General features: G+C 49.0%; 3 protein-coding genes across 5 annotated transcripts; 1 reads left to right on the top strand and 2 right to left on the bottom strand.

Annotated features, from left to right (window-relative positions):
• Positions 1–594: 594 nt before the first annotated feature.
• SH2D7 (SH2 domain containing 7) lies at positions 595–11556 on the bottom strand. The gene is given in 6 exon segments (XM_054450845.1): positions 595–645; positions 2554–3228; positions 5536–5748; positions 6038–6203; positions 9942–10031; positions 11381–11556. Coding segments are annotated over 6 exon segments (1371 nt in total).
• A 14187-nt stretch (positions 11557–25743) lies between these two features.
• On the top strand, positions 25744–107898 carry TBC1D2B (TBC1 domain family member 2B). Of its 3 annotated transcripts, XM_054450841.2 has the most exons (14): positions 25761–26163; positions 49107–49260; positions 58262–58430; positions 73133–73296; positions 77822–78060; positions 78785–79168; positions 85387–85497; positions 86611–86804; positions 90074–90568; positions 94286–94403; positions 99905–100090; positions 101658–101779; positions 105038–105198; positions 107820–107887. In XM_054450841.2, the coding sequence occupies exons 1-14, from the start codon at positions 25807–25809 to the stop codon at positions 107885–107887; spliced, it is 2922 nt and encodes a 973-aa protein (XP_054306816.1). In that variant the 5' UTR covers positions 25761–25806. The 3 variants fall into 3 exon arrangements, with proteins under 3 accessions (XP_063508875.1, XP_054306816.1, XP_063508876.1); XM_063652805.1 differs by having other exon boundaries at positions 25744–26163; positions 105038–107898; XM_063652806.1 differs by lacking the exon at positions 25761–26163 and adding an exon at positions 37182–37338 and having other exon boundaries at positions 105038–107898.
• A 1186-nt stretch (positions 107899–109084) lies between these two features.
• LOC129013878 (A disintegrin and metalloproteinase with thrombospondin motifs 7-like) lies at positions 109085–126126 on the bottom strand. Its single transcript, XM_063652804.1, is given in 18 exon segments — positions 109085–109206; positions 109426–109909; positions 109911–110001; positions 112686–112848; positions 113982–114128; positions 114209–114382; positions 114822–114922; positions 114925–114994; positions 115965–116008; positions 116011–117418; positions 117746–117959; positions 118507–118617; positions 118765–118773; positions 120935–121083; positions 121365–121609; positions 122901–123021; positions 124009–124178; positions 125565–126126. Coding segments are annotated over 17 exon segments (3417 nt in total). The 5' UTR covers positions 125701–126126; the 3' UTR covers positions 109085–109206; positions 109426–109845.
• Between the last annotated feature and the right edge of the window lie 1786 nt (positions 126127–127912).

The following is a 127912-nucleotide window of genomic DNA, read 5'->3' as shown; positions in this document are numbered from 1 at the left end:
CAGGAAGCTTCCTGAGGGACAGAGCTCCAGGAAGAGCCAGCCTGACCTGAGGGCACAGCTGGAGCAAAGAGGCCTGGAGCAGAGGATGTGACTTCTGGCCCTCCCCTCCTTTTCGCTGATGGGGCTACAAGGAGGGGAACTGGTTTTGTTCTCAGTAGCAATTGCATGATGTCACTTGGCCAGTTAGAAAGGTGTCTGTCCTAGCACACAGCCTGCCACACATTGGGTAAGTGCTCAGTAGTGGGAGGCAGGTTTAGTCAGTCTGCCTGGGCCTCAGCATGCTCATCTGAGAAATGGGGGTGGTGACCCCTGCCTTTGGCCAGTCTCATTCCTCTCCAGCCTTGATTCCCTCCTGTGCATGGATGGGAGGCACAAGGAAAGCAGGACATAGCCAGGAGCTGCAGGCAGCTGGAAGGTCTTCTTCCACCTGCTCTCAGGCAGGCACCTCGGCTGTCTCGGAGCCTAGTTCTGTAGAAGGCTGGATGAGTCTCAGGATGCAAAGGGTGCCTTTAAGTGAGCTGAGGCCTTTGTGATAACCCCTGGCACGGCCTGGGTACCAGGAAACACACTGGTGGGCTGCCGGATGCCAGGCCCTCAGAATTTGTGCTTCCTGTCCGTGAAGAAGAGCCTCCGAAGCTTGTCAGGCTGCAAGGAAGGAGGAGATACTGAGGCCTGGGGTCGCTGGACAGAGAGGGAAAGACCCCGGCTCCGAGGACCTCTCATTGACCTTGGGTTGGGGGCCCAAGCCCAGGACATGAGGCCAGGTTGGAATTCTGATGGTTAATTCCACAAGCCTTTCCCAGTGCCTGAAATCCCACCTTCAGCTCCCCAATTTCAGATGCAGGGTTCACCCTCTTCTGGCTAAGGAGAGAAGGGGAAGAGGAGGGTAGAAAGGGTGGCGGGCCTCACCTTACCTCCCTGGAGTGCCCTGGTCTCCCCTGACCCACAGCTGGGAGCCTCAGGATGCACTGGTGTCCAAGGTAGTGTGGGGTGAGGCTGTACCCAGGCCCACAGAGATGGGAGAGGACATGGGGCAGCCGCAGGGAAAGAGCAGACATGGGATGTGGCTTCTGAGGGTTTCCACTGCCGGGTCTGTGGTCCCCGGAGAGTCAGGATCTCAAAGGCTGCTATCCATGGGGTGTGTGGGCACAGCCCTGCCCTGAGGGAGGAGCCGTCAGTACTTCCTGGGAAGATCTTTCCACCAGGAGTTCGGGCAGGAAGATCTGCATGTGCCTCACTGAGATCAGAGGACTTGCCCATGGGGAAGGGACTCCCAGGTTTTATTGTCTCTGGGTATAGGCAGAGTGTAGTTGGGACCGAGGGCTCCAGAGAGTTCATCTGCCTCCCTGAGAACCCTGGACCAGGCCCACTCCTGGCCACCGCTCTCCACACTCCTGGTCCCCTCTCCTCCTTACTTACCAGGCCCCTGCAGAAACTGAGAAGGAGGGGAAAGGACCCCTGGTCTGCTGCAGAGAAAGCCCTTAGAAGGTCCTGGAAGCCCCCAGCTTACACCCAAATCTAGCAGCTGCCTCTCCCACCAACACCACCACCACCACTGCCACCACCACCACCCCAGAGATCCTCAGAATAATAGCTGTGTTCATCAAGAGCCCTCTCTGGGCTGTGTCCTGAGCAGGAGAGGATGTCTAGCATTATCCTCTGGGCACCTACCCCTGGATACAAGCAGAGGATCAGCCCATTTTACAGATGAGGGAATGGAGGTCCTGGGTGGGGTTGCTAACCAAGAATATAGATGCCCGGTTAAATTTAAATTTTGAATAAACAAATGAATAATTGTGGTATTTAAGACATACTTTAAAATGGTTTTTGTTTTGTTTTGGTTTGGTTTTTTGTTTGTTTTTTTAAACAGGGTCTCACTTTGTCTCCCAGGCTGGAGTGCAGTGGTGCAATCTTGACTCATTGAAACTTTAACCTCCCAGGTTCAAGCGATCCTCCTGCTTCTGCCCCCCAGGTAGCTGAGGCTACAGGCCACCACGCCTGGCAATTTTTTGTATTTTTTCTTAGAGATGGGATTTTGCCACGTTGCCCAGGCTGGTCTCAAACTCCCAAGCTCAAGCAATCCACCTGCCTCAGCTTCCCAAAGGGCTAGGATTACAGACATGAGCCACCATGCCTGGCCTCAAAAATATTTGTTGTTTATCTGTAATTCAGGTTTAACTGGTTGTCCTGGAATTTGTCTTGCCCAAAGCTACAAGGCGAGGGAGTAGGAGCAAAGGGGCCATTCTCCTGCTCCCAGAGGCGCTAAGACCCCTGCAGAGGCTGAGAGGGAGGGGACGGGAACCCTGATCTGCTGTAGAGAATGCCCTTAGAAGGGCCTGGAAGCCCCCATCTTACATCCAAATCTAGCAGCTGCCTCTCCCACCACCATCACCACCACTTCCAGGCAGATGTTAGGGCTGGACAATTCTGTGTACTTCCAGGTAGTGGTGGTCACCTGACCTGCCTATGCCTGGGGGCTACAGGTTGTCTCCTACCACCAGGTGCTCTCTAAGGGCTGGGAGCTACCCCCCCAACCCCCATCATGGAGCTCACCTTGTGTGTCCGTCCAGTCTCCTTGCTCTTGGTTGCTGGGGTCTGCTTATAGGTGTTCCCAGGCTCTGAGAGCCCTGGGGTCCCTGAGATCCTCTTGTAGCCATGGTCCAAGGGCCCATGGACCCATGGGCTATATGTGGGACTGGCCCCAGGATGTGGGGCCCTGGCTGGGCCACCCCAGCAAGCTGGGATCTGCTCATAGGTACTGCCTTCTTGGTCTGGTGTGTCCCTGGGCTCTTGCAGGAGGCCTTCTGTCCCGATGAACTCATAGATATCTGCAGAGCTGCCCTGGGAGCAGGGCTGAGCCTCTTGGCTCAGCTTTGGAAACTCCTGCCTCCAGGTAGCCCCCAGGGATCCCATGGCATCAGAACACCCCCAGGAAGTGGGAGACACTGTGGGACCCTGGTCTGAGCTCACCCCAGAGAGGACGCGCACCAGGCCATCAGGCCTGTTCTGTTCTCCATCTGAGAGTCTCCTTTGGGCCTCCCTGCCTGGGGAGTAGGCCTGGCTGCCAGCTGGAACTGGCCCATGCCTGCCGGACCCCTCTGTGCCCAAGCCTAGCTGTGCCTGGTTCATCTTCCTCAGGTCTGCATAGATGATGTCACTGGGGCCTCCAAAAGACTCTTCCAGGAGGGAGGAACTCCTCTCAGGGAGTGGAGACACTCTGATGGGAGCCTGGGGAGACAGGGACAGAGAAACTCTTAAGGGGCAGCCCATCACTAAGATGACCTCTAGTAAAAACTCTCTCAGATAAGCCGAGGCGCCCTGTCTTGGCCGTAGTCTTCCTGCCTGTACATGCAAGGGTTGGATACATGACACTCAGGGTCCCTTCCAGCGCTCATGCTCTAGGACTTGTTCTTTTTTTTGTTTGTTTTTTGAGATGGAGTCTCGCTCTGTCGCCCAGGCTATAGTGCAGTGGCGCAATCTCAGCTCATTGCAACCTCAGCGTCCCGGGTTCAAGCTATTCTCCTGCCTCAGCCTCCTGAGTAGCTGGGATTACAGGCTCCCACCATCATGCCCAGGTAATTTTTGTATTTTTGTAGAGACAGGTTTTCCCCAAGTTGGCCAGGCTGGTCTCAAACTCCTGACCTCAGGTGATCCACCCGTCTCGGCCTCCCAAAGTGCTGGGATTACAGGTGTGAGCCACCGCACCCAGCCTAGGACTCGTACTTTACCTTGGCATTCAAGGCCTTGGGTCACCAGCACTACCTCCCACCCAACTTTCCCCTCCTGTCCTCCTCCCACCTCCATTGTGGTCCACTGGTCCCTCAGTGGCCCCAAACCCACTCACTGCTCCATTTCCCTTCAGAGTGGCCCATCTCCAAGTCCATCACTCATTTGACAAATATTTAGTGAACACCAACTATGTGTCAGACAGTGTCCTAGGTGCCAAGGACTCTGGTGAGCAAGACTAACTCCTGGGAGTTTATATTCTAATCTGGGAGATGGGCAGCCTACTGCTGCGCTGTGTAGCACAATATGGTTTGATGTGCTATATGATGGGCAAATATATCACAAGACAATGGAGTGTGGGGGCATGATCAGTGCTACGAAGAACGAAGCAGCGTCATGGGACAGAGAGAATGGCAGGTGGGGAAGGCAACATTTTCTGTCATGTAGGTGGGCGTTTCTGAGGTGATGATATTTAAGAAGAGAATGGAATGCAGTTAGAGTGTAAGCCATGCGGATATCTTGTAGGAAGAGCATCGCAGGCAGACGGTAGAGCCAGTGCAGAGGCCCTGAGGTAGGAGCAAGGTTGGTATGTCCAAGGATGATCTAGAAGGCCAAAGAAGCCAGAGAAAAGGCTTCACTGAAGCCTCCAGTGAAGAAGCAGAGGGTAGCACGGCATCTGGTGAGGCTCTTGTGGGCCCCGGTGAAGTGTTTAGGTTTTATTCTAAATATGAGGAGAAGCCGTTGGCACGCTGTGATCTGATATAAAGAAAAATCTTTCAGCCCGGCGCGGTGGCTCACGCTTGTAATCCTAGCACTTTGGGAGGCTGAGGCAGGCGGATCATCTGAAGTCAAGAATTCGAGACCAGCCTGGCCAACATGGCGAAAACCCGTCTCTACTAAAAATACAAAAAAAAAAAAAAAAAAAAAACATTAGCCAGGCATGGTGGCGTGCACCTGTAATCCCAGCTACTCAGGAGGCTGAGGCAGGGAAAATCACTTGGATCCAGGATGCAGAGATTGCAGTGAGCCGAGATGGTGCCACTGCCCTCTACTCTGGGTAACAGAGCGAGACTCTGTCTCAAAAATAAAAATAAAAATGGCTGGGCACAGTGGCTCATGCCTGTAATCCCAGCACTTTAGCCAAGGCGGGCAGATCACTTGAGGTCAAGAGTTCAAGACCCTGGCCAATATGTTGAAACCCCGTTGCTACTAAAAATACAAAAATTAGCCGGGTGTGGTGGCAGGTGCCTGTAATCCCAGCTCCTCGGGAGGCTGAGGCAGGAGAATCACTTGAACCCAGGAGAGGGCAGAGATTGCAGTGAGCCAAGATTGCACCATTGCATTCCAGCCTGGGCATCGCAGCAAGACTCTGTCTCAAAAAAAAAAAGAAAAAATCTTTCTGAGTCCATGGGGTGCTGCTATGGAGAAGAATAAAATATTGACTCACAGGCACCCCATGCTACAGCTTACTAAGGGATGTTCAGGCATTTCATATCCGTTTTCTCATTCAAGCTTCACAAGAACCTCAGGCATGGTAAACTGAGGCTCAGAGAAATTATGTGACTCACCTAAAGCCACATCGCTAGAAAATGGCCAAGCCAAGGCTTGAACCAAATCTAACTTGCCAGCAGCAGGCCATGGCATGGGTGAACCCTGGGTGATTCCAAGCTGGGTCTGCACCTCTGGGCCTGGCTCACCCTCCACAGCCAGAGAGGGTGGTTGGCCTGGCCTCAGGGTCTGACTGGGAGCACGGCACCCACATCCCTGGTCTGGCAACCCTGACTCTAGGTGGCCCGTAATGCTCCTCACCTCCATGCTTTCCTCCTGGGAGAGGTTCCGGGGACTCACATCCAGGATCTTCTGTGCGTGGAGGAAGGAGACCTGGGGCTTTGGAGAAGAGCAGGGGCTGGCGGCCTTGTCTGGGACCACTGTGGGGGATGCCGTGGCAGGCGGGTTTTCTGGGTCCACGATGGGCTGGTGGAGGCCCCGGGTGATGGCATCATACAGATCATTGTCCTCTGGCTGGGGGCATGGGGATACAGCAGACGTGTGGTCACACATGCCCAGCCAGTCTCCAGCTGCCTGCCTGAGACTGCTGGTAAGAGACTGCAACATTCCCACCAGGTCTCTGACCTCAGGTAAGACATCGCCACAGTCTCCCTTTTTCCAATAGGGATCATGACCCCACACCAAGTGCTCCTGGATGATAGTAAATAGGGAGGGCTTGAAAAATAGTATGCCTGAGTGATGGATACCCCAGGCCTGGGCTCCCTGCCCTATCACCCTCACCCTGGGGATGTGGGGTGCCTACCCGGGGGCAGGCAGCAGTCAGCGTCTCTTCGAAGGGCTCGAGCTGTGCCTCCTGGTAATGGTGCACAAGCTCAGCCGGGGTGCTGTGGCTCTGGGAGTCTCCTGAGATGATGTAACGCCGGTTTCGAAGCTGGTTGATAACAAAATGTCGGCAGCGATCGCTGCCCCTGCAACACAAGTGCTTGTGGTCTGGGGCTGCTGGTCACAGGCAGCCCAGCCTTGGCCCAGGGTCTGAGCTCTGTGCCTGGGTGCAGGAGAGGGGTCCCAGCTCTTGATCCAGAACAGACCTGCCTGACCTGGGGCCACTGTACCCCACTTGGAGCCATGGTGTGTTCTTCAGGAATCTACGGAGAGGTTTTCAAACCATGGAGCCCTGGGATCCTGGGAAGTACCTAAGCCTGCTCTGGTGGAGTCAGGGAGGGCACGGCTGTGACTGGAGTGAGGCAAGTGAGGCACTCATCTTGGGTGCGAAATTTAAAGGGGCACCAAAAAACTCAATCAAGAAAACGAATAACGCAGTATTTTAGAAAATCAAAATATATGAAAAAAATCCACAATGAACAAAACACCAAAGTTTTAAATAAAGACAGGATCCAACCCTGCACCTGTACAACTCAACCTCACCCTACTCCCCACCCTGCTGCAATGATGGAGTTCCAGCTCCCACTCCCTCTTTGGCCTGTAAAGTCACACCCTAAAATCCCACCCTCTTCATCTTCCTTTTTCCTAGAAGAATAACTTCTACACAATGATGTGCATACATCATAAATGTGCAGCTTGATGAATTTCCACATAGGAACCCTCCCACGTAACTGCCACTCAGATCAAGATATAAAACCTTTCCAGACCCCAGAAGACCTACTTGCACTCCCATCCAGTCAATGACCCCCAAAGGTAGCCACCATTCTGACACCTATCAGCATAGATTAGTCTTGCCCATTAGAGAACTTCTATAATACTTCTCTTTTGTGTCTAGCACCTTTCACTCAACATTATATCTTGGAGATTGATTCATGTCCCAGTAGAATTAGTTTCTTTTTTTTCTCATTTATATGTAGTATTCTAGTTAATGAAGAATCCACCATGTACCTATTCTGATGATAGACATTTAGGTTGTTTCCAGATTTGGGCTGTTATAAATAAAGCTGCTGTGAGCGTTCTTGTACATATCTTTTGGTGAATATGTACTCATTTCTGATGAGAATATACCAAGGAGTAGAGTTGGTGGGTCAAGGGTACCCTTGTGTTTGGCTTTAATAAATCATGCCAAATTGCTTTCTAAAATTATTGCAATGGGCCGGGCACAGTGGCTCATGCCTGTAATCCCAGCACTTTGAGAGGCCGAGGCAGGCAAATCACTTGAGATCAGGAGTTCAAGGCCAGCTTGATCAATATGGTGAAACCCCACCTCTACTAAAAATTCAAAAAAAAAAAAAAATAGCCGGTGTCATGGTGGTTGCCTGTAATCCCAGCTACTCGGGAGGCTGAGGTAGGAGAATTGCTTGAACCCTGGAGGCGGAGGTTGCAGTGGGCCGAGACTGTGCCATTGCACTCCAGCTGGGTGACAAGAGTGAAACTCCATCTCAAAAATAAAATAAAATAAAATAATTGCAATGTATGAGAGCTCCAGTTGTTCCACATATTCTGTCTTTCCATTATAGCCATCCATTGTGGCTTTAATTTGTGTTTCCCTGATAGCTAATGATGCTGAACATGTTTTCATATGCTTACGGGCCTTCTGAGTTTTTCTTTTTGGTAAAGTGCCTGCTCAGTTCTTTTGCTTTTATTTATTGAATTATCTGTTTTCGTCTTATTTGTACGAGGTCTTTATATATTCTGGATTTGAGTCCTTTGTTAGATATTTGTATTCTAATAGATAATTTCTTCAAGACTGCACCCTGACCTTTTTCTTCTCTTAATAATATCTTTTTATAAGAATTATAAAATTTTTATAAGAATTATAAAAATTCTTAATTTTGGCTAGGTGCAGTGGCTCACGCCTGTAATCCCAGCACTTTGGGAGGCTGAGGCAGGTGGATCACCCAAAGTCAGGAGATCGAGACCAGCCTGACCAATATGGTGAAACCCCGTCTCTACTAAAAATACGAAAATTAGCTGGGTGTGGTGGCGTGTGCCTGTAGTCCCAGCTAGTCGGGAGGCTGAGACAGGAGAATTGCTTGAACCCGGGAGGCAAAGGTGGCAGTGAGCAGAGATCGCGCCGCTGTGCTCTGGCCAGGGCGAGAGAGCAAGACTCCATCTCAAAAAAATAAATAAATAAATAAATAAATAAATTTTAAAAAATTCTTAATTTTAGGGAAATCAAATTAATCACTCTTTTAAGATTCGTGCTTTTTGTGTCCTGTTTAAAAAATCTTGGCTTCTCATTTTCAAAGGCATTTTCATTTACCTATGACAATGTTTTCCTGTTTTCTTCTAGAAATGGTATTGTTTTGCTCTTCTTTCTTGGATCTACGATCCATCTAGAATTAATTAATTTTCATGTATGGTATGAGGTAGCAGTAATTGTTTTCCATTTAGATATCCAATTGCTCCTGCACCAATTATTGAAAAAACAAGCCTTTCCCCCACGGAATTGCAGTGATGCCTCTGTTGTAAATCTGGTAACCAAACATTTGGGACTGTTTTGGGACTCTATTCTGTTCATTTTTCTATTTGTATACCTTTGAGCAGTCCCACTTTGGTCTCTTTTGTAAGTTAGTATTCTCCCTAAGATCTCATCTGGGAAGAAACAAAACAAAAGAAAATTAAAAAATCCCCAAAGCTCAAAAGACATTTGAAAACTACTGAGTTAGTATATTTCAAAATGCCTAGCACAGTGTCTGGCACACAGAATAAAAATATTTTAACAATGATTAACATTTATTTAAAGTCCTTACTACATTTTATGCATTGTGCTAAACAGTTTTAAACGTATCAACTGATTGCACACTTTCATCAAGCCTATGAAGCACGTACTATCATATTCCCATTTTACACATGAGGAAATGGGGGAACAGAGAAGCAAAGTAACTTGCTCAAGGTAAGGGTTTGAACTGGGGCAGTCTGAATATGTGACAATTTTGAATCAGAATCTGAAGCCTTTTAAGTTTACTCTGGAGCCCTGGCCTCCCTCCCTACTTAGGGAAGCCTTCTTACCTCCTCTGAATTCCCCATCCTGACCGACCTACTCTTGGGACAAGACCTGACATCACCATCTTTGCTTTTGTCCTCGCTACCTTGTCTCCTTCTCTCTATCCCCACTGTCCTACCCTAGCCCAGACCTCATTATCTCACATCCAGGCAATTGCAGGAGTCCCCAGTGCCCCCATACCTCCAGCTCTGACTTCCAGTCCTCTCTCCATAGGCTGCCTAAAGGACCTATGCAAATACATTGAACCAGATCATCCTTCATGGTCTACAGACTTAGCCAGGCATCCAAGGCCATTCTAAGCTTTTTCCGCCCTCCCTTCCAGGCATTCCTCCAAAGGAACCAAGTGTTCTGCTGTACCCAGCAACCTGCAGCTCCCCCAGCACCCTTGTCTTTCATGCCTCTGTATTTTTGCACATGGCATTCCATCTACCAGAGACGCCCTCCTAAACCCCAACCACACCCTCCTTTCTGCCTAGCAACTTGTATTCTTCCTTCTGTCCTAGGTTCAAAGTTCACCTCTGTGAAGCCTCCCCTGAACCCCACTCACCTCCTTTGAAGGCCACGGCTTCATCCCTAGCATACGGCCAGCACTGCTCAGGAAGTGTCTGCTGAGCATGTGATGGATGAATGAGGGAGTCAGGAGTCAGGACCCAGGGAAATCCAGGCAATTTGGGCCAGTGGGGCCTCTGCACTAATCTGCAAGGCTAGGTTATGGTAGGATGAGTTTGCTTGCCCAGAGGGCTTCCCCTCTTACCTGTAGGACAAGATGTAGCCGGTGGTTCAGTCACTGAGGCGGATAAGGAAGGAACCAAGAGCTTTGTCCCTGAGTAGCTGCTCCGTCTGCCTGGGCAGAGGACATGCCATTAGCTGGGGTCTGTGCCCTAATGGCAGCAGGTGCAACCTGACTTAGGCCTCTCTCGGAATCCCTGCTGGCCATGCCTTTGGGTTCCAGACCTCCAACCCTTTACAGAGGAGCCACTCAGACCTGTGGATGGGTCTGTGGCCTGTCAGGGCTCAGCATGTGGTCTATCTGGGCCCAAATGATTAAGTTCAAGACTGTCTGGGGCTGGGTCAGGGTCTGAAGCCATATGCACCCCCCAACTCCCCACTGCAGCCTCACTAGCAGGCACATTGGTTGCTGACCCTGGCCACCCACTCTCCACCTGGATGGTTGTGTAGCAAGAATAAATCCACCCAGCTGGAGATATTGAGGTTTAGTGGGGAGTCCCTCCCTCAGAATCACTGTGTACAGTGCTGCAGGATGTGCACTACACACGAGCTTCTGCAGGGAGAAGATGCTGCTGTGTCTGAAGCAGCTAAAAGGGACTCATTCCTCTTCCTGTCCCCTTCAATCCCAGGCAGTTACAGAGATTTTCCACATGGTGCCAAATATTTTGGAGGCATGGTGAAAAGTTCCAGCTGTCTTGTGGTTTGGCAGTACACAGACCAGATATGTATTCCCTCACTCAGTTACTCACCAAATACTGAGTGCCTGCTCTATGCAGCTAAATCATTTGCAGGGCCAGGTGCTAAATGAAAACATGGGGCCCCTGGTTCAAAATGATTTAGAATTTCCAGACAGTGACAGCAGAGCATTAAACCAAATGTGGAGCCCTTTTGACCCTGTGCTGTTGCACGAGTCAGTGCCCATAAAGCTGGCCCTGGCTCTGTGCAGGTGCTGTGCCAGGACCTAAGGACTGGCTGGATTTGTCATTCCTTCATCAGGTGTTTTGGCTGCTTGGAGAGCCAGCCCAAATAGAAAGCCAAACCTGTATCTTGGCCTTTATACCTAGGGTAACCGTGCGTCCAGGTTTGCCTGGGATGGCCCCATTTATGACGGTTCTCCTAGCTTAGTTACTAATAGTGTTCCAGTTTGGACGATAAAAGATATGGTCCCCTAGTTACTCATCAAGTCAGGGCCTGGCCCTCTTTCTGTCCTCTGGCAGCCTGGCAGCCCCAGCCATCCTCAACTTGTACTAAAGTAGAGGCCATTGCCCTCCCCGACTCTGCCTACAGAAGCCACCACCAGAGGATGTGGCGCTCCTCAGTCTGTTCCCCTGTCCCCCGCCTCCAAGGGCCCCTGCCTAGCCCAGGGAAAGGATGGGAACCAGTCTGATCCAGAGTTCCCAGACCATTTTCTCAGCCCCAAGGAGCTGTGGGCTATGAGGGACCTGTGGGCAGAAGCAGCCTTACTTGTGGATGATGAATCCATGAAACCAGGGAGGCAGGGCACCGTTCTGTAGAATGAAGGGGGCCTGTGTCTCCATGAACCACTTCAGGGCAAGCTCCTGGAGCTCAGCCAGGGCCTGGCTGTCCCCTGACCCCTCAGGATCTCTCCCCAGGCTGAGCTGCTTTAGGCTGTCCTCCATGCTGGCAGGCACCGGAGTGGAAGCAGAGCGCAGCCAGTGCACATGCCTCTATATCTGTGTGTGCCCTGGCTCATTTGCCTGAGCCCATGCCCTACCCAAGGGCCCATAGCACACAGCAGCCCTATTGTCACCTCTGGGCTGGTGGCTGGTTCTCTCCTCTGATGCTTTGGGGTGGGGCACCTTGGCTGGCTGCAGACATGGGGGAACAATCACTGTAGCAGCCTGAGAGGGGTAGGGAAGGCCCTCCATGGCTTCCTGGCCAGCAGATAAGCTACCTCACTGGGTTTGGCCCTGTTCCCCACAACCTCCAGTCTTTGTCACAACTAAAGATCGGACCCTGGCAAAAGTCCACAGCACTGCCCCTGGGACAAAGCAGTGGATTTAAATTCTAGGTATCCTTCCTTCGTGGAGGCTACTTTTATTTTGATGGAGAAGTTCTGTGCTAACTAAGTCTTCCTTCCACTCAAGATTTATTGAGTCCCTACTGTGTGCCATGTAAATCCGGGCCCTGGGAATAAAGCAGTGAATAAAATAGCACTTTGCCCTCATGGCACATACATTCTAGAGGGAGACAAACAAATATATGCGTAGAATATAGAGTCAAATGAAATAAGCACTCCAAGACAAAGGCAGAAGAACAAGAGAGCACATGGGCTGCATTATGCAGAAACAGAGTCAGGGGTCAGTGTCCAGGAGGTGACACTGGAACAGTGAAGGAGGAAGCCAAGCAGGTACCTGGGGGAGTAGACTCTTGTCAGCAGGGGGAAAGCACGTGCAAAGATGAAGAGGTGGGACTTTGTTGCAGATTTTGAAGAACAACCAGAAGCTCATGTCGTTTTAACAGAGAGGGGACTTCGGAGTAGATGGGTACCCTGGAAAGGCAGGGATAGGCCTCTGGTAGGAAGCTTTGGAGCAGTTAGGGCAATGGGACCATTTGTTCACACAAACATCCCTGAGTATCTAATGCGTTCCTGAGTTTCCTAGCAGAAATCCAGGCTGGGTGGATGGTGAGGCAGCAGATGGTGCAGTCAGCCTCAAGGATCTTGGTGAGACTCCCACTTCCACCGCACACTGACGTGAGACCACCCTGGGCAAGTAGCTGGGACTGACGTGGGGTCTCAAGAAACTTACTAAATTGTTGCAGAGAACTCAATTACCTCATCTGTAAAATGGGCATGAGGCAAAGCTACTTTCTAGACTCTAGGGTCATTATGAGGACTAAGTGAGAGGGCATAATGGTTGATAATGAAGGGGCATTTATATAAGTTCAAAAATAGGATGCAGGTACTGTTACGATATGACTGAAGTGATTTGTTGTCATTTCCCTGCTTAAAGCACTTGATATATAACTATCTCTGTCTAACTCATTCCACAGTAAGACAGAGATGCTTGGTTTCATTTTTCCTTGAGGCCAGACCTGTAATCCCAGCACTTTGGGAGGGCAAGGCAAGGTGGGAGGATCACTTGAGGCCAGGAGTTCATGGCCAGCCTGGGCAACATAGTGAGACCCTGTATCTAAAAAAGAAAATATCAGAACTAATCAATGGCGATAGAAGTTAAGATAGTGGTTACCTTGGGGACTGGGTGGGGAGCGAAAAGCTGCTGGTGCTGACAGTGTTCTATTTCTTGATCTGGTTGGTGGGTTGAGTGAGTGTGGATTGAGTGAGTTGAGTGAGAGTGCTCACTGTGTGAGGATTCACTGGCTCTGCACTCATGGTTCATGCATTTTTCTATGTCTATGTTCTACTTCAATGAAAAAGTTTAAAAAAATGAGGGTGTTACAGCCAGATTTCCTTGGTTCAAATTCCAGCATGCTAGCTATATGACCTTAACCAAATGATCTAACTTGTCCTGCTGTTAGGAAGGTTAGATGAGTTAAATCCTTAGAACAGTGTATGGAATAACATAGCGACTAGGATTAGCTATTAATTTGATGATGATGATGATGATGATGATGATGGTGGTGGTGGCGATGCAAGATTCTGAAATACAGAAGGTCCGCTCCTGTTGATAATTATAATTATTGTTATCATTACAACATCATCATGGGTTATCTGAAATCAAGATAAAAATGCCTGTAAGGGTGTGTGTGAGGCTTATAGTTCAGAGAACACACAAGGGCATGAGGCAAACCTGTGACCTCAATCTGGGCAGCTCTTTTATTTATTTATTTATTTATTTATTTATTTATTTAGAGACAGAGTGTTGCTCTGTCACCCAGGCTGGAATGCAGTGGCACGATCTCCGTTCGCTGCAACCTCTGCCTCCTGGGTTCAAGCGATTTTCCTGCCTCAGCCTCCTGAGTAGCTGGGACTACAGGCGCACGCCACCATGCCTGGCTAATTTTTTGTATTTTTAGTAGAGATGGGGTTTCACTGTCTTAGCCAGGATGGTTTTGATCTCCTGAGCTCTTTCTCATCTCTCAGCCACATTTTCCACATCCATGAAAAGGGTAACCATACTTAGCTCACCTGGGGATGGGGTGAAATACTACAGGTAGTGCTTTTCTCACAAGGACAAGCACATAGGCACATAGTAAGTGTTCTTGGAGGGTCTATTACTGGGAACATCACTTTTATAAACCATTAATTCCCAGCCTTGACACTGGAGGAGTCAACTCTTGCCAGGGGACATCCTAAGGGAACCATCATTCGCATACTTGCTAATTGGTCTTCCCTGTCACAAACATAAGCCAGGGATATAATGGCATCAGAACGGAAATCCCAGGCCTGGGCTGACAAGGACTGGAACTCTTTAAAATGGGAAAGGGAGCTGGGCATGATGGCTCACACCTATAATCCCAGCACTTTGGGACACCAAGGTAGGAGGATTGCTTGAGCTCAGGAGTTCAAGACTACCCTGGGAAACATAGCAAGGCCCCAACTCTACTAAAAAAAAAAAATAAAAATAAAAATAAAAATAAATTAGCCAGGTGTGGTGGTGTACACCTGTCGTTCCAGCTGCTTAGGAGGCTGGGGTGGAAGGATCGCTTGAGCCCAGGAGGTTGAGGCTACAGTGAACAATGATTGCACCACTGCACTCCAGCCTGGGCAACAGAGCAAGACCATGGCAAAAAAAAAAAAAAAAAAAAAAAAATTGGGAAAGACGGGGAGGAGGAAGATAAGAAGATTACATCTTGATTTTCCCTAACCTTTCATTGAATTCAGCATTTCCTTCCATGGTGAATGATGCTGGGAACAAACCTCATTAGGGTTAGCAGCACCTGTTACTTTGTTACCAACAGAAATAACAGATATTTTCATATTATACTACAGCTGTTGCAGACTCTTGAGATATCATTTTTGCTCATCATTACCTCAAAATTACAGTAATTAGACCCAACTCTGGATCTTGTTACTTAATGTGCCAATAAAACATACCATGCAATATCACAAATATTTTTATAAACCCTATTTCGATATAATTTATTTCCATTGCTCTCTGTATTTTATTTTGTGCACTTAAAAAAATCTATTCTGAGAAGTCCATAGGCTTCATCACATACAAAGAGGTCCATGGCACAAAAAGGCTAAGGATGCTGGGGTCTAACCCAGAGTCAGTTTGCTGCCAAAAGTGAGGTCCTATAAGTATTCAAATACAAAGAAATGCGTTTCTATAATTTTCCATGATGCAGTCTCTCTCCACCTTCCTTTCAGGCTGGATACTTTTATGGGCAGAACCTGATCATTTTCCTAAGAAGACAAAGGCTTTATGTACAAAAGGAGGCAGTGCCCAGGATGGCTACGGGCCGGAGGTCAGATTCCAAAGTCAGGCAAATAAGGCGGGTCTCTATACTCAGTGGAAATGTGGGGCTGGGGAGGGGCAAGGCCCAGGTGAGTTCCATGAATAAGGGTTGGGGTAGGAAAAGGCTGTCCTTGATGGTGCTCTTTGTGTCATTGTTCATTTCGATATGTGTGGTCACCTACTGGGTGCTGAGGCCTGGGCATAGAAAGAACACTGCAGTAGTCCTGCTCTCCTTCTCCACCTGGGGCCCAGAGGTACAGGGAGAGGGAGTAGAAGGCTTCAGGCTCTGGAGTCAGACTTATTGGCTTAGAATCCCAGCTCCCTTACTTTTTGGCTCTGTGACTTCACTGTGTCTGTTTCTTCATCTATAAAAATAGAAGGGAGAAAAAGTACCTACCTGGTAGGTTTCGGGAATTCTCAGAGCTAATCTATGCAGTGAAGTGGCCGGGAGGCTCAGCGCACATCCAATAGATATCAGTAGCCATCATGATTCACCCACAGCTGCAAGTCATCCCCAGGACTGGGAAGTCCCCAGAATTCGAAGTTCCTGTCCCTAGCAAAACTTCCCTGACCTAAGTTCTCCTCTCTGAAAAGGCTGCTTTTCCTATAGCGCAAATAGATGGCAATGGATTATCCCACAAATGACTATCTACTGAAGGTGTTCAGCTTGGCTTGCCCTTTCAGGAAGCAGGTTGAGGTTTCTCCAGAAAGCTGCTCAGAGGTAGTGTCTCTCCAGCCGTTTCGATGAAGGCCCACTGAATGTGCCCTAACCAAGCACTGACTCTCTCACTTCTCTTTCTGAGCCTATGCAGAAGCCATGTTCATTGCCAAGTGCTGCCGGCAGAGCCTGGTGATCGAACACCAAAGTGGACTTTTCCGTAAATGCTTGTCATGTGCCTGTGTTAGTCTATGCACATTACATTTTCATAGCGCTAAGTTGTTTCATTAATAGGCCTGAATTAGTTCTATAACATTGGGGAGTGAAGAATGGATGATCCTGTTTCTTTTTTCTCAATTTGTCTATCTCATTTTCCACTGTATTCCTCACCTAGAATAGTGCTTGGCACAGGTAGATGCACAGTAGGTTTATTTGATGTTGTTATTTTATTTTATTTTATTTTGTTTTATTTTATTTTTGAGACAGAGTCTCACTCTGTTGCCCAGGATGGAGTAGAGTGGACATGATCTTGACTCATTGCAACCTCCAGCTCCCAGGTGAAAGTGATTTTCCTGCCTCAGCCACCCAAGTAGGTGGGACTACAGGCATGCACCACCACACCTGGCTAATTTTTGTATTTTTAATAGAGATGGGGTTTTGTCACATTGGCCAGGCTGGTCTCAAACTCCTGACCCCAAGTGATCCACCTGCTTTGGCCTCCCGAAGTGCTGGGATTACAGGCGTGAACCACCATACCTGGCCTTCAGTAAATATATTTTAATTCATTATTCAAATAGATGATAAATCAACATAATTTTTAAAAAGACAAATATAAAAAGATATCAGTAAAAATATTTTTCCTCCAGGCATTTAACCCCATCCACCCAGTTACTAACCGCATTTCATTCCCATAGATAACCACTGTTAGTTGTTTCTCGAATGTCCTTCCTGGGTTTCTTTATGTACATCCAAATAAGTATGTATATTTTTTCTTTTCTTTTCTTTTCTCTTTTCTTTCCTTTTCTTTTCTTTTTCTCTTCTCTTCTTTTCTTTTCTTTTCTTTTTTTTGAGACAGAGCCTTGCTCTGTTGGCCAGGCTGGAGTGCAGTGGTGCAACCACAGCTCACTGCACCCTCAGCCTCCTGGGCTCAAGCAATCCTCCCACACCTCAGCCTCTTGAGTAGCTGGGACTAAAGGTGTTGGGATTATAGGCATGAGCTACTGCACCCAGCCAAGTGTGTATATTATTTTCCTCACCTTCTTACATAAAAGATAGAGTACTATACAGCATTCTGCACCTTGCCTTGTAAAAAAAATTCAACAGTGTATCTTGGCACTCCTTCCACAAGACTAAAGAGAGGGGTGCCATTCTTATTTTCACAGCTGCATATTATTCCATTGTATGAATACATCATAATTTTTGTAACCAGTCCTCTATTGATGGTCATTTGAGTTGTTTCCAATGTTTTTTAATTCCTAAAAATGCAGCAATGGATAACCTTATGTGGATTTGATTAAGTGTAAGAATAAACACATCCATGAAACACATTCTCAAAAGTGGAATCGCTGAATCAAAGGGTATTTGCAGTTGTCATTTTAACAGATGATGCCAAATTGCTTTCGTTAAGGGTTGTATTGATTTATGGCTCAGTAAATATTGAATAAATGAATGAATAATATTTTCAAGTTCAGTCATTTTGAGGCCCCCAGCATGCAAGAAAAACCAGGGGAGAGGGCTATCGCTGGTCCAGAGAAGTCACCAATGTTATCGTGACCCTTTTGGCCCCTCAAGGCCACTGAGTGACTTCGTCTTGCCATCTTTCTAACGTGGCTGCTGGTTGGGGAGAGCAGTGTCCAGAGAGGTCCCCCTCAGCCCTTCTCCCACCAAACACAGGTGGTTCTATTTTATCCATAGGACAATGGCCAGGTACTGGGCTGGGAACTTTCGAAGGGCCTATAAAAAGATCTGAGACCTGGAAGAACAAACAAACAAACAACCAGTATTGGCTCCAAAATTCAAAAGGAGAAAAATGCAAAATCACAATGAATAAATGTATAAGTAAATGTCTATACTGTGTAATATTGCATCAGCTTCATTTCGTATTCATAAAAGTTTCATCACATCTGAAAATGGTTTGGAGGCCAGATTATCTTAGCTCACAAAAATCCTCAAGTGTGCAAGAAGACTGCCAAGAAATCATTACCAATTGTAAATGATATGAATTCCTCAAGGCCAAATCATTTCAAAAGCAAAATCATAAGAATAATCCTTTCCAAAAAGCTTAAAGCAAAAGACATATATATTTTTATTGTAAAATATGGCCGTGCCATTTAAAAATTACACATATTTGATAGTAGTGAGATGGAGACTCCAAAGGTGAGAGTGCCCTGGACCTATCACGGTCTTAAAAACGTTGCCAACCTCATCTGCGCCATAAAGCACCCATATGGGGTGCTCTGGGCCTGTAGTCTCTGCTCCTGACAGCCCAGAGCGGAAAACCACCCCTCAGATCAGAGAGGCTCCCTTGTCAGTGTACCTCTCAGTTTCAGCAGCAAGAACAAGACACAAGCTAATTTCGCTATAGATAATCCAGACTCACTAGTGAGTATTTCTGAGTCCCATGTAAAAATGAAATTTTCCAGAGTTGCTTGCTGTTTGCTCATGACAGCTGGAGAAGGGACAAACCTTTGGGGTCAGTTTAGGGACCATAGGGAGAGACAAGGGGCCAAGGACCATAATTTTGAGAACCCTCATTCTACAGCCTTTTGGAGGCCAGATGGCCACTGTGGGGCCCAGCTGCAGAGACCTGGTACACCTAGCAACTTGGGCAGCTGGGGCCACTGGTCTTGCCCCTCAATTTAGTCCTATCCCTGTCTCCCTTCCCCTCACTTTACAGCTGGGAAAACGGAGGTCCTCCGTATATTCCTAATGATGTTGAGCCCTTACCAGGTGCCAAGTACTTCACATACACACATATATTATTTCTTTTCATCTTTATAGCAGGTATACAAGGTAGTATTACTGTCCCCATTTTTTCCCATTATAAAGACAGGGACACTGAAACTCAAGAATGGAAATGGCCTGGCCAAGACAAGCAGTAAGTCCATGGCAGGGCCAAGATGAGAACCTCGTACCCCATCCTCCTGCCCCATACATGCTGCATCCTCTTCCCATGCCATTGCTCCAGCCATTTTCCCTGCTACCCAAATTCTTTCAATACTTTAAAAATGCATTAATTCAAAATTAATAGTCAATGTATTCAAACTTCTAAATAAGAAACACATTTAAAAACATTCCTCCCATTCCAGTATCTACTTCTTCTGGGTCTTTTCTGCGCCTGTCTTCATGTATCCTGACTGCCTTCTTCCTGCTTCCCTCTTCATTGCTTTGCTCACATAAGTACGCTGTAAACTCCTTTCGTAGACCCCTTCACCCAACCAGAAGAATGCCTGAACTTCCACCATCAGAACAGCATCTCTTTAAGCTTTCAGTTAAAATGCCCCACCTCCCAGACTTGGCCTCAAAGTGGGTTTTAGTCCCTGTTGCTTGTGTGGGAAGGGTGGAAGTGTCCAAGATCAGATTTGGCTGAGTGATGGGGGCACTGGGAAGGGGACAGCATGAGGGCCTCTAGGAAGCAGAAAGGTGAAGGCAGAGGGGACTACGCTGTGCTGGGCCTGGTGCCAGGCCCTGGGAACAGGGCGGTAACAGGAAGGACACAGGGCCTCTGCAGCTGCAGCCCATTGCCTCCTCAGGGTCCAGTGCTCCTCTGCTCCTGGGGCAGTGTGACTCTCCCTAACTCCCATGCTGGACTTGACTGTCTGGTACGAAGCCCCTGCCAACTCTCTACCCTCTATCAGCTCCCAGAGACACCCAGGCCTCTATCTGTCTGAGCCTCAGTCCCCTGGCCCCAGGGCTGGGATATTGGCCAGCACCTCAGATTTGTTCCTTCTCAGAAAAAGAGCCAGGAGGTATGCAAATTTGCCTGCCAATTTGGTAGGGAAATGTGGCCTACTGGAAGCCAGAGTCCACCGTCCAAGACGGTCTGAGAGCCCTGGGCTCCCTTGCTGGGGCTGTTCTCTCTGAGGCTCTCCCACCTGACAAAACTGAGAGCTTCCTGCAGTGGGGACAGGCCTAGTCTTGTGGTGAGTTCTCAGCACCACCCATCACCAGCCAGAGGCAAAGAGCAGGAGCCAGGGATGTTTGTTAAATGAATTAGTTACCAAACTGAGACTTGTTGTACGTCAGCGACTGTGTCCAGTGTTTTGCATTTACTGGCTCATTTAAGCCCCTAGCAGCTCTAAGGGGTAAACGTTATTATGCCCCATTGTACAGATGAGGAATCTGAGGCACAGAGAGGCTGGGAGATTGGCCCAAGCTCCCACAGTTCCTTATTTATTTATTTAGAGACAGGGTCTCACTTTGTCACCCAGGCTGGAGTGCAGTGGCGCAATCTCAGCTCGCTGCAGCCTTGACTTCCTGGGCTCAAGCAATCCTCCTGCCTCAGACCCCCAAGCAACTGGGACTATAGGCATGCACCACCATGCCCAGCTAATTTTTTGTATAGATGGGGTTTTGCCATGTTGCCCAGGTTGGTCTCAAGCTCCTGAGCTCAAGTGATCCACTTGCCTCAGCCTCCCAAAGTGTTAGGATTACAGGTCTGAGCCATCAGGCCCAGCCCCCTTCTTTATTTTGGAACCACTCCCCCACCACCCTACCCCTGCCCCAGTCCCCCCAGCAACCTCCCACCAGGGCAGTAGGCTTGGTGCTGGGTGCCCCCTTTCAGAGCTTTGCGGACATACCTGGAAAGCCCTCTCTCTGGTCTGGGGTCTCCCTGTGGCAGCTGTGTGCTCTGGTCAAAGCATCCTCTGCTGTGAGGATGGCCTTGCTCTTCTCTGCCCTGCCCCTAGCCCTCCAACGCTCGGCCCATTCACAGCTCCAGTCCCCCAACCTTCTTCACCCACCCCATCCCCTCCTCATCAGGCCAACTTCCTTCACAAGGCCCTACCAGGATAGCATTGTCCAACCCCCAAGTAACACAGCTATCTCTGCTTCTGTCTGCCTCAGGGACACAAGGCCTTCATTTGTGCCCTGGATGGGGGTGATGATCAGGGCTGCTTCTCCATCAGGGCCAAGGGTCATACCATGCAAAAGTGTCACCTCAAAGGGGTCATGCTTGCACCAACTGCAGTGGGCAGCCAAGCCTGTAGATGGAGTGGAGCCCTGAGGGGAGGAGGCAGCTTGGTTGTGATGGCTGCAACAATCCAGAGGGCTTTGAGCACGGGGACTGAAAAGAACACAGCCTCCACTGGCCTGCAGAGCTGTGGGAAGAATGACTGCAGGCCCTCACAGCTGTGTCTCACGCCACTGTTGCGTTTCAGAGCACGCAGGGGCAGGCCTTTGGACATCACTTAGCCATCCATCTCCTTGTTGTTCAGGTGGAAAACTGCAGCCCAGAGAGGGCAGGGACATGCCCGGGGGCACACAGCATACAGGTAATAAGGCTGTTTTCCTCTCTGGGTCTCCTGCAGATCTGTGCACTCCTCCAATGGGAGGTCAGCATCTCGGCCAGCTCCGTCTCCCTGGGGTCTGACAGTTACAAAGGCAGTGTGCAGTCAGTGCTTCTTCAGAGGCCTCTGGGCACATGCTACCAACTCTGGGGAGACTGACCTAGAATGAGTCACTGGCTCTGTGTTCCCCTAGGGTTTTCCCAGAGGCTGGCCATGTAGGAGCAAGTTTACTGCCCCAATTTCCCCTTTTCAGTAAACACCAGCTACTTCCTCCTGGGTGGTTGCTTCCTTCTGGTCACTGGGTTCCTGGAAGGCTCGAGGAAGCAGGGGCTTACATGGGTATACAGGATAGACCCTTCAACACCTCTCATGCCTGTACTAGATGCAGGGAAGGTACACAGGCTGTATAAAGCTGCTGGCCTTGACCACAGGACATTGCTGTTTAATCTAAGAGACCTCAGGAACTGCAGATGTCAACAAACCATTTACGAAGGGTTCTAGGGAATTAGGAGCCACCAGAGACAGCCCCAACATTTCCATGTAGGAGGCCCTTGGGAAGAACTAAAGCTATATCTATTTACATAAACTATAAACATTGTCCAAATTGAAGATGGAGGTACTAAGAGAGATGAGATAAAGCCCCATTGCCTAGTTCTCCTCAGCTCATGGCCCTAGGAATGAGAGGAGAAGGGTTTGTTCACGAAATAAAAAGCATTCCAGCAGGGCCTTGAGAGAATCAGTGGGGAAGAGGGGCCTGGGGGAGGTCTAGAGAGTCAAGAAGGTTTTAGGGTTGATTCTGGAGGCTCTAGGGATCCTCGGAAGGCTTGGGCCACTTCCTAAGCCTGGTCGCGTAGACAGAGACTCAGGGCCCTCCAGGGGACCCTCCTGAGACATTGCTGTTGGCTTTGAGGCCTCCATACTTCACCAGTCTCACTGGGGACTCAGGCCTGTGTCTGTGCAGCCTCCTCAGAGAGCCATATTCTGGACCTGGCCAGACCGAGGCAGGGGCCAGGCCAGTTTATCCCCTAATATACTAAAAGGCTAAGTGCCTGGGCCTGCCTGCTTGAGAGGCCTGTGAAATGTTTGTGGCCTAAGAAAAATGTATTGGCTCTAAAACCGAAAAAAAACCCAGCAAAATTAGAATTAATGAACATCTAATTAAATGTCTACAAATGTAACATGTCACCTTTATAGTCATCATAAAAATGTCATAACAGAGCTGGGCACCTTGGCTCATGCCTTAATCCCAGCACTCTGGGAGGCCAAGGTGGGAAGATCACTTGAGACCAGGAGTTTGAGACCAGCCTGGGCAACATGGCAAAGACCTGTCTCTACAAAAAATACAAAAATTAGCTGAGCATGGTGCTGCGCACACCTGTGGTTCCAGCTACTTAGGAGGCTGAGGTGGGAGGATTGCTTGAGCCCAGGAGGGGGAAGTTGCAGCGAGTCCAGGTAGCGTCACCGCACTCCAGCCTGGGTGACACAATGAGACCCATCTCAAAAAAAAAAAAAGGTCACTACATTTGAGAACAATTTCTAGGTTAGTTTTCTCTCACTTGGCCAAAATTCCCACATAGACATGATGATTGCCAAGAAATCAGCCAATTAAAAATGAAAATGAAAACTCATTATTAGATAATATCAAGAGCACAATTATGGATATTCCTGAAAACATTTTTATAGCAAAAATTATGTATATGTTTACTACGGGATGTAGGGCATTTTAATATGTTGGATATGATGTAAGGTGTGGCCTCTGGAAGGAAGACGGCAGTGGCCTACAAGCATTTTATTTATTTTTATTATTATTATTATTTTGAGACAGAGCCTCGCTCTGTTACCCAGGCTGGAGTGCAGTGGCATGATCTTGGTTCACTGCAACCTCCTCCTCCCAGACTCAAGCGATTCTCCTGCCTCGGCCTCCCGAGTAGCCGGAATTATAGGCGCCTGCCACCGCGCCTGGCTCATTTTTGTATTTTTAGTAGAGATTGGGTTTCACCATGTTGCCCAGGCTGGTCTCAAACTCCTGACCTTGTGATCTGCCCTCCTTGGCCTCCCAAAGTGCTGGGATTACAGGTGTGAGCCACCACGTTCAGCCCTGCAAGCATTTTAAAATGGCCCCAGCTCATCTGTGCTGGGTGACCAGGGAGGGACTGGGGGCTCAGGTGTAGGGGAGTCAGGCTGAATCCAGCTTGCCCACTGAGGGGCACGGACAGCAGGTACGGTTCTGTATGCCAGGCCCTGGCAGATACAGCAGTGAACAAATCAAGCATTCTCCTACCCTTGTGGAGATTATATTCTAGTAAGGCAGGGAGGTGACACACAAGAAAGCAGATAAAAGTAACGTGTGCTATGTTGTATAAATGCCGTGATGACATGTAAATGATTACCACTTAAAATAGCACCCTTGTCCTGTCCCATCTGCCTAGCCCTGGCCGGCCAGCCCAGACTCTTAGTCCAGGAGCGGGGCTCGTGCCTTGTGCCTGTGAAGGATGCCTTCCTCGGGCCTAGCAGACATCGTCCCCCGTGAGACACCTCACGGGGCTTGGCCCTGTCCACTGGGACCACAGGTCATGGCCACCCCCACTTCCTCATAACTTACTGATAGAGCTAGGAGAGATGGGCTACACCCTCCCCTGTCCTGTTGCCTCCCCATACCATGGCAATAGAGACCCAGTTCTCCCAGCTCTTCCCTTTCCCACAGTATTTCAAGGTCAGACCCCACCCTGACTGCCTACCCCACAAGCCAATTAGTCACAGCCCCTTTTACATACACAGTGAGGCCCAAATTGAACTTGGACCCCTCACTCCCGAGAGCAGCCCACTCCACTCCTGCAGCACCGCAGTGTCTGGCCTCCTTTGTCTGGGCCCAGTCTGACTGTTGGATTCCCCCTCTCCGAATCTGCTGACTGTTGAGGAAGACATCAGTGTTAACTGCATGACGATAATAATAACAGCTGATATGTGCTGAGTGCTTACTATGTGTGAGGCACCGTGCTAAGCACTTTCATATGCATTTCTCACATAACCCTTTCAATAACAACAGCACGAGATAGCTACTTGTATTTATCAACCCCGTTTTATAAATGAAGAGACTGAGGCCCAGAGAGGTTAAATCACTTGCCCAAGGTCATGCCTCTGGTAAGTGGCAGTGCTAGGAGACACACCTGGTCAGTGTGAAGTCAGAGCCCAGTCCTTAACACTGTGCTGACTGTGCTCAAAGACAGGTGGAGAGGTCAGCCAGACCTCTGATGGGCCCCAGGAAAGGAATGCTTGTGTGGTGCCACTGTGGGGCCTGCAGAGAGTCGGCGGGCTGGGTGAGGACCCAGAGGCTGCCCTTCGTACCTGGGTGGCTCCAGACAGGCAGTCTAATTTGTGTCCCTGTCCAGCTCAGAAAGGTCAGTTTTCCATCTGGGTCTTTCAGTGTGTCTGTATAAAACATGCAAATCTATGAGGGTGAGATACTTGGTTTGGGCCTTCACAAATGTAGCTATATACTTCCTTTTTCCTTTGAATAAAGTGAGCTGTTGTACTCACTATTCCCTCTCCCTGGAATGCTTCACCCACATTTCTGGTTGGCCCTGTCCCTCCCATCATCTGGGTCTGTGCTCCACGTCTCAGGATCAGACCAGCCTCCTTGCCTGTCCTGGGGGAGCAGCCTGCTACCTGCCGCCCATCATCTCATCCTCTCACTTTGCTTTTTACTTATTTTATTTTTTATTCTTGTGGGAACATAGTAGGTGTATATATTTATGGGTTACATTCAGAAGGCGCTCAATAAATATATGTTGAATTCAATGAATGAACTGAGGTCTGCAGAGGCAGGAAACGCTTTGGCTTTCATGAATTCTGCAAATATTTACTGAGCACCCACTCAGCACCAGGCAATAGGCTGTCTCATTTTTACAATATTAGCTTGAGACTCTGGCAGGAGGGAGATTTAAAAATCAAGTTTTTAGAATAAGGTACACAGTGTGAAATGCAGTTTTAAGCGAACACTCCGTTGGGTTTTGAGATGCACACTCTCATGTACCTACACTGCCGTAAAGAAATTGACCATGACTTCACCCAGCAGGGCGAGGACTTGGAGCCCAGGTAGCACGAAGGCAACTGACCCGCAGGGGTGCTGGTCGCAGGACCCTGCCTCCGGGGGCTGCGGGGGCAACTGCCGGCGGGCGGGCGGGGGCGAGACTACAAGTCCCAGGCTGCTTTGCGCGCCCGCGGGCCGTGTGGCGCGATGGGGCGGTGCGGAGGGGTAGGGGGCGCAGCGGCGGCGACGCGGCGGCGCGGGGCGCGGGCGCGGGCGCGGGCGCGGGCGCCTACGGTTGGCGCGCGGTAGCAATGCCGGGGGCCGGAGCCCGGGCGGAGGAGGGCGGTGGCGGCGAGGGCGCGGCGCAGGGGGCGGCCGCGGAGCCCGGGGCGGGTCCCGCGCGGGAGCCAGCGAGGCTGTGCGGCTATCTGCAGAAGCTGTCGGGCAAGGGCCCGCTGCGCGGCTACCGCAGCCGCTGGTTCGTGTTCGACGCGCGCCGCTGCTACCTCTACTATTTCAAGAGTCCGCAGGACGCGCTGCCCCTCGGCCACTTAGACATCGCGGACGCCTGCTTCAGCTACCAGGGCCCCGACGAGGCGGCGGAGCCGGGCGCGGAGCCGCCCGCGCACTTCCAGGTGCACAGCGCGGGAGCCGTCACAGTGCTCAAGGTGGGACCGCGCGCCCCAAAGCCGCCCGCGCGCTTCCGCCGGCGTCCCCTGCCTCGGCCACTGGCTTGCGCCATCCACCTTCCTTCCTCCAAGGCCTCCTAGCCCCTGCCCACGTCGGCCTGCCTTTCCCTGCTTCTCCACGTCCCGCCCTCGTTCCTATCTCCCCCCCTCTACCTGGGCTTCGGCCAGTCTGGCTGTGGCTACCCAGTCCCGTCTCCTTCCTCAGACACCTTGACCCATTATGTCCCTCTGCGCCTAACCTCGGGCCGGTCTCTGGTGTCTCCCGACCCCCACCATCCCGTGGATGTCCTGTGCAGCCTTCCCAGGCATCTGTGAGCGTAGGCTTCTACCCCTGGGGCCTCCTTTAGAACTCTGCCTATGACCTTGGTACCTCAGTGAACCGCTCTGCGCTGCAGCGGCCTCCTCTGTAAAATGGGATAGCAGTAGTATCTACCTCATGGGGTGTTGGGATTAAATGAATTATACTCTAAACTGCTCAGTAAATGTCAGTGCTTTTATTTATTTGTTTATTCTTTTTGAGACAGGATCTCGTTCTGTTGTCCAGGCTGGAGTGCAGGGGTAAGATCTCGGCTCACTGCAGCCTCCATGCCTGGGCTCAAGAGATCCTCCCACCTCAGCCTCCCAAGTAGCTGGGACCACAGGCGCAGGCCGCCACGCCTGGCTAATTAAATTTTTTTTTTTTTTTTTTTAAAGAAACGGGGTCTCACTATGTTGCCCAGGCTAGTCTCGAACTCCTGGGCTGAAACCATCCTCCCCATCCAGCTTCCCAGAGTGCTGGGATGCCAGGCGTGAGTCAGAGTGCATTTAGCACTGTAGACAGAAAGAGTCAGATGGCAGGGCCCTTAGAGACAGGCCACTACATTTTCCTCCAGAGTGGACGGGGATGCTCCAGCTAAGGTCACACAGCCAGTAGGTGGCAGATCCTGTTTTCTTCCTCCTTGCTTTGTCCAGGATGGGTGGGAGGGGGTTGCTTCAGCCAGTTATGCCTTGCTCCTTTGAGGCTCCCTTAATCCTCCAGTGGACAGACACAATGAGAGATACAGTGTAGAAGCAGGAGAGTAGAGTCAGGAGTCCTGGTGCTGAAAGGCCTCCCCTGTCCTTGGGAGTTCTGGGGGACTAGACTGTCACCTCCTAGGGGCCCACCTGCCTTGAGCACCTGGAGGGACCTGGGCCCAGGCCTGGAGCTGGGTATCCTTTTTCCAGGCTTTGCTCCATGCCTGGTTTCTGTGTCTCCACCCTCACTCGCACTCCTCTTCCGTATTCCGAGTCGGGCTTTCTCCAGAGCAACAGGGTTGGGCTGGGATGTATGAAAGTGCTCTGAAAACTGGCCACGCGGAGAGCAGAGTAGGCAAGCTCCTGGCCTTGTGAGCTGAGGACTGTTCCTCAGACCCCCAGAGCTGCTAACAGCTGGAGCTGCTCCCTGGAGATGTTCTTAGAGCTTTGCTGACTCAGCTTTTGCCAGTTCAAGCAGGATCTGATTCCCATGTTCTCTTGGGCTCCTCTGTCCTGTCTGTAAGTGGGTGCAGACAGCCTGTTGCCCCAAAGAAAACCAACTCGGGTTGCAGTCCTACTCAGGCTTACTTAGAGAGTGCCTGTATAAACTTGGGAATGACCCTAGTGGGAGACCTTTGTCAAAGGCAGAGGCTCTTCCTCAGTGTACATATGAGCTGTCCCTGTGTCGGACGAATTTCCTGTGGGATGTTTGTTAAAGAAAATAGAGCATCGTGTTTCACATTTTTCCCAGATGACTGTAGAGCCCTCTATCAGTTTTTTTCATTAAAATAATCTGGATCTCCTGTAATCCCAGCACTTTGCGAGGCCGAGGCGGGTGGATCACGAGGTCAGGAGCTCGAGACCATCCTAGCTAACATGGTGACACCCCATCTCTATTAAATATACAAAAAATTAGCCAGGCATGGTGGCGGGTGCCTGTAGTCCCAGCTATTCGGGAGGCTGAGGCAGGAGAATGGCGTGAACCCAGGAGGCAGAGCTTGCAGTGAGCAGAGATCGCACCACTGCACTCAGCCTGGGTGTCAGAGCGAGACTCCATCTCAAAAAAAATAAAAAAAAAAAATAAATAAATAAATCAGAATCTACATAAGCAGGGTTACAAGGGGCATTGTCAGGAGTGGCTTTAAACTTCGATGGACTTGAACTTGAAGCAGGAGTCTGCTGCTCACACATATTGGACAAATTGGGAAATGGCTGGCACACTTTCCATAGTGGTATGGAAAATAGTAGGCACTACATGGCATATGAAACATCAAGCAGTGTCTTTGGCCAAATATGTAGTGTATCCATATAATGGAATATTATGCAGTAGTAAACAAAGGAACTAGAGCTATAGGTGTCAACGTGGATTACTCTCACAGACAATAAAATTGAACAAGAAGTAAGTTACAGCCTGTGTTCAGAATGATACCACTTATAGAAAGGTTAGGAAGATCATGTGAAGCAGTACTACAGGTCATAAGGATGTATGTTCTTCTGCGTGGGGAAGAGCTTTATGGGGCTGATGAGCCCTGGTTTCCAGGTGGTTGCCTCTGATGGGAAGAGGGAGGATGTGATTGGGAATGGGTGCCTCAGGGCTTCTCCTGTTTTGCAGTGTTTTATTTCTTGGACTGGGTCATAGGTATATCAGTGTTTGTCCTATTATGCTATCCATCTTTTTGTAGGTTCAGAATATTTCTTTTTTTAAAGAAAGGAAATACGTTTTCCTTTGGGTTACTGACAATGGAGGAATATTTTGACATGTAAAATTAAATTGGTCACAGAATAAGATAGTACCGAGTGTTGGCTATATACAGCAATGGGAATGGAAACCAGGCAAGGCTTTCTGGAAGACGGGAGGAGAAGGCCGGGCGCGGTGGCTCATGCCTGTAATCCCAGCACTTTGGGAGGCCGAGGCTAGTGGATCACTTGAGGTCAGGAGTTTGAGACCAGCCTGGCCAGTATGGTGAAACCCCATCTCTACTAAAAATACAAAAATTGGCTGGGCATGGTGGCGCACCCCTGTAGTCCCAGCTGCTCGCGAGGCTGAGGCAGGAGAATTGCATGAACCCGGGAGGCGGAGGTTGCAGTGAGCCGAGATCACACCACTGCACTCCAGCCTGAGTGACAGAGTGAGACTCCACCTTAAAAACAAACAAACAAACAAGCAAAAAACACCCGTACTCTAAAAACCCTGCTCCCTTTTTTTTTTTTGAAACGGAGTCTCGCTGTGTCGCCCAGGCTGGAGTGCAGTGGCGCAGTCTCTGCTAACTGCAACCTCTGGCTCCCGGGTTCAAGCAATTCTCCTGCCTCAGCCTTCCGAGCTGAGGGACTATAGGCGTGTGCCACCGCGCCCAGCTAATTTTTGTATTTTTAGTAGAGACGGGGTTTCACCTTATTGGCCAGGCTGGTCTCGAACTCCTGACCTCGTGATCCACCTGCCTCCGCCTCTCAAAGTGCTGGGGTTACAGATGTGAGCCACCGCACCCAGCCAGGGGTGTGTTTTAAGAAAGTTAAATTTCATTGTACAGTTATTTCTTTTGAGCTGTAGGAGTAAAATCTTTATGGTGTAAGTATGGAAATTACCAATTTATCTTCCTTTTCGTCTTTCAGATGCAAGAACTGATTCTCTTAAGCCTTAATGTTTCACTTTAGGGCTGCCCAGCTATAGAGGAGACCCTGATTTCTAAGGATTTTAAGTTAGGATTTAGCCCTGCTCAGACTTCAGCTAGTTGTGTATAATTTTACAAATACCATTTCTTATCACAGAGGGTTAAAAAGTAAAGAAAAATCGGCAATTTTCTTATTCTATTATCATATGCTTTTCTTATTTAAAAGTGTCTTTCAGCCTTCTCTGGAGAAGCTGTGGTTTTGTTGGGCTTTTTCAAAATGTTTTTCTATGTAAGTCTTAATGAAAGCTGATATAGGAATTTCTTGGTAAACTCCTCTATTCCCAAACTTAGAGATTTGATCTGGTGCCTTATGAGGTAATAGAGGCTAGAGAGGGGATGTGATTTTGCCAATATCATGAAGCTAGACTCAGACCCTCTCTGAAAGTAGAGGCTCCAGGAACAGTGAATGTCTAAAATGTATAGTATCTAATTGTATTGTCTGTTCTGACAAGTCTACTTTTTTTTGACTTTGTCGTGGATCACATAAGGCATAGTAGTAGTCTTTCCTTTTATTGCATTTAATATCTGTCCTTTTTGGTTAGTGAGTATCACAAGGGAACATTTTACTGCCCAGTTCTTTACCAGCATGCCTAGTACCTTTTGCTGGACATGTCTGGAAACTGCTGCAAGGGTCTAGCAGAGGCTCATGCTTCCTGTGTGCGTCTCTCTCTGTGTGTACGGGTGCTGGAGGCTTCTCACAGAGCTTTACTGGAATCTGAGGCACTTAGGGGAAGGAGAGCATGTGACTGACTGAGGGTGAAGCTTAAACAGCCTTGATCATCCAGATCTCTGCAGTCTTTGGAGCAAGAGAGCGTCATCAGACCGTCAGCAAATGAATTCCTCCCTCCGTAGGTGCTTGGTGCTAAATAGACGTGTATTGGTTTCTGAGCCACACGTAACTGAATAGCTGTGTACCCCTATTCTTAACCACTTTTGTGGGAATGCACATTCCCTGGTGTTGAAATTTCTCTTAATGACAAACATTTGTCGGCTTGGGTAATCATAGTGTATTCAGTACAAAATAGATGTGGTGAACCAGCCTTCTTTGCTGTTTGGTTCTTCTAAGCTGTTCTGCCCTAGGGCATCCGCTCAGTCTTGAAGCATTATTTAACTCTCTAAGTTATGGGGATTGAACTTTTCATGGCTTTCCAATTAGTAAGTTCCTTCAAGGCAAGTCCAGTATCGTGCTTGTGATATCACAGTGGCATTCCATCTCCCTCTCCCACTGCCTCTCACACAGTCCTCATTGCAGGGGAGTCTCCATCCTATTTCCTGCTAACCAGAGGGTAAGCTCCCTAAGGACTGTGTGTATCCTCAGCTCCCGCAACAGTATCTGGCACAAAGGAGACATGCTATAGACTAGTGTTTGTGTTCCTGAAAAATTCATATGTTGAAGTGCCAACTCCCAGTGTGATGATATTTAGAGGTGGGGCCTTTGGGAGGTAATTAAGTCATGAGGGTGGAGCCTTCATGAATGGGATTAGTGCCTTTATAAAAAGAGACCCTGGAGAGATGATCTCCCCCTCCACCTATGAGGATACAGCAAAAAGGCATTCCTTTGCAAACCAGGAAGAGGGCCCCCGCCAGGAACCAAATTGACCAGCACCTTGATTTTGGACATTCCAGCCTTCAGAACTGAGGAGTAAATTTCTGTTGTTTAAGCCACTCAATCTGTGGTGTTTTTGTTGTAACGGCCTGAACCGACTAAGGTAAGGTGCCCAGGTAGACATTTGTTGAATGAATAAATAGAAAATGGTCACCCAGTAAGCACTGGTTTTGGTGTGAGCCCAGACCCTTTAGAAGTGATCAGCCAGAACTCCCAAATATACAGGTGTATTGCATGCCATTCTTGCCTCATGTCGTGGAGGTGGCAGCCATTCAGTGAATGCCCACTGAATTTAACAGACATCAGGAATCCAAAAGGGGGTTATGACTCACCCTTCCCCAGAGGAGAGAGCTTACAGTCAGTTCCGTATTTTCGGGTCTCATATATTTCATGCCCATGGTCAGGACTCCAAGGACACTGTTATAGCAGAGGCAAACTTTTTATGTAAAGGGCCACATACTATTTTCGGTTTTGCGCGCTCTGCCCTATCTGTCACTATGCTGTTGTAGTACAGAAACAACCATAGAATGAGTATAGCTGTGTTTTAACTTTTAGTTACGGACTCTGAAATTTGGATTTCATATAATTTTCACATTTCGCAAAATATTCTTTTGATTTTTTTCAACCATTTAAAAATGTTAGCTGGGCACAGTGCCTCACTCCTGTAATCCCAGCACTTTGGGAGGCCGAAATGGGAGGATCACTTGATCCCAATAGTTCAAGACCAGCCTAGGCAACAGAGTGAGACCCTATCTCTACAAAAATTAAAAAACTAGCCAGGCGTGGCTGGACGCGGTGGCTCATGCCTGTAATCCCAGCACTTTGGGAGGCCGAGGCGGGTGGATCACTTGAGGTCAGGAGTCTGAGACCAGCCTGACCAGCATGGTGAGACCCTGTCTGTACTAAAAATACAAAATTAGCTGGGTGTAGTGGCAAATGCCTGTAATCCCAGCTGCTTGGGACGCTGAGGCAGGAGAATTGCTTGAACCCAGGAAACAGAGGTTGCAGTGAGCTGAGATGGCGCCATTGCACTCCAGCCTAGGCGACAAGAGCGAAACTCTTGTCTCAAAACAAAAAACAAAAACCAAACTAGCCAGGCATGATGGCACATGTCTTTAGTCCCAGCTACTTGGGAGGCTGAGGCAGGAGGACTGCTTGATCCCAAGAGGTGGACATTGCAGTGAGCTGCGTTTGCTCCACTGTACTCCAGCCTGGGTGACAGAGGGAGACCCTGTTTCAAAAAAATAAAATGGCAAAATAAAAATGTTAAAACTGTCCTTGCCTTGTAGATTGTACAAAAATAGGCAGAGACTGGAAATGACCCCACGCTGTAGTTCACTGACTTGTGTTCTAGGAAGGCCTCAGGAGCTTCCCACTCATTCACTCACTGTGTGTGCTTAGGCACTGGGGATATGACTGGACAAGACAAACAGTCCCTGTCCTCCAGGAGCTTTCAGTAGGTGGCGGGGGAACAGATGTTAATAAAATATAACAAACATCAACCAGTGCTAGGAAGTTTGAAAGGAAAGATATGCAATGCATGTATAGTTCAGGATCTTGATCTGGTTTATGGGTGGTGGAGGGCTAGGAAAGACTTTCCTGAAGAAGTGACATTTGAGCTGAGACTCAGAGGATGAGTTGGTGTTGACTGGAGCGGGGGTGGGGGGTGGAGAGGAGGAAGTAAAGTGTTGTAGGGAGAGGAAATGGCATATAAGCAGAGGCCCTTAGGTGGGGGTGCTGGTTGCATGTGGGACTCAAGGAGTGCGTGGTGGCAACTAGGAGTGAAGGGGACATAGCCTTTGGAAGAGGCAGGCCTTGGGCCAGGGCAGGATTTTGGTCTTTGTCTTAAGAGCTAGAGTCAGTGAAGAGTTTTAAGCAGGGTTTGACAAATAGGTTTTTTTTTTTTCTTTCTTCTGCTCCCAGATAGATTGTTTTAGGCCATTTGTGCTGCTGTGAAAAAATACCGTAGACAGGGTAGCTTATAAACAACAGAAATTTATTTCTCATAGTTCTGGAGGCTGGGAAGCCCAAGATGAAGGCACCAGCAGATTTGGTGTCTGGTGAAGGCTCCCTCTGCTTTAGAGGTGGTGCCTTCTAGTAGTGTCCTCATAGCAGAAGGGGACAGACAAGTTCCTTCTGGGGCCTCCATCTATGTATGTTTGTATGTATGTATGTATGTATGTATCTATCTAAATGTATTTTTCTCCTCAAATTCCTTTTACCACTCTGGCCTCTTTCATAAGGACCCTGATCTCATTCCAGAGGGCTCTGCCCTCACAACTTAAATCACTTCCTAGAAGGCTTCCCTCTTAATACTATCATCTTGGGGACTGGGTCTGAACATGTGAATTTTGCGGGGACACAGACATTTGGACTGTGGCACTGATGGTTTGGTCATGCCTAGTATTTTTATGTAACTAAGTTAGAGGATTATCATGTTGGGTACGAAGGGTTGATGTATTTATATGTTATGTACTGGCAAACAGATTTAAAAGTAGATAAATGCAAAGCTGAACCTATCTTGAGCAGTTGCTTCTTAATTGTTTCTAAGTGGTGGGTGTTGTGATGGGTGAAGCTCGCTTTGGCAGGTGTGTGTGTGGCTAGGGCCGGCCCGCCCTGGTGGACTTCCTTTCCTGAAGCATTCCTAATGGCCCCCTGCATTGACTTCTCTCCTGCTGCACTTGCTTTGCTCATATGTACATTACCAGTTTCCTTCCTCTGTGGAGATGACGATTTCTTGAGAAATGGAAGGAGTGTTCAGATGTACCAGCTCCCGCCTCACGTCTGAGGGGAGTGGACCAGTCTCCTCGGTCAGTTGCTTTTACCTTTGAGCCACTGGGGTGCAGACTTCCCACCTCCAGTCAGAACAAAATACAAACAGTAACACCCTCTTCCGCTAAAGAAAGAAAAAGACTCCACCATTGTAGAAGTGACTGTCAGATTGGGAGAGGGAGAGGCATTTTGATTAGCAATTTTTGGTTCTGGTATTTATGTAGTGGGATCTTAATGACATTTGATCGGGTGTTCACCCATATCTTATCAGGCCAGCCCTTAGCTGTGTTTTGTTTGCTTTCACAGAGTGAATGCAATGTGGAAATGGTAAACTGGGTAGTGGTGACTAGTTAGTGGCTTCTAACTACTGTTCTGTGAAATACTCTTCCTGGAGTGCTCAGTTCAGTAAACATCTTGAGCACTCGGATATGTGAGGCCACATGAGGGGCAAGAAGCTGAGAGGATCCCTGGGGAGACTGCGGCTTTCGTGATTGTCCAGCAGGCAGTAGCTCACCAGCCAGCATAGGAGGCCCTCAGTCGGCTAGAGATTCAGGATGGTTTTGCTCCCTGGTCTAGTCTTTGAGTGTCTGCTGTTGTGTCCTACCAGAGCATCACCTCCTAGGAGATTTTGTCAGTGTATTTCACTACTGTGCCTTTCATGCTTAGAGGATCCCAGCACCTGTTAGATGCTTGTTGGCTAAATGTATGCTTTAAGCCCTCATATCCTCTGTGTGTGTGTGTGTGTGTGTGTGTGTGTGTGTGTGTGTGTTTGTGGTGTGTGCTTTCATTTCATGGTCAAACGGACGTTTGCAGTGTCCATTTACTCAGCAAATATTTTTGAGCATGTATCATATTCTAAGCACTATGCTTCTTGCTGCAAATACAGCAGTGAAAATTTTCCATTGATTTAAGAAACTGTAGTGTTAACTTTAAAAATAGCTTAGCATCTGATATAATCAAAGAATTGTAAGAGTTTTGAAAAAAACATTGAAGAGGACCATGTTTGTCTGTAGTATTCAGCACTGGGAGATAAATATCACATGTCTGCAAGTTTTTTGATTCTGAGAGGTCTGGCACTTCTCCATAGTAAATGAAGGGGAGGGGGCATCCATATGTAAAATACTAATCTGGATATGGCCCAGGGCCAGAAATCTGTGATTTGTGTAATAATTTTGGTGAACATTGCAGAATTGGAGAGTTCTGTATAACTGATTGTCAAGAAAAACTCCCTGAAGAAGATGGGAAAAGGGAGTTAGTAAATGTTGGTATAATTGTGTAGCTGCTCAAAGACTTAGTTCCTCTTTGATCAGCAATATGTGTTCCCTGTAAGCTGGGAATCACCATCTTCTAATGAGTTTGCATGCTTGGCCATTTTCTTAGCCTTTGCAGAGATTGCCTGGGAGAACTAGAATCCAGTGTGAGAAGCGGGGATTTGGTAGCTGAGATCCTGTGTGCTTCTTCTTTCTGCCCCTTTCCTAGGCCAGTGCTACTGTACCAGCAGACTTTCCTTGAGCAGACTGCCCCCGGGCTGGGACTTGTGTCGCTGAGTGTCAGACGGCAGGCCTGGCCGTGGCCTGGAGGTGGGCAGGCTAATGTTATCAGAGATGTTGATCTTGGATTATAGGAATTATTTCTAGGCAGCAAGCCCAGTATTCATTTTCCTCTCCAGCTCTCTGGTGTTCAGGAGAGGCTGTGCTTGCAGAGAAGGTGGCCAACTTTTTAAATGGATGCAGCCAACTGGCCATTCACCAAACAGACTTTGTTGAGCAGGAGTCAAGCTTTGCCTCTGGCCTCAGGGAGCTTCTGTGTCTGTTTTGGGTGTGATTAGGGCATTGTCAATAGGTGGCTCTGGGAGCTGGAGGAAAGCATTCACTATTTTTGCTCAAGGGTCATTATCCCAAAGTTAGAACTGGAGAGGCCCTCAGAGATCAGCCCCCTTCCCATGCGTGATACAGAGAGGAAACTGAGTCCCACAGCTAGCTACCCTACCACTGAAACCTCCAAACACATGAACAATATTTTACCATTTTAAACCCAGCAGTTTGATGATACTTGCTTTATATATCTGTCTTAATCCATTAGTAGAAAGTTGGGCTTATTCTTTTTTTAGTAGTTGTATATGGAGACTCAAATTGTACCTTTAACCATTTTGTGTTGGGGCACAGATTTAAGAAGTTTAGTCACATGGAGGTTGGAAATTAATAGCACAGGTTATAAACTTCCAGTGAGGGTTGACTTGATAGGAAGCATGAGTGATGTTTCCCTGGCAGAGATTGGGGCCTGGTGCATCTCTTTTCAGAGGGCTTCTCTTTGGAGGTGGCTTTGGTTTTCTCTTTGGTTTGTCAAAGGAAAACAGGCAGTTGGCAGATGGCTGTATCTTTTCATTCTGCTCTGTAAGGCATACCCTCTGGCCTTAGAAGTGAACCACTTTTTATACTGTTTACACAGCTCTCTTGTAGATACTGTCCTAGAGGTAACATGCTGATAAGACTTTGTTTCTGTCTTTTAAAGGAAAATATCTCCCTCAGAACCACAGTTCTTAAATTTTGTGTGGAAAAGACTCCTCCTAGGTTCTGTTAAAATGCAGACTGTGGGGTTCGTCCCCTGGAGATTCTGCTTTGGTTGGCAGGCCAGAGTGGGCCTCAGGAATCTGCATTTCTTACCAGCATCCCAGCTCTTCTGCTGCAGATCTCTGTGGCTTCCCTGTGAAACACTGCTTTCCTCCCGATGATGAATGTTCTCTTTGGCTGTGAAGAAAAGACTGACCCTGTATGATGGTGGCTTTCTAAGTGGACTAGAAATAACTAAACTGCGTGGGTGAAGACCAGTGAAGTGTGAGCCCTCCATCCTCGGGTTGACTCTCTGTGGTTTATAGCCGCATATCTTCTTTGCATTCTGAGTTTCTATGCTCCAGAGGAGTGGCTTTTGGCCCAATTCTCTATTGGCCCCAAGGTTTCTGTCTCCTGTGCTGATCATGGTGGCTGGCAGACCCTGTGTGCTAGGGCTCCTCCCTGAGCATTCAGAGGGAGGCTCCTGGAGGGAACAGTGTTCACTTGGCATCTTTCGGTATTTCTGGGAGGGTGAATTGCAATGATCTCCACCACTAAAGAGCTGGTAAGTACTTTCAGATCCCCCAGCTTTTCACCAGAGAGAAGTGGGTAACAATGATATAGGACGACCATCTGATACTCCTGAGACACCAACTCCACCTTTAAACACTGTTAGAAATCACCGTGGTTCCCAAACGTGCCTGTAAATTCACTGAAAGACTAGGCGGATTCCTGGTACTGGGCTCTCCTGCCTCCCAAATCTCTGGTGGGTGGAGCCTGGGAACCTGTCCCAACTCCATTTCCTAAAACTTCATGTTAAGTCAGTCATTCTTTTGCCCTAGTTTTAGTTGAAAAACATCAAGCAGAATAATGTGGTATTGCATAGTGTGTGGAAGCCAATGTGGGCGGAGGTGGAGCAAGACCATCCAATAGGCTACAGGCTGTAGCTGCAGGGGTTGTTATTTATCCTGAGCTCATCCCTGGCTCTCTCACATTGTGCAATGGCAGAGCTGAGAGGGAACCATAGGAATGTAGCCCTGTGGTCACTTGGAGGCCTCGTGCTCCCTTTCTCTCTGAAACAAAGTATTTTGACAGGCTTCTACATTTCCTGTAGGGACAAGCATGTCCAGAGAAAGGCCTTGTCCTTGCCCTTGTCTTGATGAAATCTGTGGCTCAGCCCAGCGGGGTGGCCTGGGCTGTGAGAGGCTTTGATGTGGCCGGATCCCTCACAAGCCCAGTTGTTTTCATTGCCCACTTTGCTGTGAACTCACATTTGCTCTTCTTTTTTCTAGTTGTAGGCCCTCTTCTTCTAGTCCATTACCCTTAGTTGCTAATCTCTGTTAAACGGTATTTGCTTAAAAAGGTATTTGCTGAATATGGGTTTAAGAAATGGCTTTTCTCTCAAGGTGTTTGCTTTTTAAAAGGTGTGCTTGAGTGTTAGAGATGGCAGAACTCCTCAGACCACCAGCTACCAGAATGGATGATGAATGTGGCATCTTCCCAGGGAATGGCTGCCCACCTCAACGCAGACTCTTCCGGGAAATTGATTATGGGTTCTAGGTGTGTGCTCAGCCTTTGAAAGGGGCTAGATTAGAACTATTTTAATAAGATACAATTATTTTGTAAGACATATGAATGCTAATTTTAAGATAGCAATTTTAAAAGATACAAAAGGAGAATTTATTATGTTCAGTAGAGGAATGGAGGTTTGTGACCTTGCATTCCATTTTCTAAGGAGCCAGGAGATCCAGTATTTGCCTTCTCAGTGTCTGTTGCTGGGCTGAAACAGAAGATTTCAAAACCTTCCCGGGGAAAAAAATACATTTTTTTTCCCACTGGTGCTGGGCCAGATCCCTTGAGATTGTTTCCAGGCTCATGATTTTGAAACACTCAGGAAAAAATTTGCAACCTAGAGTTATTTATCAGATTCGGGGTTATAGTCTGTTTTCCATTTGAATTTTGTTTTGTATTATCAGGCTGCTTACAATATTCATGTGCTTTTTATTGCTTATGGAAGAAATTACTTTAGACATTTCTTAGAGATCCAGATATCCTTCCTCGAGTTTAAGAAACAAAAATTCCTTCATTGTGAGCAGCCATTGCATTCTTTTCAGAAATGGATACCCAAAACTATCCATGTGATTTAAATTGCTTTCTAGAAGGTATGCAGACTTGACCCATTCTGTGTATATATTTCCTTCCTGTGGCTCCTTTGTGATTGTTGGTTATGTTGTTCTTTTGGCTAATAAACATGGTAGGACCTGACCCTTTGGGAAGGAACCCAGAGTTCATAACCCTAAGTGAGTGATTGAGGTGGTGTGCATCACATAGAGCATGTTGGAGGAATGATCGTTTGGTTGTATAAGGGATGTTGGCTGGCCTTACGGATGAGATGTTTGAACTGGGTCTTGAGTGAGTAGGAATTTGTTAGGGAGGTGTTCGTGCAGTAGGAGCAGAGATTGTGAAGGCTTTCGTGGGCCTTTTGTGTGGGAGAAAGGTTATAGTTCTATGGAGTGTGGGGCAGTGTAGGGCAGTGTGGGCCAGATTTCTTGACACTTGGAAGCCATGAGAGAGTTTTCAGCATGCGACATATATGACTTCATTGGCTAGGTGTCAGAAGAGAGTTTGGAGAGGGGAGACTGAGACAGCAAGTCCAGTTAGGAAGCTGTTGCAGAGGCCCAGGGGTAGATGACTCTGGAGACCCAGAGGCCCAGGGGTAGATGACTCTGAGACTGTCAGGATGCATGAATCTGAGAGACTGACAAGGGAGTCCTTAGGAATAGGAGACCTGGCGATTCTATTATATCAGGCTGGAGAAGTTTCTGTCCTCTCCATATTTGCTTGTGTGTGGTCTTGTTATTGCTCACAGCAGTCTGTTTTTGAGAAACACCCTTAGAGCAGAATTGTGATTAAGAGTGGAAGCATATTGGCCATCGTAGACTGGTGGTCATGCCCTCTCCCAGTGACACTATGCTGACCCCTCTAGATTTGATGTACAGAGGACCTTCTCTACTGATGTGGGGACCAACATCTGATATAGTTTTATTCGTCCCTGAAGCCAACCCAGAGGCTCTTATTTGAACTTTGCTATTGATTGAGGCCATCAGCATTTCAATATTTGAGAAAAACCATAGAGGAACTTGTGATTTCTGCTAAAATGTTGAGAGGATTGATTTTGTCTTGGACATGCTCTTTCATCCTTCCCCTTGATAGCAAGTAATGCAGACTCGGGTTTGAATTTTGACTGTGCCAAGTGGCTATGAGATTTTGGGTAAACATGATAATATAAGTAGTTGATACACAATGAGTACTTTGTGCCAAATACTCTTCTTAGCTTAACAGATGTTAAGTGGGTTATCATGGGTAAACATGATAATATAGATAGTTGATACACAGTGAGTATTTTGTGCCAAATACTCTTCTGAGCTTAACACATGTTAAGTGGGTTATGGGTAAACATGATAATATAGATAGTTGATACCTAATGAGTACTTTGTGCCAAACACCCTTTTGAGCTTAACACATGTTAACTCATTAATCTTCAATACCATGAAGTAAGTTCCTATTATTATTTCAATTTTACCAGCAAGGAATCCGAGGCCCAGACAATTTATGTAACTTACCTGACATAGCCAGCCAGTAGCAGAGCTGGGATTTGAACCTTGGTAGTTAGGCTCCAGGGTCCATGGGCAAGCAGATGATACTGTTTGGGGAGAGTTAGTTACGAGGGTTAAATGACAGTGTGTATAAAGTGAAAGCATAGTGTCTGGCACACAGTAATTGTTTAATTGATGGTGTCTAATATGCAAATATAGATTATGGAAGAGTCTATATAATTTTAATACAGTTTTATAAAGAAAATTGGTAGAAAATATGTGGGTAGAGAATTTTCTATACATTTATGGGTAGAAAGATGTTTGGAAATACCAAAGTATTGATGGAGGTTATTTCTGGTGATGCAGCTGTGTTCATTTTATTTTCTTTTTTGCTTTCCTGTGTTTTCCAAATTCTCCTCAGCAGATGTAGATTGTTATTATTTGAAATATAAGTCTAAAATATGTTGTTGTTTTTTTAAAACTAAAGATTAATAGGATCTCACCAGACAAACAGGACTTCCCACAGTCCAGGAAGAGTGAAGAGCCCTGCAAAGCTATGGTGGTGTGAAACTCTACACCATGCTTAGTGACTTTGAAGTTGTTTGGTCTTTTTTCAGTTCGTCATTGTCTATTAATTTATTTGTAGTGTTTTAGACACATATTTTCTTTGCTTTGCTTTCCTCGTGGGTTTAGAAAGCCCTTTACCTTCCAAGAGAATAGAAATGTTAGGACAGCAGTTTCTTGTGCTGCTGGGGAGAATGATCAGCCCTCTTATAATCAGTGACTCCCTGCTGCCTGGAGCCGGCTTCCAGGGTTGCCCATGGGAGAAGCAGCTCCGGGGCTTACAGTTTGAAGTGTCTGTCCTTCTAGCTTTCAGTTTTGGGCTCAGTCTTGAAAGAGTGTTTTGTTTTCCTCGTCTACTGCATCATGGTGCACATGGCATTCATTTTCTGCGTAGAGTCTTGTGGCTGCTGTTTATACTTCAGTTTTAGCTAAACCTTCCCATGTGAATTTCTGCTGTGCCACATTGCTTGATTTAAGTCTTATCATCCCTTCCATACCTTTATAATTTGGTGGAAATCTATACAACTGTTGTTGTAAGAGGCAGAAAGAGATAGAAATTTAATTTTAATTATACAGGCTTTTTCTTCTAATTTATTGGTTTTTATTAAATTTACTTATTTATTAAATTTATTCATTTAATGGTTTTTATTAAATTCATTAGTTTATTAAATCATGAAATGAATTTGAAATTATTTTCTCTGATGATAGATTTCTCACCCAGGGAACACTTATTTTTTTCCAGGTATTTGACCAGTTGTCCTAATGCCATTATATATATAACATATATAAATTATATATATATTTTTGGAGACAGGGTCTCGCTCTGTCACCCAGCCTGGAGTGCAGTGGTACAGTTATGGCTCACTGCAGCTTCAACCTCCTGAGCTCAAGAAATTCTCCCACCTCAGCCTTCTGAGTAGCTGGGACTACAGGCATGCACCCCACACCTGGCTAATTTTTGTACTTTTTGTAGAGAGGGGATTTCACCATGTTGGCCAGGCCGGTCTCGAACTCCTCGGTTCAAGTGATCTGCCTGCCTCTGCCTCCCAAAGTGCTGGGATTACAGGTGTCAGCCCCTGTGCCTGGCCTATTATTATTATATTTTTAAGAGACAGGGTCTTTTGTTTTGTTTTTGAGATGGAGTTTTGCTCTTGTTGCTTAGGTTGGAGTGCAATGGCACAATCTTGGCTCACTGCAATCTCTGCCTCCCAGGTTTAAATGATTCTCCTGCCTCAGCCTCCCGAGTAGCTGGGATTACAGTACAGGAGTGTGCCACCACACCTGGTAAATTTATATTTCTAATAGAGACCAGGTTTTACCATATTGCCCAGGCTGATCTCGAACTCTGGGGCTCAAGCAATCTGCCTGCCTCTGCCTCCCGAAGTGCTGGGATTACAGGCATGAGCCACTGTGCCTGGCCTATTATTATTATATTTTAAAGAGACAGGGTCTTCTGTTTTCATTTTGAGACAGAGTTTCACTCTTGTTGCCCAGGCTGGAGTGCAGTGGCATGATCTCAGCTCACTGCAACCTCCGCTTCCTGGGTTTAAATGATTCTCCTGTCTCGGCCTCCCGTGTAGCTGGGATTACAGGAGTGTGCCACCACACCTGGCTAATTTTGGTATTTTTAATAGAGATGAGGTTTCACCGTGTTGGCCAGGCTGGTCTCGAACTTCTGACTTCAGGTGATCTGCCTGCCTCGGCCTCCCAAAGTGCTGGGATTACAGGAGTGAGCCACAGTGCCCAACCAAGAGATAGGTCTTGCTGTGTCGCCCAGGCTGGGTACAGATCTCGGCTCACTGCAAACTCTGTCTCCTGGGCTCAAGGGATCCTCTAACCTCAGCTTCCTGAGTAGCTGGTACTACAAGCACACGCCACCGTGCCTGGCTAATTTTTTTTTTTTTTGTAGAGATGTGGTTTCACCATGTTGCTCAGGCTGGTCTCAAACACCTGAGCCCAAGTGATTCACCCACCTGGGCCTCCCAAAAGGCTAGGATTACTGGCATGAGCCACTGCGCCTGGCCTCTGGATTTCTTAATTAGATACCTAGGCATTTTATGTTGATTATAATTATGAACTTGTTTCCCACTGTTTATTGTTGGCATAAAGGAAAATGTTTGCTTGCAGTGAATATCTCAGAGGTAGGAATTAACCAGATCTCATCCAGTTCTGTATTCTTAGTGCTAACTACTGGACATGGCCCAAGTTAGGCTCTTAATAAACATTTGTCAAGCAAATGAACACTTTATGTACATGATGTTGTCCCTTTTTCCTCTTTTGGACTACTTTAGCTACATTCCCAGGAATAGAATTGTGGGTCAAAGAATGTAAACATTATTATAGCTTCTAAAATGTGGTAAATTTTGATAGGTGGACATTGTTTACCAAAGGGAATAAAAGCTTAAATAAACTTGTTGTTTAGTGGAGATGATGAGACCTGACTCCCTGTAGATGCTGCTGGGTTGCTACTCCAGCTCCTCTCATCACAATCATGCACTTCCTGCTGAGAGTGGGCCCTTAATATACGTGTATTGAAATCAGTTAACTTGTAATCAAGCAACTTTATTGTGGGACTTGTCTAAGCATCAAGTTGAGAGCTGGTGGGAGGCTGAGGGGAGTCTCTGGGGCCCAAGAGAAGGAACAGGTGGCCAGGGCCTGTCTCACACAAGAGTGGGCTTCTGGATTTTGAGCTACTGGAGACCTGGGGAGAGCAGCTTGTGGGAGGAGCTGGAGCATCACATGGTACTTCTCAGCCAGCTGTCAAGGACTGCATTTCCACCTCAAGGAGAATGTGGATGGCTTGCTTTTATTCTCTGAGGTGGTGCCTCATGTCTTGGCACCCAAAGGCAGCAGATGGCTGTCATGTAGAATTGTGCCCAACCAATCCTTGTCTGTCCCTCTCCCTCACCCAGGACGTTCATGCAGCCATGTAGGAGACAACTACAATGGCTTTCCAAGATGTTTGGCTTGGTCTCATATTGGGATTGGTGCCATATTTGACCTGGGATTTCAGCAGTGTTGAGGAAGTAGCAACAACTGAACATGAGAGGACGAGTCAGATATTTGAGTGTTTATTTTCAGGACACTGTGCAAGGCATCTTGGATCGTATTGAGACCAGCAGGTCTGGCCTCTGCCTTTAAGGAACTTAGGTTAGTGAGGAACACGCAGGGAGTGCCCTCACCTCCATGGGAGGGTTACCTGGGCTACAAGATTCTCCGAGCTCCCCATTCAGAGAATGGAGACAAAACGTACACCCAGATCAGGGAAACTTGCTCTGAAGAGGTGGCCTTTGCATTGGATCTTGAAGGGTGAGTAGGAAGGAGCTGAGGAGACTGGTGTTAGGGGAGACAAAATGCACACCCAGGTCAGGGAAACCTGCTCTGAAGAGGTGACCTTTGCATTGGACCTTGAAGGGTGAGGAGGAAGGAGCTGGAGAGACTGGTGTTAGGGGAGACTCAGGAGCTGGCCTGGGTAAGGCATCAGAGAGCACACACCAGCACCTAGCTTCTTCCTGGGTGCTTGCCTGGCATCGGCTCCCAATTCTCTGCTGATCTGTGGAGCTCTGCCTTGTCACTGTTTCTTCTAGCATGAGTGGAATGCCTGTCTGGCTCTCCAGAACTTGAGACCACAGCATTTTGGTCATTCTGAGGGGTGGGGAGCAGATGGTGATCCTTCCCGGTCCTCACTCCTCTGGCGGGTGTGTCTTTGGTGAATGCTGTGTGCTCCTGGCGGTAAGCTTCTGCGCTGACTGGCTCATTGTCACCAGCTGAGCTGAGGCTCAGCAGAGGGAACTCCTGGTGTTAGACCCAGCAAGGCGTTGTCTGTGCAGCCAGATCACTCAAAGGTCCTACTCACCCACTTTGGGAGCACTGAATAAAGGCACTAAAGCTGGGGCCAGACCAGCAGATGCCTGGGTTCCTAAAGAATGTTGGCCTCTCCTTGGACATTAATGGACCATGGGGTGGCTGGAGATATGGAGGTGCCTGTTTAAAGAGAGAAGTTATCTTGAGTCGTAAAGTGCTGTAGAAGGGCAATGGTGTTGGCTGCCCCACACCCCCATGGACCCCATGCCCTTGGCTTACGTTATAATCCTGAGGTGCTGTTTCCTGCCAAGCCAGATCTCCCACCAATCTTGGCTCTCAAAATGGAATATATTTGCCATTGTACTGTAGATCAGCACTGTTCAGTAAAGATAAGATGTGAGCCACATATATACTTTTAAATTTTCAATTAGCCACATTAAACCAGTAAAATTAATTTTAATGCTATTGTATTTAATTCAGTGTATCCAAAAGATTTTATGTGGCACTGGCCACCTCTCATGTGCTCAGTCGTCATGTCTGGCTAGGGCTACTGTGTTGGTACAGGGCAGATCTGAACCAATTTCCTGGGACTGGGGCAATAAAGAGGCTGGTTTGTGATTATACATTTAATTAGGCCTGAGCCGAATCTCCATTTAGTCCTTTGCTAAAACATACCAGATGGAAAGCGCCAGAGGCTTTTTGGATTTCTGCTGATTTTGCTGTGTTGTACTTTTAGTGGTGCTCAGTCTTAGAATCTGTGTGTGTTTCTGTCTTTGGGTTTCAGCTCTCTTCAGAAAAGGCCCTTTGGGGCTTTTCTGTCAAAGCACATGCCCCAGAGCCATTTCAGACAGCCTGGCCCCCAGCCTTTTACTACCTAATTGGGGATTGAAGTCAAAAGTCTTCTAGTGATCTCTAGATTTTTTTTTTTTTTTTGAGACAGAGTCTCACTGTCGCCCAGGCTGGAGTGCAGTGGCACCGTGGCGGCTCACTGCAACCTCTGTTTCCTGGGTTCAAGCAATTCTCCTGCCTCAGCCTCCCAAGTAGCTGGGATTACAGGCACCCACCACCACGCCTGGCTAATTTTTAAAAATATTTTTAGTAGAGACGGGGTTTCACCATGTTGGCTAGGCTGGTCTCGTACTCCTGACCTCAGGTGATCCGCCTGCCTCGGCCTCCCAAAGTGCTGGGATTACAGGTGTGAGCCACCACGCCCGCCTATCTAGGTTTTTTTCTGAAAGGAAACAAACTCAGTTAATCAGTGACTTGATTAACTGCCTTGTTAACCAGATTTTGCCCGCCTTATTGACCAAATTTCTACAATATGATAAAATATCAGTCATTGAAAGCATGTGATCTAAAAGTTTTGCCCCGGGAATTTAGTGAGAGATGACTCAGAGGTTACTGATTGTTTCCCAGTTACATTTAATACTCAAAGATTTAAAGTGAAAAGGATTTCTTGTAAAAAGCAGATTTTTCATGGTGTCTGCGTTGTCAGAGGCAGCTGGAGAGGTTGGTTCAGATCTGCCCTAGTGAGTATGTGCCAGCTTCTCTAGCAGCCTGTGGCTCCCAAGCATAAATAGAAACACAGCTGCGTGTGCAGGCTGAACAAGAGGAAGTGTCTGGGCACCTCCCTGGCTGGAGCAGAAGGCTCCCAGGGTGCTTAGCTCACCCGTGGCATGGGGATGGAGGGGCCAGGTAGTCAGGGAGCTGGTGGGAGGACCAGACACACACATTCCCCTACCCAAACACACACTTGCCTCTAAGGGTGGGGAGTTTGGCAGACTGGGCTCACAGTATTGACTCCCTGTATGACCTAGACAAGTCACTTCCCTTTCTGGGCCTCTGTCCCCTCATCTGCAAAAAAAAAGGGGAGGATTGGGTGGGCTTTGGGCTCTGAAATTTGGCTCTGGTTGTGTCTCTCAGTTCCTGACTTGCCTGGTGACTCTCCTCTCCCCTCTGTGGAAATGCTTGTGTGCTCTTTGCCCCGCCCCAGGGCCAGGCTGAGCTCCTGTGTCTACACTGCAGCCAGCCTGCCGCCCAGACTCCAGGCTGCAATTCATGGATCTCTCAAGTGGGCTCACAGCCTCTGGCCTGAACTAATCTCCTATGCAAACTGTGCACCTGCCTTTCTCTCACCACCATTTTCACCAGCAGTACCTTTGTCTAATAATGTCAGTGCCCTGCTAAGTTCCCCATTCCATCTCTTTAGGAAGGCACACAAGTCCCTTCAGGGCCAGGTCCTTGCCACTCACTGACCTCACCTCACTCCTGCTCTCTGACCTTTGTGCTTTTGTAGACACTTCTCTCTCTCCCTGGAATCTCTTTTCCTCTGGCCACTGCCTGCTTCCCCTTTAAGATCAAGTTCTCCTGTATCATTTTCTGATTATTCATTCATTCACTTATTCCTTCATATATGTATTCAGTAAATACTGACCTATTATGTGCCTGACACTGAGCTAGATGCTAGAGAAATGGAGACAACTTGGAGTTTGCTTCTTGGAGAATATAGACATTAAACCAATACTTTGAAGCTTTTGAACCTGCCTGTGGCAGGTGTCCTGAACTTTGAGTACCTTGTCCTTTGCTGCACCTCCCCTCTTTGGCTATGTGTCCTTCCCCAGTGCTCTCCAGTCACGCCAGCCCCGCCTCACCTGCTCTGCTTTCTGTCATAGCACTTAATGCAGCATGGAAACTACTGGTTGTTTTTTCCTGTCTTTTCTCACTAGGCCAGGCCCCAGGTCTGGGTACCTGATAGGTGCTTGGCAAATGTTGGTTAAATGAATGGATGAAATGGCAACTTGGCTGGTATAGTTGGAAGAACTTTCTGTAAAATACCCAAAGATCCTGTAATGAAAATACCCAAAGATCCTTTTCTTTAACTGGGGCCAGGTATGCAAGTATCACTAAAAAGACCCAGGTTGTGGCCACAGCACCCAGAGGTTATCCTTTGCTTGTAGGTAGTAGTAGTTTGGTCTAGGCCTGTCTCTTGCTGTCAGGCCTGCAGAGCCATTTTCTTCACTGCTTCTGATCTTGGGAACCACTGTGTCTGATGTCTGCACATGTCACTGGATGCCAGTGTTGATGAAGTTCCCATAATCGTGTCATGGCAGCTTTCCTTCTTCTTGGGACTCCTTTGCTGGGGGCAGCCTGGAGACCTTGACCCATACCTGCAGTCTAGTTTGTTTATATTTAGGTTCATTGTTCTGGGTCCTCTCCCCCATCTTGGTTGATTTTTTTTTTAATGATATTCACTCTTTGTGTATATAATTCTGTGATTTTGAACAAATGCATAGAATCATGACTTTACCACCAGAACCATGATACAGAACAGTTCTGTCACCCACAAATTCTTGTGCTGCTGCTTTGTAGTCAGCTGCTCCCCTCCCTGCCAAGCCCTGGCAACCACAGATCTGTTTTCTGTCCTGACAATTTTGCCTTTTCAGGGTGTTACATAAGTGGCATCATACAGTATATAACCGTTTGGGTCAAGCTTCTTTCACTTGGCAATATGCATTTAATATTTATCCATGTAGTAGGAATCAATAGTGTGCTCCTTTTTATTGCTAAATAGTATTTTATTGTATAGATGTACCACAGTTTTTTTTAATCCCTTCTCCAGACGAAGTTCTCATTTTTGTGGCAATTATGAATAAAACCTCTATAAACATTCACATACAGGTCTTTGTGTGAATATGTTTTCATTCCTCTTGGGTGGATATGTAGGGATGGGCTTGCCAGGTTACCTGGTAAGTGTATGTTTAACTTTATAAGGAATTGCCAAACTGTTTTCTAAAGTAGCTGCACCGTGTTGCATTCCACCTGCAGCTTATGAAAGTTCTAGCTGCCCTGCACCTTTGTCAGCACTTGGCATTGTCAACTTTTTGAAATATTAGCCATTTTAATAGGAGCGCCAGCCAGTTTTTAATCTGCATTTTTCTTTGTGTACTCTCAGATGCTGATGGAGTTTAAATATCATTATTTGATGTGATTTGGCAAGGCCGTCTTTCATACCTATGTCAGATTTTATTTCTGAAGATGGAATTTATAGTTGCTCAGAGTAAAAGAGCAGCAGTATTATCACACCTTCCTAAACAGTTTGGAGGAAAATGTTATACTGCATTATTCTTTAATTTTAGAATTTAAAAAGACTTCTTGTTAATTGGGTTCAATTCTTCATGTTACAATTGCTATTTTCTTGACCAACTCATCATGAGCAAAAGCTACTAATCTTGTAACTGAAGTTTCCTTGATCTGTTCATCTTAACTCTCACATGGCAAGCTGAACAGTCTCTACTCATGAGACATAATATTTTTTAAGCTCTTCATATTATTGGTGGCCATAACATGTTTTTCCCCTCCCTCTTTCTAGGCTCCCAATCGTCAACTCATGACTTACTGGTTACAGGAGCTTCAGCAGAAGAGATGGGAATATTGTAACAGTCTCGACATGGTCAAGTGGGACAGCAGGACCTCTCCAACTCCCGGGGATTTTCCTAAGGGTCTTGTAGCCAGAGATAACACCGGTAAGGCAGAAATAAAGGGGAGCTGGGTCAGTTCTTTGTGTAAGCCATTCGATACCACACATGAACTTAGCAGTAAATGAAAATGAATTTATAAAGAAAATAATAATGATGCTACCTTATGAGTGGACAGCATTCCACAGTTACCCAGCGCCTCCATGTACAAAGCTTATGCAAGCCCAGTGATGGCCTTGGAATCAGGCAAGGCTAGTGCCAAGCATATGGAAGAGATGATACGATTAAGGTCAGCATGTGGTAAGTTGTGGTGCTGTAAGTCTAGTTCTGACTGCAGGGCCAGCCTTTCTACCACACCTAATGATGAAGCACTCATGCTTAGATAGTCATGCTTGGACAGACTTGCCAAGATTGACAGGTGTTTGTATACACTAGGAAGTATTCTCAAAACATTCCACTTGTAATTCTCTAGTGTTTCTTAGGAAGACTTTAACCTTCAAACATTGATTTCATTCTATCCTGGATTCATGGCATTTCTATAACTCAGGGTAATCCCTGGCCATTTGCAGCATGGAGATAACCTCTAGAAAGAACAGAACAACAATTATTTGCTGCCCATCCTACCCCAGTGCAACGACTGTGGAGACGGGACTGTTTTTTGGCCCCCACTCTTCATACAGGGAAAATAACACACCCAGAAAAACAAACAAACAAAAAAAACAGCCTCCTGAGCTCTGAAGTAAGGTCTAAAAAGCCCAGGCCATTGTATTAGTATTTTTGGAAGACACGTGGAGCGTACGTTAAAAGGAGTAGACAACAGTAAGGATTAGTTCTAACAGTTTCATAAAGAGATTTCTTCACTTCATAAAACCCGTGGGACCCTCTGCTCAGCAGTCATAAAACCCGTGGGACCCTCTGCTCAGCAGAACACAGGGCTGCATCCGAGTTGCCTGTCCCACCAAGGATGGTGTTGGCACATGTGTGGCTGATTTACTCCAGAAACAAAGGCATTCTTAGACGAATTTTTCATCTCCAAATTTGTCAGTCTTGTTTTTACTTGTCCCAGTATTTTTCAGCAGGTTAACCCTCTTATCAGTGATAAATTACTATATATGCTTTGTACCTATTGATATATTTTCTGTGAGAGTTTTTGAGTCACTTTCACAACTGTCTTAGCACTCTGACTATTCCAGGTTCTGAGATCATGCCTTTATTTTCAACTTTATGCCCTCTTATGTTTAGTTCAGGGTCGAGTCACTAGTAACTGAGTTGTTTTGAAAGCCACTCTTATAGTGCTTTTCATCTCAAAAGGAGCTCCTAACTGAGTGTCTGAGTCACTTGGAACATTTGGAAACCCTGTGGGAACAGGCAGTGTTCATGAGCATAGCCAGTGCCTTTGGCACAGGAGGTGCTCGATTTGCCTCAGTTCCTTTGTTCTGAGGACACCAAGTGCTTCTTTCTAGCAAAGACTCAGGGATATTAAACCAAAAGGAGGACAAAGAAGTAGTGCCTAGCCCTATAGTCTCTTTATAACAGCTGTCCTTCCTCCTTCTAAGCCAAAATGCTGTGATTGGAGAGCCAGAGAAAACATCTGAAGCCCATATTTGTTTCTCCTCCTTTGATTTGGGGACTCCAGGTATGGAATTTAGCGTTTGAGTAAATGCCATCTGACATTTACTCATTCATTCAGCAAAGTCGGTACTCAAGATGAGCTTTGTCCCTCTCCCCACAGAATTTCTAGTCAAGCAGGGTAGTTGTGCAGGGAAAAAATGAGAGAAATGTGAGGGAAGGGTGCATGCTGGTACCATGGGCTGTAAGTGGGCTGTGCATAGTTTCTGGCAGTTAGGGCCTCTCTGAGGAAGTGCATCTAAGCCAAGGCCTGGAGGATGGCCAGGAATTAGCTAAGTAGAGAGCAGGGGAGTCAGATGACAGGGCTGGACTGCGGTGCCTTCCCAGAGCTGCAGTCAGGATGGCTACTGGCTGGAAGCAGTTGTGGGGAGCGAGCTGAACCTGGGGGCACACCCGGGACCCAGAGCCAGAGCTGGGGGAGAACCTAGACTGCTGGTCTTGGGATTTTGGACGTTAACCTAAGAGCAGTGGAGTGCCTTTGAAGATTTTATAGATAGAAATGACTGTAACATTAGACTTCTATTAATTTTTAGATAGCTTCTAAGAACAAGGAATGAAACTTTGGGCCCCAGAGCAGTATGTGAGACTATAATAGTTCAGGAAGTCAAAAAATCTAAAGCAGGAAGTCAAGAAGAAAAGGCTGTCTTTTAGCCCCTTTTGTTTTATCGTCAGAGATAAAATCTGGTTCAAAGATAAATTATGTTGTGTTATATGGCAGTGCTCTGTGAAGTTTCTAAAGCCATGCTTGTAGTTATCTGCTCAGCTTAGCCTACTCTATTAAGAATTAAAGAAGAACGTTTTTGTGACGATTTGCATTAAAAATAAAACTTTTCCTAGTATCGTCTCGTAGTCACCCAGTTGTTCGGGACATTTTGGTTTGTAGTCTAATGGGCATCACCCATCAGGACCCTCCTAGCACCTAAAGTCAATATAGGGAAAGATATAGGGGATTAACGTTTTCCACTGATAGCTAGTTGTATATCTTAGAAGGCAGCTCTACCTGGTGGAAGAAGCCCTGTGGGCCTGTGAGTCTTGGGGATATTTACTAGTTGTCAGACTCTAAATAAGTCACGTATCCTGTAGTACAGGGGTAGGAAACTGTGGCTCTGGGAATTGAAGTTTGTTCACCCTCCTTCATAGTTGTTATAAAGATCAAATGGGAAACTGCATTGTTAAGTGTAAAGAGCCATATGTATGTGTATATACACATATATATTGTATACATATATATGAGATGATATCATTTTGAAAGGGTTAGCATTATGTTTAGTTGTAATTAACAGGAAACCTTACTAATAAGGACTTACACATAGGGAGTAATTTGTCTCACATGAGAAGCAGTTTATGGCTGGCATAGCTACTCACTAGTGCCACTGAAGGGCCCAAGCTGTCTCTGACTCTGTAGTTTCCATTGCTAGAGTGTATTAGCTTTCCTGCTCATGCTAGCTGCCCCTGGGGGTGGCACTTACATCAAAAAGGAGAATGCTTTCCCAGAAACCTGTGGCTTATGCATCATTAGCTGGAACTGTCATATGGCCATTCCTAGCGGGAAGGAGTCTGGGAAGCCAAGTATTTTAGCTGAGCATATGGCCACGATCAAAACCAAGGTCCATAAGTAAGGAAAAGCTGGATTGAATATTCATTAAGGAGCCAGCACTGTCGCATAGTTGATTACATTAATTTTTTTTCTAGAATCTGCGTTGAGTGAGAGACTTTCCTGTGTGATTGGAACTTGCAGCTTTATTATTAGTCAATATCTGTTCTGTCTGCCCTCTATTTTGTAGCCTGTCCTCTGAAGGCGTGCCATGCCTCAAATACCATTCCACATTGTCTTCTGTGTTTGGATAGATAAAGACCTAGTTTCAACACAAAAGAGTAATTTGCATAAAGATACAATCAGGGGTCCATAAACCTTTATAGCTGTTGAGAATGAGGTAGCTAGAACCCAAAGGAGGTGCCCATAAATGGCTAATAGCCTCATTACAGGATGTATGTCTAGCACATTCCGTTTACTTCATTCTCCACATAAACTAATAAGAAAACAAGCCAGGGATAACAACACCCTGCTTTTTAAAAAAACTTCTTGAAAGTTCATGAGTACTAAAGCACTCATGGTCATAGCAGGCTCAAATGCCCAAGTGCCTGTTTGAATATGGATGCTATTTCTTGCAGAAATTTGTATTGTGAAGACAGTTTGAAGGATGACCACACATTTCCTCCCCTGAAGCAGCTGCATTGGGTAGTTGAACTGTTACACTTTTAACAGCTTGTGTGCAAGGGGATGGCGTGGGAGGAGTAGCTATAACTTTCAGTCCTCAGGCAGCCTGAGCAGTGCTCTCGGTGCAGGATGCAGGGTGTAGAGGGCTGCCAGAAGGAAAGCCATCAGGTGGAATGCAAGCCTCGCATTGGCAGTGCCACAGGAATTACACATCATCCTTGAATGTCGTGATTCCATATAGAGATCAAGGAAGCTGTGCTTTTGTGTAATCCTTGTAAAATGCTGCAAAATACTATGCGTTCTTGGGAAGTATCAGTCATGGTAGTTACCAGTGTTGTACCTGAGAGGCAGCATGGGGAGAGCTTATGGGACCTTGAGCACATCATGATTTCCCCGTCTGTAAAGCAAGATGCTCTCTGAACCAGGCTTCTGGTTTGAATGTTCTGTGAAAGTCAGGTTGTGAAAGAATATGACTGTGGGAGGGAGGATGTGAGGGAGATGCTGAGTGGGGTTAGATTGCAGTTCTGTCTGGGAGGAGCCTGCTGGAGAGGGTCGGAAAGGAGACTATCTGGAACAGGCTTGGAATTTGGTGTCAGCAGAGACATCCTCGCCTAGATTTGGTGGGACTTGGTGCAGGTGAATACAGGGATTGATGTGGCTGTGAATGGGGGCGGGGTGGTGGCTGAGCTAGATTGCAGGAGAACGGGGAGGAATGGGAAAGGAAAAGAGGGAAACCCCCACCCCAATTCAGGGAATCTGTCAGAGGCAAGGTGGCAGGAGAGAGGAAAGTCAGGAAGGATGATGAGTATAAACCCACTCAAGAACTGCAGGGGCCTCTTTGCTGCCTTCTGCGCGATTGGCCTTTTCTCCCATGCCATGTTAGCAAGTTCCTGTCTTTTATGGATTAATTTGGTCATTTAACCAATATTTATTAAGTCACTCCTCTGTGCTAGGTGTTGGATGTGCAGCTGTTAGCAAATCAGATAGAGGTTCAGTTCTCACAGAGTTGTGTCCTTGATGGGGGTAGGGGACAGGCAGATGAGTAATTAACCAGACATATGAACTGGTCCATCCTGGGGCCTCTCAGAACCTGATGGTTGGCTGCCTCTTTTTTCTGGTGATTAGATGCACGCCATGTCCTCGCTTGGAAGATATTTCTATTCCTCCTGACTGGTCCTTCACAATCTGTATTAAAACTCACATTGATAAATAAAAAAATGTTTTTCAGATTAAGCCCACCCTGTCTTCCTCCAACTCCCAGTGTTGACACCCAGACTTTCGTTTGCTGTGTGCTTTGATGCATATGGGGACAACCCTTTCCCAGTGTTCTTTTGTCCTTTCTTGGATGTAGCTGCAAGCCTGGGTTGAGTTTTATGAGAATTCTCCCACTGTACACAGTTCTGTGCTCTGCAGAGGTTGCTGGCGGAGCACATAGGCCTGACTGAGACAGCAGGAGAGGAGGGGGAAGACTTACTGAGGCAGTCCGGATGTAGGCAGGAGCCGCCCCTGTGCGGGGAGTCCCATTAGGAGGAGACTGAGCATCATGTGTTAGAATGCAGCAAGTGGGAAGGGCTCTTGGAGACCAGGGAGGCTGAGACTGCCCGGGGTCACACTGGATTTAGAGGCGGTGCTGGAATCAGAACCTAGGAAATGGGAGCAATGCAGTAGGAAACTCCCTCAGAGTTTTCATTTAGGCATTTGAAAATGTTTAAAAAGGACAGAGGTCTAAACACCAAAAACCATCAGGCACAGACTTTCTTTCCCCACTGAAGCTGTAAGACAAAAGACATGTTCATGAACACCAGTCCAGCCTCTTAAAATCTTCGAGGAAATGTTGCCATGTCCTAGTTTGTGTTTTCCCTTAATGTCCTCCTTGAGGCGGTTCCCTGCATGCTAATGTTAGGACATGTATTGAGAAGAAGCCAGCAGCTCTGCTTTTCATTAAGTATATCTCACGTGGTCTCTTAAAAACCAAAAACCAGACAAAAATAACAGTAACAGCAAAAATGTATTAAGCTGGAAAAGAGCTTCTTTTTCAAGTCAGATAATTACTTTTAGAAATTTTCCTCCAACATGTTCCTCCTTGGTCTCTGGTCCCTTTTCTCCACCCCTCCCTGGGGTCTCTGAGTTCCTCAGGAAGTATTGCCAGTATGGGCTGTGGGTTGCTGCAAGGCCTGGGGTTTTCTTGGTAATAGGCACTTTGCCACATGAGCATTTGACAGTCCAGTCTCGCAGAGGGGCCGTTCATCACCTTGCTACTAGCCCACACAGGAAGAAGAGGCTGGACTCAGCCTGTAACAGAAATCTGTACAGTTTGTTGTGTTTATTTCCTGACTTGGCTTAGAATTGTGATGATGATTGTAAGACCAGCCTTTGAAGTAAAGGAGTTTGAGCTGCGCCCTTACCCCATGTGCCTGTAGACTGACACATGCTGTCACCAACATTGAGCACTCCCCGCCCCCCCTCCAGGCACTGTGCTCTCCTCTAGTAGGTACACTCATCTCTACCTGCCTTGCAATATTTGTATACTGTAGGGGCAGGTGTCTAGGTTCTGGCCCTGGCTCTGGACTCTAGTGTCCTGATGGAGAAAGTAGGTAGGGAGACTGGACTGGATTAGTGGTGTTTGAACTTTTTTTTTCTTTTGTTTACTGGAACCTCTTTTCCAAATGAAATCTTAAAGGCAACCCCAGTATATAAAAGAGTGAACAGAGGAACTGCTGAAGATGAAGCTGAGCATGGGGCCCCCATCCTCTTCTCCCTCTAGAAGTCCCCCAGGCATCTCCTGGAACCCTAAGACTCAGAGGAAGGGCCTGGATCCCAACGACTCAGTGTATTTATTCTGTGGTGACTTGGAGCTTGACATGTTACTGTTTTACTTATGTCTCTCTCCTGGATGTGTTCTCCTTTATGGGGAAAGCTTTGTCTCATTGGTTGTTGTGCCCTCAGTGCCTAGTGCTTAATACATGATAGTAAAACCAAGAACTGGCAATCTGTGGTTATTTGTAACTTCTTGCCTCTTGACTCAAGAGGCTGCAGTGAGCCGTGATCACACCACTGCACTCCAGGCCTCAGTGACAGAGTGAGACCCAGTCTCAAAAAAAAAAGTGTGTACTCTGTTACCAAGTCTGTAATTCTTCTGTTCCCAGCACACCGTCTTGCTTTTCTTAGTCAGAACCCTACTGTAAGCCATGCATTGACTCTCCTGGCCAGAGCCAAATTACCCTGATAGATACACAGCACTTGTTTACTCATGCCACACCCAAGATACTTCCCCAGTGTGTTCTTGAAGCCCTTCCTACACTGATTGTGGTCAAGTCAGAACCTGCCTACACAGTGCAGGCCCATCATGCGGCATTCAGGACGTTGCTCTCCAAGCCCGCGCAGCCCAGGAATGCCTGCTCTCTGTTTCCTTTACCAGTGCTCAGTGACCTTTACCAGAGACCTGTTCTTGCTGACTCTGATTGTGTGCTCCTCTGATTAGAAACGAATTTTTCTTGGCTGGGTACAGTGGCTTACGCCTGTATTCCCAGCACTTTGGGACACCAAGATGGAAGAATTGCTTGAACCCAGGCATTCAAGACTAGCCTGGTCAATAAGGCAAACCCTGTCTCTACAAAAAAAAAAAAAAAAAAACAAAAATTAGCTGGGCATTGTGCGTGCCTGTAGTCCCAGCTACTTGGTAGGCTGAAGCAAGAGGATCGCATGAGCCTGGGAGGTTGAGGCTGCAGTGAGTCGTGTTCACTGAGACCCTATCTCAAAAAAAAAAAGAGAAAAGAATTGTTCTTGAATATCAGTGGTCAGCAGTCAATTCTGATTTCACAGAAAGAGATGGTTGATTTTGTTGATATAGAGATATTTTAAAAAGAAGTGTAGATCAAATTGATTATTGTAAAGTAATATTGAATTCTGTTTACAAGCATGTCCTATTCTCAGAGAGATTATGCCATTTGGCATGGGATAATTCTACCACTGAAATACCAGTGCAGATTATGTCATTTGGAAGAATACAAAGTATTTGTAGTTAGAAATGTTTTTATCAGCCGGGCACAGTGGGTCACGCCTATAATCCCAGCACTTTGGGAGGCCGAGGCAGGTGGATCACCTGAGGTCAGGAGTTCGTGACCAGCCTGGCCAACATGGTGAAACTTTGTCTGTACTAAAAATACAACAATTAGCCAGGTGTGGTGCCGGGTGCCTGTAATCCCAGCTACTTGGGAGGCTGAGGCAGAAGAATCGCTTGAACCCGGGAGGAGGAGGTTGCAGTGAGCCGAGACCGCGCCATTGCATTCCGTCCTGGGCAACAAGAGCAAAACTCTGTCTATGGGGGGGAAAAGAAAGAAAAATGTTTTTATCAAAAACGAAAAAAATTTTAAGTAACTGTTTGTTATGGGAAATTTTAAACATATACAAAGAATAACATAATATTACCTCTAGGTTTATTAGGTAGTTGGAACAGTAATTACCCCTCTTGTTTCATTGATACCCTGCTTTGTTATTTTGAAGCAAATGACATGTTACCTGAAGCAAATATTACTATGTATTTGTTAAGTAACAAAATATTGCTATTTTGAAGTAAATCCTGACCATCATATCATTTCCACCTTAACTATTTCAAAAGTTTACATTTTAAAGATGTGTTGTGAAGTTTCATCATGCTTTAGCATCAGTATGTTTGCTTGTGAATTTACTGAACTGCTATTCTGTGATGTGCAAACTTTATTTTTTCAGTGTCACTCTTAAGCAAATACATTTATATTTGTATTTCTCCCACTTTCTTAGAGAAAAGGGACCCTTGTATAATCTGATCTGCACCTTGCTTTTCTTATATAACAGTTTATCCTGGAAATTGTTTCTTATCAGTACAGGTGATTAGACCTTGATGACGGGTTTATGGTGAGGGTTATTGGTCTGCAGTACTGGAGGAAAATTCTAGCCTTTGCTTTCTCTGGGCCAACACTGTTAATACTTGGTGGTTTGAGGCATGTCACAACCTTCCTTTGAGAAACATGGATCTGTTTAGATGAAGATGGTTTCAGAACATCAGAGTTACCCACAGATTATGTTTTTATATAGTATACATTAAAAATATACTATTACATAGTTTATATTTTTATATAGTATGTCAAGTCAGTGTTTTATGTGGGATGTCAAGTTTCGTGTGGAGGCTTTGAGTAACTGACATTTGTTTACCTTTTTTTTCAGATTTAATTTACCCACACCCAAATGCTTCTGCAGAAAAAGCCAGAAATGTCCTAGCTGTGGAGACTGTGCCTGGAGAGCTGGTGGGAGAACAAGCTGCAAATCAGCCTGCCCCAGGGCATCCAAATTCCATTAATTTTTACTCTTTGAAACAGTGGGGCAATGAGCTCAAGTGAGTCTTTGGAAAGCAGCATATGAAATTGAAAATGGGTTGTTTCTGATAATGTATGTTATAATTTTATAAATGAAGTTATAAAACTATCTTACACTTACAAAGGCCTTTGTTGTTTACATCATACTTTCCCATAGATCATTGTGGTTTTAGCTTGTATTACATGCTTATTCTGTGTCTGACACTATGCCAAACAGTTTCACACTTAAACGGTTTAATTTAATTGCTCAACTCTGTGAAGTAGGTCATATGGCTGACATTTTACAGAGACTGAAACTGGCTGAAGGAGAGTATGTGTCTGAGGTCACAATTCTTCCAGGCTGCAGAGCTGGGGCTTCTTGTGCCTAGGGCCTAGTCCCCTCTCCAAGACACTAGGCTGGCCAGGTCCTGTGCTCTGGATTTCCGTTCTCTGTTTGTGCATGGGCTAGTGAGGGTAGAGGTGGGTTGGTTTTTGTTTGTTTGTTTGGTTTTTATGAGATGAGGTCTTGCTGTGTTGCCCAGGCTGGTCTCAAGTCCTGGGCTCAAGTGATCCTCCTGCCTCAGCCTCTTGAGTAGTTGGGACTACAGGCATGTGCCACTATGGTTGACTTGTTTTTTAAAGAAGAACTTTATTGAGATACAATTCACACACTGTACAATTCACCCATTTAAAATGTACAATTCAATGATTTTTGGTATATTCACAGAGTTGTGCTTCCATCACCACAATCAATTTTTAAGTGTTTTCATTGATCCAAAAAGAAACTTATTACTTTAGCAATTCCTTCTCATTTCCCCCAACCCCTTCTCCTCTGCCAACCCTCAACCGTAGACAACTCCTAATCAACTTTCTATCTCTATGAATTTGTTTTTTGGTGGGTTTTTTTTTTTTTTTTTTTTTAAGACAAGGTCTTGCTCTGTTACCCAGGCTGCTGTGCAGTTGCGTGGTTCATGGCTCACTGCAGCCTTGAACCAAGCGATCCTCCTACCTCAGCTTCCAGAGTAGCTGGGACTACAGGTGTGCATCACCATGCCCGGCTAATATTTTATTTATTTATTTATTTTTTTTGTAGAGACAGGGGTCTCTCTGTCTTTCACGGGCTGGTCTCAACTTCTGGGCTCAAGCAGTCCTACCTTGGCCTCCCAAAGTGCCGGGATTACATGAGCCACTGCCCCGGCTTATGAATTTGTTTATTGTGGACATTTCATATAAATGGCACCGTGCATACCTTTGTGTCTGGCTTCTTTCACTTAGCATAATATTTTCAAGATTCTTCCATGTTGTAGCAAGTATCAGTGCTTCATTTCCTTTTATGGCCAAATAATATTCCCATGTATGAGTGTGCCATATTTTGTTTATCCATTAGCTGGGGGTGGTGGTGCATGCCTGTGGTCCCAACTACTTGGAAGCTGAGGTGGGAAGATCACTTGAGGCCAAGAGGTTGAGGCTGCAGTGAGCTGAGTTCGCATCACTGCACTCCAGCCTGGGCGATGGGGTGAAACCCTGTCTCAAAAAAAAGAAAAAATGAAAAAAGAGAAAGGTTGTAGTGGCAGTGCATTGTGGGAGACTTGGAAGTTTCTTGCTGTCCTGTAGAGCCCAAGCCAGTGGTCACTATGCAGTTGGCCAGCTGAGCTCCGTAAGGGGTCCCACTGGTTTTTCAGGATGGGGCTGGGGTGTTCTTAGAAGCTACCATCCAAGGATACACTGTTTTAAAAAGTAGCCTCTTTGCTGTAACTGCTTTCTTTTTTGTACCTTCGTGGTTGAATTCAATATGATAAAGTTATTTTCTGTGTGTTTTTAGTTTTTAAGGCATAGGTTTATATTGAAGCTGAGTGGGATATATAGGATATATATAGGTTGTATTGGAGCTGAATGTCAGGGGTACTCAGACCTCAGAAGACCAGCACTTGTGAGGGTGATCACTGTAGAGGGCCCTGCCTTCCTTCCTCATCCTGGCTTGTGGCTGCGGTCCCACCTTCTTGGTCCTGCTCTGCTCCCATTCATCTGCTTTCTGTTGTTTTCTTTCTCCAGTCAGCTCTGATCATGTCATCTCCCTACGTCAGAAGCATCGCGGATAGCCCTCAGCCTGCAAGTGCAGCTCCAAACTCTTTGGTCTGATATTTGAGGTTCTCAACGATGCATTAGTCTCTTCCTTGGGCAGCTGCTTCCCAGTATTAGCACTTTGTGAGCCTCTGTATTCTGGCCGTTCTGTGCCTTCCTCTTCATCCCAGAACCTCTGCTCACCATGTGCTTGTCTGCCCTGTGCCATCTGATTAAGTCCCAGTCGTCTCCCAGCACCCAGGGGATGGGGAGGGGTCAGCCGGTGGGGCTGCCTTCCCTAGGTACCTGCAACTGGAGAACCACTGATTTCCTCCTGTGTTTCAAAGTATTGGGCTTCTCAGTAAAGAAAGGGATCTGTGCTCTAAAAGTGTCGGAAAACCACTGAGAGCCTCCCTTCATTCCACATGTTAAAAGGTTGAGGCTTAGAGAGGTAAAGTGACTTGCTCAAGATCACATAGCAAGTGTGTGGCCAAGCTGAAACACACACCCAGGTCTCCTAATTGGGGACCCAGTGCTCCTTCCCCCTTTCATCATAAGAACACATTTGGGGGACTATTGGTTTGCCAGATTTTCATACCTAAGCTGTGTCATCTGCCCTCAAAGTGAGATAATAGAATGAGGTGGAAACAGACCTGTGATGCTGGGTGTTTTCCATGTCCTTGAGCATAGGAACATGGACAATGATTGAGTGCCTCCTGCCTAGGAAAGTGAACGCCTGTCACTTCTGCCTGTCACAGCTGACAGATCACATTCAGGGTGAAAATCTAGTGTAGGAGTTATCTTCTATCAGCTGTGCCTTTGCCATGTAACACAGTGATTAAGAACCAGGCTCCCTGAGTTCAGCTCCCAGCTATGCCACTTAGTAGCTGGATAACTTGGGCAAGTTACTTAATATTCTGTGCCTCCATTTCTCATTTGTAATATGAAGATAATAATCATACATCATGAGATTGATAGCATGATGATGAGTTCATATGTGTAAACTGCTTAGAACAGTGCCTGGCACTTAGGAAGTACTAGGCGAGTGTTAGTTGTTGCTGTTGCTGGTGGAGGCACAGCTCATGACAAAGCCATTCTTCACAGAGGTTTTTGGGACCAGTTTCTGTAGACACTAATGCTTATTGACTGGCATATGAATCTTAAGTGTTTATGGTTTTTTGTTTTTCTTTTGTTTGTTTTTACTTATGGAATGCTTTATGAAGTTTTAAATAAAATGCCTTAGGTGCATAGGCAGACTTTAATGACCCTAAAATAGATTCCTGTATTATAAATGAATGGCTTAAAAATTGTATTTTTTAATGCACTCAAAATGCTATCAACATTATAGTCAAGGCTTAAAAGGTAAATGAAGATTTGTTTATTCTTTTATTCTATTTATCAGTGTAGTTGAAACTGTCTTAACTAGCTCCCCTGATGAACTGACATTTTAAGGTTCCTCAGTAGAGCCATGGTCCTCACTGACTGCATGAGACCAAATGGGCCACTTCAGGGCACCTGTGTCCCTGCTGCCCCCACCAGCTGAGCTACAGACCTACCAAGAATCAGCTGGGTTTGTTCCTCACTGGTTAATGCCCGTTGTACTTATTATTGTAATTATGTAATTTAATGAGATATTTACTAAACCCATGAAATATAAAAAGGAATTGTTGTTTCTAGGAAAAATAAGTTGAATGCTTAGGGAAAATTTGATAAAGGTGAGTCACTAAAAAAATTGCCATGAGGATGTGGGTGACATGATTGTGAAAACTCAAAGAAAAAAAAACTTAAAAGCCTGTAAGATTTTATGCTTAGGTTGTTTCACAACTGTTAGGCCTTGTTCCACTTTTTAATAAGAAAAAAACAAAATTGGGAAAGTTAGCTGATGTCTTAATGGATGTGATTTGCCCAAGAAAGATAACAGAGAACTGCAGTTAGTATCCCCAGATTGATTTCTTCCTCCCTTCCTCCCTCTCTCTTTTCTTTCTTTCTTGCTTGCTTGCTTGCTTTCTTGCTTTCTTTCTCTTTCTTTTTCTTTCTTTCTTTCTTTCCTTCTTTCCTTCCTTCCTTCCTTCTTTCTCTCTCTCTCTTCCTCTCTCCCTCCCTCCCTTCTTTCCTTCCTTCCTCCCTCACTCCCCCTCTCTTTCTTTCTTTCTTTCCTTTTTCTTTCTCTCTTTCTTTCTCTTCCTTTCTTTTTCTTTCTTTCTCTCTTTCTCACTTTCTCTCTCTCTTTCTCACTTTCTCTCTTTCTTTCTCCCCTTTCCTTTCCTTTCTTTTTTCATTTTTTGAGACAGGGTCTCTACTTTGTCACCCAGACTGGAGTGTAGTGGCACGATCTTGGCTTACTGAACCCTTGAACTTCTGGGCTCAAGTGATCCCCACACCTCAGGCTCCCAAGTAGCTGGAATTTCAGGTGCCTGTCACCATGCCCAGTATCCCCAGATTCCAAGAAGAGGCTTTGGCTGGTGTGTATCAGTAGACTGGCAGATGAGTGCACATTTACATACACCTTTACAGGTGCATGTGTTTGTTTTAAGTTCCTTTTATATGGATTCCTGCTTTAACCACATTTTTCATTTAACTTATCAACAGTCCAAATCACAGCAGGTGAAGGAACTAGGTCTCTGCTGAAATTCTGGCCAGTCCATGTGTGTATGTGCATGCTCAGGGGTGGGAGTGCGCAAGCACGAGTGAGAAAGTGCATGCCTGAGCACACGTGTGAGCGTGCATCGGGAGCCTGTGTGGCAGTTGAGCGTGTATTTTCAGTGTATGTGGGAGGTGTGCTTAGGCTGCAGCAGCGCTGACAGGAGTCAGCAAAGTTCTGTGGCTTTGTGGCCTGGACTGTGCGCCCATCTCTGGGTGCTAGGCTGGGCCTGATGTGGACCTCTGGCTCCTGGGGTCCAGCTCTAGTTCTGTTCAAGAGTGGGGTCACATTGTGGATATTGCAGTCAGCCCAGGTTTTGGAATCCCAGTCCTGCTACTTATTGGGTGTGTGATGTTGAGCTAGTGACTTAACTTCTCTGAGCTTTATTTTCTCCATTAGTAAATTACGCGCGCACGCGTGGGTGTGGGGGGTGTGTGTGTGTGTGTGTGTGTGTGTGTGTGTGTGTGTGTGAAGTAAGCCTCTCTACTGGATGGGTGGGAGTGAGTGTTAAGGTTATAAATAGGAACTGCCTAGCACAGTGTCATTGTAAGTGCTCAGTAAATGGTGGCTACACAACCCAGGCCTGCTGGTATTGCTGCCACTGTCGTTACCCTGACTCTTTTGAGCCAGTAGGTGAAGTGAGTCTCCACTTCCTTGAGTCAGGTGGATGGGGTGCCTTTCTCAATGCAGGTGTAAGGGCTGAGCTAGCCGGGAAAGTGTGCTCATCCTTCCAGACCTGCCTCCCATAGGTCTTCTGCGGGCCCTGCGGTTGGCCCTGCTCTGATCCTTTGTTTTTGCTTCTCTCTTGACTCCCTCAGGTCTGGTAGAAAGAGTTATTTGTGAGCATGGCGGGGGTTCCCAAGAATCTATTATGGTTTTAGTGTCTAGGACCATAAAGTCATGACAGTGACTCCTCTCTTCAGCCCCAGTTCGTAGCAGAGGGCCCAGCACAGCCCAAAGCAGGCACCCAGATGTTTGGTGAATTAGGGGAAGTTGTTCCTGTCCTGGAGCCGTAATGTGGTACTTGTGATTTTCCTTGTTGGAAGGCACAGCTATGTCTGCCAAGAAAGACAAGGCATGTAGTCACCATGCTGCTGCCTCACACAGACATTTTTTAAGCCAGGCCTTCTGGAGAAGGAAGCAGGAAGGAAGGCAACTTGCTCTTTGGCCCATGGAGTTTCAGCAGTTGCGGGAAGTTGGCTGGGGTGTGTGTGTGTTTCTGCAGTGGTGCAATGGCACCTGGTCTTCTCTGATAGCTCCCAGAAGCATGAAGTTGTGCTTAGCAATTATGTCCCAGTAGTCCTCTTGGTCTTGATCCATTCACATGCTCCCAGGGGCCCATGTATCAGAAGGGCCGCTGGTATATGACACTGTTCCATGGAAATCACTGCGGTCATGAGAGGACCAGTGGCTTTGGCCTGTAGACTCGGAGACCTTTCACCATGACTCAGCATGGCAAGCCGAAGCTCAGAGAACTTTAATGTCTTGTCCAGGGCCACCAAGGGAGCAATTGGGCCATGTCTCCTGTTGTATTTAGAGTTGGGGGCTGAGGAAGGGCACCTGTCTGCATCCTCTGCCTGTGCTGGGTCCACCTGTTACAGGGACCCAATTCTAAGGGACCTGAATCAATTCAATCGACTGCCTCAGCCTTTCAGAGGCTTCTCATTGCCTTAGGCTGAAGGCTGTGCTGCTGAACATGGCCTTCCGGGTCCCGTGGGGTCTGACCCCTGTCATTTCCTCTGTTGCAGGCCCACTTGACTTCTTTCAGTTCTTCAGATGTATGTCTTCCCGACAGGCCCTGCCTCAGGCTGTCCCATTGCAGGGCGGGCTCTCTCTTCTCCGGTTACTTCTGCTCATTCTTCAGAGAAGCCTTCCCTGTCCCTCCCACTCCTCACTGCCGTGCTTCTCCTTCATAGCCCTGTAGTTTCTGTATTTCTTTGTGTACTTGTCTGTGGTCCAGCTCTCTTGCAAGGCTGGGAGCTCCATGGGGCAGGGACCCTGTCTGTCTTGTCTCTGGTTTACCCCAGCACCTCACACTGCCTGGCTCATGGTGGGTGTCCAGCACCGACTTGAGGAAGAGTGATGAGGGAAGGCTCCAGACCCTTCCAGGGGCAGAGTTGCTCTGCTGCTCCTGCTCCCGCTGCCTGGGGGCTTCTCATCCTCTGCCCTTTATACTTGTGGGGGGTCTGCCCACACCCACCTGCCCTTGTGCCACACTCCCTTCCCTAGCAGGACGACAGTTCCTCTCAGCACTTTTCTTTCTGTTTGGCTTCCTGGGCAGGATGTTACCTTCTGACACAGCATTGTTCACTTTTTTGACTGGGAACTGACAGCAGAAAATTAACATCTTTGTATGTAAATGTATACTGTTGTTATGTAAATAAAACAGAAAGAAAAATTCCACTGCTACATATAGTAAAGCTAAGTAGTATTTTGTCTTTTAATACTAAAAAAAAGCTTGTCATGACCCTCAAAATTGATTTCCTGACTCCTTAATTTGATGTCCTGGCCCCCAGTGGGTCATCACTTGCATTTGAGAAGCCCGTTCTGCAGGACTGCCTGGCTGGGCAGCTGGGCCTCCCTCCCTCCCGGCTGCATCTTCCTCTCCCCTCCACTATGGGATGGGGCTGAGGATGTTCCCTTGGGTAAGAAGAGGCTGTCCCTCCCCGCTGTCAGCTGTTTAAGGGTCTTCAGGAAGACAGGCAGGCAAGCCTGTGAGTCCTCTGCCACAGGGGCTGTAGGGTGCAGTTCAAGGCTGAACCCAGCATGTCACAGCCTACCTGGGCACACCAGGAAGAAGTGCTTATTCTGTGCAGTGTGGGTTGTGGGAGAGGCTGGGATGGTTTTGCTGTGAAGATGAGTTTTGGCTTAAAGGGCTTGAGAGATGGAGAGGGACTGTCCAAAGGGGAATGCAAGTGCAAGGACACCCATGCAGAGGCAAGGAAGTCAGAACAGGGTGTGTCTCATGAGTGGCATGGGTTCTGGTGCCAGGTGCGTAGGATGCTAAGGGGGTGAGGATAGAAGAGGAGCTGAGGAGGCCAGGGACTCCCAGGGTGAAGGGGTGGGGGTGTCTGCCCTTTGGGCAGTAGGGAACCTGTGGAGCTGTACCTGTCTGAAAGTTCTACAGTAAGAATATTGTTTCTTAGATGTTTGGTTTCTTTGAGGCTGTGCATGTTTATTAGGTGTTTGCTCTGATGTCTTAGAATTGGAAGGGTAATGTACTCATCTGTCCAGGTAAATGTCTAGAGTATTTTGGAAAGGGTCCTTCTGATGACACCTTTCCAGGTCCTCAGGACCAAAAGACATAATATCAGAAGTAAATATATTCTGACTTTGGACGTTAATGCTCCAAACTTGAATGCCAGCTGAAGCCTGGACCACAACAGAAAGCAGCCTCTCAAAGTCCTTGGTTTGAAGGACAGTAGCTTACTGGAGAGTAATTGTATTAATTTGCTCTGGCTGCTATAAGTGACCATAACACTGGTGGCTTAAAACAGCACATATTTATTGTTTGATAGTTTGGGAGGCCAGAAATTCAAAATCAGCTTCACTAGGCCTAAGTTAAGGTGTTGGCAGGACTGCTTTCTTCAGAGGCTCCAGGGCAGAGTTAGTTCCTGGCCTCTTCCAGCTTCTGGTGGCTGCTGGTATTCCTTGGCCTGTGGCTGCCTTTATCTAAATCTCTGCTTCCTTGGCCACATTGCCGTCTCCTCTTCTGTAGTTGAATCCAGGCCCACTCCCCAGATAACAGTGTTAATCCATTCGTGAAGACTGAGCCTTCATGGCCTAATCACCTCTTAATGGTCCCACCTCTTAATACCGTCACAATGATAATTACATTTCAACATGAGTTTTGGAGGAGATATTCAAACCATAGCAAGTGACCTGGCTTGCAGGCCTGCCACCTGACAGCTTCCCCATTTGGCCTGCCTTCTTAATTGTGTGTTTGTACTTCATTGCAATAAGCATGCATGCATATAAAAAGAAAAATCAATCATTGCTGAGGGGTACACAGTTAAAAGTGAAAGTCCTTTTAAGTCCACTTACCAGAAGTCACCACTAGAACTGAAGGTACTTATGTCTGCACCTTGAACTTTGCTCTGTGTGTATGTGACTTAGAGGGATCGTACAGCATCCACTATGTCAGTTCATAGCTACTTCAGGGACTTAGAATGCTCACTCTTCCCTCAGACATGGCTTCTCTGTATTTACCATGTCATGAGGCCCACTTGCACCAAAGCTGTGCTCTCACCAGCAGATGGGTCCGGAGGGGTCAGCGGTGGTGGGGAGTGTAGGGCCACCTGCCATGCCCCTTTGAGCTGACACATTATATAGACACTTATCTGGAATGTCCAAACTTGTTAGCCCTTACTAGAGCTCTTGTTCTAACAGAATTCAGTTATAGGAATGTGCCCTAATTTAAGCAGTTTCCTAGCCATGGACATCTGCTGGTTTCTACTTTTCTGTCATTTCAAATAGCATTGTTCTGATATTCTTGTACATACATCTCTGTGCCCTTGTGAGAATACATTTGAGGAATTAATTTGTAGAGGAGGAAATACTGAGTCAGCTTTATTGAGATGGCTGTTGCCAGTCAGAGGAAACCCCCCCACACAACCTCCTCCCTGTCCTGCCACCTTTGTTTCCCTTAACAGGGCCTGTAGTCTGGAGGGAGGGAGGGAGCTGGAAGCAGTGGTAGCCTGCCTTCCTCCTGTGCACAGAGTCCTGGCAAGTGCAAACCTCTGCCTTGGCAGTGTCGTCCCCCTGCTGAAGAGGTTGTGGTTTTGCCTGAAACCTGGCTGTGCAGGCGGTTTGTGGAGGGGTTAACTTGGAAGAAATTTGATGGAACATTTCCCAACAATTCTGTCAACTTGTAAATTCTAGCTGGTTATCAGAATTCAAACGAATGTCGAACAAGTTATTACTGTTTTAGTTAGACATTTTAAACTGTGCAGACTTCCACCGGAAAGAGGTTTTCTTAACGATGATACAGATTGCTGGTGTTAGTTTTAAAAAGCTCAGGCTGACCACTGCCCCTAACAAGGTGCTGTTTTGCTGCTTGGTGGTGCCTCACTTTCTATTTCAGATCAGAGCAGCTGAGTGTTTATAGGTGGGCACCTGGCACAATGCCTGGGAGAACACAGAAGGCCTCTCAAAGATCTGTCAAATGAGACTGGGGTCTTTAAACAACAAATACTGTCATAGAACAGCCTCTAACACCAGCTAAAAAAGCACCTCCATTTAAACCAGCTGTGAACTCCTCGTGGAGTGCACAGGCAGGACACGTGGTTGCCACCGAGGCCTCTGTGGGCCAGAGCAGATAGGGTGAGTGTGTCTGAGAAGTCTGCACTGTAATGACCCCCTTGTTGCACAGTCCTAGCATTGGGTTTCGCCACTTAAGAGCAAAAACAGGAATTGGCTGTATACTGTTTCAGCTTCAAGAGGCTTTCACTTTGAGCCTGATTCCATTTCTCTCTTATCCAGGACTTGACAAGTAGCACCGCACCTCCAGCAAGGCTGTCCCTCAGCTGCAGGTGAGAGCACGGCAGTGTACGACTCAGGCTTGCAACAGGCTGGAAACCCAAAACCGCAGTGGGAGGAAGGAGGGTGTGTGGCAGTTCTAAGTCACTGAAATTACTGTTCTCTCTCCCCAGGCCGTGTGGGGGTGTCCCTGCTCTTATTTCTCTTTTCTGCACTCACCCTTTAGGAACCAGAGCTGAGGAGCACAGTTTGACAGCTCGGGCAAATGGCAAGGAGAATTTAACTCCTACAATTGACAGTGGTGGCAGTCACATGCCACCTGAGAGAAGGCTCCTGTGAGATCCTTGCTGTAGGCAGGGCCACTGAAAAGTCATGGTGCAGCGGCGCCCCAGTGCTCTGTGAAGTGACGAACCAGTCATGTCAAAAGAATGAGCAGAAGTATAGCCAGCATTTGTGAGAGTTTTCTTTTTGAGCAGCTATTTTGAAATAGTTTTCTCTACAATTTTATAATTTTTATAAAATCAGACTTTATACAGTATCTTGCTCATTGGGTTACCATGGGGAATTGACTAGACTTCTTCTATGCAGTTGTCTGTGAAGATGTGTGGCACAATGCCAGGCTGTAGAAGAGACAGAAAATAAATAGCACGTGCAAGATGCTATATGTCGTTTACCAGCTCCCTGTTGGTCCTAAGTAAATAAATTATGAGAAAGTGAGTATCAGTTCTAAACAGGCATAATTGTTGGTTCCTGGTGACTCTTTGTTAAAGCAGTTAGCCAAAGGCCATACATCCATATACTGTGATAGCATGATGAGAACATAAGCGTGTTATATAATTTCTCTGTATTCTTCTGGACTTTAAAGTACAAGTAAAAAGGAGAAACGATATGCTTTAAAAAACACATTGAGAAATGACTGTTTTACATGAGACTATCATCTGTCTGATTCAAACTAGAGATAAAGCCACCTTTTCACCCCTTGCCTTTAATCCACCTCAGAAAACACCAAATGATACATTTCTTCCTCTTCCTTATTTATTTGCATGTTTATTTTAATAACTTCATTGAGTTATAATTTACCTCCAATACGTTCACCTATTTTAGGTGAATAGGCTGATGAATTTAAGAAATTATACACAACGATGTAAACACCTCCATAATAAAGAAAAATAGAACATTTCTACACCTTTAAAAATTCCTTCACGTTCCTTTGTGGTTGATCCCTTCCCTTAATACCCGGCCCTGGGCAACCTCTGATCCGCTTTCTGTCACTATAGCTTTGAGTTTTAAAAATTTTTATATAAATGGAATCATACTCCGTATAGTCTCCTGTGTGTCTTCTTTCACTTAACATAATGTTTTGGAGACTTACCTATATTGTTGGGTGTTTTCGTATTTTATTCCTTTTATTGCTTTAGGGATAAGTATGGATCTATTAAGTAAGAGAATATAAGTATATATGTGTGTGTGCGTGTAAGTAAGGTGGTTCATGTGAGCATGTCCTCTCCTCACCACTCCACTTACCGACTGCTCAAATGAATTAAGTTAAGATGTCTCTTCATAATGAACACATACCTCTTACCTTTTGACAGTTTAACTATAAAAATTTGACTTCCTTTATTTCTTTTGCAAATTAAGGCTATACTTAAAACTTTAAATATTATTTGTATTAGGCAATTTGATTATGATATGCCTTGATACAGTTTTCTTCATGATTTTTGTGCTTGAAGTTTGTTGAGCTTCTTTTATCTGTGGACTGATGGTTTACATCAGATTTAGAAAAGTTTTTGGTCATTATTTCTTCACATACTTTTATTCCATCTCTTCCGCTTCTCGTCTCCTTCAGTGACCGGCTCATTGGTCCATCCATCCTTCCTTTTTTTCATTTGTCGTTTTTCTGTTTCATTTTAGGTCATATTTCTGTTTCGTTTTAGGTTGTTTCTGTTGCAGGATCATCCAATTTTCTAGTCTTTCCTTCCACAATGCCTAGTCTGCTCTTGTTCCCATTTAGCATGTTTTTCATCATAGGCGTTGTAGTTTTATCTTTGGAAATTTTATTTAAATCTTTTTTTTTTTAATTTTCTATGTCTCTAAGATGTTTATTCTTTTTTTCTAGCTTCTAGAACATAAAGAATACAGTTATAACTTTTAGAGTCCCTGTCTGCTAATTTTATCATTTGTTGTTTCTGATCTGTTTTTGTTGATTGATTTTTTTTCCTCATTGTGACTTGTATTTCCCACTTCGTGCGTGCCTGGTCATTTTTAAAATTGAATACCAGATGTTGTGAATTTTACCTTTTTGTGTGCTGGATTTTTTTTTTTTTTGTATTGCTATAAATATGCTTGGGCTTTGTTCTCGGATGTATTAAATGACTGTGGAACAGTTTGATCCTTTTGAAGTTTGCTTTTAAGCTTTGCTTGGTAGGATGAGCACAGGCTTTAGGGATACCATCGGTAGCCTTTCTCAGTAATCTTTCTGATGCCCTGTGAATTATGAGGTTTTCCACTCTGACTGGTGAGAGTAGGCACTATTCCTGGTCCCATGTGAGGCTCAGGGATGGTTTCCTTTGCTTCTCTCAGTTGGTTCTCTCCCAGTCCTCAGATAGCTTTCTTACATCGAAGCCGCAATCAGTACTCAGTTGAAGACTTGGGGGTACCATCTAAGATCTCTGTGACACTCCCTCTGTGCAGCTCTCTTCTCTCTAGTACTCTGCTCTATGAGCTGCAACTGCCTTGAGAGTCTCCACTCTATCTTCTCATCTCAGAGAGATGCTGTGCTCCTCCTGGGTTTTCCCTGCCTGCAGCCTGGCCTGGAAACTGTCTCCAGGCAGTAAGGTGGGCTTACCTCATTGGCTTTCCCTTTCTCAGGATCACTGTCCTGTGCTGCCTGGTGGCCAATGTCCGAAAACCATGGTTTCCTGTATTTTTAATTTTTTTTTTCAATTCTTTAGTTTTCACCGGGGAGGATAAATCTAGTCCTTGTTATTCCATCTTCACTGGAAGCAGAAATCTCAACCTACTTTTTAAAACTTTTAATGAAATATTTTTAGCACACAGACAAGTATATTGATTACTCAGATAGCCATCACTCATTTTTATAGTTTTGTCATATTTCTATTGCATTTTTAAAAACAGAACATTACTAAAATCCTATCTCTCTCTCTCTTTTTTTTTTTTTTGGATACAGAGTCTCGCTCTATCGCCCAGGCTGGAGTGCAGTGGGGCGATCTCTTCTCACTGTAACCTCCGCCTCCCAGGTTCAAGTGATTCTCGTGCCTCAGCCTCCCGAGTAGCTGGGACTACAGGTGTGCGCCACCACACCCAGCTAATTTTTGTATTTTTAGTAGAGACAGGGTTTCGCCATGTTGGCCAGGCTGGTCTTGAACACCTGACCTCAGGTGATATGCCCACCTCGGTCTCCCAAACTACTGGGATTACAGGCATTAGCCATGGCACCTGGCTAAATCCTCTCTTCTTGATCCTATTCTTCTTTACCTTTACAGAGGTTGCCAATATTCTGTATTTGATAATTGTAATTTGTGTGTGGACTTAAAAAATAGTTTTACTACATACATATGTATCCATAAGTAGTCTCTGTTAATAGTATAATCTGAAGGTATAAAACAGTATCATGTGGTACCTATAATTCTTCCATTTTCTTTTTCTTTCAGTGTTTAAAAAATTTATCCCTATGATACATATAGCTTTGGCTGAAATGTACATTCCACAAGAATAAGAATCTTGCTGTGTTTTGTTCACTGGGAGATTCCAAGCATCTAGAATATTGCCTGGCATGTTGTGGGCTCAATCAATAATTGCTGGATGAATGAATTAATTTTAAGTGCTGTGTAGTACTTGACTATATGAATATGCCACAGTTTATTCTCCTGTTCATGAATGTTTAGGTTGTTGTACCTTTTTATTTTTTTCTAATATGAACAATGCTGCAGTGAATGTTTTTGCTTTTGTCTCCTTGTGCACATATGTAAGAATTTCTTTTAGCAAATACTGAGTGTTAGGGGTAGGCACCTCTTCAACTTAACAGTACCTTGCTGAGTTCCTCTGCATGGTAATAGTATCAATTTATAATCCCACCAGCAGTGTATAAGAATCCCCATTTCGGTTGGCTGAGGTGGCTCACGCCTGTAATCCCAGCACTTTGGGAGGCCGAGGTGGGCAGATCACCTTGAGGTCAAGAGTTGGAGACCAGCCTGGCCAACATGGTGAAACCCCGTCTCTACTAAAAATAATTTTAAAAAAAATTAGCTGGGCATGGTGGCACAGCCTGTAATCCCAGCTACTCAGGGAGGCTGAGGCAGGAGAATTGCTTGAACCCAGGAGGCAGAGGTTGCGGTGAGCCAAGATTGTACCACTCTACTCCAGCCTGGGTGACAGAGGGAGACTCCATTTCAAAAAAAAAAAAAAAGGAATCCCCATTTCTCCATATCCTCACCAACATTTGGTATCATCAGATATTTAAATTTTTGCCAATCCTATATACATGAGATTACGTTTTGTTTTACTTTTGTTTTTGTCAATAACACGTATTGTTTTTCCCAATAGGAATTCGATGTCTTCTTTCCGTCCTGGGAGAGGACATAATGATAGTCGGAGGACTGTGTTTTATACCAATGAAGAGTGGGAACTTTTAGACCCAACCCCTAAGGACCTAGAGGAGTCCATAGTACAGGAAGAAAAGAAGAAGCTGACCCCTGAAGGAAACAAAGGTATGAACGTACTTCCTGTTGTCTGTCATTCTCTGTACTGCCATCTGTTAACCAGCAGTGATGTGGGAGACACATTATTAGCAGGTATTTCGAGAAGCATAAGGACCAATGGGGGCTTGCATTCTCTTTGTCAGACTTAAAACATAAAGGCTTAAAAAATTATTTAATAAATGTTATAAGAAATAAATGACTGTCTAGTCCAATGGCTCAATTTTTTTGGGGAGACAGCACACTTGGAAGTCATGATCGTCTTTATGGAAATATTGATTTTAAAAACTTTATAGAAATTTGAAATGTACACAAAAGAAGAGAATATAGTCTTATGAATTCTGGTATACACATCATCCAGCTTCTACAATGTGAACTATGGTCTCTTTTCTTCCTTCTCCGTCTCTAAGCTCCTGCTACTCCCTGCACCCACTGTCAGCTGGATTATTATTATAGGCATTAATCCATTGCATCTGCAAATGCTTTAGTATGTATCTCTAAGAGATAATGACTCTTTAAAAAAAATTGTAACTACAACTTCTTTATTATATTTACAGTTACAATAAATCCTTAATATTATTTAATTGCAATCTGCAACTGCATCTGCAAATGCTATAGTATGTATCTCTAAGAGATAATGACTCTTTTCAAAAAATTATAACCGGCTGGGCGTGGTGGCTCACGCCTGTAATCCCAGCACTTTGGGAGGCTGAGGGCGGGCGGATCACGAGGTCAGGAGATCGAGACCATCCTGGCTAACACGGTGAAACTCCATCTCTACTAAAAATAGAAAAAAATTAGCCGGGCATGGTGGGGGGCACCTGTAGTCCCAGCTACTTGGGAGGCTGAGGCAGGAGAATGGCGTGAACCTGGGAGTCAGAGCTTGCAGTGAGCCGAGATCGCGCCACTGCACTCCAGCCTGGGTGACAGACCAAGACTCTGTCTCAAAAAAAAAAAAAAAAATTATAACCACAACTTCTTTTTTATATTTACAGTCCTTAGTATTATTATAATCCTTAGTATTATCTAATTCCTTAATTGTTCCCTAAGTGTCTGTTTACAGCCAGTTTGTTCAAATGAGGATTCAAACAAGACCCACACATTGTATTTAATTGGTGTCTTCTTAGGTCTCTTTTAGTCTAAATAGCTCCCTGGCTTTTTTTCCCTTCCCCCTCCTTTGCCACATTTGTTGAAGAAACCAGGTCTTCGTGCTGAGGAGTCTCCCACGTTTGGGTTTGCTGATTGTATTTCTGTGGGGTCATTTAACATGCTTCTCTGTCCCATGTAATTCCTGTATGCTGGCAGTTAGAACCGGAGGCCTGCCCAGATTCAGGGTTGACTTCTGATTCGACAGGAATGCTGTTTTAGTGGGGAGATGCTGCGTGCTTCCTATCGTATCGCATCTGAAGCCACATCATGTCTGGTTTCTCTCTTTTGATATTAAGATTGATCAGGATTTAGGGTTGTCATCCTGATTCATTCATAAAATTCTCCATCAACCTTTTGCCTGGTGCTTTTAACAGCCATTTACAATCCTAGATTTATTTATTTATTTTATTTATTGAGATGGAGTCTCGCTCTGTCGCCCAGGGTGGAGTGCAGTGGCACAATCTTGGCTCATTGCAACCTCCGCCTCCCGGGTTAAGCGATTCTGCCTCAGCCTCTTGAGTAACTGGTATTACAGGTGCCCACCACAATGCCTGGCTAATTTTTTTTATTTTTAGTAGAGACAGGGTTTCATCATGTTGGCCAGGCTGGTCTTGAACTCCTGACCTCAGGTGATTGTCCACCTCGGTCTCCCAAAGTACTGGGATTACAGCCGTGAGCCACTGTGCCTGGCCACAGTCCTAGATTTATTAATTCATTAGGAGAATATTGATGTTTTAAACATAAAATAACAATAAATAATTTTGAAATTCCACCTTATGCCTGATTCTAGCATGGGCCAGCAGGAATAGGGTGCAGGATTTGAGGAAACCTTTATTGTAAGAGTAAGCACTTAGGAAAGGAAATATTTTTTCTGTCTCCTGGAAAAGGACTGTCATGATTTGCTGTGAGAGGGAGCTTACCTGTGCTCCATAGGATCCTGGTGTAGAACCCACTGGCCCAGTGTGACATGGTGTAGAATGTGGCCACACTGAATGTGCTGAATTACCTAATGCATGGCAAGGCCAGTGGGAGTGCCCAGAAGAGGGGCTCAGTATGAGCTGATAATGCTGCCTGGAAAAAAAGAGATTAAAACTGGGGATTTGGGTTATTGAAAATAAGTACTGTTGGCTGTGACTTCCAGTAGAGACTGAGGGTGAAATGGAAGGATGAATGTGAGCAGGACTGGGGAGGAAGAATCGGGAGTGCTTAGTGAGTTGGGACGGGAGGAGAAACTCCCTGCACCATGGAGACTGTTTTCTTGGCGGATGGCAGCCTTCTTAGCCCTCTGCCCAGCCCTTCATCCCCTTTGAGGGGAGTTTGTGTGATAGAGAGAGAGAGACAAAGATGTCACTAGACTTTGATCTTACTCTCTTCATGAGTATTTCCTGAAATGGCTCTAAGAATCAGCCCTCCAACTTGTCCATGTTATTCACAGAAATTGAACTACCCTTCCTTGTATTTTCCCCTATCTTTAAGTAAACTTTTTATTGATGTATAACATACAGAAAAGTCCCCAAATCAGAAATGTATAGCTCAGTGAATTGTCACAAATTGAATACACCCATGAAACCAGCACTCACTTCAAGAAAGAGGACGATGCCAACACCCCAGGAGCCAGCTGCCATCCCCGTGCCCTTTCCAGTCACTACCCCGCCCCAGGGAACCATTGTACTGATTCCTAACAGTGTAGGTTGGTTCTGCCTGTTTTCTAACTTTATATAAATCACACTTATATACTCCCTTCTGTCTCCTCTTTATAATGTGAGTATATATATTTCAATCTATCTACACTAAAATTTATTTAGATCCCATAGTATTTTTTTTTTCTTTTTTAGTGATGGAGTGTCTGTGTTGCCTAGACTGGCCTTGAACTCCTGGGCCTATGCTATCCTCCTGCGTCAGCCTCCAATAGCTGGGACCACAGGTACATACCACTGTGCCTGGCCTGACAGTATTCCCGAATACTTTTTTTTTTTTTTTTTTTTGAGACGGAGATTCGCTCTTGTTGCCTAGGCTGGAGTGCAATGACGTGATCTCGGCTCACTGCAAACTCCGCCTCCCAGGTTCAAGTGATTCTCCTGCCTCAGCCTCCTGAATAGCTGGGATTACAGGCATGCACCACCACGCATATTTAGTAGAGACAGGGTTTCTCCATGTTGGTCAGGCTGGTCTCGAACTCCCGACCTCAGGTGATCCACCCACCTTGGCCTCGCAAAGTGCTGGAATTACAGGCGTGAGCCACCATGCCCATCCCCAAATACCCATTTTTTAAGAAGGGGAATCTAGTTATGCTTTAAAACATGCATGTCTTAGTTTGTTTTATACTGTTATAACAGAATACCATAGGCTGGGTAATTTATAATGAACAGAAATTTATTTGGCTCGTGGTTCTTGGGCTAGAAGTCCAAAAGCATGGCACTGGCATCTGGGGAGAGCCTTTGTTTTGTGTAGTCCTGTGGCGGAAGGCAAGAGAGAAAGAGAGCAAGAGAGGGCAAGAGTGAGGGAGAGCCAGGGGACCAAACTTGTTTTTATTGCAAACCTGCTCTGGTGATAACTAACCCACCCTGGTGATAACAACGTTAATCCATTCACAGGGGCAGAGTCCTCATGACCTAATCACCTGTTATTAGGCCCCACTTCCCAATAGTGTTACATTGAGGATTAAATTTCTAACACATAAACTTTGGGGGACACATTCAAAGTATAGCAATGTTTGTATGTTAAAAAAACAAAACAAAAACCAACATATATTTGAGTGTTTTTCCTTTTTTGCTAAGGACAAATTAGCAAAAATAGGATGCTTAGTATGTCTTAGTTTTCCATGAAAAATGATCCTGTGATACAGTCTTCCAAGGAAGGATCCAGTGGGGGGAATCAGTCATCTCTGGCTGAAGCATGTTGGTTACTGTCTAGAATGCAATGGGGGCAGAGTCATCAATCTCCTGTAATTCTCAAGGTGGTGAATGCCAAACTCCCTGGAGCATGATTTGTGGGGATGCTTTATTTTGTTATAGTTTCCAAAAGGAAGATGTGGTTTTTGTTTAAAATACAAGTTTTGGCCGGGCACGGTGGCTCACGCCTGTAATCCCAGCACTTTGGGAGGCCGAGGAGGGAGGATCACGACGTCAGGAACTCAAGACCATCCTGGCTAACACAGTGAAACCCCGTCTCTACTGAAAATACGAAAAATTAGCCAGGCGTGGTGGCGGGTGCTTGTAGTCCCAGCTACTCGGGAGGCTGAGGCAGGAGAATGGCATGAACCTGGGAGGCGGAGCTTACGGTGAGCCAGCATTGCGCCACTGCACTCCAGCCTGGGCGACAGACTGACACTCCGTCTCAAAAAAAAAAATAATAATAATACTAATATACAAGTTTTATTTTTATGTAGGAGTAACTGGCTCAGGATTCCCCTTTGATTTTGGACGTAACCCCTACAAAGGAAAGCGCCCTTTGAAAGACATAATTGGGTCGTACAAAAATCGTCACAGCAGTGGTGACCCTTCAAGTGAAGGCACATCAGGCAGTGGCAGTGTCAGCATCAGGAAGCCGGCCTCCGAAATGCAACTGCAGGTCCAGAGCCAGCAGGAAGAGCTGGAACAGTTAAAGAAAGACCTATCCAGTCAGAAGGTAACTTCTTCTTCTGGCTTCTGTCTTACCCCACCACAGCAGGCCAAGGACGGGAGGAGTAAAGCCCAATTTATGTTTCCCTGAGTCTTTCTGGGGACAACTTTGTTTCCCGGGAGTTGCTTTTCCCCTGGAGGCTTCATATTGCCATAGTGGTCATCTAGGAGCGGCTGCTGTACTTGATCATTGGTTCAGAGGTGTTTGCATTTGCAAGGAGAGTGAAGATCTCTCAAAGAAGGTCAGAGGAGGTTGCTGTCTACACCCACAGCCCAGTCCTGCCCCTGAGGTTGAATCTCCCTAAACACAGTTTCAGCCCAGAGTTCTTTAACAGTCATTAAAAAGAGTTTCTGCATCCTATTCAACAACAGTTTCCTGAGCTAATCAGATCTAATTACATTTAATTGTGCAGCAGTTCAGTGACTCTTAGAGCACAGATTTTTTAATACCCATGAACATTTACTGGATACCATTGCTAATTACAGTGGACATGTCCATTATTTCCTGTTTCCTATTACTGTTCTCTACAGACAGTCTCTATGGAGTAAATATTTTTTTCCTCTATTTTTGAGATCCTTCAAGAGGAAGTTCAGTATTAAAATGTTTCCAGTGAAGTTTCTACATTTCCTCAAATTCTGTCGATTACTCCATGTAATGTTGTCATGATTTCTGCTTTTCCTCCTCTCCTTGCTCTCTTCACCCTTCACTCCATTCTCCTTTTGGCTCCCAGGAGCTTGTTCGACTGCTCCAGCAGACAGTCCGGTCATCCCAGTATGACAAGTATTTTACAAGCAGCCGGCTCTGTGAGGGGGTCCCAAAGGACATGCTCGAGCTTCTGCACCAAAAGGATGATCAGATTCTGGGCCTTACCAGCCAGCTGGAGAGGTTCAACTTGGAGAAGGAGAGTCTTCAGCAGGAAGTGAGGACGCTGAAGAGCAAAGTGGGCGAGCTCAACGAGCAGCTGGGGATGCTCATGGAGACTATCCAAGCCAAGGACGAGGTCATCATCAAGCTCAGCGAGGGCGAGGGCAACGGGCCTCCTCCCATCATGGCACCCAGCTCCCCTTTGGCCGCGCCTGTTGCCAGGGACCAGCTGGAACTGGACAGGCTGAAAGTAAGAGCGGGGCAGGGGCTCTGGTGATTGGCATGAGAGACCACCGATGTCACCCTAGAGGCCTGGCCTCCGTGAGCTGATTTGGTGTGATGGCAGAAGAGCTGCACACTTTTTTTTTTTTTTTTCCCACAAGTGTAACAGGACTTACCATCAAATAATCATTAATCTTCTGTGGAGCTTCCTTGAAAAGGAAACTCTTGCTGTTGCTTTGAACAGTTTCAAATCCTTCCCCTCCCTTGCTTTCAGGCAACTAAGACTTCCCTTTCTATATATACCACCCTTAGTACTTCATTATCCCTTGTATCATATGGAGGCTGTTTCTTGCCCCTCCTGTGTACGTGAAATCACACACAAACTTAATTTGCACAGCTTGCTGCAGGACCTAGTGGATGCCTGGTTTGGGAGCATTGTTCCTAACAGCTAGTATGGGGTTAGCTGGGGAAGCGGACTCCAGCTTCCAAGTAGGCCTGGGAAGAGGGCCTGTTCAGAGTCAGTGCCCCCAACACCCAAGATGGGAGGCTCCTGACACTTCGTAGGAAGGACAGCTTTTCTCCCTGTGTCCCTTTCTGGGCTAGCCCTTAGGCTGGGAGGCTATTTCCTGAACAGAAGTGACCCTCCTAGTCATGCCTGGGGTGGTGACCAGCTGATGCGGTAGGAGGAACACACAACATTTGTGAGAGGTGGGGGCAGCCTGCATTTCTCTTCTTGCCTGTAGAGAAGCCTAATGATTCAGAGGGGAGGCCACAGGGAGGATCATAACATTCTTGCTGCCACCGGTTCTTGAGACTTTGTGGGAGAGGTTTTAGGTGGACAAGTGGCCCCCAGGACATGGGGCATCAAGTATAGCCTGTTTGACCCCAGCAGACCCCAGACATGTCTGTAGCTACTGGTCTCACCTAGCCCCAAGGCGTCCCTCACCTGGCCACCCTCATCTTGCAAATAATGTGTCTCCGAGGGTGTTTGGCTCCAGATGGAGCTTGTCCTTGGAGGGCAGAGGTTTGCTACTGTCCAGGTTGTTACTGAGTATTTGCTTCATGCCTAGCAGTACCTTTTAGGCAGTGCATTGAGTGAGGGAATGATGGGCATGCTAGGGAAGCTGAAGATAATTCCAAAACAGAAGTAAAAACACTGGAATCATGGCAGCATGGCTGGAATATGTACATGGTCCCCATAGTGACCACTTCTCACTGACAACACCCATTGGATATGTGAGGCCCAGAGGATTTATGAATGAGAAAATCCAAAACAACAATAAAACCTCTGGTCTCAATACTTTACACTTATATCTACTATTAAAAAAAAAAAAAAAGCTGGCCGTGCATAGTGGCTCATGCCTGTGATAGCAGCACTTTGGGTGACTGAGGTGGGCACATTGCTTGAGCCCAGGAATTTGAGACCAGTGTAGGCAACATAGTTAAACCCCCGTCTCTACAAAAAAAAAAAATGGCCAGGCATGGTGGCTTGCACTTGTGGTCCCAACTACTCAAGAGGCTGAAGTGGGAGGATTGCTTGAGCCCTGGAAAGCAGAGCAAGGCTGCAGTGAGCGGAGATCCTAGCACCACACTCCAGCCTGGATGACAAAGTGAGACCCTGTTGCAAGAAAAAAAAAATAGCCTTTGTGGGTTTTTTTGTTTGTTTTTTTAATAAGAGGTCTTGGTTAGCATTGCCCATGGAAGTTGGGTTTTTTAATGTACACAACATTGAATATACATGACCCTAAATATATACCCATCAATAATACACATTTTGGGATTACTTAATGAGAGCAGAAATTTTTATTTTTATGTATTTATTTTTTTTGAGACAGTGTCTTGCTCTGTTTCCCAGGCTGGAGTGCAGTAGTGCAATCTCAGCTCACTGCAGCCTTAACCTCCCTGGCTCAAGAATCCTCCAGCCTCAGCCTCCTGAGTAGCTGGGACTAGAGGCGTATGTCACCACACCCAGCTAATTTTTATATTTTTAGTAGAGACAGAGTTTCGCCGTGTTGCCCGGGCTGGTCTTGAACTCCTGAGCTCAAGTGATCCGCCTGCCTTGGCCTCAGAATGCTGAGATTACAGGCATGAGCCATTGCATCCAGCAGACAGGTGAAATTTTTATTTTGCAAGTGTGTCTATTTCTGTAGTGTGTAGAACAATACTATAGTGGTGGGTTTCCAGGGCGTGCGTGACACTCGGCAGTGGGGGAGACTTGTGGAGCAGGTTTTCCTGGGGAGCGAGCCGGGGTGTGTGTGGAGGTTATGCTTCGTGGCTGTCGCGAATATTCAGCTCCTTCTGTAGACAGCTGATGGAGCTGATCGGGATACAACGCTGATCAGAACAGGACATTCCCTCCTCTTTTCTTTTTGCAGCATAATGGGTGGAGTGGTTTTGAGCCATGAAGTTTTTTTCCTCCAACATTTCTCAACTTAACAATTTTAACAATTTTTAACAACTTAACAAGCCTGTGGCCCCAACATATCACAACTGTGAGGTGATGTGGCGACAGTTGATGAAGAGGCAAAGTGGTTGTTAGGTGGATTCCAGGTGAGACAGTTGAGGCCTGCCTGGGTCCATGACCTCATGCTTTATGACATTGCTCTGTTATTGCCAGTGCTGGAGGTCCCTCTGCAATGCAGAAGGTGTTGACACCTCATGCAGGTCTACTCTGCAGTGGCACTGGGAGAACTGGAAAGGCTCCAGGGGGAAAGAGGGAGTGCACTGACAGAAGTGGATGTTCTCGTGTGTGTTCTCTCATAGCCCTTCAGCTCTAGACAGGGTATGGTTGAAGAAGAAATATTGATTCCTACTTCTGATTCCAAATTTAAAATGTCTAAGTGGAAAAATATATTTAAGATATATTTATTTAAAGTATATTTTATATATTTTTAATTTTAAAGATATGTTTATATATCTTTTTTGCTATTGCTGTTCTTGACCAGTTTTCATGCTTTATTGTCAGTGGATGCTGCCTGTAAAGATTTCTGCCATTTGGAATTTGCTAACTTTTTTTGGTGTGGTCTAATGCTTTTTGTTTCTATAGTATTCTGAGGCAGTAATAAACATTGGTCCTAGGATTTTGCCACCCTAGTGATTTAAGTCATTATTTCTCCATGTTTCCTTCCAGTCCTTTTCTGTGTTTCCATAATTCTTCCATTTTTGAAGTATATGGACTTTCGGATTGTTCCATTCAGCATTGTGGCCCCAGCACTTCCATGTTGCTTTCATCAGCGATTTCAGTGTTGTCCATCCTTTGTGTTATCATTTACTTCATCCTTGTCTTTCTTCCTGCATTTGCTGTTCCATGAATACCTCCGTGCCTACAGCTTCTCTTTCTTCCAGCTCATCTATGCATCCAGCTGTGTGCCCACCCTTTTACTCTGCACGGGTACACAGGCACTGCACTCCTGGGCCTCACAGTTTAGTTTAGAGGCACAAACAGAAAAGCAGAATGACAACTGGAGCAAGCACCAGGAGGGAAGGGGATGTGGAACAGCGTGGGGTGATGCTTTACATTGAGCATGGCCTCTGGAGCCAGCCCTGGTTGGATTCAAACCCAGATCACCACTTAGGACCTCTGACTTGGCCAGGTGAATTCATTGTCTCTGCCTCAGTGTGTTTGTCTGTGAAATAGTGCTTATTTTCCTCGTAGGTATTGTGAGGGTTACAGGCGATAATCCATGTAAAGCCCTCTCTCACACAGTGCCTGGCTCCTCATAAGGTCTTCACTGTTGGGTGTTATTGCTGTGATCATCATCATCATTCTAGAGAAAGTATCTGTAGTGTAAATGATCAGGACTTACTTAGACTGTAACACAAGTTTTAAGTTAAAGACATACATGGCGGCTGATGTTACTTGCTTTCACTGACTCACCTTGTATCACTCAGTCTCTATCCATCACTGTTGAGTGTTTTCTTCAGTTGCCCTCCAGCCAGCTTTCCTTTGGCTGACCTGCCTTTTAGTAATATGTTTGCTTAATGTTTCCAAATATGAGAACTTTGGCCAGGTGCAGTAGCTCATACCTGTAATCCCAGTGCTTTGGGAGGCCGAGGCAAGAGGATCACTTAAGGCCAAGAGTTTGAGACCAGCCTGGGCAACATAGTGAGATCTCATCTCTACAAAAAAAAAATTAGCTGGGTGTGGTGGCCATGCCTGTGGTCCTAGCTACTCAGGAGGCTGAGGTGGGAGGATCACTTATGCCCAGGAGTTCGAGGCTGCAGTGAGCTATGACCATGCTACTGCACTCCAGCCTGGGCAACAGAGTGAGAGCCTGTCTCCCTTTTTTTTTTTTTTTTTTTGATACAAAGTCTCACTATTTCACCCAGGTTGGAGTGCAGTTGCATGATCTTGGCTCACTGCAGCCTCTGCCTCCTGGGGTCAAGTGATTCTCATGCCTCAGAAAGGGTAGCTGGGACTATAGGTGTGCGCTATCACGTCTGGCTAATTTTTTTTTTGTATTTTTAGTAGAGACAGGGTTTCGCCATGTTAGCCAGGCTGGTCTCAAACTCCTGGCCTCAAGTGATCCTCCTGCCTTGGCCTCCCAAAGTGCTGGGATTACAGGCATGAGTCACCATTCCCAGCCAACCTTGTTTCTTTAAAAAAAAAAAAAAAAGCTTTTAAGATACCAGTAGAAAGGCGATTCAGGTGAGAAAAGGAAGCCCAACTTTCAACATTTCAGGTACTTGTCATGACGTGACAAGTACTTGAATTTGCTCAGGCTGAGTATGATGCCTATCGAAGTTCTAGTGGGAGTCAGGGGCCTGAGACCATGGAGCTAAGAGCCCTCCGGTCTGACTCTCAGAAGTCTGATTTGCAGGCTAGACAGTAATTGGGCAGCTTTCTATGGCTCAATTCTTTACCTCAAAAATAAAGATGGTGAGAATGGCTGCCTAAGAGTTGGAGTTTTAAACAGAATTAGGAATCTCACATGCCTAGCACGGGGCACCTGTAACCCATCGCAAGTGCTCTGTAAATGTTAGCGATTAAAGGGAACATTGCACCATTTTCAGTTCTTCTGCATTTTATGGGGGAAGTGGTATAATCCCGTGGTGGTTTCTTGTTTGGCGATGGGGAATTTCTGTAGCCACATCTCTGGGGAGTGGCAGCAGTCTCCTGCCTGTGATATCACCAGAGTCTGTCTTGACTACCCTGGCCTGCCCTTTGAGCTGTCTTGAACATAATTTCTTCTGTGATTGGGAGATCAGGAACCTCACACACCAGCCTGTCAGATTATAAAAGAGAAACAATTAGAAGCTGGGGGAGAAGAGACATATTTATAAAAGACTGAATTTGTAAAGAACATTTAGAAGTCACTGCCTCAGAGGTGATTCGGATTAGTATCCTTAGCAGCTTCTTCAGTTCATTGTTTTTATTATTAGAAAAGTCTAAGGAAGTTTTCTGAGCTTCATTTTCATTGTTTTACATGAAAACACTTCACCCCCTTTTTGGTTTGCTTTTTGTTGCTGTTGGCTCCTTTCAGCTTTCTTGCCTGGAGTTTCAAGGGCTGAAGCCAACATGACATGTGCCCCGCCCCGACCTGCTCTCAAAGTTGGACTCGGCAGAACTTGTCACCAGCTTGTTACATTCTTTTACAGACAGAAAGCAAATAGGCAAAGGTTAACAATTGGCTAATTTAGGTGAAGGCTATATTGTGTTCATTGTACTTTTCTCTCAACTTTTCTGTAAGTTTGAAATTTTTCAGTGTTGAAGAATATGTTCTCTTACGTGCCTTATACATTGTAGGTCATAGGATTTGTTATTGAGTGATTTTTAGTTGTGGGCTGTATATGTATGTAGCCTTTTTTTACATAAACTGGGTAAGTGAAGATGAGAACCTTCAGAAAATATGTTCAGTTTCTCTAGTTTAAAAAAAAGTAAGGTATTGCTTTTTTTTTTAACCACCTCAATGAATATGGAATATGGATAGATAAAATATTTGCATAGATTTAGGAATATGTCATATTTATTTCTCCTGTCATCAGTTGAGAAAAACTACCACAATTAAATAAAAATATCTTCTCCATCTCCATTACGGCAATCATGCCTGCCTGCCTTCTACTACTGTAAATGGCCAAAAAGATTAATTGGGAAGTGCCTTTTAACAACTTCTAGTTCTTTCGAACTTACTCTAACTTAGCAGGGCTATTTGATTGGTGAAGCAGCAAGATACTGACTACATAGGGCAATCAATTAGTCAATATTCAACCAATGTGAATTCAGGGATTTTTTTTTTTTTCTAACAGGATAATCTACAGGGGTACAAAACCCAAAACAAATTTCTAAATAAGGAGATTTTGGAACTCTCAGCTCTACGAAGAAATGCAGAAAGGAGAGAGAGGGATCTGATGGCAAAGGTGGGTCAGGATAGGTGGATTCTATTACCTGGTGGGAGGTAAGGTTAGGAAACGATTAAAAATAAGCATCCTTTACAAAGCGGTTCAACTCCCAGGCTTGGAGAGATGTGGTTACTGATAACAAAATATATTTAAAATATATATAGTACATAGAGCTGTATAGTTAGTCTCATTTTATTATCTCTGATGAAGACAAAGATAAATGCCCTGAGATGTGAGTTTTTCACATAAACTGGGTAAGAAAGAATGAGAAGCTACAGAAAGTGTGTTCAGTTTCTCTAGTTAAAAAAAGAACATAAGGTATTGCTTTCTTTGTGTGTTACCTTTGTTCATAAGCGTTTTTAATAGATTTTGAAGAAAACAAAAGTAAGTACATAATTATAAGGTCCCCTAAATTAAGATTATTTGGGTTTTGATTTATGCTGTTCAGTTTTGTATTTATGGAGATGGTGAGGTGAATGCCTCCTCTGTGAACCCAATAGGGTTGGTGTGAAAGTCTGATATGATTATGGCTGGAAGGGGCTTTGCACAAAGTGTAACGGGACCACAAACATTTCAGCTGTCATCAAATGAGCTGTAATCAAATGACACTTGTCAACAGCTGTTATATACCTGATATACTTTTTTGAACAGAACTTGAAGCATCTTCCCAGACCTTATTCCTGCATGTTTTCTAGGGTATATTTGATTTGTCTGATAAGGTGGCAGATGGGAGCTAGTCCTGGACCACAGTGTCCTAAGAAAGAATGGGTATAGCATGGAGTGGCCACTCATGGGCCATGTGCCATATGGCACCAAGCTGGACCTCAGTAATTGGCATGTAGCCTGGTTTCTGCTGCTCTCTCCACCTCTGTCCAGAGGTGATGCATTTGTTGACATCCAGAGGTCTGCTTATCAGTACTCCTTCTATAAGGAAGAGGGGAGCCCACTGCAGGCCATTTTAAACATGAAAGGTGGTCTGTGACACAAATTAATTTCTTGTCTTTCCTACAGTCTGTCTCTGGCTCACTTCCTAATAGTTTTGGGTTTGTTGTTCACTGGTTATTTGAGTACCTAAAGATTGCTCTTCCTGTGTCTCTGTCTGAATGGAGGTAACCACAACATTCTCTGCAGTATTCTAGCCTGGAAGCCAAGCTCTGCCAGATAGAAAGTAAATACCTGATATTGCTCCAAGAAATGAAGACACCAGTGTGCTCAGAAGACCAGGGGCCCACCCGGGAGGTCATAGCCCAGTTGCTGGAGGATGCTCTGCAGGTTGAGAGCCAAGAGCAGCCAGAGCAAGCATTTGTTAAACCTCATCTTGTCAGGTAAATGTGCTAGTGACTGTTGGGGGTAGTGCACCCCATTTCTGAAGTCCCTTTTTCAACAGCAGGAACCATTCGCAGAGAGCCGTACACAACTGTGTGTCTCATTTGGTGCTCATGACAAATGCTGTCAGGTCAGCAGAACAGGTAATGTCTTCATTCTCCCCTAGTAATCAAGTCATAGAGCAGGGACTTACCACAGGTCTTCTGATTGCAAGACCTATTTTTTGTGTAAGTAAGGGAGCCTTCCTTCTGATCCTTCCTTACTTCAGGAGGAGCCAGTCTTCCAAGGAATAGGAACCTTCTCCTAAAACATAGCCCTACCCACAGGTGGTTCAAAAAAAGGGGACCCTTAAGTGGGGAACTGAGCTTACACACACATACACACCCCATATATTTTTGGGGAAAGCACTGAATCTGGAAGCCCATGATGGATCTTGGATTAAGAACCCTCTCATAACCTGTTTTCTAAAAAATATGAGACTCATGAAATACTTGAACCAGGAGAAATCTACAGATTCACGCAGTTCAGCCTCCTCTTGTTTCCAGGACTCAGGACCAGTCCTGTGTCTAGGCCTTGCTTACTGCAGTCTCCTTGCTTCTCCTGCCCCACCCCTGTAGGCCCAGGTGAAGCCTTGCTTCAGTTTGACATGACCTTTCCCTTCTCTGAGCTTACAGCACCAGCCTGCATTGTTTGGGCTACTCAGATGACAGAAATATGCTCAGAAAGTGCCCAACACCATCTTTACTAAACACTTTTATGGATGTTTGCCATGTGCTAGGAACTGTGCTAAGGGTTTTATGTGCAGAGTTGTACTTAATGCTCAGTGAGGTGGGTGTTTTTATCCTCACTTTACAAGTGAAGAAGCGGGGTATGGAAGTGATATAACTTGCCCAGAGTCACCCAGCCTGTGAGTGGTGAGGACAGGCCCTCAGCCTGGATAGTTGGGTTCCCAGGTGCAGTAGTGCCACCTGTACGCTGGGCATTGCTGCTTTACTCATCGTGGTGGCTGTTAACTTCTGTGAGCTCTTGGAGTGCTTCTAAACATGCTGTGTGTTCTTCCCATGTAAAAGCATTTTGTGCTCTTACTATTTATATTTTATATATAAGTAGAATATATATAAAATATATAGAATATATATAAAATATATATTTTATATATAAGTTCAAATTTTATATATAAGTAGAATAACCATGTATATTGATTTTCAACTTTTTCTTATGGCAAATTTAAAACATACAAAGAAGTAGACAGAATTATGTAACATATACCCCTGTGTGCAACTAACTTGAGCAATTGTTAATGTTTTGCCAATATAGTTTCATTTTACCTCCTCACTCCCCACAGTTTTTTTTCTGGAATATTTTATTTTATTTTATTTTATTGTTTCGTTTTGTTTTGTTTTTTTGAGACGGAGTCTCGCTCTGTTGCCCACGCTGGAGTGCAGTGGTGCAATCTCAGCTCACTGCAAGCTCTGCCTCCCGGGTTCACGCCATTCTCCTGCCTCAGCCTCCTGAGTAGCTGGGACTACAGGTGCCCGCCACCACGCCGGCTAATGTTTTGTATTTTTAGCAGAGACAGGGTTTCACCGTGTTAGCCAGGATGGTCTCGATCTCCTGACCTTGTGGTCTGCCTGCCTCGGCCTCCCAAAGTGCTGGGATTACAGGCGTGAGCCACCGCGCCCAGCCTTTTCTGGAATATTTTAAAGCAAATGCGGGACGTCACGTCATTCCACCTGTAAATACTTCAGTATGTATTTCTGACTGATGATACCTTTTTACATACTAATCCCAGATACATATCATTTTGAAACTTATTTCCTTCAACATTATTTTCTGAAATTATCCAGGTTGATACAAGTTACTCCTGAGCTATTTTTTTTAAGAGATGGGGTCTCTCAGTCTGTTGCCCTGGCTGGCCTCGACCTGGGCTCAAGCAATTCTCCTACATCAGCCTCTCAAATAGCGGGACTACAGATGCACACGACTGAGCATGTTTACCTTCTTTGTAGAACATCATTGTATGAATCTACCATGGTGTCTTTATTCCTTCCCCTCATGGAGGACATTTAGGATCTTTCCATTTTTCCTTGTTATAGTGATGCAAGGACCATCATGGTCCATATTCCCATGTGCTCATGTGAGAGTTTCTCTAGGGTGCAGACTGGAAGTGGAACTCCTAGTGTATAGAAAATACCTACCTTTAACTCTGCTAGATCTTATTTCCAAAGTGCTTGAGTAAGTTTACGCTCAGCAGCAGTGTGTGAAAGGCCTTTGTAGTAGTTTTCTTTTACTGTTACAGCAAATTATCATAAACATAGTGGCTTAAAACAACACAAATTTGTCACTTAATAGTTCTGTAGGTCAGTAGCCCAACATGGGTCTCATTGGATTAAAATCCAGGTTTAATTAAGGGCTGCATTTTTTTCTGAAGGTTCTGGGATAATTTAAGTTGTTGGCGGAATATAGTTCCTTGCAGTCAGTCTAGGACTAGGTCGCTGTTTCCTTGCTGGCTGTCAGCTGTGGTTGGCGGCTTCTAGAGCCCCCTGCATTCTTTGGCCCATGGCCCCTTTTCCCATCTTCGGGGCAGCAGCTGCAGGTCCAGCCCCTCTCACACCTCCCGTCTCTCCTGCCTGACGTTTTTCTGACTGACTCTTCCACTTTGAAGGGCTCATGAGGATATTTGGGGCCACCCACATATCCCAAATAATCTCCTTGTTTTAAGTTCTGTAGTCTTAACTGCATTAACATTCCATTAACAACATTCCTATTGCCATGTAATGTAAAACAGCCACAGGTTCCGCTAACTGGGATGTGAACATCCTTATCCGTAATAGCTTATAAATACATTCTTTTTTTTTAATCTTTTAAAATGATATTTTTAAGCATAAAGTTACACATATGTAGTATATATATATGATAAAGAAACATATACATACATTAATGTAGCCAAATTTATCAGTCTTGTTTTTGTGCTGTTGCCTGTGTTTTCTTCCATGCGTTTCATATTTTCAGTGTTAAACTGTTTGGGATTTTTTTTTTCCCTGTATAGTATCAAGTAGATATCTAATTTAATTTTTGCATATGGCTAGCCAGTCGTCCTAGCTTTATATACTGAGAAGTCGATTATGTCCTCACTGATTTGAAATGCTTCTCATAGTTCAAAGTACCACGTGTGCCTGATTTGGTTTCTAGACTCTCTATTTCTGTTGCATTGGTCTTTGTTGCTAAAACCTTGTCATTTTAATTTTTCCTTTTTTTTTTTCAACAGTGAATATGATATTTATGGGTTCAGGACTGTACCTGAGGATGATGAGGAAGAGAAGTTGGTTGCCAAGGTCCGCGCATTGGATCTGAAGACTCTCTACCTCACAGAAAACCAGGAAGTCTCCACTGGGGTCAAGTGGGAAAACTACTTTGCAAGTACAGTGAACAGGGAGATGATGTGCTCTCCAGAGTTAAAAAACCTCATCCGTGCGGGCATTCCCCACGAGCACCGTTCCAAGGTGTGGAAGTGGTGTGTGGACCGTCACACCAGGAAGTTCAAGGACAACACTGAGCCTGGCCACTTCCAGACCTTGCTGCAGAAGGCGCTGGAGAAACAGAACCCGGCCTCCAAGCAGATTGAGCTGGACTTGCTGCGAACTCTGCCCAACAACAAACATTACTCCTGCCCCACCTCAGAAGGCATACAAAAGTTACGCAATGTCCTCCTTGCCTTCTCCTGGCGGAATCCAGATATCGGCTACTGTCAAGGCCTAAACAGGTGGCTGCACAGCACAAAATGTTCCCATTTGCCATTAGGCAACTTGTAGGCACTGTTGCTGCCTGGCAGCTCTCTCCCTTCCTGGTTGGCCAAGAAAAGTCAATATTTTAAGAGAAAAAAGTAGTTGCAGCAAGCCAGTTTTCATTACACAGTATCCCCAGTTCTAGAAGAACTGAGAAAAACAAACATGCTTTTAGAAAGTATTAAGAACACAAGAGTTAAATTCATTTGAAACTGCTTGGAGTCTCATTTTTTCCTATTCTCATCGCACTCAGGTTTTGATCAGAGGTTTGATTTTATTAGTTTGTAATGCATGGAGTGGAAATTGGTGGTCACCCCTTGTTTATGCAGTATACAGGATCTTTTTGTGAATCAAGAGGTTGCCCCAAACAATTATTCAGCTGATTGAAACTTAGCCCTTCATGGACTTAAACTTGTTTCCTTTTAAATTAGAACCTTTAACAGGTCTTGCATACTTCCCTACTTCCATAGGCAGAGGACGCTGAAAAGCCTCTCATGTTTTCTGGGTGATGTAGGCTCATCCTCCTGAGCTGTGCAGGAATGGGACAAGACCTCAGGAGGACTGAGGTTTGCTCTCCACAAAGCTCTTCCTGTCACTGGACTTTGCTCTGACTGCTTCTTACCTGGCTGGCGCGCTTTCTGCTTACTGCTGTCCTTGCAGTTGTCCATTTATATTTCTGTGTAATGAAAGTAGGTAACCAAGCTTGTTAAAAATATGGATAAAGGTCCAGTGCAGTGGCTTACACCTGTAATCCCAACACTTTGGGAGGCCAGGGTGGAAGGATTGCTTGAGTCCAGGAGTTTGAAACCAGCCTGGGCAACGTGGTGAAACCCTGTCCCTACAAAAAATACAAAAAAATTGGCTGTGTGCGGTGGGTCACACCTGTAATCCCGGCACTTTGGGAGGTCGAGGCAGGCGGATCACCTGAGATCAGGAGTTCAAGACCAGCCTGGCCAATATGGTGAGACCCTGTCTCTACTAAAAATACAAAAATTAGCCAGACGGTGGCACATGCCTGTAATCCCAGCTACTCAGGAGGTTGAGGTAAGAGAATCGCTTGAACCCAGGAGGCAGATGTTGCAGTGAGCCAACATTGCACCACTGCACTCCAGCCTGAACAACAGAGCGAGACTCTGTCTAAAAAAAAAAAAAGAAAAGAAAAAGAAATTAGCTGGGCATGGTGGCATGCGCCTCTAATCCCAGCTACTTGGAAGGTTGACGTGGGAGGATCGCTTGAGCCCAGGAGGTTGAGGCTGCAGTGAGCTGTGATTACACCACTACACTCCAGCCTGGGCAACAGAGTAAGACCCTGTCTCAAAAAAACAAACAAAAAAAGATACAGATAAAGTAAGAATGAAAAAGTTCTGCATGTGTACCTTAGGAGTTCTGTAAGCCGTGCATGAGCTGGAGTTCTGAGTGCTGATGTTTGTTATGGCTGCCCACAGGCCTTTTTGCTCCTGCTCCATGCCAGGTATTGACCTCCAGGTAAGGGTTTTCTATTTGTGTCTGAAATGAGAGTACTGCAGGAAGAAAGGATTTTAAGCTGGAATGTTATTTGGTTAAGACCTGAAACCAAATGGTTTTCAGTAAGTCATTGTCTCTGTGCTGGTGAGGATAGGGCAGCCTCTCTATGTGCCCTTAGAAGGTGAAAGGGACTATAGCTACTCCTAGACAGTCTCCACTTTTAAAAAGCCTGTAAGTAGGATCCTGCCTAACAAAGCAGTTTTGTTTTGCTTAAAGCCACCATTCACATTGTATACTCAATCTAAAAATTCCTGGAAGCTGGAAACCCGTGAAACTAAGGGTCCTGGTGAGGACTTGAGTGTGCCTGTTTGGGGTACAGTAATGCTCCATTTATGTGGCATTGTCATGGAATCAGTTTTTTCCTACATAAATGACACTTCCAGATAATTAAAGCTTTCTCTCTACACCTCCACCCTTACCACCATTAAAACCTCTGAATTGTAATTCTTTGGGATTTTTTTCTTCACAGTATTTGGTACATATCCATGCTTTCTGAGCACCCAGAACTTTAGTAGGACAACTGTAGCCGTGTCTAGATGATGGTGATTCAGGCCTATCATCTGGAATATTGGTGAATTTAAGTGATGTCCTCAAAGGCTCTGTCGCTTTCAGACTCTCTACCCCTTCTCCTGGCGCCATCGAGTCCTGTCTCTGAATTTAGTGTCTCTGCTTGCGTGTCTTGTTTTTCTCTCCTCTGTCTCTGCCAGTGGTCACCATTCTCCTTTCCATCCCATCCCTGCATACTTGAGACATCCCCTTCCTGGACTTTTTTTCCATTTAATTTGAGATGAGTTCATTATAGTTTTATCTTAAGGAAAATATTCTGAGAAATGGCTTCAGGGGTTTTCCCATGAGTATTGCTCATAAGCTTCGTGTGATGGGCAGAAGTTTTGGGTTTCAGCTGAGTAGAGAGAGGCCTTTCTCTCACCTCTTCCTTTCCATCCTGCTGCTCCAGATTCCCGCTTGGAGCCATACCAGGGCTATTGATTAGTGACAGCATGTAAATAGCTGACCCCAGTTTCCGTTATGAACAACAAAGCGAGTGAGACACATGGTCCTCTTCCCCTGCTGTGCATGCAGTGGGCACAGCGCTGTTAGCTCCTCCAGGGTGCCCTCATCTGCAGCCCATTTTATTCCTTCAGCCTGGAAGCAGGATGGTGTTGGGAAAGCTGTTTTAAACCATCCTGTATTCTTTGTTACTTACATTCACATCTGGATTTGTTGTGCATAAAAGGGTTATTTGGAACTTCTTGATGAACTCAAAGAATCAGTTGCATTTGCAAAAATCTTTTTTTTTTTGAGACGGAGTCTTGCTGTGTTGCCCAGGCTGGAGTGCAGTGGAGCTATCTCGGCTCACTGCAAGCTCCGCCTCCCAGGTTCATGCCATTCTCCTGCCTCAGCCTCCCGAGTAGCTGGGACTACAGGCGCCCGCCACCGCGCCCGGCTACTTTTTTTGTATCTTTAGTAGAGACAGGGTTTCACCGTGTCAGCCAGGATAGTCTCAATCTCCTGACCTCGTGATCTGCCTGCCTCGGCCTCCCAAAGTGCTAGGATTACAGGCATGAGCCATTGCGCCCAGCCGCAAAAATCTTATAATGAAAACTTTTTTTTTTTAATGAGGCTGGCTGATCATTGGGAAACAATTTCATCTTTGAACAAAAACCAAATGAAAGTGGGGAAAGTAGCTTTGCTCCTCAAATTTTAGGAAATGCCCCCCCCCACTTTTTTTTTTTTTTTTTTTTAAATGAGACAAGGTTTCGTTCTGTTGCACAGGCTGGAGCGCAGTGGTGCGATCATCATTCACTGTAGCCTCCACCTCCTGGGCTCAAGTGATCCTCCTGCCTCAGCCGACTGGGTAGCTAGGACTACAGGTGTGCGTCACTACTCCTGGCTGATTTTTGGTTTTTTGTTTTTTTAGGGATGGAGTCTTGCTATATTGCCCAGGCTGGTCTTCAACTCCTGGCCTCAAGTGATCTTCCTGTCTTGGCTTCCCAGAGTGCTAGTATAATAGGCGTGGGCCATTAAGCCAGGTCCTTATTAGTCTTTATTGGAGAACTAGCAATAGTTTTGGCCATGAGAGAAAAAGTGGCTTAAAGCAGACGGTCTCTGTGGAGACTGTGGTAGCAGCTGTCTGTGCCTGGGCTCTCATCTTGTCCTCCCTTTGCTTGTAGGTTGGTGGCAGTGGCCCTCCTGTACCTGGAACAAGAAGATGCTTTCTGGTGTCTCGTTACCATAGTGGAAGTTTTCATGCCTCGAGACTATTATACAAAGACTCTTTTAGGATCCCAGGTAGTACTGAAAGTTCTGTGTTTTAGTCACCACTTTTAGAATTGCAGCTGAAATGTGACCTGAATTAAACCTGTGGTCAGGGTCAGGGGTTGCTTTGTGTACGTGACTTCAGAGACTGATTCCTGAAGACAGCAGGCCGCATCTCAGAGGCTGTCCCCAGTCATGGCCTGCTGTTTGTGACTGAGGCCGAGTTGGGCTCATTCAGCCCTCTGCGAACCAGCAGAGACAGACCCGTCCTGCAGGCCTAACATTGTGTTCACTGCTCTGCACTGTCTTCCCTGGACACAGGCCTACCAGTGGGCTGAGTCATAATCCAGGCATGCTTGGGTGACTGGTGTGTTAGCTCAGGCTCTCAAGAAGCAATGTCAGGCTGGAATGAGACAAACCAGAGACTTCAGCTGGGGGGAAGCCCCTGTGGAGGACAAGGGACAGAGAAGTTCCAGCCCCAGAAAGGGAAGAGGATGGGGAGGAGAGTCCCAGACGCTGTGCAGTGACCACCATGCAGTCCTGAGGAAGTCTGGGCAGGGCCAGTGGGGAGCCCTCAAGCCAAGGGCAGCGACCAAGGCACCTGCCTCCACAGATGGGCTGCATTCCTGCCACTGCCGCACCCATGCCCTGCTTCTGGGAATGAACGTGGTGATGCACCAGAGGGGCAGCAGCGGGGCCTGCAGTCACCTCCTGCAGTGGGGGTCTGAGTGGCGCATTTCATGCCATCCACACCTGGAGTCTGACACCAGGGGCCAGGGCAGGGTGATAAGGGCTGGGAGAGCCCAGTGTTTCTGTCTTTGCTTGGGACAGTCCTGGCCCTGGACCAGATCCTTGGCCCTTGCATCATCCCTAGGCTGAGCTGGGGCTGCTGCCAGCACTGGCTTCCCCGTAAGCCGGCCCTGTGCATGTGGCCCAGCCTCAGGCAGCTTCTCTCTTAGCCACAGCTGTGCCTGTGTGTGCCTGCTGTGTCTCGTGTCTCTTCTCTCCAGGTCTGTGCCCCGGCCTGGCCTGCCTGCTCACAGCCTCTCCTTGCCCTTCTCCTGCACCACTCGGTGTCGCAAGGCCTGGCCCCGCAGGCCAGCGGGAGGTGCTGGCAGGAGACTGAAGGGTGACAGGAGGGACTGAAGGGGTTTTCCCTCTCCCCATCTCGGGCACTGCCTCTGAAGGTGGCTTTGTCTCCTCTGTGCCCAGCTCCTGTCCAGTGGGTCCTCTGTGCCAACAGCTGACCCCACCGGCTCCCTTCATTGCTCCGCGCCAGGGTGGCTTTCTGCCCTTGCTATAACTCTGGGCTGCCTCACCGTCAGCTGTTTGGCTTCTCAGCTTTTCTCTCACCGGTGTGGCCAGCCCCTGGATGACATTCACTCTGTGACACATATTTAGAGGGACTTCCATTTTCTTGGCTGGACCCTGAGTGAGTATTCTTTGCATTTGCATTTCTGCCTTTGGAGGGAGGGTCCTCATGATTGCCTCCTGTTTCCGCCTGTGCTCCTCACCTCTCTAGCTCCCTAGGCTGGAAACTCAAGCCATCCTGGACTCCTGCCTCCTTCCCCTGTATCCCTGTCGTCACCATTTTTAGTGCTGCCGCCTGCCTGGAAGCTTACATCTGTGTCCCCTTTTTGTCCCTCTCACCACAGTGAGGCCACCGGCCCCTCTCCATCACTGCAGTTGCCTCTCTGCTTTCTTCCTGCTGCCACTCGCCCACAGCTCCAGTTTAACCTCTGTCTCACTCAGGCATTCAGTCTCATCCCTCTGCTGCTGGTGTCTGGGGCTCCTCAGGGTAAAGATGCATTCGAACGCTGCCAGGGCCCTCCTTCCTGCCCGCTGATGGGGCATGTGTTCTCTGGGCATGCCCATCCCCTGGGTACTCTCCTGCATAATCCCTCTACTGGAACAACATCCCATCGCTCATCTCCCTGGGAAGCTCCTGTGCAGCCTTAGCACACAGGCCATCTCCTCTGTGAGTGGTCCTTCCTGTCCCAAGGCAGGCACGGGCCCCTGCTGCTGTTCCCGCTGCTCGGGTGCAGGCCTCCGGGACAGTGGCCACCTGATTGGATTATCGTTGTGTGCCTGCTTGTCCTCCAGCTAGTCAGTGGTACCTGAGGGCCACGGCCCTGTCTTTCCTTTTTCTTTCTTTTTCCTTTTCCTGTATGCCTGGCATCCCACACAGTAAATGTTTGAACTTACATGAGCTACTCTTTGACCAGGGAAAGAGAGTTGGCATTTACTGAGCCCTGGCCCCGTGCCAGCAGCTGTATAACTGCACAGAGTCCTGCATGCTTGAGCCATCAGTATACCTGTTTGACTTGGGAGAAAACTGGGAGCCGAAGACACTAATAAGCAATTTGCCTGAGGTGCCACTGATGAGGGGCTGAGCTGGGGTTTGAACTCAGGCCTCTGCAGCTCTGGGCCTAAGCTTGCCCATCTCTGCCCACTGCCTCCTAGAACATCACAGGAGGATCGCAAGAGAGTTGGAGCTCTGACCTTCCCAGAGGGTGGGCTTTCGCCACAGCTGCCCCCCTTCAGGTCCCTGTCCCAGTTTCTCAGGTGTCAGTGGATCCCAGGAGAAGCTCATCTGGTCTCCCTATGATCACTTCACTTGCTAATCACCCAAGAAATGTATTGTTCTGTTGCGTCGGTGTGTAGGAAATGAACAGCAACAGGAAGAGGCAGCAGTCAGTCGGGTGGGATTAGAGGGTCAGTAAAGAAAGTTTTTTGTGTTCATGGGCACCTGAAAGCTAATAGCTTTCAAAGACTCAAATTTAAAATATCAAATGACTCAATGTTTCAGAATAAGAAGAATGAAGCATTGATCTTTCTTAATTCCATTGAGGTGTGGTCAAGCACATTGGTTCGGAACTTGGGGGGAGGGTCACATGTAGTAGGTCACAACCCAGGCCCTACCTCCTATGAGCTGTGGAGCTTGGACACATCATTTAACATCTCTGTGCCTCAGTTTCCCCATGTGTAAGATGAGAGTAATACCCCCCTCACATAGATTTTTGGGGTTGAATTGAGATGATGCATTAAAAAAAGTTGAATGTAATGCTCAGAACATTGTAAAAACTCAATAAAAGTTGGTAGTATTGTTATAGGGGAAGACCTATTTTAAATGTCTGGATTTAAGATAAAATTTGCATCACATTGTCACATAAACATAAATGTAAAATCTAAGGAGACTTTTTCCCCCCTGACTATACAAGTAATAGATGATCACTAAAGAGAACTCAGGCAATGTAGAAAGATGTTAAGAAGAAAATGAAAATCACCTGTTATTCTACCAACTGGAGAACCATGGTTAGCATTTTGATGTATTTCCTTTTGCTTTCCTCCCCCTAGTTCATATAGGTATCCAAATTGAGAGCACAGTGTATCCTGGCTGGTTCACATTATAGCATGAGCATTTTCCCATGTCATTTTATACTGTGTACCCATCCTATTTGGTGTCCTAATATTCCATCAGGTGGGTGCTAGAATGTGTTTAATTATCCTCCCGCTTATCGATGGCCATTGCGTGAGGTGGCTCTTAAAATGCGGATAGCTTTGTGTGTGCTGTCAACCCTGAGCACTGGGCTTTGCCAATCACTATCAAACTGCCTCCTGCCAGAACCAAGTGCCCGAGCCCCGTGCCCACTGCTACTGCAGTCCACATGCTTGTCAGCTTTTCCATTCATTCCATCCTTTGAGTGCATGTTCTCTGCCAGGACCTTACTAGGTGCTGAGGACACAGAGATGAATGACACAGTCATTCCATGTCCTCCAGAGCTCAGTGGAGGAGGGAGCTTGAACAGAGGCCAGAGCAAGCGTTCCCTGGCAGCCTGCTCCACATCAGCCCTCCGCCAAGCACCCGGGCAGCCTTAAGAGTGAGGCACAGTCTGCCTCCTAGTTGGGAGAAGAGATGTGTACAAGGATCTTCTCCCACGTCAGGGCCAGCTGATATGCCCCTCCCTCTTGGACGTCTGCAGCTGGATACTCCAGGCTGAATGAATTACATCATCATTAGCTGGTCTTACAGTAAGCTGTCCATCTTCCTTGCCACTTTACAGCTCCTTAAAGGCAGCTCCTGGCTGGGCATGAAGTATGAGAAAATACGTATAGTTAACCCTTGAACAACGTGGGTTTGAACTGCGTGGGTCCACTTACATGTGGATTTTTTCAACCACACACATATTGAAAATACAGTGTTCACAGGATGTGAAACCCTCTTTTACAGAGGGCCAGCTTTTTATGTATACACCAAGGGATGACTATAGTTGTTTTTTACACTATGGATAGAGAAATTGGTTTAGTAGGTTGGTACTAGGTTTTTATTTTTATTTTTTTCCCATCAAATCCAATTGATTAGAATTAAAAGCCTCAAAGTGTAGTCCGCTGTGTGAGATTAAGTATTGTTTTGTGAAACGTGTTTCTGTTTTGTACACGTGCATACTGGTTCACGTGGACTGGGTGATGGTTGAAGATGCATGTTTTTTTGTGAGTCATAGACAAAGGCTAGGAAAACCCCTGGCTGACAGGATAGTGTCTTGACTCCTCAGTGTGACACAGGGGTGTCTGTGACCAGCTTCTGCCTGGCTGTGCTGCCTCACCTCCCAGCCCTCCTGCCTGGAAGCTTGAGCTCTGGCTGGAGGAGCAGTTTCTCCTCAGTGCTTAGCCGGGACCTGTCTGTGGTTCCACAGGGCTGTATGAACACATCGTTACCAGGGCCTGGCCATGGTTAGGATGGTCCACTTGTCTGGCCTTCCCTTCTCATCCTTTAACTCCTTGAGGTCAGGGTTGAACCTTATTCAACACTCTGCCCAGCACTGGCCCCGTGCCTGACACAGAGTGGCAGTAACCAGGTATTGCTCGTCTGTCGTGTGTGGGTAGTTTATATAAGCCTCATTTAATCCTCACAGTAGTCCAGTAAGAGAGAGTTAATTAACTATTTTCCAGATGAGGCACAGAGCCGTTTGGAGCATAATTTGCTAAAAGCCACCCAGCTAGTAAGTGGTAGAGCTGGGATTCAGACTCAGGTCCATGTGACGCTGGAGTCCTCGCCACCCCGACTGCACATACAGCCCAGCAAATGTTTGTTGAATGGATGTGGTGATGCTGCTTCCTTTTTGACTCAAGACTCCCATCTGCCCAGGATTCTAGTTTGTGGCCCTTTGTGTCAACGTCTCCTGTACTTACTCGTGGATTGGCAAGGCTGACTGTCCCACCTGCTGCTTGCAGTGGCCTATTTCCCAGGGCATTTTGAGTGCAGGAGTTGGTTTCAGGTTACAGACTCCCCCACTCTCATGCCCTGTGGAAAGCATGCTGTTTAGCGGACACTCGGTGTGTACCTGCAGTGCACGAGGTCAGCGCTGCTGGAACATGGTAGTCTGGCTCCGTGATGGGCCCCACAGCGCATTTGGAACAGTTGTGCTGCTGTCACTTGGGCTCCACCCCCAGGCTCTCAGGTTGCGCGTCTGCTCGTCTGCTTACCCGGTGACCTGGCAGGCCTGATACACTTCTCCGCTTTGTTCCCTCTCCAGGTGGACCAGCGGGTGTTCAGAGACCTTATGAGTGAGAAGCTGCCTCGGTTGCATGGCCACTTTGAACAGTACAAAGTCGACTACACCCTCATCACTTTCAACTGGTTTCTGGTGGTGTTTGTGGATAGTGTCGTTAGTGACATCCTCTTTAAAATATGGGACTCTTTCCTTTATGAAGGACCAAAGGTGAGTTAGCTCAGCTATTTTCAGATATACACACTTGACAACCGTCAGTAGCGTTGGTGGTGGTAGAGCGGCTGGCTCACCTGGAACTTGTGAGGGTTACCACGGTGCCCAAGGGATCTCAGCACGGCCTGCACTAGAGTTAGGTCCAGGGTATCAGGAAACCACAGTTATTTGTTCATGTATCAGAAACATTCAACCCACATCAAGCCCTGTGATAGGCACTGGGAGCTGTGGCTTACAGTTTGAGCCTGAGCCTCACCATCTGTCATATGGCTGGTGGTGTTACCCCATCATATGGAGGAGGAGATGGAGGCCCAGAGATCTAATAAGCAGGGGATTAGGGGGACTAATGAGGGGGACTAACTTGGGGGAGCCAACTTCAGAGCCTTACTGCCCATGAGCCTCCCACCCGCTCTGTTGTATGTTTTGTAAAAATCAGTTTTTGAATAAGGAATATATTTACATATTAAACCCTAATGGTATAAACAGGTGTATGTAATGGAGTGGAGGCCCCCCTAGTCTTCTAGTTACTCTTCTCAATTTATTCTGTACCTTAGCCGGGCACAGTGTCATGTGCCAATTGTCTCAGTTACTTGGGAAGCTGAGGTAGGAGGATCATTTGAGCTGAGGAGTTAAAATATAGCCTGGCAACACAGCAAGACCCAAAAAACAAACTAAATTAGAGAAAGTACAGGCCCTTAGATATGGGGAAAGCAGTTTGTTCCAAAGCTGCTTCAACTTGCAAGACTACCAGGAGTCCATTCCCTCTAACCTCTAATGTACCCCAAACACAAATTAAAAAAAAGAAAAAAGAAAGGCCAGGCACAGTGGCTGACACTTGTAATCCCAGCACTTTGGGAGGCCGAGGTGGGCGGATCATGAGGTCAGGAGATGGAGACCATCGTGGCTAACATGGTGAAACCCCGTCTGTACTCAAAAAACAAAAATAGCTGGGTGTGGTGGCGGGCGCCTGTAGTCCCAGCTACTCAGGAGGCTGAGGCAGAAGAATCACTTGAACCCGGGAGGCAGAAGTTGCAGTGAGCCGAGATTGCACTGCTGCATTACAGCCTGGGCGGCAGAGCAAGACTGTATCTCAAATAAATAAATAAATAAAAATTAAATTAAAAAAAAACTCCTTCCCTATCTTCAAAAGTGCACTAGTTGAGATGGAAACAGCCTCTGTAGGTGGGACTTTCTAAGAGTTTCAGAATCAGAAAACCTTGATTTTGGTTTTATTTTAAAATGATTCCTTAGGTTTGTTCCTTATGCTTTATTGACTAGAAGTGTTCTCTGAATATGAAAGGATTCCACAAAGATCTCCTATGAGGAGATTTTTGGTTTGGGCTGATGTGTTGTTGAAAACCAGCAGGGTTTATTTTCCTGTAATAAAGGAGTCTTGGCCTAGCCAGTGAAAATTGCCCCTCAGGTCAATTGTCTTTCCCCAGGGCAGGGACCGTGCAAGCCATGTCCCCCTGTCCCCTATAGGGCCAGCACCCCCCTGGAGTCCAGCCTTGTGCCTGGACCCACAGGGTTTTTCCACTAACAGATATCCCTGTTTATTCCACAGGTTATTTTCCGTTTTGCTCTGGCACTTTTTAAGTACAAGGAAGAGGAGATTTTGAAATTGCAAGATTCGATGTCTATATTTAAGTATCTCCGCTACTTCACTCGCACTATCCTTGATGCTAGGTGAGTCCTGGGGAGTTCTCAGATGTCAAAGAGAGCAGGAAGCCTGGCCCCTGCCTCCTTGAGAGCAGCCTATCCTTGCTGTCTTCCAACTCAGAGCCATCCCAGGTGTACAGTGTTGGAGAGGGCATTGCTTTCCAGGGAAAAGAGAGCAAGAGGTGTGAGCCCCAAGTAGCCTTACCTAGGAGGAACTGAGATAAGGATTCTGTCCTTTATCCCACAAACGTAAATCCCAACAACCAACAGCAATAGTTTCATTTGTCTAGAAAGCATTTACTGAGTACCTGCTTCGTGGTAGGGTCTGTCCTGGGCACTGAGGATGACAGATGGAGAGTAAGGCCTGTCCTGGAAGACCTTGCTGGGGACACTGTTGCATGTCATTTGATCCGTGCTGTGGTAGAGGGAGCCCAGGCTGGAGAAAGGCTGAATAAGCTGGGCAAGGGGCAGCAAGGAAACAGTATGGGGACAGGGGGTCCTTCAGGAGTGGTGGCGCAGAGCTCTGGGGCACGTGTGTTTGGGGAATTGTGGAGGCAGCTCAGCCCAGCTGGTGCCAGTGTGGCAGGGCCATAGCAGAGCTGGGCTGTCAGGGTGCTTGCAGACTTCGCTCAGGACTTGAGCCTTCATCCTGAGTGTTGGGAAGTCCTGCAGGGTTAGGCAAGAGACAAATAGGTCAGATTGGGGCAGGACTGGTGGCTGTTAGAGGGCTCTAGGGAGAGAGGTGGTGGCCTGGAGAGAGGTGGTCCCACAGATGGAAAAGGGGGGTAGATTGAAGAGAGGGAGGGAGGAATTTGACTCGGAGGACCCCTGAGTTTTTGGCCTGGGAAGCCAAGTGTTCAGGAACCCTCCCTGGTCACACAGCCATTGCCTGTTCTGGGCCACCCTCGTCCGTATGTCCCCTGGACCGCAGCTGTTGGCTGCTCTGACCCTGAGAGCCGATTTGGACAGTGGGAGCTGAGGTGCTGGCTGAGGCCATGCCAGGCCTCCTGGAGGTCGTCGCTATTTTCAGGGTCTTTTGTTGGGGAGTGAGTTTGTAATAGTTTCAGGCTTACTAATAGCACCAACAACAGTGCCCTGATTTCTGCCAAATGAGGAAGGATATGGGAATCATATTTGCTGGGGAAAGTTTGAGTCCTGGGGTGAGCCTGGAGGGTTTCTGTTCATCTCGTGTTGGGTCAGGACTGCTGAGAGTGACAGGGAGTGAGCTCACCCATGCCGACAGCTAGGGCTGTGTTGGGAGCGCCGCTGCCCTCAGTTCTGTACTGGGTCCCAGGCGCTGCCAGGAGAGGAGGCGAGTGGGCGTGGCTCTGGCGAGTGCCCGCCCCTTCCCTGGCACCACAGGCCAACCTGGCCCCTCCCACGCTGCTGGGCCTTGCATGGTCCTGCAGCACCTCCTTGTGAGCGGCTTGCGGTACGGTCTCCCCTGCAGCTTGCTTTAGAAAGCAGGGTCGCCACACCAACAGGTGCTTTAAGGATTGCCAAGGCGCCACGGCAGGTTCCCCGCTGTTATCAAGACTGCAGGGGCCCATAACCCGCCTCTGGGCTGGAGCCTCAGTGTTTTAATGAGCTCCCCAGACTAGTGGTTGCAAGGAGGCCAGTCCTGCAGCACAGCGATTGGCCTTCAGAAACACAGGGAGGGAGCTGTGTGGTCAGCTGCATTCAGGAGACGGGGGTTACACAGGATTGAACCACGTTCTGCAGCAGGACTTCTAGGAGCCTTTTAAGGCGCTGAGCATCGTCTCCCAAATTTAGCTGACTATGGGGCACCTTCTCATCTCCCAGAGGAAACTTCCAGGCTTGAGGCAGAGGTGGGGTCTGGCTTCCTGGGTGCCAGCCTGGGCCGAGGGGCCTCTGTCAGCTCCTGACTGAGGAGCAAATGAAGAATTACACTTCGGGCTCATGTTGTGCCCAACAGGAGGGTTGGGCGCCGTAGGTTTGGGGTTTGTGGGGGCTGTGGGCTGACAGCTGTCGGGGAGAAAGGACTGGTGGTGGGGACCCTGTGCCCTGTTCACACGGAGCCTCCTCCCGCCTGGTGGGGCTGGCAGCCCGGTCTGCAGAGCCAGGCAGGAGGCAGAACCTGAGAAATCCACATGCGGGGACCGCTGTGCTTGGGCCTTCCCTGTTCTCTGGTGCTCCCATGTTCTAGAACACACGTTGGGGAATTCAGAATATAAATAAAGCTGGCCTTTCTGACCTTAAGCCTCTGGACGAGAGTTAAGCATGTCCAGGTAGCGGGTGTTTTGAAACATAAAAGATTGCACCCTTATGTGTGCTTTGTGTTGAAAGGAGCCCACGCAGCCAACAGCAGCAGGAACAAATGGCCTGCTCTGATGGGGACGGGCAGGAAGTCCTTCAGGGCATTTCTGTTTCATCACAGCTTTTCCTGGGGCTGGTGAGTCTGTTGGGCCTTTGGCTGACAGGGAAGCGCATGAGCCCATGTTGCTGGATGCAAAGCGTCTGGGGCCTGGCAGAATCCAGATAGGGGAAGAAGGTGGCCCCAGGAACTGGCTTATTTTGTGACCCCCCAGAGAGCAGTGTGGCTGACCCATTAGTGCTACAAGTCCATAGCCAGGCCTCAGGACAGCTTTTGGTTTTGTTTTTATTAAGCCACTGACCAGTGGTTAGGAGCAAGTGATCACAACCTTAACATTTTTATGGAAAATTGGAGCCTTGACCTGGGGATAACGTGAAACCCACGAGCTGCACGTTTCTCTGTAGACTGCATCTGGACACCTGTCACATTGCCGACTGGGTCTGACAGTCATCGCCAGGACTGCCTGGGCCTGTGTTCATTCCCAGTCAATGAGTCCTGGGACACAGACGTCCCGGACTCGTGCCTGGTGCCAGGCCTCGTGCCTGCCCAAGGATGCAGACACACCCGCCATCACCATGCAAGTGCCAGGAGCTCTTCTCAGCACTTACGTGTGGGAACTCGAGTAATCTCACACCCTAGGAGGTGGCACTACTGTCACCCCAGTGTGCAGATGAGGAATCAGAGGCCAGAAAAGGGGGTGACCTCACTCACACAGCAAGCATGTTGCAGAGCTGGAGTCTAGGCCATCATTCTGAACCTGCACCTGGCTGGGCCATTGTACCTTGTCACCTCTCTGCAGAAGCTGGGCCTCCTCCCCTACATCAGGCCCCCCGTCTGGCCAGCGCTCTTCCCCCACTGCCCCAGGCCACCTGCTGTGCCTGTGAGGGCTGTGTGTGAGCACTCTCTGGAGCGCCGCTCATTCTCTTGTCTCTCCCCCTGCGTCCTGCCAGGAAGCTGATCAGTATCTCCTTTGGGGACCTGAACCCTTTCCCGCTACGCCAGATCCGGAACCGACGCGCCTACCACTTGGAGAAGGTCCGGCTGGAGCTGACCGAGCTGGAGGCCATCCGTGAGGACTTCCTGCGTGAGCGGGACACCAGCCCTGACAAGGGTGAGCTGGTCAGTGATGAGGAGGAGGATACCTGAGTGGGCTCCGGGACGCTGCTCTTCCTGCCTTCACAACCAAAGTGTGCCCAAAGGGTGAAAGCACGCTTAAAAGCCAGAATGTAACGCGTGTGGCCTCTGGGGATCTGCTGGGCAGATGTCCCAAGCCAGGCTGCACTTCCTCATTTCCCACTGTGCGGGGGCAGGGGTGGGAGGTCTAATCTGTTTACAGCCATTTCCGTGCCATGCTTTTGGTTACACATATCTCAGTCACGCTTTCTGCCTGATGGGTGGATGCTCGGGCTTACCAGTGGCTATTTGCAAGAGCCTGTTTCCAGCCTCCATCAGCCTGTCGGTGCTCTGACCCTCTGAAACTTTGCTTTGCTGGGCATCTCCCCATGTTCTCTGGCCTTGGTTGAGGGGATGGAGGAATGTTTTCTGGGGTGCTTTGCAGGACAGTGGTGCAGCTGCAGCGTGAACGCTTTTGGACAGCTGAAAACCGTGGCCTCCTTGTGGATGGCCAGTGCTCCTGGTGTCTCCTCCACCTGACTAGGTTGTGCAGGACGCCAGCTGCCAGTGCCTGGGGAACTTTTTTGCTTGGGGCCCAGGCTTGGGTGAGCTCTCCCAGATGTGTGCCCACCCCACCACTGCCTGGAAGCATCCTTGTTCTCTGCCAGGATGCAGGGTCACTGTTGCCTCTGACATGGCAGTTTCTGGGAACTCAGATGACTGCCTTTCTGAAGGCTGGGGAGAGGCTTTGAGCAAGGAGCTTATTTTTGCTTAATCCCTCTAGACCATCCCTGATGCATAGATGTGAGAGGATGTTTTCTGGCACAGTGTTATGAAAATACAAGAGAAACGGTCTCAGTGGAATGTTTCATATCACCTGAAAAAAAATGGAAATCATCCTTTGTTGATATAAACACACTGAGACTAAAAATTGAAGCAATGCAGTTTTAAGAAGTACTTTTTTCCTATTTTTTTGCTGTCAACTTTCTAGCAATGCCACAGCGAAGTTGGCGTTTCAGCACATGCTAGACTGAGCTCCGGCTTCACGTCTTTAGTGGAGTTGGTTAATGTTTCACTGGGTAGAGGGAGCTGGCCTCTATATTTAGCCAGAAGCCTTTGCCTCTTTTCAGGCATCAAAAATGGGTTTTGTCATTGCCTTTGAGAACAGCAGTTTGAGGTCTGACTCCTTCAGTTGTCCTGTGTGCTGGGCATTGCAGTCAGCTTGAATCAAGTGTTGGAACCCCCCCACCCCTCAGCCCGTCGTGAAATGACAGCTGTCAGCCTGGGGGGTGGCTGCTGAGGAGGTGCAGCAGGAATGGGGCTGGGCCCGTGGGCCAGCACTAGCTGCCGTCAGGTTTTACTTTCCAAGCCAATGGCCCCTGGAACATGCCAGCACACACTGCCATGTCCTGGGGCTAAGAGCTGCCTTTAGGGACAGGCTCGTGTCGTCCAGTTTGCCCTGAGAGATGCACCTGACCAGAGGCCCATCATGGCTGCAACCCACGGTGGTATGTTAGTGTTTCCAGGCAGTTGTCAGCAGCTGCTGGGCAGTGTGTGTGTGACAGCAGGAGAGTTCCTGGAGGAAAGGGACCGGGGACACTTTCTCAGAGGTTCTCTTGCCTGGAATCAAGTGATGCGTGTCCAGAAGGCAAGAGAGGGTGGCTCCGCCTGGTTAAAGTTTGGGAACAGAATGGAGCCAACTCCTCCTTCCAGGACTGTGGGCCCCACTCTTTCGCGCTAACACTTCCCCTCCCTCACGTCACTGAGGAAAGAGCTGCTCTGTCCCTGAAGGTCCCTGGCCTCCATTGGCTGCCATGGCAGGGGACCCTTCTGGCAGGGGCTGCCCCATGCTGCTGTTCCTCCTCCGAACCTTCACCCCAACACCCAGCCCGTGGCCCCTGCAAGGGGGAACCTTGCCAGCTGGGAAACCCAAAAGCCTGTCCAAATGCACGCACGAGGACCGAGGGGAGCTCCCTCCCCGCACCTGCTGCAAATTGCCAACTTTTAAATGGATGGGGTTTTTTATGGGTTGAACCTGTGTTAATACTTTTGTACAGTTTCAACTACAGTTTATATTTTTATAGGCTATTTTCTCAAAGTGTTTCTAGATTCCACATATCTATTTTATGTAACAAGTTTTTATGTTATGTGTGTGACTTCCTTGTGTGTATCTGTGCCAGCCTCAGCCTCCGAGTTGCTCTTCCCTCTGGCCCTGACTCTCACTGACTCACCGATGTGATGTGCGGGCCCACTTCTTACCCCAGGTAGCCTCGGGCACTGCCTGTAGTCATGCTGACAGCTGTACAGTAGCCGCCAAGACTGCTGATGGCTGGAGACGGTTCTGGTTTCAACTACGGTATATTGATATCGGAAGTATTCTAGACGGATCCTCGGTTGGGTTTTCTAACTACGTTTGTATTGCACACATCCCCACCTGCCATCCTATAGTGTTGTCTTCCTGTGTGTTCCGGGGCTTCTGGGCAGCTGCGCCTGCTCAGGGAAGTCCTTGCAGGTGGGAGGCCATGCAGAGACCCAGTGTGTGCCACTGAGCGTCCCACCGCTGCTGGGCAACTGGAGGACTGCAGGGGGCGCCAGTGACTCTCTCCTTTCATATCACAGCAGCTCCTGTGCTGACCTTCAAGTTACGTTTTGGAACTGTAATACTAAAGGAAGAAATAAACTACTAATTTGTATAATATTCTGCATTGAAATTCAGTTATAGTCACTAGTGATGGGGCTCACCCCAAGGGCTTGGAGGGTGGGGCAGGGCTTATTGATGTTGTGGGGCGAGGAGGGGCTCTCCGACCTCCCATCCTGGCATTTCTGGGTGTCCCTGCCCTTGGCTTACTCTGGGGCGGGTGCGTCAGGATGCCTTTGCCAGCAGGGGCAGCCGTGGGAGGCCCCAAGGACCATGGCCAAGCTGCAGGTGTGGGCTGGGGGTACCGAGGTGGGAAAGCCAAAAGCTGGAGACTACCTGTGTCCGGATAACCCCCTACCCAGCCACAAAGAACAGGCATACCTCTTTCCGCCAGCTGTGCCATGCCCTGCCTGAGTCACAGGCTTGTTTGTCTGGGCTGACAGCTCAGGCCCAGCTGCCACTGGGGACACCCCCAGCCATCAGTGGAAAACACCCAAGAATGATGAAGACCAAAGGGGTTCCCATAGGGGTGTTTCGGGGTGGCTCCAGCAAGGATTCCCAGACAGGGCAGGCCAAGGCCTGGCAGGCTTTTCTCTTCTGGGGACATGGATTCAGCGAGGCTGGGGGTTCCTGAAGTCATGCAGCACAGCAGCGGCGGCAGAGCTGGGACAGGGACTGGCTCGGTGTGTGGGTCAGGAGCAAGTCGACAGGCCCTGCTCCCCACCCCTTGGAAGGGAATGCCACCAGGGGCCATTCTGACTAAGGCCTGGGAAGCCATGACTCAGAGCGTGGGTCCCCAGGGTCTCGTTGGGCCAGCCGGGCTGCTGCAGACGGACAGGAAGCACGCCTGACGCTCCTCCACCCTCAGGCAGCACAGCGGGGCTGGGACTCACGCTAGCTTGCCCAGCAACTTGCTTTCCTGCGTGAACTCTGGCAGGCTGACCTCTCTGTGCAAAGCCGCCACTGGGGCCTGCTCAGGGCCCTCTCCCTCTTCCACCTGCTCAGGGTGGCCTGGAACTTGGAGGTGGGCAGTCAGGGCCTAGGATGGGCCTGTGTCACCAGGGCATGTGCCCTTGGGCCAGTTACTTCCTCTCAGAGCCTTGGGCTCCTCCTCTGAGGATGGGGCTTGTTGGTGTGAAATGAGGTGAGCATGTTGAGTTGGGGAGCAGCAGGACACGCACCTGCAGGCAGCCGCCCTGGCCATGCTCCCTCCCTACCTTCCAAGTCCTGGGACAGACACAGTAGGGCACAGCTGGCCAGCCTGCTCCCCTCTTCTCCGTCCACTTTTTGCAGAACAGTCAACAGATACAACAGGGCCAGGGAGGTGCCCCTGGGAGCCCCAGTCCCCATCACTCCAAGGGGCAGTCCCTGCAAGTGACAAGGTGGGCTCAATCCCTATGGAACAGGTCTCGGAGGACTACAGAGTAGGGCCCCAGGGAAGGCTGGGAGCCTGAGCTGGAGGCAGGCAGCAAGTAAGGGCCAAGCTGTGCCCCTGCCCAGAAGACCTTCCTGCCCCCAGAACCCCCACCCTCTGCAGACAGCCCTCCCTGGGCAGCAGCCCCCCAGCTTCCAAGGCCCGTGCCTCACCAGACGCCATGCTCTCATGGACTCGTTTGCTGCTCTGTCCTCCGCAGATCTGCCCCAGAGTAGCAGGTGAAAAGCCGCGCCTGCCGAGGTGCTGTGGCGGTGGAGTTTTGGGCAGAGGGATCGGGGGAAGAGTTTCTCACTTTTAAGATTCCCCAAATCCAAGATGAAGTCACGCTGTGCTTTGGAATGGTAGATACTCGTTTATGTAAAATAATAAATGTTACACAAACTGTTAGAATAAAAAAATACCTTTTTCGAGGGGAAGGAGGTCCCCAGCCTGCCGCTGGGTAGTGAGAGGGGGTTAGCACCATTAGGGCACAGGGCACAGGGCACAGGGAGCAGGGCGCAGGGGGCGGGAGCTCTGCCACAGCCCATGGTGGGCACTGAGGTCTGTCGGTTGGTCTGTGCATCCTGGCATGGTCAGCGGCAGGCAACCCGCTGATGGCCTCGGGAGCGGGCGCTATGGCTGGGCGGAGCACAAGCAGCAGCACTGGGTACGGACAGTGGGCAGCTGGCAGCGGCCCAGTAGGTGCAGCGTCTCGCAGAACCCGAAGGACAGGCGGTCCCGCTCACAGCCTGGAGTGGGGGGGCAGAGGAGCATCAGAACCAGTGGTTTGGGGTACCCAGAACCTGGCTCCCCACCCCAACCACCTTAAGGAGGCTCCAGCAGCTCCCCACCAAGCAGAGAGCCCTGGTTTCTGGAGCGGCTCCTGAACCAGAGTTGCAGGTCTCCAGCTGTTGCTGTTTCTGTCCTACCTGCTCATGGCCAACCCCAGAACTCAAAAATGGGCACTGCTGGGCTGAGGTTTCTGGAGGAAAGGTCCTGAGACCCCACCCTGACCCCCTCACATGCCTGTTAAAGAGCCTGCCCAGGGCGATGCCCTGCCACCCCATCTCCATCCTTGCTCACCCCTGGTGTTCCCTGACAGATCCTGGCACAGAACTGCGGTCCCAGGGGCCTCCTGCCAGCCTGCAGCGGCCTCTGCCCCTGACTCCCGCCACCGCCCCCTGCCCCAGTGCATCTGTCCTGCCAGACCTCCGTGACCACCTCCAGCCACGGGGGCTGTACTCAGCCTCGGGTTCTGAGTCACAGGGTCCCATCTCCCAGGCCAGCCTTCCACTTCTCAGGTGGGCCACGAAGCCTAGAGAGAGTGGGCCTTACAGGCCATCAGTGGAAACCAGGGACTGAGCCCAGGCCCACTGAGGAGGGAGGCTGGCTGCAGGCTGTGCTTGTCAGGGCTGAGGCTTGGCTGGGCCCTCCTGCCCCGTGGTTATCAGAGCTATTTTGGCATGTGGCTTGTTTCCAGCCTCCTAGCCTTGCTCTTGCTCCTGCTGCTACTGCTGCTGCCTCTGCTAACAAACCCCAGGCCCTGCTTACTCCAGCAGGAGGAGCAGGAGGAGCAGGAGGAGCAGGAGGACAGCAGCCAGCCTTGGGCCTGGGACATCCCCCAGGCCCGGCAGAGGGCACGAGGCAGCAGGCAGGCTTCTCCACCCCAGCTCCAGGCAGAGCTCCAAAGTGCACATCTGCAGGCCTGCATCCTGGTCACCCGGGGTGACCTCAGACAAGCTGCTTCACCTCTTGGGCCTCGGTTCTCTCCTCTGTCAACCCCACCTCCACAGCAAACGGATGTGGCCGTGCTGTGTCACTGCAGTGAGCACACACACACACGAGTTTCCCGGCTTTCCACATGTCCTGCCAACTGTCCCACAAACCAGCAGAACATCTGGGAATTCCAGGTCTCCAAGTCCAGGACACCTTCCCAGCCCCCCCTCCACTGTTCACTGATGGCAGAAAACTCCTCACTTAGGACAGCTTCTAGTTCAGCCACCTAACCAGCCCCCATAGCCCACTCCCTGCAGCCCACTCACACCTGCCCCTGGGAGACCTTGCAAGCCCAGAGCCTCCTGGGCCATCCGTCCTTGGTTCTAGGCCCCCAGGGGCCTCAGGTCCTGTTCTCTGCCCCATCTGGTCCTTGCCCCCTGGGATCATAACCACCCCGCTCTAGCAGTGGCCAGCCCTAGCCATGAAGGCGAGAGATGTGGTGCCAGCACCCAGCTCAGGAGGCACACAGAAGTGCTCTGAGATGCTGGCTGGGTGCATGCTGAGGGCAGGCAGGACAGGGTGGGGGCACTGCCACTGGGCCTTGAGGTAATGGGGTTTGAGGCAGGAAGGCCACCCCTACGAGAGGCAGGGTAGCGAGGCACGGCAGGGGCCACTCTGAGCCCAAATGAGGGCTGCTCAGGAGCCAGCGCAGGTAGAGAAGGCTGTGTTGGACAAGGGGAGAAGGCAGACCGGGGAGATTGCAGGAGGCCCCGAATGTCAGCTTGAGTGCGCCCTGGCTGAGGACTCTGTCCTAGGGTCAGGGAGCAGACAGCCAATAGCACAGGAGACGCAGCTCTTCACGCCACAGCTTCTGGATTCCTTGGACTGACAGGGGCGGCCCCAGGCCCTCTCCCTGACCTTGCAATTGGGGATGACAATGGCTGTGGGAGAGGGGAAAAAGCTGCCTTCCCTGAGCACCACCTGGATGCCCATGCAGTGCTGCGTCCTTCATGCCCAGACCTCATTTATGCAAGGATGGGGCTTGGCAGCCCCTTTATTCAGCACATGAAGGCCCTGAGAGGGAAATGGAGCCCAAGGCCACACAGCTGGTGAGGGGAGCCCAGGTGACACTCCAGGGCCACCCTGTTTCCTGCCCTCAGCACTGCTGGGAGCAGCTGCAGCTGGAGGAAGTGTGTGTGCGTGTGTGCGTGTGTGTGTGTGTGCGCGTGTGTGTATGTGTCGGGGGCAGGGGAGGGGGGCCCTTCCTGCGGTTCCATTGCTCACTCTAGGCAGTCCTCTAGCCAGGGAATGGACAGGCCAGGAGTGGGGACAGGGATTCACCCAGGCCGTTTTCACACAGCCTCAGGGCCATCCCTGGCTTCACTGTGGGAAGACTGAGACTCAGAGGAGAAAGAGCTTACCCAGGTTCACACAGCAACTCAGGGGCCAGGGCCACTCCCTCTTCTCCCCTGATGCCAGACAGCTGCCTGCGGGATGTTGTGTGGCTAGGACACCCCTTGACTGACTCCCAGCACAGCCCAGCCTCCAGCATGGCATCTTGTGGCATCAGGATTTTCAGTGGCCATGTGGCTCCTGAGCCCGGACTACAGATGGAACCAGCCGGTGCCATGGACGCAATGGTTTGACGACCCCATTTCCCCATCACCCTCCCCATCCCACCTCACTTGAGCAGAGAGCCTGGGATCGGGGGACTCACAGGGAGGCTCGACGGGCTCACAATCGTCGGTGCCACATGGCCGGGAGCTCTCAGGCCAGGCCTCGTGGCCACACTGGTAACTGTCTTCCTCGGGCAGCCCCGTCTGGGTGTTGACACACTTGACCAGGCGCCGCTGGACGCCACCGCCACAGGGGGCTGAGCACTGCGGGGAGCAGGGGAGGAATGAGTGTCTTCAGGGCCAGCCCTAGCAGTGGGGGCAGGGACACCTCCTCTGGGAAGCCGTCCCTGTGCCCTGTGCCTGACTGGCCTGCCCTTGCTCCCAGCCGCCCCCTCAGTGCCTCCTGGAGGACCTGGTCCCATTTCTAGAGCCCACTTTGTGCTGGAACCCCACTCTCACTTGTGGGATCAGCTCCTGCAGAGGGAAGGGGCATGAGAACCGTGGGACAGCCCTCGGGGCTGCAGGGCAGTGAGCCCCTCACACGGGACATGCCTGAGAGGCCTGGGCAGGGGCCCCGGGATGGAGCCCTGATGCAGCAGTGGGCAGAGACGTGGGCGAGACACCGCTGTGCCCGAAGGATAGGGCAGAGGACCTGCCGCAGCCCATGGGCAAGAGGGGAGGAGACAGTTTCACAGCCGGGGCCCAGCCCGCCAGGCTTCATTGTTACCAGCCCTAAACATGCGCTGAGTCTGTGCCAGTGTCGTGCTGTGCCCAGCCCTGTGCTTCGTTGCGTTCCTTCATTTAATCCTCCTGACCCTCTTCTCCTAAGCTGTTCCAGTTTTACAGATGAGAAAACAGTGACCCAGCAAAGCAAAGCAACCTGCCCAGAGTCACTCAGCAGCCAGTGGGACAAAAACTCAAACGCTGGCCCAGCTGACTCCAGGACCCAGCTCAGGGCCCAAATCTGAGATTTCTGAACCCCTCAGTTCCAAACAGTCCAGACAGAAGGTGTCCTGCCCATCTGAGGCCCCTCTTCTGCCCCCTTCTGCTGCTGGCCTTTGCCGGGCTCCCTGGTCCCCCCAAGCTCGTCATTCCTGCCTCAGACTTCACACCTGCTGTCCCCTCGATCCCTGTCCTTGGCATCACTGACTCCTCCCTCTGGTCTCAACCCCAGACCCCTCCTCGGAAGGCCTTCCCTGACATCACAGCACAGGCGCCCTTTCCTTTTCTGTTTCTCCCTGGCAGGTGTGAGCACCAGCATGGCAAGGCCTCATCCAGTGACAGGGCCACAGAGAGCCTGGCTCACAGCACACACTCCACAGCTCCTTCACCCAACCCAGGACTGACCAGGCGCCGCCAAGCACTTGCTCCCTGCTCCCCACCGCAGCCCGGCTCACCTGGCCCCAGGGCCCCACCACCCACTGCGTGCAGGGGTGGGTGTTGCAGAGCTGGGTGGTGTTGGGTCTCAGCGCCTCCTTGCAGAGGCCTGGCTCCGGGCAGGTCACCAGACACTGCTGCTCACCATCGCCACAGGCCTCGGAGCACTGGGTGGGCAGGGAAGGAGTCAGGGCACAGCCAGGGTCTGAGGGCATCCCCTCCCCCCAACTGAACGCCCAGGCCTCACCTCCCTCCAGGAAGATGTGTACCAGCTGAGGCAGGGCTGGGCCCCACAGGGCCGATGCGCAGGTGGCTTGGCAGGCCCGGGCTGACAATGGAAGGGCTGCAGTGGTCGGAGGTCCCATGTATCCACACACTGCATGTCCCGCACTGAGGAACCTCCACTACAGCTACGGGAGCACTGGGGACCAAGATACCCACGTGCAGGCACACGGGTGTGACCCTGTGAGGCGTGTGGCAGGAAAGGCATCAGGCCCACGCCCCAGCCCGGGGGAAATATCTGAAGAACCACAACGAGACGCCAAGGCTGGCAGGCCCCAGGCAAAAGGTGGCATGGCCAGGGGCTGCCATGGGCTGGGACAGACAGAGAAAGGGAGGAATAAAGGCAAGCTGGTGAAAGACAAGTCCAGATGGGGTCAAAGATACAGAGAGAAGGAGACAGGCCAAGCCAGACAAAGATGAGAAGACTCCCGAGAGATTCGGAATCCAGTGCGATCGGGCACACAGACGTGCAGCCTGGGGCCCACCCCTTCCCTACCACTCTCAGAACACAGGCCACGGGGAACCAGGGCTCCACCCCATCCCCTGGGAATACCTGTCCTGGCTCCATCCTCACGTACCTTATTCCAGTTGCCTGAGTGCCAGGTGGCACAGGGCCGCAGGTGGCAGGTGGCAGGTGGCAGGTGGCAGTGGCGGGCAGGCTGGGGCCGGCCAGCGGGGCGCAGTCCTCATCCCGGCCGGAGCTACAGCACACCAGCCTCCAGATCACACCCAGGCCGCAGGTGGTGGAGCACTGCGGGGCACAAACCCGTGAAAGCCAGGCAGATCCCATCCCCGCCAGGCCTCCACAGCCAGGAAACTACCCACCTAGGCTAGCGAGACCTCAGCAAGACAGAGGCCCTCTTCTGGGCCTCAGTTTCCTTATTTGCAAAATAGGCTCCTCCACCCACCTCCCAGGAAGACTGTGAGGATGAAAAGTCAAATCCCCCCAGCAACCAGCCGTCCCTGCTCACATGGGACAAAGGGCCTGTATTCCAGCGTCATTGGTACAGAGGTGGGGGGAGGGGACCCTGTGGGCACCCCTGACCAGTTATCCTGACCAGCCTCGTCACTTCCCAGCGGCACCAGGGAAAGAAGGCTGGGTCCTGGTACCAGCAGCCAAATCGCTGTATAAAGCTTCAGCCTGCCCCTTCCCACCTCCAAATTAGGGATCTGAACAGAAGCTTGCTTCTCCAGCAGTTACCATCTGGGGACCCAGGGAGGGGATACTAACCAGCTTCTTTCTTGGAGCTCAGACCCCTGCAGGTCACTGCCAGAGGAGGGTGGAGCCACTGAGGGCGGAGCCAGGTGGCAGTGGGCTGAGCCCAGCCTGGAGGAGCCAGGCAGAGCCTCAGGGAAGCTGCTGCCTGCTGGGGAGGACGAGGACGAGGACGAGGACGAGGACGAGGACGAGGACGAGGACGAGGACGAGGACTAGGCCTGGTGGCCACGCGGGGACCCTCCTCACTGCACAGTTGTCTGAGCCAGCTCCATCCTGGGGCGTGCTGTGCTGCCAGAGTGTGCCTGCCCCTGCCTTCCCTAAGGCCCCCTGTGCTGCCCAGGAATGGGCCCCGGGGTCCCCTCATCCCCTTAATCCTGGGAACCCCTGCCCCGAGGGAGGCGAGACAGATGGCGCCTGTGTCCCACTCTGCTCATTTTCAGATGAGGAAACAGTCACCAAGGTCCCACGCAAACTCCCTGCCCATCCAGCTCACACCACTTGCCTCGCTCCAGTTTCCCGCTTGCCAGCTGGCGTTCCTGATAACAACGGGTCCGTGGGGGGCCTCGCTTCAGCCAGGCTGGCAGCCAGTGCCTGAGTCTCAGGGGCTCTGTGGCTGTTGGCGGGGCTGTCCCAAGCTGGCGTGGACAGCAGCCTAGAGCTCAGGGGCACCTCAGGGCTGAGGGACTCAGGCTGGCCCTTGGGTCCTGGGTTCAGGGCAGGCTCAGGCATGTGCCCGAGGCCAGTCAGGGTTGTGGGGAGGAAAGTCCCCCACACTGCCACAGTCTGCAGGTCCCATGAACCTGGTCCTGGGGTTGGGAAGGTGGGAGTCCCCGGCTCCAGGGAACTGTCCCTGCCCTTCATCTCCGGCAGAGGGACTATGGGAGGAGGAGGAGGAGGAGGAGGAGGAGGAGGAGGAGGAGGAGGAGGAGGAGGGGGAGGGGAAGAAGCTACCCCAACAGTGGGCCACAGTTTACTGTCCACGGGACCCAGGCCACCCTCCAGAGCTGGCTCCCGGGTGACTGTCCCTCCTGTCCACAGCTCCGCCACTTCAGGACTAGGAGAGGAGTGGGTGCTGCCGACCAGGGACAAAGTGGGCAGCATGGGGCTGGGTCTCGGGCGCAGGTGGGGTGCTCTGCGGCCCTCAGGTTCCTCATCACCCTTGAAAACCTCATTGGTCCTGTCCTGCCATGGAGGGGGCAGCTGGCTCTGGCTGTCCTTGACAACTGGGAAATCATTTTGGCTCTCAGGGGTGGCAGGCGTCTGCAGGCCATCAGTGGAAACCCTAGGCCAAGGCAGGCTGGGGAGCCCAAGATCTGGGGCCCCTATGGGGGTGTCTTCCTCAGGCAGGAAATTGATCAAAGGGTTCCCAGGGTTCTGCTCTGAGGGTGGGGGTGGGGAGCGGCTGGTCTGGCTGGGCCAAGGGCTAGGGGACCAAGGTCCCGGTGCCCCCTCCTCCTTGGCTGCAGGAAGCTCTGTGGCAGGCATGGGGCTACCCGTGGAGGGCGCAGCAGGACGGCTGTGTGGTGGGGGCGTCAGATCCCCCGTCCCCGCCAGGTCTAGATCGGGCTCCTCAGAGGGCCTGTGGGACAGGTCCTCATGGAAGTTGATGAAATTGTAGTCGTAGTAGAAGTCGTCCACAAACATGGGCCCCGGCAGGTCCAGCTCTGGGGCCTCCTCCTCAATGGCGTTGCCCATGGTGCCCGGCTTGGGTGATGAGGTGGGTGAAGGGCGTGGGGCCAGGTGGCACGGGATGAAGTCAGCCTCACTGAAGAGCTCGTGGCTGGAAGAGCCGCTGCCTGAGCCTTCAGGGCCCAGTGTGCCCAGGGGCCACCGACAGGGTGGCAGACAGCAGGTGACTTTGCTGACTGGCTGCTGGGCCTCGTCACAGGGGACACCGGTGTCATTGGTGCAGAGGACATTTCGGCGCTGAGTGCCCTCCCCACACGTCACTGAGCACTGCAGGGGAAGCCAGGATGAAGGGCTTAGGCTGGGAGGCGGGCTGCCAGGGGACGCTGGGGCAAGGCTGGGTAGCCTGTCCACTGCCCGATGTCAGAGTGGCAGAGACCCCAGCCAGCCCTCTCTGGCCCTGCCCAGCTCAAGGCCATGGCTGTGGCCAGGCTTGCCAGGGGCTTCCTGATCCCTGAGGCTTTAGAGTCAGGGGCTGGACCCTGGAGTGCCCAGACTCCCTCCCACCCACGAGGGCTCCAGGAAGGCTGGCTGCCTCCCTGTAGCCGAAGACCAAGGGTGGAGCTGGAGGTGGGCCCCTTCCCATCCCACACTCACCTGAGACCAGTTCCCCACAGCCCAGGTGGCCGGACAGGGCACATGGCAGTTGCAAGGGGTTTCAGTAGGGGGCCGGGGAAGGGGTTCACTGGCAGGTGGCTCCAGGGCACTCTGCTCATCCAGCCCCACGTATCGGATGCAGAGCACGGCCCGGCGGGAGAGGCCCCCAGACCTGCAGGAGCTGGAGCACAGCTGCCACTCACCTGCCCACCACCTGGTGAGGGCACACAGGTGGCATCAGTGTGGCGTCAGGTGGCATTGGCAGGCTCACCAGCAGGGAGGGCCAGGCTGGGCTTCCAGGGTTTGGGTAGAGCTGGGACTGAGGCCAGCGGATGATTCTCCAGAGCTCCAAGCCCAGGTAAGTTTCCTGCCCTCAAAGCCTGGTGACATAGCACAGCCCCTCCACTCCTTCCACCCTCCCCACTCAGGGAAACTAAGCATGACCTGAGGGCTAGTTCCATATCCAGGGACCCAAAGAGGAGGATCACAGGTGTCCAGGCTGGGGTGAGGGGTGACCAGGGGTTGGGGCTTCAGCCTTGGGAAGAGAATGAAAGCCCGGCTCCCTCTGCTCCTCCCCGGGGCCTTCAGGGACCCAGATGTAGGGGCCTGTGGCAGACCCAGGACGCCTGGGGGTGGGGAGTTGGTGGGGGATGGGGGCGGGATCATAGGGCAGGGCGGGATCATAGGGCAGGGCAGGATCGCAGGGCAGGATCATAGGGCGGGGCGGGATCGCGGGGCGGGATCGCGGGGCAGGGCAGGGCAGGGCAGGGCAGGGCTGCTCGTTGCACTTCCTCTGTTGATCATCGGGCCGGCCCAGGGGGTCACAGTGCTCCCCGTCCACAGGCCCTGCCTACCACTCCGAGCAGTACACTCTGCCTCTGCACACCTAGGGGCCATGGGGCTCAGCCTGGAACTGGCACCCAGGTGCCCACCGCCCAAGACCCAAAGACACCTTCTCTGCCAGAACCTTCCCAGAACAGTGCCTTACTGCCCACGTCAGGATGAAGGCAGACCTCCACTGTTGCCTCCTCGCTGTCCTCCTGGTTCTCACCCACCCCCTCTCCTATGTAACCTCCCCTCCGGCTGCCCCTGAAGGGGTGGCAGAGTGTGGAGGTTTAGTGGGTTGGGTGCCCAGACCTTCTGCTTCCTGGCTGAGACTCTGGGCAGCTCATCCCTGAACCTCAGCGTCCTCCTCTGTGAAGTGGGAGCAACAATCCTGCCTCCTCCAAGCCCTGGAGGGAGGACTGCGTGTGTTCTTGCGTGTGCAGGCTTGGCCCGTGCCCGGCACATCCTAAGAGCTCGATCCGTGCCAGCTACTGCTAAGCAGGCAAACCCAGCCATGGCGTCAAGGCCGTCCCACCATCCACACCCTTCCCAATGGCTCAGAGAACATCTGGACAAGAAATGGGGCATCAAGGGGCAGCCCCTGCTCTCCACCCCCACACCAGCCTTGGCACTGCTCCTGTCCTTCACACCCTCTGCCACTGCCCACCCTGGGGCCTTTGCACAGCCACACTCCTCACCTTGGACACTCACTTCCATACTGCCTGTTGAGGCCCAGCTGCAGGACCCCCTCTGCTGGTGGCTCTGCCTTCTCTGCTCCACCCCACACTCATCCCCCTCTTTCCTCACCAATTCTGATTTTTTTCAAGGCAGCAATAGGACCTGCTGAAAACACACCCCACTGCCGCTCCCTTGCAACTAGGGGGGGTCTGGGACACAGTCCTGGCTCGGGAGAAAAAGGCACAAGTCCCTCACTGGGAGTCAGCCCTTTGCCCTCTCCTTCCTCCTGCCCAGAACACTGCAAGAGCCCTGGAAGGGAGGACACTGTCTGTGGCAAGCAGGAGTGGAGGGGAGGCTGCTGTGGCAAGGACGGTGTGGCTGAGGGCCAGGCAGCTCCAGGTCCCACCAGCTTGGACTGTGCACCTGGGACTTCCTGCCTGAGACAAAGAACCCCTGCCTGTTCCAGCCACCACAGGGCACTTGCCTCTGCAGACGCTCCCAAGTGGTCCACTTGCGAAGCAGCCAATTTGCTGAAAGAATTCCCCAAATGTCTAGTGCTGCAAATGTATTTGTTGGTTTTCAAGTTTGTCCATTTAAAGACACCCGTATTAGGCCAGGCGCAGCAACTCACGCCTGTAATCCCAGCACTATGGGAGGCCAAGGCGGGTGAATCACCTGAGAACAGGAGTTCGAGACCAGCCTGGCCAACATGGTGAAACCCCGTCTCTACTAATAATAAAAAATTAGCCAGGCATGGTGGTGCGTGCCTGTAAATCCCAGCTACTTGGGAGGCTGAGGAAGGAGAATCGCTGGAGCCTGGGAGGCGGAGGCTGCAGTGAGCTGAGATCGCGCCATTGCACTCCAGCCTGGGTGACAGAGCAAGACTCCATCTCAAAATAAAATAAAATAAATAAATAAAGACAGCTGTATTAGATAAAATGTGTTTCCTAGCTTTGGAAGTTATCTGCCCAGTTCTCCATTTTCATTTTGTCATCATAATAGCATTTGAAGGAATGCTCAAGTGTCTGTATCTCAGATTCCCGATTCTGAGACCCTGAGGACACTGAGTGTCAATGATGGGAAGACTGAGGGGAAAAGGGGAGGACTAAGAGGCAAAGGGGGAAACTGAGGTGTGGGGAGACCGAGGAGCAACGGGGGAGACCGAGTTGGGGGAGGAAGACCGAGGGGCATGGGGGGTACTGGGCGTCGGGGGGGAGACTGAGAGGCATGGGGGGAGACGGACGGGCAGAGGGGAGACTGAGGAGCAGTGGGGAGGAGACAGAGGAGACTGAGGAGCATGGGGGGAGACAGGGAAATATGGGGAGGAAGAGTCAGAGTTAATGAAATTGCCCTACTTTTTATAAATAGTTCAGGGAAATAAGTCAGTGTGGTGAGGGGCCACTGGACTGGTCTATTGAGGGGGAGCTGTGTTCCCTGGAGGGAGAACGCCAAGAGCTGGAGCACACTGAGCACGCGCCACGAGCCAGCACCCACCTGCCTCATCCATTTACCCTCCCAGAGGGCCTGGGACACGGGGCAGTCGCTAGCCTCATCTCACAGATGGGGAACTGAGGCTCAGAGAAGCGAACTTCCAAACCTGTGGTGGCCCAGCAGTGAGCTGGGAGCTGAAGCCAGTGTCCCTGTCCAGAGACGAAGCCCCTGCTGGCGGGGCTGTGCCTGCCCCACTTCTCACCTCTGCCACAGGTGACTGTGCACTTGGTCCAGGGCCCATAGTGCCAGGAGAACTCGGGCGGTGGGACCTCGCCGTGGCCACCTGCCTCCCGGTGGATGGTGTACTCATAGTGTACCCTGGGGTTGCTCTCCTGGAACAGCAGCTGGGTGGGCAGGCGGGGGCCCATGAGCACGAGGTGTCTTCTCCATCCACCCAGTCCTAAAGGAGCTAACCCCAGCCACCTCTGTGAACTGCAGCTACACGACTGGGCCATTTTAAAGATGGGGAAACTGAGGCAGAGGCCGCAGCAGGAGGGCCTGGCTCAGAGCCAGGCTCTGTGACTGACCCAGGGCTCACTCCTCCAGGATGAGACCTGCCATGGAGGGTGCTGGGCCTGGGGACTCCGCCTCTGCTCCCCCCGCCTGGGCCTCGGGAGGCAGGCACCTGGATCCAGACAGGCTCCTTGGTGGGACCCGGGGACGTGAGGTTCTCCCAGTTGCCCCTGCGTGCGTATGTGAAGGTGGTCCCTGCCACCTGGTAGTCCCCGTTCCACTGGATGGTCCAGCCACCATTGAGGAAGTACTTCTCCGGGTCCTCGCTCCGCAGTGCCAGGAAGTTGGCAGCCTCGGCCACCTCCTGGATGCGGATCTCGCGTGCGCCGGCTGGGATCAGTCCCACGTCCACATACCCTGTCAGCCACGGGTTGTGCATAGGTTGTGCCCAGGGTGAGAAGGTTGCTTATCCCAACCCGCTCCCCTCACGTCTCTCCCCACTTGCCTCCGCCTGCTGATGCCAAAGATTTCGCCATTCGCTTTAAAGTCTGAGCTCCCTAAATTGCTCGGATCTGTCGTGGGTCACCAAAACCTTGCAGCAGAAGTGCCACAAATCCTGACCCCGTGGCCATGCCCCGTCACTCCTCTCTTGGGGACCTAAACTGGTCTCATCATAAGGATGGATCCATCCCCTACTCTAAGGGCCAGCTGGCATCTTCTTTCTAAAAAAAACCAAAGTGCCCAGGCCTTTCTCCTGGGACACCCTCCTCATCCCCATGTGGCCTTTTATTCATTCACTTCCGTCACACCCATCACGTGCCGGGCACTACTCTCAGCACTTCACATGTGTAAGCTCATGGGTAACGGCCCTATAGCATAGGTACTATTGTTATCCCCATTCTACAGATGAGCAAAGTGAGGCAGACAGGGATAGTAACGTACATGAGCGTCCTGCTGCGATATGAACAGCCTCCAGGGCCAGTGCTTTATCCACCACACTGCACTGCATCTCTGGGATGAAATCTAAGCTTCTCAGCCTGGCACTCAAGGCCCCATAGCTGGCCCTGCCTTCCCTTCTTGCCTCCAGGGCTCTGGCATAAGCTCTTGCCTCCAGGCTCTGGCACAAGCTCTTTCCTCCATTTGGAATGCCCTTTCCATCTCTTCTGAGTTTTATGATTCGGCTCAACTTCCGCCTCCTACAGGAAACCTTCCCTGACTTCCCCAGGCCAGGACCTTCTTCCTCAGTGCTCCCACAGCCCTCTGGGCCTCCCTCCACTGCACTGGTCACACCGGAAGGTTCTGTCCCCCTGCAGGACTGAGCGCTTCACCTGCATGGCCCCATCACCTAGCACACAGTCAGTACTTGAGCAACGTGTGCAAAACAGACCAGAGGTGAGGGCACGGAGCTGGGGTCTCAGAAGCTTCAGGAGAAGACTACCATTCTTTGAAAGGCCCAGGGGCCACACACAAGCTGGGCTGGCCCTATCTGGGGTGTCTGGGACAGGAGGACTCCCCATGGGGGCAGGTCTCTGCACATGGGCCAGGGGTCCCCTGACTCCTGCAAGAATCCACCCCAGCAAGGCTTCCCTACTTAGCCGTCTCTAAGCTGGGTGGGGACCACGAGGCCAAGGACAGGGGCCCAGGGGAGATGGGGAAGGTGACACCAGATGAAGAGCACACCCCTCCCCACAGCGGTCCCACCCCATACCCAGGCCCTCGGCCTCCTTGAAGGTCCCGCTCACGGTGTGGCAGGTGGAGCCGTTGCCGTGGCACACGTCACAGCGGTCCTCCATAGCGCCGGAGTCAATCTCGAAGTCACAGCCCACGTTCTGCAACACACAAGGAGGGGAGGCCCCTGGTGCTGGCAGCCAGCCCTCTGTGGCCCCAGCCCCAGGGGCCAGCCAGGGTTAGGAGAAGAAAGCTGGGAGTGGGGGTCGGGAGGCCTGTCTCTGGCCCTGCCCCACCTCAGCTGTGCCTCTGGCCCAGGTGAACTTCTCTACCTCCCTGAGCCTCAGTTTCCTCAGATGTGAGACGGGGAGACCTACCCCTCCCTTAAAGGCATGTCATGAGCATCACAAGAGACAAGAGAAGGGAAGAGTTCTGCAAAGCCTGCGGGCAGGCAGGGGATCTAACACGCCACGGGCTCCTGACCAGCGCGTGCAGGGAATTTCAACGTCAAAGGCACTGGGGGTTGGCACCTCCCTCCTGGTCCTCCTCGGAGCCCAGGCCTGGATACCCCAGAGGCTTAGAGGGCAAGAAGCAGGGACAAGTAGGTGGCTGGGGACATGAGCAAAGAGGAGAGGCCGTCATTGTTATTAAAAATAAGAATAGAAATTGTTACCAAACACTGAGGGCTACTCTTCGTGGCTCAGAGCCCTTCGTGTCATCTGTGCCACCTCATTTAATCCCTTCTATCAGGGAGCAAACCACTGCCCGGGGTCAGCCAGCCAGCAAGAGGTCAAGCCACTGCCTGGGCTCTGGTTTCCTGGCTGGGGAGGTGCTGGTGCAGGCATCCAAGGAGACGCAGTGGGGCGAGACCTGACTGGGAGGGTCCCCAGTGCCAGGAGTGACATACATCCATGGCAGGCTGGAGGCTCCCAAGTAGCACAGACATGCTGGAGGCTCCGGCTGGGCTGGTAGCTATCTGTAAGGCTGCAGACTGGGGAGCTAGGGATGAGCAGCAGCCCCAGGGGACAGTGGGAGCGGCCCAGGCTTGGGTTGGAGGCTGGCCCTCCTGCTTGCATCACAGGGTAACCTTGGACCCACATACCCCCAGCCCTCTGAGCCTCAATGTCTCCACTGGAGGCAGCACTCACCGTCATTGACCACGGGCACCCATGTGTGCAGCTGGCCCTTGTAGAGCATAGCGTCAAAGTGGCTGCACTGGACGTGGCGGAAGGAACGGCGGCCAGCAGGGCAGGCCTGCAGGTTGCAGAGGCGGAAGCGCTTCCGCTCACCCACACAGTATCTGCCTTTGTATTTGGGCCTGTGGGGAGAACCGGGGTGGGCCCCAGTGAGGGCCCAGTGAGTGGCTACTACATGGCCACAGCCCAGAGCAAGCAGCTTCCTCCTGCACCCACACCCCGAGATCCCTGCCGCCCAGCTTTGTGCATGCTGCTCTCCTCCCTTGGGCTGCCCACCCTCTGGCCCAGACACACCCTCCCTGTTTGTAAGGACCTGTGGGGAGGTGGCAGCAGGAAGCCTGAGCTCTGCCCCCAACCTGCTGTGTGACCGTGGGCAAGTCTTTGGCCACCCTCTGGGCCTCAGTTTCCTCATGTATAAAGTGGGGTTGGGGCTGCCTCTGCAGAGGGCTGTTGAGAAGCTGGGACAAGCTGCAGGCATGACTGGCACTGGCTAGAGGGACTACTCCGAGTCTCCAGCCCATGACACCAGCATCCTAACGAGCCCTTGAGTCCTCAGCCTTCCTCCTGGTGGCAGTACCCCCAGCCCGGGTCTAAAGGAAGCACCCAGAGCCCCAGCCAGCTGAAAGGTCTGACCTAGCACAGCTCCTGAAGTCCTCCGCATCTAGGCCAGGGTGGCTGGCCCCGACCCAGCTCAAACCTGGAGGCCAGGAGGCAGGGAGAGGCACAGGCTAGTCTTGGGTAAGCACAGGGCCCTGGGTGGGGCTGGCTGTGAACCCCATGCCTGCCCCGGGTGGCCTCCTGAAGTGAAGATCAGCCGGGTAGTGCCTCGGTCTACAGTACCACTGGCCTCTGCGTCTCACCAGATCTTCACGCCCCCTGCGCCCCCCCCCGTTTAGATGGGGAAACAGAGGCCCAGAGAGGTGAAGTCACTCACCTCAGGCCACCCCTTCAGTCCCAGCCTCCCAGCTGCCCCCAGTCTCATCTCAGACTCTCGCTGTGTCCCTGAGGCCAACAAGCCCCTCCCACTGAGTGCCCACTACAGATGAGCTGCAGGGCTGAGGGCCTGGCCTACATAAACTGCATTTGCCCCTGACTATAACTTTACTGGATGGGCACTGCTATTATATAGATGGGGACACGGAGGCCCAGAGAAGGGGTGAAGAGGGGATTCGAACCCTGAGCCATCTAAGGTCCAGGGCCCATGCTCTTCCCCACTGCCCTCTCCTGCCTTCTTCCAGCCAGCAGCTGCTTTGCCATGTGGCCTCTGATGAGTCTCTCCAGTCTCTGGACCTCAGTGTCCCCTCTCTGCAAAGGGGTCAGCAGTGGGGACCCTGTCAGCCCCCAGAACACTCCTTGAAAGTGACTCAAGGTGGCCTGGACACTCGGACTGACCATTATCAGGACACTTCTAAGAGCCAGGGGCTGGGACAGAGCCAAGCTCCTGCAATCCGCTGACTGCTTGGGTCCCTCTGTCCCATTGTCCAGGGCATCCTAGGCCCCACACTCACATAGGCTGCGTGCACTGCCGCTTGGTGCTCTATACACCAATGCCACAGCTCCGCGAGCAGACAGACCAGGCGCTCCGGCTGGACCAGCCACCATCCACAGCCTCGGGCTAGAAGCCCATATGTACGCACTCCTCATTAAGACACCTCTACCGAGACAGACGGAGGTAGAGCCACCCCACCCCCAAGCCTATCAGTCATCCTCACCCTAGTGAGAACAAGGTGGGTGGGAAGGCTGCGAAAGGCACAGAGGGGAAGGATGGAAGGTGAGAGAGGCCCCCTCGCAATCATCACAATCACTTGTGACCCAGGCCACATGGAGGAGCTGAGCGGGGAGTAAAACAGCCCACGTGCTGACTCAGCTGAAGACACCCTGGGAATCATGGAATCAAGCCCTGGCCCCAGTGCCTCCACTTTGCAGACGGGGGCTTGGGCTGCAGAGAGCGTGGGGCTCTGCTAGGAGCACAAGCAAGACTGTGAGCCGGGGCTGACCCCAGGGCCCGGTCACAGCAGGAGGTCTAGCCTCTCACACACTCACCGCCGGGACTGGGGACACCCCTGACCGGGTGCCGTCCATGGCTGCATCCAGCTTGGAGTGACAGGTGGTCCCCACAGAGCACCAGAGTGTGTGGCAGACATTCTGCGAGAAGGAGGGCATGGGCCATACCCTCACACCCTACCCAGTGCTGCCACCCACCCTGCCCCCCTCCGTGTCCCCAAGGGTCCCCTGGGCAGCCCTCCACATGGCAGGGGCCCACAGACCCCCAAAGGTCCCTTCTTGTGTGTCTGTTCCCACCTTCCTCCCCGGACCATGTGGTGGTATGGGGTGCCCGGGACTGCGCTGCTCAGAGCGGTCCCCAGCTGTCCACACCTCTCCCGGCCCAGCCCCTCCTCTGGAAACACTCCCGTTAGAAGATCACTTCAGGCGATCTTCGCCAGGATAAATAGACCCTCCCCACAGGGGTTCCTTTTCCCTCTTATGAGCCAGCTCCAGAGAGGCGAAGGGACTTGTCCGAAGGGTCACAGTTGGTTCACGGATGACCCAGCTCCAGAGAGGCGAAGGGACTTGTCCGAAGGGTCACAGTTGGTTCACGGATGACCCAGAATTCAGAGCTGGGTCTGTGGCCGCCCATCCCTGGCCTCTCCCACAGGCCACTTGACGTCTCACAGTGTCACTCAGGGGCGCAGCCCAGGCCAGGCGAGGTTGCTCCCAGGCTGGCATCCACGGGCTGGTGAGAGCTGTCCCCTGAGCCCTCCCGCCAGGTCCCCACACCCCCACACCCACACCGGCCCCACTCACATCTGTGTCCTCGCAGAAGGCAGAGTAAGCCCCGTACTGAAGGCGGCACTGGTGGCTCACATCATAGAGGACACCAGGCGGCACCGAGGGGAAGCCGATGATGTCCTTGGCAGGAGGGTCATCCAGGCACAGGCCCCACCCACGGCTAGAGATGGGACGGGAGGATGGAGGGGGGTGCAGCCTATGAGACCCATTGGAGAAGCCTTGGTGGGGCCGGGAGAGGAGGAGAGGTGGGAGGGGGCACAGAGCCCTACAACTGTAGGAAACTCCAGCCTCCCCGCTCGGCTCAGCCGATCCTCCACCCGCAGCCAGCAGCACAGGCCCTCCCGGCCTCTCTCATCTCACCTCCTGGGCACTCCAGCTGGCTAAACAACCCCAACCCCAATCCCAGGCCTCTGCACATGCTGCCAGGGCCCTTCCCTCAGAAGGCCTCCTGGAATGCCAAGCTGTCATGTGGCCCTGCTCTCCGACCCTGCAGCCTCTGTGTCTGAGCCCAGACCCTGGAGCCAGGCCCGACAAGGATCCGGAGAACATCACATCACAGTTGACACAACAGAGCCTCCAACGGCCCCACCCAGGCAGAGACCTCGGGTCATCTGTGGAAGGGCAAGGTCTGGAAAGCAGCCCCTCCCCTGGGGGAGAGCCCAGGGCAGCCGTGCCTGTCCTGTTTCCCCCACCTCCCCCCGACAGGGCTGGCCTCCGGCCTCTGTCATACCCTATCTACTCCTGCCTTCCTCCAGCCGGCATTCCCTGGCAGCGGTGGCGGGGAAACTGGCAGACAAAAGCAGGCGCCATCTGTATCCACCACATACTCCTGCTGCTGCGGTGTGGCGAAGACAAGGCTGCCCAGACCCAACACCACGAGGCAGAGAGCACGGAGGCGGGGACCCTGGGGAGGGCGGCCCAGGCCCAGCTGGCACATGCTTCTGCCCCAGCCTCACTCTGTACAGCCCTCGGGCATGCTGTTGCTTCTGGGACCAGTGACCAGCCTGCTGCCCCTGCTGGACCTTAGGCGGGCACCACTACAGCTTAGCAGTAGGAGTGCCCTGGC

Source organism: Pongo pygmaeus, chromosome 16 (assembly GCF_028885625.2).
Source record: "Pongo pygmaeus isolate AG05252 chromosome 16, NHGRI_mPonPyg2-v2.0_pri, whole genome shotgun sequence".
Classification (NCBI taxonomy): domain Eukaryota; kingdom Metazoa; phylum Chordata; class Mammalia; order Primates; family Hominidae; genus Pongo; species Pongo pygmaeus.
The sequence above is the reverse complement of the archived record's forward strand: the minus strand, read 5'-3'. Positions and strand labels throughout refer to the sequence as shown.

Bases quoted from the DNA above. Each gene is read 5' to 3' on its own strand.
- TBC1D2B (XM_054450841.2), top strand. From the start codon at position 25,807: ATGCCGGGGGCCGGAGCCCGGGCGGAGGAGGGCGGTGGCGGCGAGGGC. The intron at 90,569-94,285 runs GTGGCTGCACAG...CTTTGCTTGTAG, and splicing joins TACTGTCAAGGCCTAAACAG to GTTGGTGGCAGTGGCCCTCC. The intron at 100,091-101,657 runs GTGAGTTAGCTC...TTTATTCCACAG, and splicing joins TCCTTTATGAAGGACCAAAG to GTTATTTTCCGTTTTGCTCT.